The sequence below is a fragment of the Arachis hypogaea genome, chromosome 18, assembly GCF_003086295.3.
Source record: "Arachis hypogaea cultivar Tifrunner chromosome 18, arahy.Tifrunner.gnm2.J5K5, whole genome shotgun sequence".
Classification (NCBI taxonomy): domain Eukaryota; kingdom Viridiplantae; phylum Streptophyta; class Magnoliopsida; order Fabales; family Fabaceae; genus Arachis; species Arachis hypogaea.
In genome coordinates this window covers 124540504-124662399 of record NC_092053.1, presented here as the reverse complement: position 1 = coordinate 124662399, position 121896 = coordinate 124540504, and the positions used below count along the sequence as shown (strand labels likewise).

The 121896-nt window shown below is 35.0% G+C and overlaps 9 protein-coding genes and 2 long non-coding RNA genes across 17 annotated transcripts; 5 read left to right on the top strand and 6 right to left on the bottom strand.

Moving 5' to 3' along the window:
• Positions 1 to 16090: 16090 nt before the first annotated feature.
• On the bottom strand, positions 16091 to 17824 carry LOC112772359 (uncharacterized protein At5g64816). 2 transcript variants are annotated; one of them, XM_072224232.1, is made up of 3 exons: positions 17684 to 17824; positions 16591 to 16895; positions 16091 to 16286 (listed from the first exon to the last, which is right to left on the bottom strand). In XM_072224232.1, the coding sequence occupies exons 2-3, from the start codon at positions 16891 to 16893 to the stop codon at positions 16161 to 16163; spliced, it is 429 nt and encodes a 142-aa protein (XP_072080333.1). In that variant the 5' UTR covers positions 16894 to 16895; positions 17684 to 17824; the 3' UTR covers positions 16091 to 16160. The 2 variants fall into 2 exon arrangements, with proteins under 2 accessions (XP_072080333.1, XP_025673078.1); XM_025817293.2 differs by having other exon boundaries at positions 16091 to 16895.
• A 2668-nt stretch (positions 17825 to 20492) lies between these two features.
• LOC112771200 (nuclear transcription factor Y subunit A-1) lies at positions 20493 to 26375 on the top strand. 2 transcript variants are annotated; one of them, XM_029295139.2, is made up of 8 exons: positions 20723 to 20848; positions 21162 to 21260; positions 21441 to 21725; positions 23159 to 23274; positions 23510 to 23581; positions 24031 to 24195; positions 25104 to 25509; positions 26020 to 26375. In XM_029295139.2, the coding sequence occupies exons 3-7, from the start codon at positions 21458 to 21460 to the stop codon at positions 25458 to 25460; spliced, it is 978 nt and encodes a 325-aa protein (XP_029150972.1). In that variant the 5' UTR covers positions 20723 to 20848; positions 21162 to 21260; positions 21441 to 21457; the 3' UTR covers positions 25461 to 25509; positions 26020 to 26375. The 2 variants fall into 2 exon arrangements, with proteins under 2 accessions (XP_025671634.1, XP_029150972.1); XM_025815849.3 differs by lacking the exon at positions 21162 to 21260 and having other exon boundaries at positions 20493 to 20848.
• A 5134-nt stretch (positions 26376 to 31509) lies between these two features.
• On the bottom strand, positions 31510 to 35098 carry LOC112771684 (TATA-box-binding protein). 2 transcript variants are annotated; one of them, XM_025816485.3, is made up of 10 exons: positions 34801 to 35098; positions 34238 to 34319; positions 33977 to 34064; positions 33665 to 33736; positions 33346 to 33396; positions 33014 to 33058; positions 32830 to 32922; positions 32255 to 32356; positions 32085 to 32158; positions 31510 to 31714 (listed from the first exon to the last, which is right to left on the bottom strand). In XM_025816485.3, coding segments are annotated over exons 2-10 (603 nt in total). In that variant the 5' UTR covers positions 34315 to 34319; positions 34801 to 35098; the 3' UTR covers positions 31510 to 31713. The 2 variants fall into 2 exon arrangements, with proteins under 2 accessions (XP_025672270.1, XP_025672272.1); XM_025816487.3 differs by having other exon boundaries at positions 34543 to 35096.
• A 3255-nt stretch (positions 35099 to 38353) lies between these two features.
• On the top strand, positions 38354 to 40926 carry LOC112770447 (protein FAR1-RELATED SEQUENCE 5-like). Its single transcript, XM_025814802.1, has 3 exons — positions 38354 to 39795; positions 39847 to 40693; positions 40780 to 40926. Exons 1-3 carry the CDS (start codon positions 38354 to 38356, stop codon positions 40924 to 40926), a joined length of 2436 nt encoding a protein of 811 aa, XP_025670587.1.
• Positions 40927 to 55175: 14249 nt separating this feature from the next.
• On the top strand, positions 55176 to 55684 carry LOC112770445 (RAF-like serine/threonine-protein kinase PRAF). Its single transcript, XM_025814800.1, has 2 exons — positions 55176 to 55296; positions 55410 to 55684. The coding sequence occupies exons 1-2, from the start codon at positions 55176 to 55178 to the stop codon at positions 55682 to 55684; spliced, it is 396 nt and encodes a 131-aa protein (XP_025670585.1).
• A 2160-nt stretch (positions 55685 to 57844) lies between these two features.
• On the bottom strand, positions 57845 to 58672 carry LOC112770444 (uncharacterized). Its single transcript, XM_025814799.1, has 2 exons — positions 57983 to 58672; positions 57845 to 57898 (listed from the first exon to the last, which is right to left on the bottom strand). The coding sequence occupies exons 1-2, from the start codon at positions 58670 to 58672 to the stop codon at positions 57845 to 57847; spliced, it is 744 nt and encodes a 247-aa protein (XP_025670584.1).
• Positions 58673 to 63932: 5260 nt separating this feature from the next.
• On the bottom strand, positions 63933 to 67531 carry LOC112772555 (uncharacterized). Its single transcript, XR_003187542.3, has 5 exons — positions 67210 to 67531; positions 66703 to 66747; positions 66434 to 66583; positions 64474 to 66243; positions 63933 to 64373 (listed from the first exon to the last, which is right to left on the bottom strand). It is a non-coding gene; the product is annotated as an uncharacterized lncRNA (long non-coding RNA).
• A 4653-nt stretch (positions 67532 to 72184) lies between these two features.
• LOC112772857 (uncharacterized) lies at positions 72185 to 76608 on the bottom strand. 2 transcript variants are annotated; one of them, XR_003187711.3, is made up of 9 exons: positions 76246 to 76426; positions 76015 to 76081; positions 75795 to 75916; positions 75090 to 75225; positions 74899 to 74978; positions 74616 to 74814; positions 73959 to 74072; positions 72567 to 72761; positions 72185 to 72485 (listed from the first exon to the last, which is right to left on the bottom strand). XR_003187711.3 is itself a non-coding variant. In XM_025817860.3 (7 exons), exons 2-7 carry the CDS (start codon positions 76073 to 76075, stop codon positions 73972 to 73974), a joined length of 699 nt encoding a protein of 232 aa, XP_025673645.1. In that variant the 5' UTR covers positions 76076 to 76081; positions 76246 to 76608; the 3' UTR covers positions 73584 to 73971. The 2 variants fall into 2 exon arrangements, 1 of the variants encoding a protein (XP_025673645.1); XM_025817860.3 differs by lacking the exons at positions 72185 to 72485; positions 72567 to 72761 and having other exon boundaries at positions 73584 to 74072; positions 76246 to 76608.
• Positions 76609 to 76669: 61 nt separating this feature from the next.
• Positions 76670 to 80988, top strand: LOC114925804 (uncharacterized). The gene is made up of 2 exons (XM_029294944.1): positions 76670 to 77319; positions 80853 to 80988. The coding sequence occupies exons 1-2, from the start codon at positions 76670 to 76672 to the stop codon at positions 80986 to 80988; spliced, it is 786 nt and encodes a 261-aa protein (XP_029150777.1).
• A 1850-nt stretch (positions 80989 to 82838) lies between these two features.
• LOC112770866 (carotenoid 9,10(9',10')-cleavage dioxygenase 1) lies at positions 82839 to 91093 on the bottom strand. Of its 3 annotated transcripts, none has more exons than XM_025815336.2 (14): positions 90452 to 90928; positions 89018 to 89088; positions 88825 to 88839; positions 88372 to 88483; positions 87528 to 87627; positions 87118 to 87180; positions 86535 to 86645; positions 86269 to 86453; positions 85671 to 85809; positions 85286 to 85403; positions 85076 to 85177; positions 84613 to 84864; positions 84134 to 84245; positions 82839 to 83202 (listed from the first exon to the last, which is right to left on the bottom strand). In XM_025815336.2, exons 1-14 carry the CDS (start codon positions 90662 to 90664, stop codon positions 83179 to 83181), a joined length of 1617 nt encoding a protein of 538 aa, XP_025671121.1. In that variant the 5' UTR covers positions 90665 to 90928; the 3' UTR covers positions 82839 to 83178. The 3 variants fall into 3 exon arrangements, with proteins under 3 accessions (XP_025671121.1, XP_029150872.1, XP_072080334.1); XM_029295039.2 differs by having other exon boundaries at positions 86308 to 86453; XM_072224233.1 differs by lacking the exon at positions 88825 to 88839 and having other exon boundaries at positions 89010 to 89088; positions 90452 to 91093.
• A 348-nt stretch (positions 91094 to 91441) lies between these two features.
• On the top strand, positions 91442 to 93495 carry LOC112769051 (uncharacterized). Its single transcript, XR_003186349.3, has 2 exons — positions 91442 to 91724; positions 92510 to 93495. It is a non-coding gene; the product is annotated as an uncharacterized lncRNA (long non-coding RNA).
• Positions 93496 to 121896: the final 28401 nt, after the last annotated feature.

The window sequence follows — 121896 nt, the reverse complement described above, 5'->3', positions numbered from 1 at the left end:
TATGAAGTTTGATTATAATTATGGATGATATTATTTTCAATTCTAATATGCATAATTGATTTCTAGTGATCATATAACATGATTGATTTTTTTCATTTTCTTTACCTTTTGTTTCATGCTGCGGTTACTCCATATTTTATACAAATGGTTGATTAATTATAAATTGTTGGAGTCATATACTATGGTATAAAGGAAAAATTAAATTATTCTTATATTGTTGGGTATATTAGTATGAGAAGATGATAAAATCTTATATTTGTATAGTGATTTTAATGCACAATTAGATCGCTTTTTTTAGAAAGATATTTGTTCCCACACTTAGTTGTTATAGGGTTGATGACAATACTCTCCCAGAATACAATGAAACCTAAAAATTTCTTAATTAGCAATAGTAAGAAATTTTCAACTCTCTTGAACAAAGAAAATCTCTTAATAGTTGATTAAAATATACACTTAGTACTTCTAAATAGTGGATAAGGACTTGTTTATACATATTGCACGTAGCAATTATGATTAGTTATGTATACAAATGGTTGTATCTTTTTTATTAGCAATAGATACAATATTTTGAACATACACAATTCTTAAAGAGTTGTCTCCCTTTAGCCAATAGACACAATATTTTGAACATACACAATCCTTAAAAGATTGTGTCCCTTCAACCAAATGGTACTAAACGGTTACTAACCATTTATTAATATTAATAATATTAATAATAATATCAATAATATTAATAATATTAATTAATCAAATTTGTAAATACCCCACTATTTACAAAATTTAAATGTCATACAAGTATATGCATAAAGAATGTGTCACTAAGATTAAACATTCTTTTAGTGTAAATTTTAAAGTTCTAACAAAGTAATAGGTGTCTAATCGATTAAACCTATACTCCATATGCTAGTACCAAAAATCACACACATTACTTATACCCTCCAAGTTCAAGAGTTTACAATTTTAAGCACTTATATGGCTTGTGCTCGTCCTGGTTTCATGAATATTTACGAGAATAAAACCTCTAAAATTCTCGATTAGAGCGACACCACTCTTATATTCTTATAGGTGGAATCTTTTGATAGATAATATTATCATTTCATTAAGAGTTTAAACTCACCCTCCTAATTTATTGTAAATAGCACTAAATCCTATACTTTAGTGCTTCAATTGCTAAATAACTTATTATTACCCATTAAACCTTGAAACTAGTGGTCTACTAGAATAAGGTTGGGTTCCCATCATTTAGCAATAATAGGTTTTAATCTCATTTTAACAGTAGTCTCTTTGATTTTATCCCTTGACAAATCTTTAGTCAAAGGGTCTGCTAAATTCCCTTGAGATCTTACATAAGTGATGGTAATTACACCATCATCTATTAGTTGCTTCACAAACTCATGTCTCAAACTTATATGTCTATACTTTCCATTATAAACCTTATTTAATGCTCGAGACATGGTTGATTCACTATCACAGAAGATTGAAATGGCTGTCGTCTGCTGTGACCACAGCTTTATATCATATAACAAATTTTTTAACCATTCCGCTTCTTTACCTGCGGCTGATAAAGCTACAAATTCAGCCTCCATAGTAGAATGTGTAATACATGTTTGTTTTTTTGAGGTCCAACTTATTGCTCCACCACCTATGATGAAAATCCATCCTGAAGTGGATTTGTTGTCACTAAGATATGTAATCTAACTTGCGTCGGAATGACCTTCTAAAACTGCGGGATAATCACTATAATGTAATCCCAAGTTTATGGTTTTCTTGAGATAACCAAGAACTCTTGTTATAGCTTTCCAATGTTGATTGCTAGACTTTCCTGTAAACCTTGATAATTTGCACACAGCAAATGCTATATCAGGTCTAGTACAATGCATTGCATACATTAATCTTCCTATAGCACTAGCATGTTCTAATTGTGCTATAGGTCTTCCCATGTTTCCTTCTAATTTAAGATTAGGATCATACGGCGTATTGGATTCTTTAATTGTGAGATGATCAAACTTTTCCAATACCTTTTTGATATAATGAGATTGACTTAAAGTAAAGCCAACTTCATTCTTATGCACCTTTATGCCTAATATTGTATCAACTTCATTCAAATCCTTCATCTTGAATTTAGAAGTTAGATACTCCTTCGTTATACGAATTCCTTCTAATTTGTTCCGATTATTAACATATCATCAACATATAAACAAATGATTACTCCATAATCTTTAGTAAATTTTGAGTAAATACATTTATCCGCACTATTATGTGAGAAGCCATTTGATAACACCACTAAATCAAACTTCTCATGCCATTGTTTAGGCGCTTGTTTTAGCCCATACAAAGGCTTAATTAATTTGCAAACTTTCTTTCCATTTTCGGGTAACACATAGCCTTCCGGTTGCTCCATATAAATTTCTTCATTAAGATCTCCATTTAGAAAAGCCATTTTAACATCCATTTGATGTATATGAAACTTATGTATGGATGCTAATGCTATAAGAGACCTAATAGAAGTCATTCTTGCCACAGGTGCGTAGGTATCAAAATAGTCTAGGCCTTCTTGTTGTCTAAACCCCTTGGCCACTAACTTTGCTTAAAGGTTTGTAATGAACCATCAGTGTTATACTTTCTTCTAAATACCCACTTACATCCTATAGGCTTTGATCCTGGAGGCAAATCAACCAAGACCCAAGTATTGTTAGATAATATTGAGTCTATTTCATCATTTATTGCTTCTTTCCAAAAAGCAGAATTCTTTGAAACCATAGCCTCTTTGAATGTTTGAGGATCACCTTCTATGTTCATAATAATAGGAATCTTGTTTGTTACAGAATTTCTAGTTTCTTCTACCAAAAAAGGTGATAGCCTGAGAAGAAATAAAATCTGGACCCAAGTCCTTTTCTTTTCTTACTCTCAAGCTCTTCCTTGGTTCAATCAACTCTTGGTCGCTTAGACGTTTATTATTTTGATTATTTATTTCTTGTGAAATATTAGTATCATTAGAAGTTGAATCATTGATAAATTTATTTTCAATAAATTCTACTTCTCTTGATTCAACAACTACATTAGACACTAAGTCTAATATTCTATATGCTTTAAAATTTTGAGCATATCCTATAAAAGTCCCTTTTATGCCTCTTGGCCCAAATTTGGTTCTCTTTTGATCAGGAACTCGATAAAAGGCTAAACACCCCCCCTTTAAGATAATTTAAATTAGGTTTCCTTTCTTTCCAAATTTCATAAGGAGAAACCTTTCTATGTCTTGATGGTATCCTATTATGGATATGACATGATGTCAATAGTGCTTCATCCCACAAATTGTAAGGCAATTTTGTATTTAGTAACATTGAATTAACCATATCTACTAAGGTACGATTTTTTCTTTCCGCCAAACCATTTATTGCGGAGTATATGGAGCGGAAGATTCATGCACAATACCATGTAATTCACAAAAGTGATCGAATTTATTAAAAAAATATTCTCCACCTCGATCACTACGAAGAACTTTTATTTTCTTATTATGCATATTTTTTACTTCTATTTTATATTTCTTAAATATTTCAAAAACTTCATCTTTATTTCTAAGCAAATACACCTAAGTAAATCTAGAACAATCATCAATAAAAGTTATAAAATATCTTTTTCTTCCTCTAGTAATATTTCCATTTAGTTCACAAATATCACTATAAATCAACTCCAATAAATGTGTATTTCTTTCAGCTTTAGGAAAAGGTTTCTTAGTAATTTTGGGTTGTATGCAAATATCACATTTTTTATTAAAATCCTTGTTACTAAGATCAATATAGGTATTCTTTTGCATATATTCAATTGATTTGTAATTTAAGTGTGCTAATCTACTATGCCATAAATCACAAGAATCAACAACATACAATGAAACATTCACTTTATTGATACTAAGTTTAAACATGCCTTCAGTACAATATCCTTTTTCCTACGAATACTTCATTCTTAAGCAAGATCACTTTATCGGATTCCATTACAACTTTGAATCCTTTCTTACACAAGAGACTAACAGAAACTAAATTTTTTCTCAAATCTAGAACATGAAGTACATTTATTAAACTTAATTTCTTTCCAGATATAAAATTCAATTCCACAGTTCCTTGACCACAAACTTTGGCTGAGTTGTCATTGCCCATTAAGACCTCTCTATTGTTCACTTCTTCATATGTTTTTAATTGGTTGCGATCATTGCAAACGTGAACAGTAGCCCCTGAATCTAACCACCATTCAAGTGATTTTCCTTGTGTTGCTATGTTAACTTCTGTAACCATGCCAATATGCATGTTTTGTACTTTTTCTGCAACCATAGCAATTAGATCCTTCTCTTCCACTAAATTGGTCTTTGGTGCTTTCTTTTTCAGAAGTCTACATTCTTTGATATAGTGTCTTTTCTTGTGACAATGATAACACTCTCTTTGTCTCTTCTTATCTTGCTTTAAATCTTTAGAGAACTTTCTTTTCTTCTTATCGGTGTTGTTTTCACCAATATGATTCACTTTAGAACTTTGAGAAAGATACACAGCATCACGTTTTCGAGTTTCTTCCTCTATATGTATATTCCTTAGTAATTTCTCAATTGTGAAGTCCTCACCGAGATGTAAAAGTTTCTTCCTATAACCATTCCAAGATGAAGGCAATTTTGAAATAATTGCTCCAACTTGTAATGATTCAGGGATCACCACTTGTAGATCACAAAGTCTCCTTACAAGAATTTGTAATTCATGAATTTGATCTATGACAGGCATAGTATCATTCATAATAAATTCAAAATATTTCATCATAATAAACTTATCTGTTCCTTGTCGTTCGGTATTGTACTTTTCTTCCAAAGATTTCTAAATCTCTAATGGTGATTGAATTAACATGTAGAGATCATAGAGTCGGTCGGATAAAGTATTGAGAATATGACCTCGACATGCAAAAGTATCTTCATCATGTTTCTTCTTCAATTGAACAATCTTTTCCTTCTTTTCTGGTGTGGAATTTTGAGCGGCATCGGCAATTGGTGTAGTCTTTGGGTCAATCACATATGCAAGATTGAGAACTGAAAGAAGAAACATCATCTTGTCTTTCCAACGGTTGAAGTTCGTTCCATCAAAGCGATCTAATTTGATGCACTCTTGATTCATGACCTTGAACGTAGTGTTTTGATCTTGTGCCATCTTCAAGAAATATCTCTCTAAAATTGTTGGGTATATTAGTATGAGAAGATGACAAAATCTTATATTTGTGTAATGGTTTCAAGGCACGATTAGGTCGCCTTTTTTAGAGAGATATTTATCCACACACTTAGTTGCTGTTACGGCCTGGCCCAAGGTCCCCGCGGGTCGACCCGACCCGAGCTCCACCCGGTCCGGCCACGCATCCTGTAACCGACCCGGACACGCGTTCTGTACGGCTCGCACACAGCTATGGGACAGCATCCTTTAGAATATGGGCCTGTCCCCATGGGGGGCCCACCACTGACATGTATATAAGGGGAAGACTAGCTCTCCCCCCGAGGTACGTCACACATTACACTACCTCTTCCGCCTGCACATTACTGACAAGAGCGTCGGAGTGTCTTTGCAGGTGACACCCCCCTCACCACGAGGAGCACGGGACTTCGGGACCTCGCATCCTTCGATCGGCAGTCCACGACCTGACGAATCCCTACCAACATCTCGGATCTCAATCCGAATCGTCCGGTAACCAACCTACCGAACAGTTGCTATAGGGTTGATGACAATACTCTCCCAGGATTCAATGAAAACCTAAGAATTTCTTAATTAGCAATAGTAAAAAATTCTCAACTCTCTTAAACAAAGAAAATTTCTTAATAGTTGATTAAAATATACACTTAGTACTTCTCTTACTGAAATAGTGGACAATGACTTATTTATACATATTGCACGTAGCAATTATGATTAGTTACGTATACAAATGGTTGTGTCTTTTCTATTGCCAATAGATATAATGTTTTGAACATATACAATTCTTAAAGAGTTGTGTCCCTTTAGCCAATAAACACAATGTTTTGAATATACATAATCCTTAAAAAGTTGTGTCCTTTCAACCAAATGGTACTAAACAATTACTAACCATTTATTAATATTAATAATATTAATTAATCAAATTTGTAAATACCTTGATAAATTATTAAAAGCATTTGATTTCCTACTTTCGCATTTTACAAAATAAACATTATAGAGGTTCTCAAAACTTTAATTATTCTTTCAAGCTATCCTGTCTAAGCCCCGAATAAAATTGGCTGGGATAAAATTGTATTAAATATATGCAATAAAATTGAAAATGCGTGAACAGAAATATCCTATGTTAACAGAAAAAATAATGGGCAAACAAAATTTTTTATGTAAAAAGTGAAATTTTGATATTAGCAAGTAAATTATGTCATACTTTTATGTTAACGGAGCAGGTTTTTTTATCACTTTTAGGCATTTTTAACACATTTAAAAATTATTTTAGAATATTTTTATTGATAACAAAAATCAAAAATATTTTTGTAAACATTATAATAATTTGAATGCATTTTTAGCTGTTTATTCTCTGATTTAAAAGTAAATGTGTTAAGCCACTTGGAGAATGCAGAGCGGGTAAGCTTACATGGCCATCCAAGTTATAGCAGCAAGAACAATTTCTTATGTTGTTAACTAAAAAATCAATACTATAAAGAAATGAGTTTTATTTTGGCGCCGCAAATGTGAGTGGTGACTTAGAAACCATAAGTATTAAGAAACAAAGCTGAAAGCTACTTTGTCTCTAAACATTTCTATGGCTTCAATCAAACGCAGTCAAGATTATGCAGAGAAAGTCAATGCCTTGTGAATTGATAAAAAATAAAGCATCCCTACTTGTACACTAAAATTAGTCGTAAAAATTAATTATTATTATAAAACATATGTTAAATATAAATAGATATTAAAAATAAAATAAATTATATATATTTATTTTTAGTAATTGATTTCGTAATAGTATTTTTGATATATATATATATATATATATATATATATATATATATATATATATATATATATTGTATATTTTGCGCATATAAATTAAAAATTTGAGACAGGGACACCTAAATTGTATCCGTCACAATTATGTATTGTAACTAACATGATCATTATGAGTCATACCTAAATAAATAATAATACTATAATACTTCTCTTTTGTGCGTTCATACTTCCCGAGATGCCAACTCTTTAACATACCTAACCTAATTATCTTAATTATCTATGACCATACAATAATAACCAGGGGTAGAACTTTTGTGGTATAATTTAACCTTAATCAAACAGTCTTGGGTTAATTAATACACCTGCCAAACTATGAGAGGTCTTCACCGGTTTATGCCTGCGATTTTGTCCCCCGAGCCAATTCAATATTATTTTCTCCTGCTACACTTTCTAGGTTAGGAAATGTATAGTATGATCCTTATAATATGATCTTTGTTCTTGTAAAAATTGACCGGTGTATAACTCGTCCGTCGATAAATATTTGTAAATTTTATATTAGAATAAGGTATAAATCAGCAATGAGAGAATAAGAAGATAGGTATCTACAAAAGGTATTCCGACACTCAAGTCAGTAAGTGAGTAATAAACTTTGCAAAATATAATGTGTCAAATAAACATTTTACCTCTCTTTTATATTTTAGAATAAAGCATCGGCAATTATACTCTCAATAATTTGCATTAATAGAGAGTAATAATATATCAGTGCGTTACAATATTTCTTTTAGTGCCCATTATTGATAACTGATCTATAATGTATACTGACGAGTTATAGCATTAAAAACGAGTTATAACGGTCATATCACATAATTGATTTATAACGTATACTGTCGAGTTATAGCATTAAGGACGAGTTATGGCGGCCATATCACAACCCCAAGCTTAGCCTGACTATATTTTGATAAAGCAGGTTGAGCTTTTTTAGTTATAACTCGGCGGTCTGAGTTATAGGTATATATGGAGTCCCCAGATCAACTTACTTTATTAAAATAAAGAATAAAATAATTTAAATTTCAGACGTGATTTAAAGTTAACGTGTATTGAAAAGTGTAGTAGTCTTGTTATTGATTGTGCCTTTGGTTTTTTCAATGTAATTTTGAACAGTTGATTTAATAGATGCAATGATTAGGGTTTTTATGGAACTAAATAGTTTCTTAAATATGGCATTTAGTTTATGTTTGAAATCCTAAAAGGATTCATAAAGGCAACATTGATTTTCTATTGAAGCGTTTTGGAGTCTTAAAGACATGAGTAAAAGAGGTTAGTTTGTATTACTGCCACGGTTTCTTCTCCTTCTTTTCGTTGTTTTTCTAAAAGAATTGTAGGTAAGGAAAAATATAAAGTTGAGGATCACAACTCTTATAACTGGGTAAGTGGGAATGTGAGAATTTGGGGTTCACTGTTTGTTGATGAGGGTAGTATTGGTGAGATTGATTTGGTTTGGACTTGTTTGAATTTGACTTGGTAGATATCTGAGTAATTGATAGATTGATATTTGATTTAGGCAATAGTTGCCGTTGGTATATTGGTCCCTTATGTTTGTTAGGGATGTGATAGTAGAGTGAAAATATCTCATCTTTGTTTGATAACTGAGTTAGACAATGGTTTGTTTTAGATTGCCATTTATTGGTCCCGTTGCTGAGACAGGTTTGATAGAAGTGAATTGGTTGGACAAGAATATCGCGTTAGTTCATCTTTGTTTGGTGATTTGATTGATAATTAAGTTTGATTGCGCATGTGTAAACGATGCGACTTTGAATTGAACAATTATCGCGAATGGATAAGTGTTTGTCCTCGTTTGATATTTGATTGAATTTGTTGACTGTTGATAGTCATAGTTCGGAAGATAGTTGATATAGATCTGATGATAGTTGATACAGATTTGACAATGATTGATATAAATCTAATAATGATTGACATAGATACGAATAGATCCGGTAATAATTGATATAGATCAGAAAATAGAGATAGTAGATATAGATTGAAAAACAGAGATAATAGATATAGATAAAAAAATAGAGATAACAGATATAGATAAAAAAAATAGAGATACCAGATATAGATCAAAGAACAGAGATAACAGATATAGATCAGAAAATAGAGATAACAAATACAAATAAGAAAATAGAGATAACAGATATAGATCAGAAAACAGAAATAAAAGATATAGAATGAAAAACAGAGTTAATAGAAATAGATTGAAAAACACAAATAAAAGATATAGATAAAAAAACAGAGATAGTAGATATAGATCGAAAAATAGAGATAACAGATATAAAACGAAAAATAGAGATAACAGAAATAGATCAAAAAATAGAGATAACAGAAATAATAGATATAGATCGAAAAATAGACATAATAGATATATAGAAAAATAGAGATAATACATATAGATTGAAAAATAGAGATAATAGATATAGATAAGAAAACAGAGATGATATATATGAATCAGAAAATAGAGATAACAGATGTAGATAAAAAAATAGAGATAATAGATATAGATCAGAAAACAAAGACAATATATATAGATCGAAAAAGCAGAGATAATAGACATAGATTGAAAAATAGAGATAACAGATATAGAACGAAAAACAGAGATAACAGATATTAATCGAAACACAGAGATAATAAATATAGATCAGAAAAATAAATATAGATTTGAAAATAAAGATAACGATATAGATAAGAAAATAGAAAGAATAGATATAGATCGGAAAATAGAGATAATAGACATAGATTGAAAAATAGAGATAATAAATATATATCAGAAAATAGAGATAATAGATATAGATAAAAAAAGAGATAACAGATATAGATAAAAAAATAGATATAATAAATATAGATTAGAAAACAGAAATAACATATATAGATCAGAAAATAGAGATAACAGATATAGATCAGAAAATAGAGATAATAAATATAGATAGAAAAATAGAGATAATAGATATAGATTGAAAAACAGAAATAACAAATATAGATAAGAAAATAGAGATAATAGATATAGATCGGAAAATAGAGATAACCGATATCGATCGAAAAATAGAAATAAAAGATATAGATTGGAAAATAGGGATAACAGATATAAATCAAAAAACAGAGATAACAGATATAGATAAAAAAATAGAGATAATAGATATAGATCGAAAAATAGAGATAATAGCAATAGATTGAAAATCAGGGATAACAGATATAGATCGAAAAATATAGATAACAGATATAGATAAAAAAACAGAGATATACATCGAAAAATAGAGATAACAAATATAAATATGAAAACAGAGATAACAGATATAGTCTAGAAAACAGAGATGACAGATATATATCCAAAAACAGAGATAGTAGATATAGATTGAAATATAGAGATAATAGATATAGATCATAAAATATATAATAGATATAGATCAGAAAACAGAAATAATAGATATAGATCAGAAAACATAGAAAATAGATATAGCTCGAAAAACATAGAAAATAAATATAAATCGGGAAAATAGAGATAATAGATATAGATCGAAAAACAGAGATCATAAATATAGAATAAAAAATAGAGACAATAAATATATATCAGAAAACAAAGATAACAGATATAAATCGAAAAATAAAGATAACAGGTAGTTAAAAAGAACTTTTGAATCGATCCGAATTTTTTAAACCCGTCGATTCACCAGTTTTAACAAAAATTGACTGGTCTAAATCGATTCTTATTAGTTTTATTTCTTATTCGATTCAATGTCTAATTTAGACAGGTCTTATTCAGCAATTTGTCAATCTTACCATCTAAATTAGTTTGATTTTTATATCTATGCTTTTTATGGGGTTTTTTTTTTTTTTTTGGGTTAAATGACATCAAATGAAATTTGAACCCAAAATTTCTAAACAAAAAAAAAGACATATACCATGTGAATTACAGTTCGTTAGCCCTTTTTATTTCATTTAATTCTATAAATAACTAATCTTAAAATAAGGCAATCAATGATAACATATTTTTTGTGAGTTAATAGTGAAAATCGTCACTGAAAGATATTTCGATCTCCATTTTAGTTTTTGAAAGACAAAATTAATCAAAATTGTCCCCGAAAGATACACGACTTGGTCACGTTAAGTGCCATGTGGCATGATGACGTATTAATGTCACGTGTCACAAGATAATTGGTTGACGTGTTAGATCAGTGACACATGGCGTGGTGTCAGATCAGTGACATGCTTGACATGTAAAAAAGTTATTTATAATCAAATTAGTCCTTGAAAGTTCATACGTAAGTCATTTTCATCCCTAAAATTTTAAAAATTAATCAAATTAGTTCTTACATAATTTTTTTATTTTTTCTTGATAATATTAAATTTGAAATATTTTTTGATACTACTAATTTTAATAGAAATGTAATTGACAAACAAAAAATTAGTAATTGTATCTTTTCTTCTTAAAATTTTTTTCAATAAAATTATCTCTCCTTTAATTCTTCTCAAAATCTCTTTTATTCTTTTCTATTCTAAAACCTTTTCCTTTACATTATTACATTATTACATTTTGATACATTATTACATTTTTAAAACCTTCTCAAAATTTAATTTTGAGTATATATATATATATATATATATATATATATATATATATATATATATATATATATATATATATTCCAGCAAAATGTAATAATGTAAGAAAAATGTTTTAGAATAGAAAAGAATAAGAGAGATTTTGAGAAGAATTAAAGGAAAGAGATAATTTTATTGAAAAATTTTTAAGAAGAAAAGATACAATTACTAATTTTTTGTTTGTCAATTACATTTCTATTAAAATTAGTAGTATCAAAAAATATTTCAAATTTAATATTATCAAGAAAAAATAAAAAAAATTATATAAGGACTAATTTGATTAATTTTTTAAATTTTAGGGATGAAAATGACTTACGTCTGAACTTTCAAGGACTATTTTGATTATAAATAACTTTTTTACATGTCAAGTGACACGTGGTGTGCCACGTATCACTGATCTGACACGTCAATCAATCATCTTGTGACACATGGCATTAACCCACCACGTCATCATGTCACGTGACACTTAACGTGACATGTCATCATCCAACTGATAGAAGGACTAACGTGACCAAATCGTGTATTTTTTGGAGACGATTTCGATTAATTTTATCTTTTAATGACCAAAATAAAAAACGAGATATATTTCAGGACGATTTTTACTATTATTTCTATTTTTCGAGGTAGAGTCCATGTATACTCTGCCCAAAATATTTTACTTCGACACAAATGTCAAAATGATATTTGTAAAATAACAATAAAACTGGAAATTTGGGATTCTTCAAAAAATTCAAGGCGTCAAAGTGCACCCGAAAAAGTATACAAATAATAAAAATTAGTCATTCATATTTAACAGATGCACATATCGTTTTTTCCCCTCTTTTTTCAAATATTCATCTACATTCTTCAATGTTCAAATGATACATCCGACAAAAGATCATCCATGATAGCGCAAACAGCACAACACTCTACATAAGCTATAGCAACTTCAACACTCGCCATCTGTCATCTTGTGTGTATATATATATATATATATAAAATTTAAATTCTTTAAAATAAAAAATTGATAAAATAAAAAAAATTTAATTACTATTAAATTTATAATTTTTATAAAATATATATTTTAATATCTTAATTTAAAAATAATTAATTTTTTATTTGATCATTTTATTAATTTTTTTAGAGTAAAATATCATTTTTGTCCCAAACGTTTGGAGTAAATTCTATTTGTGTCCCTAACGTTTAAATCGTCCTATTTGTATCCCTAATATTTGTAAAAGTGATTCAATGTTATCCTGCCGTCAATTACACATCATGAGCGCTTTACTTTGAATTTTAAAAATCTCTTCTTGAAGTTAGAATACAAATGTTTGGAATAGAATCAATGATCTATTCCGAAAAATAGCTCATCAAATGTTGAAACTAATTCCTACAACATTTACACAGTTCACTTTTCTAGGGACATAATTGAATCTAAACACAAATAGTGAGTATAATATTAAAATCGAACACATCCAAGTGAGACCTAATTGAGAATGAATACATCCAAGTGAGAATAATTGAAAAATATAATCTGATTTGTTAGTATAATTGATAATAGGATAACATTGAATCACTCTTATAAACGTTAAGAATACAAATAGGATGATTTAAACGTTAAGGATACAAATAGGACTTACCCCAAACGTTGAGGACAAAAACGATACTTTACTCATTTTTTTATTTTATTAATTTTTTAATTTAAATTTTAATTTATAAAAATTTTATATACACATAAAAATTTAATATTTTTATTATATATTTATATATAAATATATATATATATATATTAATTTATTTTTAATGTATATTTTTATATTTTAATATTATTTTATATGCGACGAATTCATGATCTACACGCGCCTCGTGGCTTCTGCCCGTGTCTCCCTCTGTCTAAGACCTGAGACGACGTTTCACTCCTTTTGCGGGTTAAACGACAAAAGAGCCAACAAAATTCCGCAAAACGACAATACGCCAACGCTAGTGTGGCATGGCCGTACGGACAGTAGGGATGACACGCCACACGTGGCATAAGATTTAAAGTAGGGCGCACTTGCGTCCTTTGTTTATTCTTGCGACACGTTATGGATGGTACTATGGTAGATACTATAATATTGGGAGTAAATACATGGATAGATAGCTCTCTTTAATTAGGCACCACTATTTGTTCTATAGTTTCAAGTAAAAAGATTATCTAGTTCAAATTTGGAAAAATTCTCTTTGATTATATAATGTGTAAATTCGTACCATTATTGATTTATGAAGTATGCCTCGGTAAAGATTCTATAAATGAGGGAACAACCAAAGTTGACCTAGATATATTCATCAAGATAAACTTGCTGACATTAGAAATAATCTCCTAAAAAAAACAAGAATTACAATCCTTCAAAAATGATAAAAAAATAATTGACAATTTTACGAACTATGATTGATTTATAAATTTTAATAATTGTTTTAGAATTAATTAAGAATAACGGGCACAATATCATACTAATACAAAAAAAGGAACACAAAAAATACTAATACCAAAAAGAGATCATGATTACTTGATTAGTAAAGGTTTCTAAGTTTTATAATCTTTAAGGTGTTTATTGATCAAATATTGTGATAGGTATATAGATAGATAAGGAAATCATATATTTTTTTTTTCTTTATTTGCATACGATATCTCTCAATACCACAAACTAAAGATTAATCTATCATGGATTAAAATTTTATTTAAAAATTTATAGTCAATGAATTGCTATATATATAAAATATAATTCAAATTTTTAATACTTAAATAGACTAATGAACGGATCACTAAATTAATTCAAGTTCGCTGAAATCATATAACTTTAATCTAGCAAAGAACGGCACCTTTTTTTTAAAAAAAAAAAAAAAAATCTTTTCTTTCTTTCTTGTTTTTGCCCTCGAAACTATATCTACTTGTGGCCTGGTGGGACTACCTTCGGCGTCAGTGGATTAACATAGCAATAGCATAATTGAATTTAAAGGAGCTACTACTGATCAAATTAAATACATGGAATTGTAACCAAAAATAAATAAATAAATAAATAAATACATGGAAATATCAACCGGGACCAAAAAGAATTATGGAATTGAATGTTCTGGTTTCATGCTCCATGGTATTCTGCTTCTATCATAACAAAGCATGGAATTTATTCTTCACACTTATCATGAATATGTCCCCATACGTAATCTCTAAGCATATGGACATGTCTAATTTATATGTCCAACAATTATAAAGAAAATGATATTGTCACTTTTTTATTGAGTGATTTTTCTTTTTTTTTTTTTTTTTTTTTTTCTATTTTCGTTATTTTATTTTCTATAGTGATAGAAGAAGCTTTTCATTGTGAGGATAATTTCATAAGAATATAGATAAGTGATATTATTAATTAAAGAATAATAATATACACTTTCAAATTATAAAAATCTTTGATATAGATGAACTCTTAGATAGCGTTTATTTTGAGGTATTGAGACGGAAATTGAGAGACTAGAACTCAATATTATATTTGTTGTTAAAATTTCAGTACTTTCAAAAAGTAGAGACATAAAAAACTGAAATTTTTAGAAATGGAGACTGAAATTTTAATAACATTTTACATCTAAAATACTCCTATTTCAATTAATTAATTCCAACTTTATCTTTTGTGCAAATTAAATTAGAGTTTCATTCTTATTTTGGTCTCTATCTCCCACTTTATACCAAATACAATACTAATACTTATTTCAATCTCTGTTTCTCAGTTTCGGTCTCTAAATTTCTATCTCTCTTCCAAACACTACCTTATGGCTTAAGCAAAACTGCTGGATTGTTACTTTCAAAATTTCAATTTTATTATTTTACAAAACATGTTTCTTTTGTAAAGTTGTCTTTATTTTCTAGGTTTTGGGTGTATTTTCCTTGTTATTGATCTTAGCTTCTTACAGTTACTTGGTCTTCAGTTAAAGAAGGTTCCTGCCATCAATTGCTGGATAGTTTTTTAGAGAGGTGAAAGACCAAAAAGAATACAGATTTAGTTGCATTTGAAAATTATTCGAGACAGAAATACAAAAACAATAGATACAGAAACTCATTTAGTTATAGAAACAGAAACAAACACACAAATGTTTTGTCCAAGAGACATAAATAAGAACGGTAAACTTCAGGAACAATAATGGGCAGCAAGAGTATGATCAATATATTAAATAATGTTCTGCTTGGACAGTTAGTATTTTTAGACAGAAGTTAAGTATATTTTTTGTCTCTAAGTTTACAATTTTTAAAAAAACCTCTAACGTTTAATTTCAATCAATATTATTCCTAACATGTTTAATTTGTGTCAAAGCTATCTCTAGATATTTTGATTTGTATCCCTAATATTTTAGATGTAATTAACGTGTAAAGATAATTTTGACACAAATAAAAAATATCAGAGATAATTAAATGAAATTAAACATTATGAATATTTTTTAAGAAAATTATAAAAGTCAGAGACAGAAAGCATATTTTATACTTAAGATAGAAATGAAAATTGAGCAATAGTATGGCAATGTTTCCACACTTCATGCACCGAAGTCTAAAGTTCGCGCAGCACTCACACCCATTCCCATTGTGGCAACATTACATTTTCCGCTGAGCATTTCGCGTTGCCGTCCTCGCTTTGCTTTGTTGCCAATCATAACATAATGCTACAACATTGAACGTGTGTGAATGCCACCAGAAATTACAGATAGAGCAGCAAAAGAAACAAGCATTTGATCATAAATGAACTATGATCTATCTAGTTGACTAATTTCCCATTTGCATTTCCATAGGGTTACCCAAGAAAACTGGGATTATAGAGTTAAAATGATGAAACAAAAACATGCAAATGTATACACAAACTTTTTCATTGCAGTAAATCTGACAATCCATCAGTTAGGAAGATTGAGATGAGAGTTTCAGGCATTCACTCTGGCACCTCCTAAGGCATATGTCATTCCAATTAGGTACCTGATGCTGGTTAACACAAACAGTGCGAGCGCAAGCGTCAGCGCACGCATCAAGGTCAGATACACCACAGACAGTGACACAAGTATCAGGAATGGGGTCCTTTGAGAACGAGCCAACCTTCTTCAACATCCTCTTCGATGTGCATACCCTTTCGCAGACAAAGATTTCATCGGAGCTCCTTTCTCTTCCCCTCGTGCTCTTCAGCCTCTGCTCCTCTGCATTCCTCTTCTTCACCCTAAAAGCTTGTCCTGCAACAACCAAAGGGATTGCAGCACCCAAAAGGGACCACCAAAATTCCCCCATCTCTAAATATACAATGTCAGCTACCTTGCTTCTAATTATAAAATTTCTAGTTCAACTCGTTCATCAGGATTATCCAACAAAATAACTAAACAACAAGTCAACAACAACAACAAAGCATCATCCCACTAGGTGGGATTGGTTACATGGAACAAACGACGTCATTGAGCCCTATTATATATCATGTCTAGAGTGATACTGTTTAAGCGTAGAGCGAATTAAATCAATTGAAAAAAAAAATCCCAAAATCAAAATCTTTAGAGCGAACTAAATTCCTCAAATTTATCAAACAAAGACAAGTACACCAAAGATTTATATAAAGCATATGTCACTGTTCCATCTATCCTAGTAGACTCATAATAATTTCTTTTATTACTAATAAAAAGAATGAATTATTACATTATCCTTGTCTAGAATACGTAAAAACATCGTAATTATAACAGTGAGAATGAAAGTTGAAAAAAATGAAAATGCCAAATCAAGTGAAGCATTTTAACAAACAGATAACGTGCATTCTGGGGAAGAGAACAAAGTAGTGCATATGCATTTGCATTCTCCACATAGATGCTTCAATTGTGCAGGAGTAAGTAATAACAATGCAAATATAATAATAAAAACAAGTTGCAAGAAAGGAATTAAAAGAAGAATAAGCAAACAGAAGTTGGAGAGAATATTATTATGTAAAACAGAACTAAACGCAAGAAATGGGGAATTTAAAAATAAAGAAAGAGAGGAAGTAGAATGAATGAGTGAGTGTGTAAGAGAAGAAAGGAAGAAAGGAAGGAAGGATTACCGGCGGTTGTGGGAGAGAGAGGAATTGAACCGTCGGCGAAGGCCAATCAGTAAAACGGTAAACAACTAAACACAGCTTTCTTTTCTTTTGGACTTCTGATTTTGGGGAAGGATGAAGAGTTTAGAGGTTTGACTTTTGAATAGTAATTTTTATTTAAATTTTTAATCCGAGTAAGACATATAAAACAGGTCTCTATCAAGTTTTGTTCGGATAAATTACTCTAACAAAAATTTGTAATAAATAAGTTTCAAGTTTTATAAAATATAAAATAAAATAAAAATTTTAATTTTGATGCGCCGTGGGTATAAAATAATTTTACACATGGATCTAATTATGTAATATCATATCAATAAAAATAATAACTTTTTATATTAACAGCGTAAATAGTCATAAAAAATGGATGTAATTCTATGACTGCGTAAAACGCTTTACATTATTAGTGCATTAAAATTAAATTCTAAAATTAATGTTTAATGAAATAAAAAATAAGAGAAAGTCTAGAGGCCAACATTTTTATTAAATATGGTCAGCACTTAACTATTAAAACAAAAATGAATAATTCTATACCATTAGATATTATCTCACATCATTAAAAATATTGATAATGGCTAACCGAGGACTACATATCACAAATTTTGCTAGCTCTAACACTCCTAAAAAAATAAATTAGTTTCACATCTAAACATTTATCTCAATTTTTTCAAGTATTGTTTTTTTTTTTCAAAAATAATTCTTTTGGAGATGCTCCTCCATTCAAACCAAACCAAGTCATGTGAGGTATAGACTATAGAGTTTAGTAATATCAATCATGTGTTATTACACAGATAAAATCATAAGTAATATGTTTGATTGGACAAATATACACTAAGATACATATAGAAAACAAAAAGTTAAATTACTTTTTTATTTTTATAATTTTATTAAAAATTAGGTTTTTATGCCAGTTTTAAATTTCTAATTGTATCATGCTATTTAAAAAATTTAACTTGACAGAATCTACTCAAACATATTTATTAGTGGTGTGAGATGAATATAAACATTTTTATAAAGTTTAGGATAAAGTATTGTTTTGGTTTAACGTTTGGAGTGAATTTTATTTTGGTTCCTAATATTTTAATCGTCATATTTTTATTATAAAACGTTTAAAATAATATCAATATTATTTTTTCAACAAATTTTTTATTAATAATTAACTAAATTGATGTACTATTAATAATATTTTTATTAAAATACTCAACCTATTCTCTCACTTTTATTTTTTTAATAAGTCCAAACTTTATTTTCTTACTCCTTTCTTTCTTTTCTTTTTATATTATTAATTCTCCAAAAAATGTTTGAGGAGAAAAAAGAAAAGAGTAGAAAAATAGGATTTGGATTTATTGAGAGAGTAAAAGTGAAAGAAGATGTTGAACAAATATAATTTTAACAAAAATATTATTAACAGCACATCAATTTTGTTAAATGTTGGTGAGCAATTTGATAGTGAGATAACATTATACTATTTTAAACGTTTTGGGATAAAAATAAAAAGATTAAAAACTAAAATAATATTCACTCTAAATTTTGGGACCAAAATAATACTTTATCTTAATGTTTATTATTAAAAAGATCTAAGTTCAAATTTAAAATTAGTATAAGAATTTAAAATCTAATTAAAAATTTAAAAATATAAAGATTAATAGAATAACTTAATTAAAAAAGTATAATAAGATAAAAACATACAAAATAATTATTGTGCCAAGATAAAAATAAACTATTTTGCAAGAATAAAATACATTAGAAAAATATTTTTTTGTTTTATTTAATATTGAAATTGGCAAAACAATTAACTCCAGTGAAAAAAAAAAAAGAAAGTAAAAAAGAAACATAGACAAAACAGATTTGTCCTTTAGTAAATTATCCAAATAAAGACAACAACAACAAAAAAAATATCCTAAAAGAAAAGGATTGTCGACTTATTTTTTTAGTAATGGAAGTTACTGTTTTGTTATCCTTAGTTATGAGAAAGTTGGGTGTTTTAATTCAATATGGTGGTGATTTTTTTTAATTGTAAAAACCAAATTAGAGACTCAGATTTGGGTGAATTAAAATTTTAAATGAAATTTGAGGATTAGATTTTTAGATTGATGAGTTTGAATTTGAGATTGCAGAAGGGTCCAATTTTTAAGTGGTTGATTTTTTTTATCATTAAACAAAATTGTGGGTCAAATTTATAAAATTTAAAAAATAGACTCTCCGATTTCTTCGAATATAACTTTGACAGCGGAATGAAAGTGTAAAACACACTAACTTTTAATAACTACGCAAAACACAACCATTTCTCTAATATAAAATTAAAAATATACTAATCCTACTAGTAAGCAGTTCACATTAATCAAAATAAGAGCAGTAATTTAAATTGGTTTTAATAATATTTGTTTTCAATAAAATTAAAACTAATAAAAAAATTCAGACAAAATAGTTACTAATATTTTAGAATATAAGATAAATTAATCTCTAATAAAATTTTAAAAGTATATTAATCATATAATTTTTTTAATTTTTAAATAATTTAATCTCTCAACCATGTTATTTTTTCAAAATACTAAGAACAAATTGCCAAGAAAAAATATTAAATGATAATTTATTTTCTAATATTCTCAAAAGTCAATGACTCACACATACACACACAACACAATTACACAAATATACCCAAACATGCTTCATTTATAATTTCTTATATTCTACATTGAATAAGGTGACACAAGGATGAAGCTTGATCCACTTTTCAGCAAAGTTTTTATAGAAAAAAAGGGGTTTCAAAGTGAGTGGCCATATCAATTCTTCTTGCATTGCACTCAAGTAAAAGTAATTAGATCATTCTGGTTTCATTCTTTTCTTTCTTCCAAATTGGAGACATCAGAGATCAGACATTGACATAGACCTTTGCGTGAAGTAGAAATAAAATATACTTCTTATTACATTTAGTTATTTAATTAATTAAAATTCATTAGAAAAAAATATTATTCATATAGGTTAATTCTCATTCTCATTCTCATCATTGCATCATGCTCCATTGTGAGTGAGAGAGAGAGAGAGAGAGAGAGAGAGAGAAAGAAAGGGTCTTCTTATCTCAATCTCAATGTAATTCAGTTCTGAAGAGTGAAAAGCATAGCTCCTACCATAGTAAGTTCTTTACCAAAACAACAAGAAGAAATTGTCTTCTATGCTTCAAACTCATGAGAACCTTAGCTTTGAATCGTATTTGACTAGAGAGTTCAAAAGCGCATTCTACTGTTCTGTGTTTTCTTGTTTTCCTTTTTTGTTTTAATCTTTGTCTATTGCTTCTGAGAAAATCGGAATTTTTCTGTTTAGTGGTTAATGTTTGATTGGGAAGAAAACATGTGAATATTAGTTTGATTTTTTGAGGTTTCTAGTGTAGTAACGGAAATTAAAAATGAAAATATAAAAAGGGTAATCTTTACTTTGTTCTATATAGAAATTTCAGGTTAGCAATAAATAAATCCGATTCCAGGTCAAGAACAAAGAGGGTAGGTTGATCACAATCAAGTTTCTTTGGGGTTTATCTGAGTAGAGGGTAGGTCTTCAAATTCGTTTCCTTTTCAACTTCATAGATGCAACATTCAATTCAGTTTAATGGAGTTAACAGACTGAGATTTATTTGTTTCTTTGTGTGTTTTGGGAATTTAAGTTTGTTTTTGTATATATATGATTTTAGAATGTTTAATTTGTTGTTGTATATTTGTTTTGGTTCCAGGGAATACTTGACTTAAGATGCCAGGAAAACCCGAATCAGACGAATGGCGGGCGAAGCGAAGCCAGCAGATTCAGTTTCAAGCTTCCATTTATGCTCAGCCCTGGTGGCGCGGCGGAGCCGGTGAGAATGCTCCAAAATCATCATCAGTAGATCAGCAGTTGAATGGTTCATCAGCCATGAATGGTGGCACAGTCACAACACAATCAGAGACTAATGAAGTTGTTGGTTTCAATAAACAGATGCAGTCTTTGATTTCTCAATCACTACCTGGAATTGATAACTCAGGTGTCTGTATTTTGGCATAATGCATAGATGTTCTGGTTTTGAGTAAGTATAACACTTTCCCAAATCGTATCGGTCCTGGATTTGGCTTCTCTAAAGTGAGTTTATTGGTAAAGTGGGAAATCCAAGAGGATAACTAACATTTCATCATTTGGTGAGTCCTATACATGATGAAAGCTATTGATTTACCATTGGTTATTCATTAACAGTTAACAGTTAACAGTTAACCCTTTACTTTATCACTTTATGAACATCAACATGCTTACTTTAGAGGAGCCATATTCGTCCCTTTTCTGTCCCATTAATCCCTGCTCAGAGTGTGTGTCTGTGTGTGTGTGTTAAGATCAAATGACAACGATGTCAATTTAAGTATATGTTACACTGTTGAATAGCTTTTTGCTTGTGTAATTGTTTTAAAAAGTTCAACTGTTGGATTAGAAACTTATATCTTATAGATCTATATCTAGAAAATTTCATGTCAATTCATAATCATTTGCTATACTTTTTATATCCTTAAAAATCAACATAATATATATGTTCAGAATATAATAAACCAATAGTTCTTCAGTTGCATGCTTATTGATATGCGATTTCTTGAAATTTGGTATAAATGATCTTTATATATTGTGATTTAATGGTTAAATTGTTAAAATATACTTCCGATTAAGTTATTGCCTATCTTCCACGTGGCAAGAGGTGATTAGTGAGAGGGGAGAATTATTTTTTTTTTTTTTTGTTTCCCACGGTATCCCCCAACCCGGCAGGTCAAGGACTAATCCGTCGCGGTACTGAGCTCCATTTAAGGGTTTGCCGCTGGCCAATGGGTTGCTGCATGCACAAGGCGAGATTCGAACCCCCGACACTTGCTTAAGCGGACTAGTGAGCTAACCACTAGACCAACCCAACTTGGTTGGAGAATTATTGTTTTGGTAGACTTGAGTTGAAATAACTTCAGGTCAGTTGCAATTTTGCTACTGCAGTTTCTCCAACCAATTGAAGTTCTCACATTTAATAGGACTCTTTGTCATCAATGAGTTCCATGACCTTCAAATTAGGGTTTAATTGTCATAAATATAAGTAACTTATCTACTATATGTAACCTTTTTGAAAGGGAGGAATTTGTATCTCAAATGATGGTTTTTGGTTAGTTAATTGTCTTTTTGTCTTGGTTTTGGTCAAAAGAAAAAAACGGTTATCATTTGATCTATGTAGCCGGTTCCACCTATTGGGATAAGAATTTTGATTCGTTAACTGTCTTTTATTTTCATTTTTTATAAAAAATAATAATAAATAAAGTGCAATTGAACCTAAATAGAATATAGGTAGGGAATTGCATGAGGTGCATAGTAGAATTACCAGGAACTGAATTGTGCTTTTGCATATACACTGGAATGTATGAATATGATATTTATAGAAATTTTGATTGTTGTTCTCAGGTGGAGATGTTACCAAAGAGCACCAGAACATCAAACATGCTTTTTCCTCAACCCCATTTACCATGGGAAAACACCTTGGTCCGAATTCCGAGACTGAAAGCATTGGTCATTCAATTGTAAGACCTTTGGAACTAATTTTTTCAGTCATATGCAACTATGGCATGATCCTTTGTTTACTGAGTTTATAGTGCATAAATCTATTCCATACTGTTAATCTTCTTTTTCTTTGTTTCTCCATTTTCTTATTTTTCGGTTTACAGAATCTGGAACCATGTGTTTGTATAGTATACACATATATTATGTTGGTTTAAAAGTAAAACAAACATAATAGGAGTTCTGAATATGATGCAGGTTTTAACTTCACAAGCTTATTTTGATGCACATTATGGTGGAGGCTTGACACCCTATGGGCAACAAACTATGGTATACTATCTAGGATTTTCCGTACAGTGTTTACGAAAATGGTTATCACTCGAACACTCCTCTCTCTCTCTCTCTCTCTCAGATATTCTTTGCATAAATAGCAGACCATAATTAGGCATAGTTACCAAAATTGCTACATAACAATAATTATGCAAACAAGAAGACATGTCTTATCACTTGTTCACTTAGAAGTAATGCATTTCAGCAATGCTAAAACTGTAACAATAAGCATTGAATGCCTTTTTGTTCTATTCCATTCTGTAAGCCGGATTCTTCACGTCCTTTAGGCGGTAATCGCTGCAAATGTGTTACCTTTCAGGATGGTTTTCCTTTTCTCTAATGGATTTCTGTTCTAAGTTATATTCAATATTCTTATTCAATCAATTTAGTGAAATGTTACTTTATTGATGATTTATTTCTAGTCCTAACAGCTGTTGCCATGATTCTAGATAAACCCTCAGCTGTATGGGATGAACCATGCTAGAATGCTTTTGCCACTTGAAATGGAAGAGGAGCCGGTTTATGTCAATGCAAAGCAGTATCATGGTATTCTGAGAAGAAGACAGTCACGTGCTAAGGCCGAGCTCGAAAAGAAAGTGATTAAAGTTAGAAAGGTACATTTGATATCCAAATTTTGAAGAAAGTACCATCTTGAAATGAATGATTCTATTGCTACGAGAATGGGGAGCTTGTAGATTTTAGAACACTTTAGGAGTTTTGAATATCAGAAGAACGTAAAAGTTCTGTTACTCTTGATATGAGAGTTGAGTTTATGTATTAGGAAAAGTCACCTGAACATCAGTTTATCTTTAAATATGCTTCTCCGTTCCACGACGATTAGTAAGTGGAATGATTCTGCATAAGCATATCTGGTATCAACTAGTCTATGATGATAACATTTGGATCATACTACTTCTGTTACTTGTTTCGGATAAAATCTGAATCCATACTTTTCTGGGTGGGCAACTTATCCATTTTAAGATTACCTTCACAAAGCATAAGTGTGACCTAAACAGTTTGGACTTTGGACACATAGGATTTGAAATTGCTGATATAGGAGGTCCTTTATGATTAGATGGAAATTTTCAATTTTTTTACTTCAAATTATATACTGAGAGTCTAGAAGAGGAACCTTGGAGCAATAGGTGAGTTGTCTCCGTGTGATCTCAAGGTCATGGGTTCAAGCCGTGGAAACAGCCACTGATATAATTATCGGGTTAGGCCGTGTACATTACACCCTTTGGGTGCGGCCTTTTCCCGGATCCTGCATTAACACCGGATGCTTTTATACTGTGTGAGTCTAGCATTGTGTTTTTCTCTGTACATGATCATGGTCATTTAGTGCGGTAAATATCACAAATGACCATGATGCTTATTGAGGCTTCATCATTCCTCACACTAGTAGGTGTTTGAGTGAATGTTTTGCATAACTTTAGATCTTTCATTTGTGTCCAATAAGTGATATTTATTACTACTGATGGTTGTAACTTGTAACTTGTTTCACTAATTTCTTTTCTTTCAGCCATATCTTCATGAGTCGCGTCACCTTCATGCTATGAGAAGGGCAAGGGGTAATGGTGGTCGCTTTCTTAATACAAAGAAGCTTGAAGGCAACAACAACAGTGTAAACCCCTCAATGGAATCCGGAAGCTCGCTTTCCGCGGCTCCTTTACATTCCAACAATGATCACTATGTTGTGTCGCAGTCCATGGTTCACGACATGGAGAAAATGCAGAATTTCACCATTGGTTTCCATGGTAGCAATGGTCTGTCCTCAATGTACCATTCACAGTTTAATGGAAGAAATGAGGGACATTGCTTTGGTGGAGAAAGGCAAGGCATGCTTATGCATGGAGCCCCAAATGGGGCTATTGAATGACACCTCCCCCCAAGTTGGTGGTTCCCTCTGGCACATGATGACTCTAAAGGTAACCTGAAAACACTTTACAACCTTGTCTATTTGTTCTAAAGATTATTGTGGGTAAAAGTATTCTAACATAGTAGTATTTGATACATATACATGTATAGCAGACATGGTTTTAATCCGAAATCAAAAGCATGTCAACAACCTTATCATCGAGTTTTATTTTGATGCACTGATAGTGTTTTACAATGTCGTTCAATCACATCATTCTTTCAAATGACTATTCATTCAGTCAATGTAAAGGTAGTTATTTCTGCGGATGTGCCGTTACGCGATTGAATGCACATGTAAAACTGTTTTACACTAACAGTGCATAAAAATTAAATTCCTTGTCATTTTGAATATAGAAAGTTTTTAGTAATGGAAACAAATATAAGACATACCCATGATAAGAAGTTTTACAAATCTACATGTAAATAACTTTATACTTTGAAACTTTCCTTTACATGATTAAGAGTGTTGTGTGTTTGTCCATTATTGCTTTGAATCCTATATAAGGCTAATATTGTTGCAGATGAAGTTGGTGAGCTTTGTCTCATCCAACTTTGGAGGAGACCACCGTTACAATAGAGAGTTTCATCTCAGGCAACTCATTCTTGGCTCAGTTAAATGGTGAGATCAATAAGGAAGGTTCATGGTTCAATCCATGCCTTCTTTGGTCTCCCTTTATCTCAATTTCCCTTCACTAAATCCATTTGTAAAATGGATGAAGGAAAGAAGAAAAATAACTTTGATTTCTGAACTGTTTGTGACTTGGATGTGGACATATAATATTTAAATATGGGAGATATTAGAAACTTGATTTGAATGTTCATAGAACCGTACATTGACATCATTTGCGTGAAAATTTCATAATATTGTGTTTCTTGACATGCATCTCCCTTAATTGGTGAGTATTTAGTGGGCTATACTTGCATATTTATATGCTTGTGTATTTTTTAACATTGATAGTAATGATTGATGAATGTTATTAAATATTAAAAGTATACATACTATTTTTTTCAAGTCATTATCTATACAATAATAGAGTTGTGCTAAGTTAATTTATTTCAAATCATATTTATGAAATAGAAAAGGTTTTAAATACTAATGTATTTTTAAAAAAGTTATAATATGTACAGGAAAGCAAACTCAATTTAATTTTAAAATCTTATATTTTTATTAAAAAGTATAAATAATATTAAGTTTGTATGACCGAAAAAAAAACCATAATAATTAATCTCTCATCATTTATTTTATAAGTGGGATAAAAAAATATGAGAGAGAAATTATTTAAGAATGAGAAATTACACTTTACTTTCTAAAGTGAAAATTCAAAAGCTAAAGGATTCAAATTTTATAATTAACCATGTTCTTAACCCAAAACAGGTTTTCTTCTAATGGAATGTTTAACACACACAGTCACAAATGTACAGAATCAACAATCAAGTACAAAATAAAAGAATTTTGATTTTTTTTTTCTTTTGCATAACATACATTACTATGAATTTTATATTTCACTTTCTGAGTTTAATCCAAAATTTGAACTCGATACAACCTTTATGGAGGCCAACAAATCTTCTACCATGTCACTGCCTCGGTGACAAAGAATTTTGACATTTGAAACCAAGTTTAACGGCGTGTTTGGTAAATACATTAAAGAGAATAAAAGTGCGTTTAAAATATTTAAAAAATTGTTAATTTTTATATGTTATTTTTAATTTTATAAATAAATATTAATTTTTATTATAATAAAAAATTATAACATACTAAAATAGAGTATCATAAAAAATATTATATAAAAAAGTATAAAAAAAATTAAATATATTTAAAAAAATAACATTATAATTTAATATTATATTTTTTAATAATTATCTATCTAAAAGTAATTTTAACTAATATTATCTAAACAATATTTATTTTATCAAAATTAATTTTAGTATAAAATTGTCAAATATAAATAATGTTGGCATAAACTCACTTCTACTCAAAATCAATTCTACAAAATCACTTTTATTCAAATTCCAATTCGACAAACCTCAATATAAACATATACTGAATATTTATTCTCATAAATTACGTGGCTACATTCACAATTTTTTTTTTTTCTTAACTTCCTCTCTCTCAATTGCTTCTCTCACAAGTATAATACGTGTAACTCTTATTTATTTATTTTTTTTTCTCTTATCTAGATTTTTTTTTAACCATCTAATTAAATGGATAATTAAGTCATTTATATATTATATATACACTTAATAAATTATTTGTGACATTATCCTTGTGTCATGAATCTCAACTATTGCTCTAAACATCTAATGTCCAAATCTGAAGAATCTCATCACATTATTCAGAAAATCTTTTTTGTTCATAAGCTTTCATGATCTCATCTATCATCTATGCGTACTATATCCATTTCAGATGGCTTCCCTTAATGTATCAAGATTCTAGGACCATAACTCATTTTTTAATTATAATATGACAGAAAATGTGCACTGTCTCCATTTCAGAATTAAAAGTTTCCTTGAATACATACACTGGAAATTAAAGAAACAATTTGATAGATTAGAGCTTAATTCTAAATATTATTTTAGCATTGCTATATATACAAGTTGTATGTGATTCATGTACTAAGTACTAACCAAGAAGTTTTCAATCGCAAGGTAGGTTCATTTATTAATATATTTTTTTTCGTATTGTATTTTTCAATTTAATTTTCATATTCGATTTTCTTTTATTTGTTTGTTTTTCTATTTATACAAACTCAAATATGTTATTTGAGTAATTTATAAATCTGTTGTTACTGAAGGTAAAATTATGTATTGTAATGTTGAGTAAGAAATTAGTTAACTCAAATTTAATTAGAAAAAACTCATTTATACATTTCTTGAATCTACCTGCCACTCATTGGATTCTTTTCCTTGAATTATTAGGTTAACCATAAAAAACCTCCCAAATTATTCAAACGCTAACAGAATGCATCCGAATTTTACTATCGACAAAAATGTCTTCAAATAATTTTAAAACGCGATAAAAATGTCCAACAATAAATATATATTTTAGAAAATGTTTGAGATTGAATTTTGATGCAATTTTTTGCAAGTATGATTATAAAAATGAGATATTATTATCCTTAAAATTTGGTAATTTTTCGTTATATATATATATATATATATATATATATATATAAATTTTTTTAACAACCAATAATACTTTTAAAAAATCACAAAAAATATATACTTAGCAAAAATTACCAAATTTTAAAAATCATAATATATCATTTTTTTAATCATACTTACAAAAAATCGCATTAAAATCCAACATCTAATGTATTTTTTGAAATGTTAAATTTTTTGCAAAATTATCTAATATTAAATATGTATTTTCTCAAAAAATACATTAGAGATTGAATTTTGATACGATTTTTTGCAAGTATAATTAGAAAACTGGGATATTATTATCCTTAAAATTTGGTAATTTTTTTTAGTATATATTTTTTTATTAACAACCAATAATATTTTTAAAAAATCATAAAAAAATATATATACTTAGCAAAAAAGTCACCAAATTTTAAGAATAATAATATTCTATTTTTTATTATATCAAAATTCAATATCTAAGACATTTTTTAAAAATACATATTTACAGTTGGATATTTTTATTACGTTTTTAAATTATTTAAAAGCAATTTTATCGATAACAAAATTTGAATACATTTTTATTGGCATTTAAATAATTTAAAGACATTTTTAGTAGTTAACCCTTAAAAAAATATGCCTCCACATAGAAGCTATAGCTATGGACACATTACAATATTATAATTGTTACAATGATTTAATTAGGCAAGTTTGTTCTCATATAAGTAGTTACATACGGTCTAAATCAAAATCAAAATCAAATGTGTGCAACAATTTGTGGTTGCAATTTTACATACATAAATTTTCCTTTTCTCTTCTAGCTCTTCGATATATTTTTTTTTTTTCACTTCTCTCACACTTCAAAATCATGTTTTGTTTTGAAATGTCAATTAGAATAGAACAACAATGTGCTTCACTTTACTAGAACATTCAAAACAGAGAAACAACTAAAACAAATGGGTCTTAACTAATATCAATCCAAATGTTTTTTTTGCCTTAGATATTTACATTTCCATGGAACATCATTCCTATAGTGGCACTTAAGAATGGCAACCATTATTATTGTCTAAAAAAAATACACGGGCTCGGAATAAGCCATGTTTAACAAGGATTTTTTTTTAATTATAAATTAAAAAATAATTATTTTTCAAAAATAAAATACGACTTATTCCTATGTACTCTTGTACTTTTCTATATTTTATTTTTAATATACAAGAGTACATGAGAGTACACAAGAGTACACAGAAATAAGTTGTATTTTATTTTTTAAAAATAGTTATTTTTTAATTTATAACTAAAAATTTTTTGTTAAATATGGCTTATTACAGTGTAACATGTATTTTTGAAGACGAGTGTACTTTGGTGTTGGACTGATGCGGTCTCAAAGGTTTATGATGCTCATAGTGGTTATTTGTGGCTCAGTAAGAAGATGTTTAGTTGGGAGAATAGGGATAATTGACTTTGGCTTTGGCGTCAACATGTTTCAAGCACAAATTTTTGGCCTGACTATGTCTTCGGGAGGCTCTTTCCTATTGCATTTCGTTTTAGGAGGGGCATTTCGCACACAGATAGTTGTCCACGATGTTTCTTAGGTCAGGAATCGGTTTTACATTGTATTCGGGATTATCCAAAAGCCCAACTTGTTTGGCAAGCTTTAGGGATCTCCGATCAACCAGTGGATTTGATGAGTTGGTTCTTATATAATAGCAAACAGCGCCCCTTTAGATTCCTTTCTGGTCTATGGTGGATTTGGTGTTCGAGAAATAACGAGATATTTCATTCTCACCAGCATTGGACCACAGACAAGGTGATTGGTATGGCTTTGTCCTTAGAAAAGGAGCTTCGAAATATTTTTGAGTTGCAACGACTATCTATCCCCTCAACCATTAATTGTGATGCTAGCTATACTGGCAGTGGTGCTCGAGTTGGTTTTGCTTGTGTTAGCAGAGATTGAAAGGGAAGGTGGCAACGAGGCTGTCGAGTTGGTTTTGCTTGTGTTAGCAGAGATTGAAAGGGAAGGTGGCAACGAGGCTGTCTGGGAACAATTGAGAGTCCTAGCATTTTGCAAGGAGAGTTGTTTGCTATTTGGAGAGGCTTTCTTTTAGCATGGGACTCGGGACAAAGAGACATTATATGTTCTTTTAGCATGAGACTCGAGACAAAGAGACATTATATGTGAGACAGACTGTGTGGAGGCTTTTACTATTATCAATAATTTACAATATTGCTCTGGATTTATTGATCCTTTGGTGTTAAAAATCCGAGATATCATGTCTTAAAAATGGCGTGCTGATCTTCGGTTGATCTTGAGAGATGCAAATACAATAGCAGACATCATGGCAAAGACTGCAATGAGGACTATTTCTCCCTAAGTGAAACTTCCATTGCCTTAAAAAGAGTTTGAGATTCTCCCCAAATAGAGCTTCCATTCCATTACCTTAGAAGGAGTTTGAGAGTAATATTCAACAGCACCGCCTTTCTTAAGCAGTTTCTTATTTTTTTTTTCTTTCTTAATTTTTGTTTATTTTCTTTTAAGTCACCAAAAAAATATACTATTTATAAATCTATATACTCTTTTGAAAACGATGATGATGATATGGATTAAAAACGTATATTTTAAAAATTTTAAAGAGTTCGGAGAAAAGTACTCCATAATTTTTATAGAATTCGGCAGTGGATCCGGCAAACTTGTCCAAATCCCAAAAAAAAAAAAAACGTGCATTTCAATAATAATAAAAAAAAAACGTGCATTTCAATAATCAAAGCTTTTTTTTCGGACAATTTGTGGTTGCAATTTTACATGCATAAAATTTCCTTTTTGCTTCTAGCTCCTCGATATTTTTTTTTTCTTTTCCACTTCTCTCACACCTCTCTGCCTCTTCAAAATCGTGTTTTGTTTTGAAATGTCAATTAGAATAGAACAATGTGCTTCACCTTACTAGAACATTCAAAACAAAAAAACAACTAAAACAAATGAGTCTTAACTAATATCAATCCAGATGTTCTTTTTTTTTTTTTTTCTTTTGTTTTGATATTTACATTTCCATGGAACAACATTCCTTTAGTGGCACTTTGCTCCTTCCCTTGAAAAAAAATCTGTCACAATTGATCAAATACTTCATTAGGACCCTCAAAATAAAAAATAAACAAAAAAAAAGAGATGATATTTGTAAAGTCCAGTACACAAGCTAACATGCACTCCGTCTCTGCCCTTGGATGGGGTGTGGAATCTTCTTAAATGAATAAATACCACCACATCCAAAGGCGAGAGGTTAGAGTGCACACTTAGTGTACAAGGCAAACATGAATAACAAAACCTTTTTTCTGGAAAATTTGCTAGAAAGCAAGAAATGTTAAATTGTAGAGTCCAATATCTCTGCAATTAACCAATATTACAGCTACAATTCAAAGTGTAAACCAATAAATAGCAGTAATTATGTTAAAATGAATAGAACCACATCCATACCATTGTTGGTTTTTCCTGAACTCAGTAAGCACGGGATATATGTTCTCGAATGCTGTGTAAGTTTCATCTCTCACCTAGAATATGGAAAGAAAACAAAATAAATAATCTTGGGAACAAGTACATCAAAACCAAAATGAGAAGAACAGACAAAAAATACGAAGGAATATTACCTTGGCACCTGTTAGCACAATTTTCCCAGAGACAAATATAAGCAAGACTATCTTAGGCTGCTTCATACGGTAAATTAGCCCCGGAAACAGCTCTGGTTCGTACTAACACCACAAACAGCAAAGTTGAAGATTTATTCAACATTTTCTTTAACTTGATGACATGGGAATTTATTGAACATGCAACTTGTTTCATGAATACAATACCATTCATTAAGGTTCACTATTTCCCACCATGTTACTCATTAAAATATCATACACAAGAAAGAAATATAGCCTTCTGCAGCGTTCAATGAAACATTGAGCATAGCCAGACAGCAGCAGCATCACATTAATAACTAAACAAAACCAGCTTAAGGTTGTTCAATATCAGTTTTGCATATGGAGTTCAATACATGTCAGATCAACGCTCTCAATAGTTGGAGAAACTAAAATTTAGACAACATATAGTTCTCTATATATAATATCTCACAGGGTACATAATTCCATCTCGATATAATTATTTTTAATGTAGAAGTCATGAGATACCCAAAACCCATTAAAAAAAAATAATGTTAAATAATAAGTTAATAACTTACACTTGAGAAAGCACCATGGGAATATGCAAGACCCTCAAGTCTTATGGGGAACTTGACATCACAAGAGCCAACAATATTCTGAATCTTAAAATCCTGAAGCATGAAATGAGTCAACTAATATTAGATATAACAGTAGAGATTGAAAATACTTCGTAAACATAACAAGATATAACAGAAGTATTACCTTAAATTTGGCCGGGAAACCAAGCTTCTGGATAATTCGAGCGTACTAACGGAAGAAAATGCAAAATTAGACGATGATACAAATTTTTAGGAATAAAGAGCATCCTAACCCACCCACCCCCTCTCTTTCAATATGAAGAAAGAAGGCAAATGGATACTCATGCACATGCAACGAGGATGAAAACAAATAAGAACCTTATTCTACTCCAAACGACAGAATGAGCAGGGTTATAGCCAAACTATCACAAACAACATATTTGACCCGTCTAATTAAAGCTCCATTTCACGGATATTCAGTAACATACAGGATAAATAGAAAAAAATAATGCATACCTTCCTTGCGGCCAATTTAGACTGTTGCTCACTCTTCGCTCCAGTACACACCTAGCCATACCAATGGAATTTAACATTAGGAATGTAAGCTAAAGCTTAAAAGAGACAAATTCAACTAAAGTGACAAGAATCATCCAATCATGAATAAAATCCCAAAGCAAGAGCATTATTGAAATCATGGCAGAATACAATGAATCATAAGATGATCAATTAGCAAAAGTAGTAGCATATAAAAAAATTCACCACCGTTTTATTTGAGGACAGTGATATCCACTACCAGCATTTATAACAGAATACTAGGTTAGTTTAAGGAACATACCATCTTGCCAGAAGCAAAAATGAGGGCAGTTGTTTTTGGTTCTCTGATCCTCATAATCACAGCAGCGAAACGCTATAAAGGATGATAACACAACTATTAGCAGAGTGTACAAGGTTAATTATTGATTTTGGATCAAATATAAACATATGTTTATATGTTTCGAATATAATGTTTATATGTTTCGAAAAGCAAGATACATGGACAAAATGCATGTAGTTCCTAAGCAAACCATAATTATGATAGAGCAAAGTGTTTGTACAGCTTAGAACAATATGCATAAGTTAAATTCAACATCAACTAAGTGAAACTTGCCTTGGGATTGTACTCTGCATTACGAGCTTGAAGTGCAATCGTTTTAAGATCCAACTTACAGTCCAAATTGACCGTTGATACAATATTTCTGGGGTACAAATAATTTGGTTATCAGATTATAAAAGCAAAGTGATTACATATTCCAAGATAAACAACAAAACTTTAACACATAAAGTCAGCTACATAAACTAAACCTCATTAAAGTGTTCTATTGTAAATTATATACAAAGACAAAATTATGAAGATCAGATAGATACTCACTGAAGGGTAGGCACAATCCCAGAAGGGTGCTTGGTCAGATCCACTGGTTGGCTACCCTCCAATCCTTGGTCAGCCATGTACCCTAATAATTATATAACATTACACTCGGTCAGTACCAAATTTTCATCCTCGTTTTTTTTCTTACATAAAAGGAACTATTCCAACCAAAATAATTATTAATATTTAATATATACCCTCTCCTCCCCCACCCCCAAAAAAAAAAGGCACCCAGATCTTAAAATCTCCCCAAAATAAAAAAACTAGGAAAAAGAATGAAAAATCTAATAGCTGAACAAAATTCTTACCACAATACAATATCTTGACCCTTATTCATAACACGAGGAAACATTTTTACCGAAAGAACCCCCAGAAAAATGAAAAGGAACTCAGATCCCATATTTCCCCAAAAAGAATTGAGGAAAGAAACAGTCAAAATAGAAAACCTAACAACTATAGACAAATTCCCAAAAATTCTTTGTTCTCCTTTTAATTAAATATAAAATAAAAAGAGGGGTTGTATATATATATATATGTCGATTGAGACAGAGCAAGCGAGATCGGACCTTTGAGGGCAAAATTAGGTTCGGATTAAGGTTATGGGTAGACGAGAATCTACAAATTTTGAAAAATTGAAACTTAATTGAGGAGGGGAGTGTAAGAGAGAGTGGAGAAAGCGGGAAGGATTCGAAAGAACGGTTCTTTTATATGAGAAAGAGATGCGATGTTATATAGAGGGAGAGAGAAGATAGATTTGGGAACAAGATAGAGAAAGTGAAAGAAGGTTTTGTTCGTTGGCTGTGTGTTGCGGAAAGATCTGGAGAGCTGAAAGGGTAAGAAGGACAAAGTAGCCGCTCCAACCTCTTATTTATAGAGAGGTGTTACTATAAATAACCCTTTCACACTCATAGAAAAAAAAATAATAACCCTTTCAAATCGGTAAAAAATTTGTTCGAGTGTCATTTAAAAAAAATTTTTAATGATATTTAAAAAAAAAAATTTTAAAAATAAAAGTAATTTTATTTTTAATATTTCATATAAAATTTTTTTTTATTTGTTAATTATGTTTGGATAAAATAAGATAAAAATATTTTTTGTTTATTTATTATGTAAAAAATATTTTTTTTAAGAAAATTTTTTTAAAAGATATAAAATGTTTGTTTGGGTGTCATTAAATTGATAAAAAAAATTTATTTTTTAGTGTGTTTGAAAAATTTCTAATAATAAAAATAAAAGCATTAGAAAAATAAAAAATATCTTTTTTGAAAAGTTATAATTTACATCTTTTTTTTAAAAAAAAATTTCTTTAAGAAAAAGATATTTTTTATATAATAAATAAACTAAAAAATAGTTTTATCTTATTTTACTTTTGTAAAAGATCTTTTAAAATAATATCATTTAAAAAAATTTTCGAGAATGTCGTCCAAATAAGTCCTTGTAGCTTTTCAAAAAAGAATTTTTTTTCATACTTTTACTTTTACTACTAGAAATTTTTTAAGTGCATGTTTGGGCAAATTTCTAATAATAAAAGTAAAAGCACTAGTAAAATTAAAAAAAAAAATATTTTTGAGAAGCTGTAATTTATATTTTTTTTAAAAGATCTTTTTTCCTTAAAAAAAGATGTTTTTTATGTAATAAATAAACAAAAAAGTACTTTTATATTGTTATATCCAAACATAATTAATTGATAAAAAAACATTTTTACATGAGATATCCAAACATAAAATTACTTTTACTTCTCTATAAGATCTTTTAAAAAAAGATAATTCGAAAAAAGATCTTTTCTTAAAAGTTCACCCAAACAAGCCCTAAACACACTAAAAATTAAAAAAAAAATCATTAAAAATTTTTTTTTATCAAAAGAATAACACCTAAACAAACACAAAATTACAAAACATATCCCAAAACTTCAAAAATTCAAAAATTAATACTTTCAAAAACATAACCAACTTTAAACATTCAATTCTAATCTCTTTTAGCCACTGTGCATGATTAAAAAAGAAAACAGAAGCACATATATGAGGCATAATCACAAATAATTGTATGAAATCCAAAGAAAATCAAAGAAAAAAACACAGAAATCACAAAATAATTAATGAAAGAAACAACAAGGTGGAAGCAGTGAGAGGAGACGAGAGTGGTGGACAGTGATGAGAGTGGAGGAGGGTGGGAGGGAGGAGAGAGAGAGAATCCGAGAGGAGGAGAGGCACCCAGCGACAACGGTTCTACCTTCTACGATAACTTTGAGAGTAGGAGATAAAAGAAGTGAGAAGGGACGAGGGTGGCGGGTGCGAGTGGAGGAGGGTGGCAGAGAGAATGAGAGAGAGGACAGGTAGAGAATCTGAGAGAAGGAGAGGGAGTGATGACAGCGAAGAAAAGCATTCATATTATATTTACTACATTATTTTAACAAGTACAAAATTCTAATAAAACCATTAATATATATAAAACAAACAAAATTAATTAATTTTAGGTGAAAATTCAAATGCAATTGACTTCATGTGAAATTGATAGCTGAGAATCGTTAAATGATTTGATAGATTTGACTAAATTGTCATCTAAAGGTTCTCAGCTATTAACTTCATATGAAGTTAACTCACCCGAATTTCCACCTTAATTTTATTATAAAACAATTTGTTACAAGATAAATGAGTCTTCTTCAAAAAAATTTTCTTTACTTCCCACAAATAGGGATCGCAAAAAAATTCACACCCGTGATGGAGAGATTAACAAAAATTCGCAAAATTTTCAGAAACAGAGACTCACTCTCGCGAATAAATATAGACGAAGTGAGATTAAAGTACCCGTCTATGGGGACTTGCGAAATCTCCACGAAAGAAAACTTACTTAAATGTTCTTATGTATATAAGTTATATGAATTTAATTTTGATGCAATATTAGTGTAAAATCGTTTTATACATGCATCCAATCACATAATACCATATTAGCAAAAATAATTATCTTTTACGTTAATCGCGTGAATAGTCATCTAAAAGAACAGTTATAATTGCACAACTGTATAAAATATTTTACAATGTCAGTACATCAAAATTAAACTCAAGCTATATAAGTAACTAACTAATTTATTTTATTTTAATTTATATGTTGAAAATTTTATGAGTATATTATTATGTTAAATTTATTTTGATTTGATATATTTGGTTGAATTATATAAGATTTTATTATGATTGTGTTAATTATTCTTAACAAAAAATTAAAACTTAAATAATCTCTAATTATCCATGAATATCTACAGATATCTGCAAATGAGAACCTGTGAAACTGTGACAAAGATGGAGTGAAAATGAAGGGCACGGATTCGGTACGCGGGCTCAGTTAGCGCACTAAAACGCCATTTTGGTGTTTGGCGCACCGGTCAGCCAGGGAGCGCCAAAATGAAATCTAATGCTTTTTATGGGTTTTTCTGCAATTTCATATAAAATAGGGGTCATTTTTACGATTTTTAAAATGCATACAATTAACTTAATTGTTAGAATTAGCTGGACACTCAGTATTTGGTTATCAACTATTACTGCCGCCCTATTCCTCCCCTTGTCCTCCGTCGCAATCGTACTTCTTCCTCCCCTTCCCCTCCGTCGCAATCGCACCCTCTTCCTCCCTTTTCCCTCCATCGCAATAACGTCCTCTTACTCCCTTTCCCCTCCGTCGCAATTGCGTCCTCTTCCTCCTCTTCCCCTCCGTCGCAATCGCACCGTCCCTTTCTATCTCCACCACCGAGAACGACTGAAGCCTCCCCACTCAGATAACTTCTTCTCCCCCCCCCCCCCACTCAGTGTTAACGAGTCTGTTCAGGCAGATCCAAGCCCACGAACAGCCTCACCTCTGACGACGACGGAGCCTGATCTGCATTGTCGGTTCTCTTCGGCAGTTGATGGCTTCGCCGTCTCCATCAATGGAAAGAAGGTACCCGTTGTATTATCACCCTTCACTTGATTTACAAATATCCCCCTTTTTCTTCGTCATAGGACTGCAATTTTCTTTGGAGGACATCCCCCAATTTTGTGTGTTTCGCTAAATCACCGCATTGTTGCTGTTTGGCACAGGGTTGCCGGGGATGAAGATACCACTGGGGGCGTGCATGTCGCCGATGAACCAGAAATGTCTGACAGAGCAGAGCACGGAGTTGGATCGTTTGAGGGCGAAGGCTCTGCACGGATGGAGTCGGACAAGTACGACTTTCAGGAAGATGAAACAGAACACGACCATCATGCAGAGGCCGATGTCGACAATGGGGATGCGGTTGAATTGGAAGACAGTTTGGACGGCGCCGGAGGAATGTCTGACAATTATGCGGAAGACGAGTTTTACGCTGTTGATTCCGTGGAGTCGATAGGTTGGATTGATTTTTTGAACTTGAGCGAGGAGGATGTTTTCCGGTTTAATTTCACAGACGTTGACATTGCATTTGAGTTCTACCAGCAATATGCAAAGCACCATGGCTTCGGGGCGAGACGTTCCAGAAGCGAAAAACGCGGCGAAGTAAGGATACGGCAGGAGTTCGTGTGCCACCGACAAGGGTACCGATCCCCGAAGTTCTACTCGATGCCTAACGGGCAAAAGAGGCCGAGGGCCGAGACACGTTGTGGATGCCCTGCAAGGATGCTACTCCGCATGGACGATGAATCAGGACGTTGGCTCGTTGCGTACTTTTCAGACGCGCATAACCACCACGTTCTTGAGTTGCGACTTTCTTCCATGCTTCCAGGCCATCGGAGGATGAGTGAAGCGGACATCGAGCAGATGAACGACATGCGCAAAGGGGGCATTGGCGTCTCCCGAATCCACGGTTTTATGGCGAGCCTAGCCGGCGGGTATCATAATGTCCTGTACACAACAAGGGACATGCACAATGTAAATGCGAAGCAACTAAGGGAGGGTGGCCTAGATGCGGAATCGTGCCTAAGGTATCTCCGAGAGTGCAAGACAAATGATCCAGCACTGTACTACAAGGAAGTTGTTGACGGTGAGGGCGTGTTGCAACATTTGTTTTGGTGTGACGGCACCAGCCAAATTGATTACCAGGTGTTTGGAGACGTGGTTACATTTGATGCAACGTACAAGAAAAATGTTTACCTTTCACCTCTTGTAGTATTCTCCGGTGTGAATCACCACAACCAAACGGTTGTCTTTGCCGCCGCACTGGTGGCAGACGAGAAAGAAGAGACCTATGTCTGGCTGCTTCAACAGTTGCAAACTTTAATGAAAGGGAAGGCTCCCGTGTCCATAATAACCGACGGTGACAGGCAAATGAAGTCTGTGATCAAGCAGGTTTTTTCGGAGGCTCACCATCGACTCTGCGCTTGGCATCTACTCCGAAACGCCACGAGCAACATCGGAAAGCCCAAATTCACCAGGATGTTTAGGGATTGCATGCTTGGCGACTACGAGGTCCGAACATTCGAGAGAAAGTGGTTTGAGATGGTTGAGAAATTTGGCGTCGCCGATAAAAGATGGGTACAGGACATGTACGAGAGAAGGCACAGTTGGGCCACAGCACACATACGGAGAAAGTTCTTTGCCGGATTTCGAACAACGTCAAGGTGCGAGGGCTTGCACGCTGTGATATGACGGTATGTTAAGTCTCGATACAGCTACACTGAGTTTTTACGTCATTTCCAGCGATGCTTGATGTTCGTGCGTGCAAAGGAGGTGGAGGCTGATTTCGAGTGTGCAAAGGGTGACCCTGTTATGACCACCAACCTGAAACAGCTGGAGCGGAGTGCAGCCGAGAACTACACTCGTGCAATATTCTATTTGTTTGTTCCCATTCTTGACAGGGCTTGTGCAATGAGGGTGGTTGACTCTGAAGACAACGGTTCCTATTTTATCCACATCGTCTCTCGATACGGCACTCCGGGGAAGGATTGGCGTGTTGTTGCAACGTTTAATACGAGGGAGGTTCGATGCACGTGCATGAGAATGGAATGTTTCGGGGTCCCCTGCGAACATATAGTTGCGGTGCTTGTTCTTAACAATGTTCATGAGATCTCGAGGTCTTTGATATTGCCGAGATGGACCAAGGATGCAAAACTTGTGGCGGTGCAGTCGATAGGCGTGATTTGGGATTCTGTGCAACTGACGCAACACTGGTGCCTGATGGATTGGTACCGGAAAGTGTGCAAGATTGCATGTCACAGCATTGAAAAGTTCCAATTTGCAAGAGACACAGCCATGCTGATGCTGAAGCACTTCGAGAACGAAGATACAGGGGACACCAGTTTTCCACCCGAGGGGCCACCTACTGAGGGTGGCAGGGGCCCGACGCGGAATCCACCCAGGCGCAATACAAAGGGTAACGGTGCTCATGGTGGAAAGAAAATCCAGCGATGTCGTTTGTACCGGGAGGTGGGACACAACAGGACGACGTGTCCGGGCCGCCGCACAATGGAGTCATCCAGCGCAGTTGCAGATGACATGGATTCGATGGACACTGACATGGTGGGTTAGTCGCTTTATAGATGATCTAGTTAAGTTTTTTGCCCTGTTAAATGGTTCTAATCATTTGTTTTTCACATTGGTGTCAGCTATATGATAACCTATCCGGCGATCTGTATGCGACAGCTGAGATTCCTTCGTTCCAATGCTCCGATAGTGACACGCAGGCTGGGTTTGCTAACAGCGACTTCGCTGGGACCAACACGTCCGGGCCTGTCATGTCTCTCGCCGATTGAGCAAAGGGGGCCTACAGTCGTCACGATGGTGTGTTGCGTCATGATGGTGTGTTGCAACGGTAGGTTGGTCGAATCCTTTCACATTCTCCGGTAGGCTGTAGCCGTACACAGAATATTGTCTGCATTTCATCTGGGTACATAACCGTCTATATGTCGTCGACGTTAAAACAAGTTTTTGCTATGTTGGCTTTCGTTGGTATGTGGCTGTGCTCTAGATAGAACATATTTTAATCGGGATTGAAGAAGTGGAGGTGTGAAGTTGTGTCATGCGAATAGCTGCAAATCCACTGTCAAACCTGATGTATTATTAATCGCTCTTTGTCGACCCTTTTGTTGAATCAGACATGTTAGGGGCATCTTTATAGCGATTCTATGTGTAGTTGATATTTTGTATGTATGGTAAGTGGATATTTTGTATGTAACGTTTATGTGGATATTTTGGTTGTAACGTTCAGTGGATATTCAGATGGACGTCTCCTAAAAAAACTCCCTTCGTCCGCCTCTTTGCAGCAGACATTCGGAACTGGTTACGTCTCGTACTACCTTGTGTGCTAGTTGGAAAATGCATGTGGTTCCATCGCGGTTTTGAAATTCTTTGTAAGGGAACATGGCTTCTGGATGTAATTTAAAACACACGCTTAAAACACCGGACGTGTTGAATAAAATGCACTAAATGAAGCACGGCAAAAAATCTGAATCAATACTAAATGAAGCACGACAACAAATCTGAATCAATAAACAACCACTACTAATTCTCATTTTTAGGGTATTAACAAATCAGTGTGAACTTTCAAAATTCAAACATACAAAACGTAGGTGAAGTGAATCGAATTACATTCAATCTTCACATCATAAAATTACATTCAAACTTCACAGGCACTAATTGGCATACATTTCTAATATTGGGAGATCAGTCTATTTGCAATGCTACGCGCACATTAACAACAGAAATGATTATCGTGTTTATCATCTAAAGTATAAGTTAATGAGGGCAAGGTAGAATTGTATGCCTGGAAATATAATGTAGATTAAAGATACAGATGTATGGACATGCAGGTTGCATCATTGTATTTGACAAACTGAGGCAAGAAAACACCATGAATCGATCGAGTTACTTTGATTGGGTTGGGGGGCGGCGGCTGGGGGGTTTAGGATACAGGAGTTCTCAATATATATGCAGCCGGTAGTCCTGCGGCGCCAGCCGCTCGAAGACACACACATGGCCGTGTCTTAGTTGACATGTTGTTGCTAAGGCACACCAGCCCATTCCAAAACATTCGTTCGTCCTCCCGACATAGTGCGTATACTGAACGGTCCACGCGCCCCTCTCGTTGGTAATCGAAATTGGGCTATCCTCGTATACTCCCGGCAGAGGGGGGACATTCGGCTGGAAGCGATGACATATTTTTTAGGGTGAGAGCAACGAAATAATTGAATAGAACAATAGCACCAGAAATAGTTGCCTTTAAAAATAACTGTCGAGAGACTTACGAGAAAACGGGTTGGCAGTCTGTGCACGATTGGACTAACAAAGAAGGGATTGGTCGATCTGAACCCATCGGCTATGTGCCTTGACTTGGGGGCCGTCGGGTAGCTTATACAAGTGGAGTCCGTCCCCGGCTCGGCATGGGCCAAGTAGTTGATTTCCATTGTATGACTGTTGAAGAACATGACATACATGGTCTTTTGAGCTTCGTGATAACGGAACAGCACCAGCCACTGATCCCTTAGGCCGTAGTGTTCCCGGACAGCGTCCCATCCTCCATGAAGCACGATCCTTCCATTAGGTTCCATATTCCAGCCCACGCGATGATGATGTCCTGTAGGCGTGGTTAGGGTCAGCGGTCGCGGTAGGGACCGGCCATAATCCCGCGAGAACCGTAGCGGGAGCATCTGTAGCGGATGGTGGAAAAAAAAAAGGTTCACAATGTGTCACACATGGATGGATTGATGATTGCAGGTAGTAAAGGAATTGAAATTGGCGTCTATACCAGTGTATCAGGGTCGTTCACCGGGATTATCGCGAAGAACTGGACTGTATAGTTGCCATGTGCGGGGATTGCTGGAAGACTTCCGTTACGCAAGTTTTTGGTACAACGTAAAAGGGCATAAAACAAACGCCTTAGCCGAGTGCATACAGAAAACCCGCTAGAATAATCTTGTTACCTTCCATAGTTGATCTCGCAGTATCTTGCGTCATGGATGGCCATGTAGAAAAACTTTGGTTGGTGATACGAAAATAGCATTGTGTTTCTGATTCGAAGACGATAGTGTTCGTAAAAGGCTCGCCACCCTCCGATGAAGACGATTCGATGCGGATGCTCCTCCTCGACAACCCAGGAGATGCTCCACGACTGACCATTTGTGGTGCTTACCTCGACGGGGTTACTCATGTTCTCCCTGACAGCGTTGGAGAAGGGCACCGGCATTCTTTGCACGAGTAAGAAATCGATATTGATGTGGGCTTGCGTGCGGGGCCTGGGGATAGGGTAGTAGAAAAAAACAACTGAAAACTTACAAATTGATTCTCCGTGTTGGGGATTATGAATCTGAAGAAGCGGAAATCAGCGAGCGTCGGCATTGTGATACCTCGCCTGTGATTTCTTTGATGGTTTCCGGTTCTTTACTGCCGGGAGTTTTTGAGTCTCCAACAATGGGTTCCTTTCTTCGAAAAGTTTGCTTTTTTTATTTTTTTTGGTAAATGAGAAACGTACGCGCATTAAATAGGCGAAACAACTCCCACCTTTTTAAGTTTTTTTTAATAAATAACTATTAAACCTGATTAGACTGGGAATTAATGGGGCATTAACGTTGGTGCAATTACCAAGGGCAATAACCGGATTTCAAAAAAAGCGCTACCCACCGAATGAGTTCAAGATTTAAACATAGCCTTAATTAAATGTTATCATTCAATCATTCATTCCATTGCGTGGGTCAGTGAATAGTCACTTCGTATTGGCAGCCTTGCATTGGCGATGGATGGACGGATTGATGTAGGCGATGAAAGCAAGTAAGTTGTTCATAATTACTTTATTTTTTTGGTATCTTAACGGTTTTTAAATTTTTTTCCCTATAACATAACTTTTTTTTTTGTCATGCTGGAAAATAACTTTTTTTTTTACTGGGTGTTGGGCCAGAGAAACTGACTCGACCCAAAACCCAAAAACCGAACTCGCATAGCGACCCAACCCCTAATGCCCGACCCTATTCGAAGCTACTCTCCTCTTCATCCAAGGCAAAACTCCTCGCTCCGCCGATGTCAACTCCACCTCCGACCGAAGCTCGGAAGACTCGGAAAACTTGATGCATGGTGGCGATGACACGGCCGATCATCCTCAACGAAGATGCATGCTGGAAAATAACATGATATAACATAAAGGGGCCCAACATAAAGATACAATAACAGTAATAGGATATATGGCCCATGATATAATCAGCCCACGAAGACTGTCCGTCGAGTGAGGAGACCCAACAATGTCACATAACATAACCGGTATCAATGCATCCAACAACCAAAAAAATTGCAGTGGAAGGAAAAAAAACGTTGTATTCAGCCCCTTCACACGTCTCTTAGACACGGTTCCCCTGTCTTGGCCGCTTCCGCCGCCTTCGCAAGCAATGGACCGCTTTTCTCGTTGCATCTTCCCGTTAGCAGTGCAATTGCCATTTTGATCCTGATCTTCTCTTCGTCCAGCTGCAATGGTCAATGCGGCGTTTATTAGAGACACACAGTGCAATTGCATTCTACTTGTAGGCAAGCATTAACTTACAATTGGCAGCACCGCGTGGGTGAACCTCCGTCCCATTGCCATCCACTGCATGACCCAAATACCAGAGTCTGTACTGCTGCTGTTCTTTGGCACTCCCGGTGCGGCCATGATGTCCAAACTGGCAAACTCGGGAGCACTCTTAGAGTGTGAGTTTTTATACCCGTCAGTTGCAACGATTCCATCCAGCGCAGTCAGCTGACACAGATTCGCCAAGATAATAAAGATTAGCGTATTCGGATAAGACGCTGAATTAACCTATGTGCGTCGCTTACCATGCATTGTATGACACGTCTCCTCCTTGCCTTTGATTCTTTAGTTGCATTCGTGTCAAATTGGAAGACCTGCCTCTCCGACAAGTCAACCACAGCCAAGAACCAGTACTTCTCACAATCTTCTTCCAGTACTGGCATATAGACCTGCGATTGATGGAAAAAGCTGAATACGATAAGAGAGTCATAATTCAGTCCGCCCAGGTTCAGAACTTGCGTATAATAATCTTATCGGTCGGTAACTTACAAGGCGCAGGTCTTCCGTCGGGTGCATGTGGTCATTGCCGTATCGTTGCGCCAAGATTTCAGGGTGGACGCCCTCCATTACATCGGCCTGGTTACTCAGGGAGTATTCAGAAGTTGAAACAAGTCACCGTGCATGTCAACGGTACATGGTTCGTATTAAAACAGAGAACGTTAAATCTTAGGTATGCACTCAAATAAACTATCGAATTAGGATTTGGGCGTACCGCAAAATTCTAATGCAAGCACCACACCGCTCGAGGGTGATCTCCATCGGTTTCTCCCTCCGATGCAACCATGATCGTGATCAACTCCATTATCTGCAAATCATACCCAACACAAAAAAATCAGACTTCGCATGGAAATAATAAATCAGGGTCAGCGGAAAAATTCCATTAATTCGAAGAGAATACGATGGATTGCCACGTGCCTTCGGGGTTGGTTGCCGTCCGTCTAACAGGCATCCCATGTCAGAACGAGTTGCATGCTGCGACCCGAAGCGTACAACGATCTCCTTGCTGTCAACAAATCGAAGATGTTACACACGCCAGCCCAATTTAACTGCGGCCGTCTGGCACTAATGAGGGCACACTGTAACACCCTCACTATCAGAAGTCACGCTTCCGGCTGCGCTACTCTGATAGTAAGAAGTATTAAAACTAGACATGGGTAACAATATGCTAGTTTTTTTAGTACACAGCTTATTGATGCAGGAAGTAAATTTGGTGAGTTTGAAAATGTCGCAGGTTATGGCATTTAATTTTGTACTGGTGTGTTTGAGCACGTGTCAGGTTGCTAAGTTTTCGAACTAAGACCGATTGTAGATTATTTTCTTCCCTCGTCTTTGTTATTAAAATTTTGTAAGAGAGATAGGAATTGTATGTTTTATATGTATAATATATTGAGTTATTATGTAAGGAGTCTTGTATATGAATCTATGCCTGCTTGTATTTTTCTTAAGATAAAGTATTTATTTTTGGTTTTCTAAAAAATCAGCGATACAGTGTCGAGTCACAGGTTCCTATTTTAGTATTTAATATGTAAAGTAGTTTTAATACTTCTTACTATCAGAGTAGCGCAGCCGGAAGCGTGACTTCTGATAGTGAGGGTGTTACACACACGGTAGATTCAGTCGTTGATGTTCAGATCGAATACTTACGTGGGGTCGGCATGATGGTCGTAGACGTACTTACAGATGTCCATCTCGTGCTGAGAGATGGGCCATGCGTTGGTGGTGTTTGTTCCCTTCTTGGTCAGATTTGACGGGGGTCGTCGCGGAATCTGCTTATAAGTGTCGGCTGTCCGTCCGTGACTGCTTTCCGGCTTCGATGAGCTCTCGTCGGATGACATCATCGTGTTAAAGGGAAAACTGTCTTTTCTGTTTTGCGTTGGCTGCAGTCCATTGCGCCCTGTCGAGTTGTCGGCATTGTTGCTTCGTTGGGGCGATATAGTCCCCCGGTTACCCCCGTATACCTTCTCCTTTAATCGAGTGAAGAAGAATGTGGCCTTGCCACCCTTAGCCCCATGTTCGAGGCCGTGCGTGTTTGACCTGCACATCTTTGGGTACATGGCCCGTTTCTGATCCTCGTCGTCATCGTAAACAGACATGTCGACGTCTCCGCCGCTGCTTTTTGTCAACGACTGATGCAGTCTCTTCCTCATCGCTCCTGGAAGCATCAACTGTCTACGGTTGGGAATGGAGGCGCGTGACATCGGGTTGTTCATGTATTCCCTGTTGGCGACCGGTATTCTTTGTTTCTCAATCCGGTTTCCATCGGACGTTGCGTTGACTTTATTCGCAGGTCCCTTTTGCGCCTCGGTGATAGGCTCTCTGAGACCGCCCACCAACAACCGAATCGTCATCATTTCCGCTTCGACCCTGTCCATTCGGCATTGCGTGTTCTTCAATGGAAAATCGTAACAGATCTGTCAGATGGTTGGAGTTACCGAAATAGTTAGAGCGGAAATTGAGACGGGTGTTACCAACCTTTGTGTTCTCGAGCACCTCTCTCATTATTTCCAGCAATGCGTCGTTTGAAGTGTTGTCGTCTGGGTTCGGTGTTCTCTGGTCCTCCTGGCATTGGGCGCTTGTTAGTACGTTGTGGTATACAACTAACTCAGTAGAATCGGGAGCAGCATAAGCATAACTTAAAAAAATAAATAAATAAAAAGTCAAAACCAGCCAATGCACCACAATCGTACCTGGGCCGTGTCGTCGTTCACGTTGTTGGATGCAGCGGGTGTCCCATGTTCGGCCATTGTTAGTTGCAGTATTGGTCGTCGGCGTCCGATGGGTTGGTCCGCGTTCGTTGTGGGTGGGGATGGCAGTGTTTTGGCGATGGCTTGATTTGTGAAGAGGATGGAATCGGCTAGCTGTTGCCCGGTCAAAAAGTTGGGTCTGCAAACACCTTTCTTGGAGTATGAAGACTGTCAGCTCCATCGAGGCAGGATGCATCACATGTGTTTAAAATTGCACCGGTTAGGCAACCTCGGGTGCCGTCTAATGTTCAAGCCTTTGCAAAGTGCTTCCTAACATAGTAAGAGGTGACCTGCCATTGCATGAGATCAGTATCGTCTGCACACGGCGATACGATATTAAAAACTATAAAGTGTGTGGCATGTGAAGGATAAAAACTTAATATGCAAAATGACAAAAATTCTAATGAGAACATTTAACATTGTTATTATTACGGGAAGTGTAAGGCCAAGGGGCTGATTTTTTTTTTATACTTTTTAAGAGACACAAAACGTCACCGCCGTTTGGTATGTAAAAATAATTTTTAACTTTATTAAAGGGAAATGCTCCCATAAATTTTCATTCTGGTTTATAACCGATCTATTTTCTTCTTATTATGTATTCTACATAATAAATTAATAACGAGGTGTTAAAGTTAATAATCCAAAATGATAAGAATTAATAACTTATAATAATGTTAAGACTGAATTTTTTTTTTTGGAATATATTGTTACAAAGATGTTAAATACAATTTCTTGGAACTTTGATGGATTATACCAATACGGACCTAATATTAAAAAAAATAAAGTTCAGATATACGTGATCGTCTCACACAAGCGGCCGCTCCTTCATGAAACTAGCGAGCCCACCCCCACAATTAAAGAACGTTGAAGGGAAATGTTACTCGGCCACTCCCCTTTGAATGCCGTGACTCTGTGTCGGCTAGCAAAATCAATCTGATCCAACGAAATCTCCGTCACAGAGGTACTGTTAGCACCTGTTGCTGCCCGTCTATGAATATCTTCTCGTACTGTGATCATACGATCACCCATGATCGTCACAGGATTCCATGGAACGCCATACTGACCGGCAACTCCTAGTTTGATGTACGGGACGACACACATCGATTCCAAGTCAATCTTGCACCATATGGTCGACAGTCCTACATGCGGGGATCGTTCATAACCGATTAGGTGTGGGATGCCGTGGAGCACACGCATCGCCTGCACGTGCTGAATTGAGCTACGGTTTATCCTTATCTTGCTCAGACGAAAGGTGACTGCATCCAACACGACCACATGCGTTGCAACCGTGGCATCACGTCCACCCCAGTTGACCCACAAAGCCTTACCAAGGTGGAAGACTGAGCTCGCACCGAGATGACTGAGACGCAAATCGTTAATGTACTTGTGTTTCCAGAATCCATCTGCGGAATTGAAAATATTGCAGTGTAAAAACCTGTTTCTGAGATGCCTCTTTGAAATATGTACGACGTAGTAATTTTCAGCCCCCGCCCGATAACCAAATGTGTATCCGATAACGGCCTGTTTCCATAGGGTGTCCGCCGGATCGTCTAGTTGCCGAGCAACTCGCACCAGTGGGTTCCATACCATCAGTCCCGTATCAAAACCAGCCCGGCTATACCGGACACAGATCATGCCGTAGTCGGAGCCGATGACACTCCACCATCCGCGATGACCCAGCTGTTTTGGCATTGGGGCGGGTACTCTTCCACCGTCTAGACAGTCTACAAGACAGAAACATACTCTTGAACAGTACGTCTCCTGGTCACCCATCTGGAGCAACACCTTCTGGTGTTTCCCGATGTTTGCGATCGTGTTGTCCCTCCTAAACTTGTCAGACGACAGTCGGACACGCCAAGTTGTGCTTGCGGCTCTGCATGTCACCGCCGTCTTCGGGTCAGTCCGGGTGAATATCTCCATCAATATATCGTCCGGAAAGACCTGGTCACCTATCTCACCCAATGACTCCGCCAACTGAGTTGCCATAATCTCAACTACTTTCCTTCTCTGCTTTTTTTTTTTAAATGTCGTGACTTAGAACGTCCAGAACAAAATGAAGTAAACAATTAAGGGATGCATGTAATATACACTTCCTCACTCTTGCTAGATTGTAGCGCTCTGGCGCGAGGCTGTGCATCATGATGGGTCTGTCACTCACGTCATATCAAAAAAACGTAAATGCCCCTTAAACACAAAAAAATATGAAACACCTCATTAAGTAACATCGTCTTCCAATGAGATTAGGTGACAATAAATTCATTTTATTCCAGTTACAGTCAACAAACGGCCATTGCATTGGGAAGACTCCCACAATAATGACCATGGAAAGCCTTTTTTATTTTTTTAAGACGTTACTATGGGCTAGTAGAAAGAATCCATCCCGCAGACCAACCCAATCTCCCCATAGACCCGGATGCAACCGGATCGTACAAGATATATACGTATGAATTATTTTTTTTTCATACCATTTTTCGTAGAGAAAGATTATACCATTCGGAGACAACGGGCCACATATTTTATGTTAATGGTTTGAACTTTGAATCGTCAGCTAACAACTCCATGGGGGAAGATGCCTTCGCCCTGTGGCTAGGGGCTTTAATCAATCGTTTCCTGCCAGGTTGGCGTCACAGGTGTCAGTCAACAACAAGACCGTTGGAATGCGAAGACATGGTGCCATTACCAGAGAGGTGAATATGAACCCTCGTTGCGAACTGCTATTTCAAAAGCCACTCTATCACTCTCCCCGTGAACTATTGAAGACACAATGCAGAGATCTTCCTCCATAAGCTCGTCCTCCGTCGATGCACCGACGCCTCGTTGTCACTGTGGCGTGACATCGCCAATCAGAACCGCTTGGAGATCTGACTATCCAGGCAGAAGGTTTTATGGATGTTCTGGGTACGGAACCAGCAGGAAATTCTCGTTCTTTCAGTGGTACGATCCAGAGCCGCCGGCTCGTTATTTCGATGTCATTCGCAGGTTGCTGGAAACGAACGAGTGCATTAGAAGCGGGAATACGGAGTTGAAGAAGACAAGACAGGAACTCCTAAACGAGCTGCGTCGTTTGCAACAGAGTGTGCATGAAACAAGGGCAGAGCTCGAGGCTGCCGTTGCAGCCTCTACGGCCATGGAAGACAACATGCTTGCGAGTGTCGCGACGACGAGGAGGCGTGGGGTTGTGATCATCGTGCTGATATCCGTGATCGTCTTGTTGGTTTTTTTTCCCAATCGAAGTCGCTAGCTGAGCCTATTTTATGTTTTTTTTTCACGTCTGGAGAACATAATTACTTCAAATGATTTGTTTAGCCTGAGTTGTAGTGTGGATTTGATTGCATTGGCACTGTGTTTTCAATCTAATTGGATAATTTTTGTTTCTCCTATGCATTCTACTAAGTATAATAAACCGCGATACACATCAATCCATTCGAAATGCACAATTTAAACATACCCAGAATACAAACAACGATTACACTTAGTCCATACGTACTCGCGACAGATTTACGGAGTGACAACCTACTTGCCGCATATTCGATCGAATCACACAATCGGCCACTCCCTTAAGGAACTAGACAACCCACTCCCACAATTATAACGCGCTGAAGGGACATGTCTCTCGGCCACTCACCTTTGAATGTGGTGACTCTGTGTCGGCTCACAAAATTAATCTGATCTAACGAAATTTTCGTCAGAACAGCACCGTTAGCGCCTCCAGCCCGTTTGCGATTGTTTTCGCGTACTGTGATCATATGATCACCCATGATGGTCACATGATTCCATGGAACGCCATACTGACCGGCAACTCCTAGCTTGATGAACGGGATGACGCACATCGATTCCAAGTCAATCTTGCACCATATGGTCGACAGTCCTCCGTACGGAGATCGTTCATAGCCGACCAGGTGTGGGATGCCGTCGAGCACACGCATCGCCTGCACGTGCTGAATTGACCTACGGTTTATCCTTATCTTGCTCAGAAGAAAGGTTTCTGCATCCAACACGACCACATGCGTTGCAATCATCAGACCACGTCCACCCCAGTTGACCCACACGGCCTTACCAAGGTGGAACGCTGATCCCTCGTCGAGGTGAGTGAGATGCTGATCATTTATGTACGCGTGTTTCCAGCTTCCATCTGCGGAATTGAAAACATTGCAGTGCAAAAACCTGTCTAGGACGTGCCTCTTGGACATATGGACGACGTAGTAATTGTCAGTTCCCGCCTGGTATCCAAATGCGTAACCGATGACGGCTTGTTTAAGTAGTTTGTCAGCCGGATCGTCCAGTTTCCGAGCGACTCGCAGCAGCGGGTTCCATAACAGGAGTCTCAAATCAGGACCAGTCGTGCTATACTACACGCAGATCACACCGCAATCGGAGCCGATAACAGTCCACCATCCGCGGGGACCCAGTTGTTCTGGCATTGGCGCGGCTACTCTTCCTCCGTCTACATAGTCCACAATACAGAAAGATTCCTTTGAACCGTATGTCTCCGGGTCACCAATCTGGAGCAACACCTTACGGTGTTTCCTGATGTTCGCGAGCGTGTTGTCTCTCCTAAATCTGTTGGAAGACAGTCGGACACGCCAGGTTGTGCTTGCGGTTCTGCATCTCGCCGCCGTCTTCGGGTCTGTTCGAGTGAAAATCTCCATCAAAAGATCGTTTCGAAAGACCTAGTCACCCATCTCAGCCAACGAACCCAGAAACTGATTTTCCATATTCGAAATTACTTTTCCTTTCCCTTTTTTTCCCTTCTTATGCAGTGAGTCAGACTATCCACAACAGGGGCAATCGAATAAGCATTTAAGGGAACCGTATAGTATACACTTTCTCACATTTGCTATATTGTATAATCGTCGACCGCGTAGAGTTGGGCATCATGATGGGTCTGACCATCTTGTTCCGCGGGTCGTCTTGAGCGGTCACTCACGTCACATCAAGAAACGTAAATGCCCCTTAAATACAATAAAATATGAAATAATGGTAATAATAATAATAATATTAATAATAACAATAACAAAAAAAACAGCTAGCCAGGACAAAGGTAGGCAGGTGGCCTCAAGAAATGTAGCGTGGTTTCCTCTCTCTCTTATAATAACGTGAAGGCGTAAATGTTAAGAGTAATGCTATGGAGCTGAAGTCTTTTAATTTCAGCAAGTGATGAAATGTGTTGGACACATTTTTTATGGACGCGTGTTAAAGTTGGGAGTACACGCGCAGACAAAATTATATTTTTAATATTATTTAGTTCACGTTAATAAAAAATTATATTTTTATATTTTTTAATGAGTATTTATTTGTGACGTTAATAATAATAATAATAATTAAAGTTTGATTTATTTAATTTTGAATATTGCATTGTTATTGTCCATGTTAATAATGTTATTTTTTATTTTTAGATTTTAATTTTTTATGTTAATAAAGAATTAAATTATATTCAGAAATTAAAATATTATTATTTGGTATGTTTTATTTTTTTGTGTTAAATATGCTATCGTAAGTAAAGTAAAATTATATTCAAAAATTAAAAAGGAAAAATAATTAACATTTGTATTTTGTAATTTAATAATTTTGATATTTTATTTTTTGTAAAAAATTTGAAAAATTCAGTAAATACAAAGTAATTAATGAATTATTAAAAGTTTAAAAAAAGAGTGAATTTATGAGAAAAAATATACATACATATACATACATATATATATATATATATATATATATATATATATATATATATATTAGGGTTTATGGTTTAGGGTTTATGGTTTATGGTTTGGGGTTTAGTGTTTAGGGTTCATGGTTTATGGTTCAGGGTTTAGAGTTTATGGTTTAGGATTTAGGGTCCATCGTTTAGGGTTTATGGTTTAGGGTTTGGGGTTTAGGGGTTATAGTCTAGGGTTTATGGGTTAGGCTTTAGGGTTTAAGGTTTATGGTTTAGTGTTTAGGGTTTATGGTTTATGGTTTAGGGTTTAGGGTTCCATGGATTAGGGTTTAGGGTTTAGGGGTTAGGGTTCAAGGTTTATGGTTTGGGGTTTAGGGTTTAGGGTCCATGGTTTAGGGTTTAGGGTTTAGGGCTTATGGTTTAGGGTTTATGGTTTAGGGTTTAGGGTTTATGGTTTGTGGTTTAGTGTTTAGTGTTCTATGGTTTAGGTTTTAGGATTTAGGGTTTAGGGTTCAAGGTTTATGGTTTGGGGTTTAGGGTTTATGGTTTAGGGTTTAAGTTTAGGTTTAGGGTTTAGGATATATGGTTTATGGTTTATGGTTTATGGTTCAGGGTTCAAGGGTTAGGGTTTATGGTTTATGGTTTATGGTTTATGGTTTAGGGTTTATGTCTTATGGTTTAGGGTTTATGGCTTATGGTTTAAGGTTTAGGGTTTATGGATTATGGTTTAGGGTTTATGATTTATGGTTTAGGGTTTATGGTTTATGGTTTATGGTTCAAGGTTTAGGATTTAGGGTTGAGGGTTTAGTGTTTATGGCTTATGGTTTAGGGTTTAGGGTTTATAGTTTAGGGTTTAGGGTTTATGATTTATGGTTTAGGGTTTAGGGTTTAGGGTTTAGGGTTAAGGGTTACGGTTAGGGTTTAGTATTTAGGGTTTAGGGTTTAAGGTTTAGGGTTTAGGGTTATGGGTTATGGTTAGGGTTTGGTGTTTAGGGTTTAGGGTTTATGGTTTATGGTTTAGGGTTCAAGCTTTATGGTCCATGGGTCAGGGTTTAGGGTTTATGGTTTAGGATTTTGGGTTTAGGGTTTAGGGTTTAGTGTTTATGGATTATGGGTTAGGGTTTATGATTTATGGTTTAGGGTTTATGGTTCTATGGTTTAGGGTTCAAGGTTTAGGGTTTAGGGTTTAGGGTTTATGGTTAAGGGTTACGGTTAGGGTTTAGTGTTTATGGTTTATTGTTTATGGTTTATGGGTTAGGGTTCAAGGTTTATGGTCCATGGGTTAGGGTTTAGGGTTTATGGTTTATGGTTTAGGGTTTAGGATTTAGGGTTTAGGGTTAAGGGTTACGGTTAGGGTTTAGTGTTTATGGTTTAGGGTTTATGGTTTATGGTTTAGGGTTCAAGGTTTATGGTCCATGGGTTAGGGTTTAGGGTTTATGGTTTAGGGTTTAGTGTTTATGGTTTAGAGTTTATGGTTTAGGGTTTAGGGTTTATGGATTATGGGTTAGGTGATTTATGGTTTAGGGTTTATGGTTCTATGGTTTAGGGTTCAAGATTTAGGGTTTAGGGTTTAGGGTTTAGGGTTTAGGGTTTATGGTTTAGGATTTAAGATTTATGGTTTACGGTTTATGGTTTAGGGTTTATGGTTTAGGGGTTAGGGTTTAGGGTTTAGGGTTTTGGGTTTAGTGTTTGGGGTTTAGAGAAGGCCAAAATAATATATTAATTTTAATGGAATCTTTTTTTGCAATTACTTAAAAAATAAAAAATTTATTTATTAATTTCTTGAATGAATATATTTAGTTTAATTTTTTAAATTAGTTGGACCATTATCGTGTTATCATTACCGCCGCTCCCTCCTGCTCTTGGTTATCTTCTTCTCCTTCCTCCGCCTGGTTCTCTTTTTCTCCTTCCTCTGCCGTCGCAAGCTGCCCCTTCTATTATCTCCACCGCCAACAACGACTCAAATTTTCCTTTACCTCTCCTATTCTTCAGTTTTCTGTTTCTAGAATCTTCTAAGCTTCTTCTGTTTTCGAACTAACCGAGTAGATCGCCATGGAAACGAGTCCCGGCCGTACGATTAAGCTCCTCTGCAGCTACGGCGGCAAGAACCTCCCACGCGCTACCGACGGCGGGCTCCGTTTCATCGGTGGCCACACCAGAGTCACCGTGGACCGTTCCATTTGCTTCTCATATCCATTTTTTAGCATTGTTTCTCTCTCAATTTTAAGTGTTGCTCATTTTTTTCTATGATTGTTCGTTAACATGTTTATGTTTTGCGTTGTGCAGACTTGTTGGTAAAGGTAGGAGCGTTGTGCGGTTCATCTGTGACGTTCTGGTGTCAATTGCCGAACGAAGACTTAGAAACCTTGATCTCCCTCACCAATGACGAAGATCTGACGAACATAAGCAAAGAATATGACCGCGCTTCGTCGAAACTACCTCATCCGTTGAATACCAGAGCCGTGCTGTTTCGGCCAGAATCGTCGAAGAAGGTTTCTCCGGCAACATCGTCTCCGTTGAAGAAGTTGAAGATGGCACTTAACATAATCCAAAATATTTAACTCTGATTAATTTAATTTTACGTATTCTTAATTTTCTTATATACGCCCACATATATTTTTTATATACTAATAATAAACATAAAAAAAATAACATTTTAAAAATAATCTACTGACACAAAAGCTAAAAAAATATTAAATAACCAATTACATTAAATTATATTCGGGATAATCTTTACCATTGAACTAAAAATATATAAAGGATCTAATGCCTTCCTATTAAAAAGGCGCACCAATAAATAAGTTTTTGGCGTTTCGGTTTCCAACAGATGCCGGCGTACCAAATCCGTGCCCTTCGTGTTGATGCACATGAGGTGGGCAACTCTGTTACGCGCTGACCTAGGGTCTAGATAGCTGTAGACTAACAGGTGTATATGTCAATTCGGGGTATGGGACAATACACTGTGTATAGATATTTATGCATAAACAAGTATGGCACAATCTTTGGACAAACCGGTTGATCGGTACGATGGGAAGGGAACCGAATAGATAAAGGTATCTAGTGTATTATCCATTTTGGCTTTGTCCCATCTCCCAACGAATGCCTTTTGGCGGTGTACTGATGTAGGAAATAAAGCATTACGCCCATTGCAAAAGTTGCACGCAGTCCCATGCATGTACGATATAATTTTTAAAATAATGGGTGGAGGGGTGGGGAAGGCATGGTCAGATTTAGCGCCGTAATGGAAGCCTGTCGGTAGTTTTGGATAGAGTTAACCGCAATCATCCTAGAATAGTGATTGCAAAAGGAAATTTTACAGTATATATAGTGTCACTCAGAACTTACACTTTTGGATACGGAACAGATCATAAAACGAGGCCGCATACGAACGTACCTTACGGGTGAAAGATTTGTCGCGAGTGTGACGATTACAACGTATACCCATGACTCATCCCACAACACCCGAGTAACGTTATCATATACGCATCCGTAAACGGAGTACACAACCGTCGGATTTTCCAAGGGTCTTTGCAATTAAATAAACCCACCCATCCTTCTAAGCCACCATTATTCGAAAAACACCAAGAAAAAAAAAAAGAAAAAACAATGGGCGACGGAGAAGCACGCTCGAGCTCCGACGGTGACACATGCAACAGGTTAGACAAGTTTCATTTATGACTATTAGAATACAACAAAATGCAGTACGTTGCATATGCATGGTAGACGAATATTCGCATTAACAACCACGTACGGGGTACATGCAAGGACGTATGCGAAGAGGTCCACGACGCAGATACAATTGAGCACTCACAGCCCCCGCAAGCATCTGAAGTAAATCTTCTGCTCAGGTGTACTTCACACAATCTTTCAACAAATAATTGTTCGATTTTGGACATTTTTGTTTTTATAATATGTAGCTCCCCAGTGGACCCAAAGCTGACTCCGAAACCTCAGACGAAGCTCGACAGCCGGATGATGTTAATGCGGTCAAGGGTGGTCAGAGCCAGTCGGAAGAGGACTGGTCGTTTCCGAAGATCGGTCTCATCGTCAAGGACTTGATGAGGGGCCTCGTGGAAAAGGTTCAGGTTAGCATTTACTCTGCCTGTTTCAGGTCTGGGCAGCGAGCTCCCACCGCCGTTTGAGTGCAATCGATTCGTCGTTCAAGGCGAACGGCACGATACGACGGTGAGAAATAGTCCCGCGGTAGAACCAGGTGCATCGGGTAAGCGAAAATTGTGTTTTTGCGACACCCCCACGTGTAGTCACCTGCGTCGGTATCAATACGTTGCTAACAAAGTTACATTACTTGCAGCCAGCCAATCGATTGAGGACATACAACGGGCTGTTGCGTCGATCGAGTACCGTATATCCCAGATGGAGAGAGAGAGACAGGAACTCAGGACTCAACTGGCAAAAATCATACGGCAGCTGGCCAACGTTTTGCTGGACAGGTGAAGTCCCGGGTCTTAGGGGTCAGTGCAACAACGGGATGGAGACACCATAAACCGACCCCTCCCCTCCCCGGCAATGTATGTTTAGGACTAGTATTCTACTGTTTAGGCCCAACGCTAATATTGAACTGTTCTGGTGTGTTTGTTTTTTTTTTTTATATTCCGTTTGTCCTATTAGCTAATGAAGTTATGAAATAGTGCTTCTATCGAAGGTTATGCGTGTGACCGTTTAAATGTTTAAACACGGTGATATGCATCGGTTCGAATATGTCACTTATCTGATCCACGAAAGCGGGGATTTACAAGGCCACCCAACTCAAACACCTGAATCATTAACAATGAAATACATTCAACTTTGGTTACAACGAAACTTCATCTAAAAGTAAACAGACTAAAGAAATGCAACACCTCAAACTCGGCAAGGCAGTGGACGCACGACACACTCGATGAATCATTGGCGGCTCCCATGGTCCCGTGGGTCGGGCAAACGCTTGACCGGCAGACGACAGGCTTCCCTGGATACGACGGGTGCACCCCAATCAGCGGATTTGCGAACAACTGCTCGAAGAAGTCTCTGCACAATTCGATTTTTCCAGCAGCCAGTACGTTGGCATACATTTCAACCGCCCTGCCAGCGTCCGCCTCGTCCCCAACCCCTGGCGTCAGTAGCAGCATCGCACACATGTAGCGGGCTTGGACGTCGCCCGCATCAGTGGCCTCAAGCAGGGTGCCGACCCCAGCGACGTGTCGGCCCATCCAGCAGAATTCTCTAATCCCTACACGGAATATAGCGGCCGGATTTCCTGCACGGGCGCTTCTATAAAGGAACCCATCTTCAGGACGGTCCTCCAAGGCATAACCGAACACGACGGGTAGCTCCGCCATGGAGGCCACCTTGTACACCGCAGATGAGCGGGCTGCGTCCAAAAACACCTTGCAGGTCGCCTGCATGTTAAACAGATCCTGGATTGAGGCCGACGCAACCCTTGCTGCAATTCTCTTCCATATTTCACGAGGCAGAAGAGTCAGCGGACAGATGCGTGGTGGCACCCCTTTCCCTTTCCCTTTCATTCTCCCATATCCGGCCTTCTTTCCCATTCTGCCTTTCTCGGAGGTTGCACCAAATCTCAGCCTATTTGATTTAAGTTTATTGAATAGGTGGTGGAAGGGGAAGGTTACAGGAGGACCGTCGTTAGTATGGATCACCAGACGCGATGAAGGAAAACTGGGTAGTGAACTTATATACTGCAAAACGGCTCACCAGATAAGTCAGGTACCGTGCCACGTACGCCTTCATTTACGCCCACTGTAACCGATGCTTCATTTTTGGGTTTGGCACAGGAATCGAAGACATCGTAAACGTAATTTTAAAACCTGAACGCTGAAAAATAACTTTAAATTTAAATTTAAAACTACATTAAATTTGTTATCTCTTTTGTTTCCTTAAATATAAATCGTTTATTTTCCCAAAAATAAAAAAATGAAGTATTACTCATTTTCTATAAAAAAAAAAGAAGGTATTCGAAGCAGATTCCCAATTTACACTATATATGTATACGTGCCCGTTAATGACAAATCCTATCCCCCCCTAATGCTTCTTTCCCAGTTCTTCTCTGCTGTAACTCCTTCTCTCACCTCTCTCTCTCTATCCTTATCCCCCTCCTTATTTCTGCCACCATCCACTGCTCTCTCCGCTGTGTACCTCTGAGAAAATATCTAAGGAGACCGTCACCGACCACGCCGCTAGTCCCGTCTACCTCACAGAACAGCCCATGTCCAAGCTGATTGACATCGTCCGTACAGATAAGAAGTCCCTGGAATGTGACTTCGTTGAGGCCGAACTTTTCAGGAGGGATGAAATTTGGGAGGCAAGGCTTGAAAAAATCTCAGATCACCTCTACAAGGCCAGGTCCGCGAGGTTGAACTTAATGGTCAAGTTGCAGAAAGGAGGATCAACTGGAAGAAGAGGAGAAGGCACGGCGCCGGGAGGAGAAGTTGTTGCGCAGGGAACAGCAACATTGTGAAGCGACCGTTCGCCGAATGTATGACAAAGAAAACGAAATGATGGCGGAAAGTTCAAAGTGGCGTGACCTGGCACAAAAGGTCGTCGATGTTTTGAAGGCGAAGGAGAAATCTTTGTCCCGCCAGGCAGGCGTTCAACCGGTGCAGATTGAAGACAGTGACTCAGATATTTGACCTGGTGCACATAACATGGGTGATATCTTTATGTTGTTTTGGTTTTTTGTCAAGGCCTGAAGCCCTGAATGATCTATCTGGTTTGTTTGTTTGGTCCTCCTTTTGATCTTATGAAAAGCTAACTAAAACTCTGTAGCAATTATTATATCTACTTTCATCTGTTCGATATTAAAAATCTGTTTATACTCAATTGTTAATCGGTTTATTCTTCCTCGCCAGTGAGTATCACACGAAAAGAACAAAATTTCTGAGTTATTTTCATTTTGAGTGCCGTTGATTCGGAAGCTTAATATTCTATGCTTCGTAGCTAGTATAAATTCGTTTAATCCACATGCGGTTAACAATCAATATCTTCTCATCTCCTTGCTTGTTAGTAATAATTTGAATTGATTTAAATTGAAATAAATATTACCTAAACATACGCAAAACACACTTTTCGGCGACTCCCCCATTGACTTACCAGTTTTGTGGGCGGTTTTTTATGAATTAAATGTGACGGTATCAGATAGTTCACAGTCCCAATCAAAAAACGGGGGATGAAAATCATCCAATATAAAACAATTCATCTGAGGGGTTGATACATAAATAGGGAATTATCTTGCGTTGTTAGGATGGAAGACCAGACGCGATGAGGGAACGCTGGGGAGGGAGATTATATACTGCAAAACGCCTTACTAGATAAGTCGGGTACCGTGCCACATACATATTCATTTACGCCCACTGTAACCGATGCTCCGTCTGTGGTTTTGGCACGTGAATCGAAGAGATCCTAGACGTAATCATTAAAGCTGACCATTGAAATTGAAAAGCAAACTTAAAACTATATTAACGCGAAATGTTAATTTAAGCTATTATGTAACTAAATTATTATCTCTTCCTATTTTTTTTCTTCCATCGAAGTACTTTAAATATAAATCGTTTATTTTCCCAAAAATAAACGAAGTACACTAATTACACATTTTCTACAAAAAAAAAAAGGTATTCGAAGCAGCTTCCCACTTTACACTATATATGCATACGTGCCCTTTAATGACAAACCCTATCCCTCCTATCGCTTCTTTCCCAGTTCTTCTCTGCCGTAACTCCTTCTCTAACCTCTTCGTCTATCCTTATCCCCCTCCTTATTTCTGCCACCATCCACTGCTCTTTCCTCTGTGTACTATCGAGAAAATGTCGAAGGAGACCGTCACCAACCACGCCGTTAGTCCTGTCGACCTCGCAGAACACCTGATCTCCACTCTGATCGACATCGTCCGTACAGATGAGAAGTCCGCGGATTGTGACCTCGTTGAGGCCGAACTTGTCAGAAGTGAGGAAATTTGGGAGGCTAGGCTTCGAAAAATCTCAGATGAACTCTTCGAGGCCGGGTCCGAGAGGGTGAACTTAATGGTCAAGTTGAAGAAAAAGGATGATCAACTGGAGGAAGAGGAGAAGGCACGCCGCCGGGAGGAGAAGTTGTTGCGCAGGGAGCAGCAACATTGTGAAGCGACCGTTCGCCGAATGTATGACAAAGCAAACGAGATGATGGCAGAAAGCTCAAAATGGCGTGACCTGGCTCAAAGGGTCGTCGATGTTTTGGAGGCCAAGGAGAAATCTTTGGCCCCCCAGGCAGGCGTTCAACCGGTGCAGATTGAACACAGTGACGGAGGTATTTGACCTGGTGCACATGGGTGATATCTTTATGTTGTTTTGGTTTTTTGCCGAGGCCTGAAGCCCTGAATGATCTATCTGGTTTGTTTGTTTGGTCGTCCTTTTGATCTTATGAAATGCTAGTTAAAAGTCTGTAGCGATTATTATATCTACTTTCATCGGTTCGTTCTCTACTTATCGTGAATTGTTTGGAGTTACTGATAACTCAGCCCCTCTGCCTATAAATCAGCCAAATAAAACAAGTCGTTTGAGCGGTTTAAACAAAATTAGGGAATCGTATTGCGCCGTTAGCATTTAACGTTTCCAAATCATGATCCCAGAACATTTTCGGCAACTATTTACGGGTGCGTTATGTCCTTGCAAATCAGTTTTACAACACCGGAATAAACATTCGGATTTTTTTTCATTTACCGTATCATACAGACAATTAATATCATACAGAAAATTAATATTGCTGTTAAATGGTTCAACAACTTATTATACATGCGATAACTATCTTGGTGTTCCTCTTCCTTGCGCAGCCGTGTGAGGATTTTTTTTTTCGTGCAGTGAAAATGAACATACTAAACGCCAGGGGATGATTTACGCTTTCATGGGCCAGGCCAACGCAATAACCTGAGCCCACTAACAACTACGTACTCATATCCTCCGTTATGCCCACAATGTATGGTTCCATGAGTTCTTTTGTGCGTAACGATTGGTTATGGCCTTTTAATGGAGACGGATCCAGGACAAAATTGTTTTAAAATCCAAAGTCTCGCTTAACACAAGCACAAAAAAAAAAAAACATTCCCATCTGACCCATGAGGCACGAAACTTTTTGGCTTGTAGAAGAAGACTTCATGGAAGGGTGATGGCACACAATCCTAAGGGGTGGAACTCTGACTAAATTAATTAATTAGATTGGATTCACCCTTTCATACTCGATTCACACGCTGTTTACTCTGTTGGTGTTCTCCTAACTCAGAATATCCCACTCTTCTCTGTTGGTGCCTGGACGAGAAAATGGCCGAAGAACACGCGAAATGTGACGTCGTTAGGGTTATCAAAGGGGCAGGAGAGCCGTCGCAACCGATGGTAGGTTAAAGCTTGCTCTTCTGTTCTTTCCATTATTTCTGACTCTCCTCTCCGCATTTTGTTCTATCTCTTACGCTGTGTCTTGATATGCCCATATCTGCAGCGTCTACCATTACCCAGTGGTCTCCTCCCCAAGGGTAGCAACCATATCTACATCACGGTCGCCGACGGGTCAGACCGTACTTACAAGATTGCATGCAGCCCCAAGGGGTTGAAAGAGATCACTCTCGGGAGAGGATGGCAAAGGTTTTATCATGACTACAAGCTACAACCCTTTAACATTCTGCTGTTCAAGCACAAGGGCAGAGACGACTTCAGCGTTCGCATATTTCAGGCACCGGGTGTGGAGAAGACGTATGCTGCGTCTGGTGATGACTCTGGCGACCTCACACCCCCCCAGGTGCCAACGAACCGTCCACGCACTCCTCAAAAGCCCCACCGTCGAACGGGGTGCATCAATGTTCCCAGGAGCGCAGCTGCAGCTGAGGTGGAGCAGACATTTCAGTCCGAGCACCCTTACTTCATTATGCACATCACAGAAAGGTTGTTGCGCGTCCACTTCCTGGTAATGACTTTCCCTCTCCACTATATATACACCTTTTACGTTGGCAGTATTTGGGGTCCACATTATCTGTTTTGTTCCCCTGTTGTTCCCTCTATTGAAAGTAATGTGGCGGCCTAGGTGGTCCACAGTAAGTGTTGTTGTTTTCATGGTCCTTATTTTGTTGGCCTCTGTGCCGTCGTAAGTGGTCCACGTCTTCTGTGTTGTGCTGTTGCTTAATTGTTAATGGTTGGCTATCTGGTGGAGCCGTGGTTGACTTGAAATTAATTACACAAATTTGTTGGTAATGCCCTCGTATGCTGTTTTTCAATATCCAATGTTTTGTGAAACAAGCACCCAATTGCATGTTAACTGTTCATAATGCCATCATCAATAGTTGCCTTTTCATTTTCTTGGCTTCATGCATGTTGCATTCATGTTACACATGCCTTTAACTTTAAGTACATCTCCTTCTCGTTTTTTGGTTTGCCCGGCCAAATGTGCCACACTTTGGAGACGACGTCAGCGATGATGTCATGGTCACTCTGAGAGCGGGGGAGATTTCCGTCCGGGCGGACTACGCCAGATACAGGGGCAATAGAAGCCGCAATTGTGGCACCATCGGCGGAGGGTGGGCTGATTTCTTGCGCAAGTGCAACGTAACTGTGGAGAATCTGGCCGTCTTTGAGATCTCCAGGACCAACCCGGACGTGGAGCTGTTGGTCCAATTTGTTGATTTTGAATGAATCCAACTGGGTTGATGAACTAGCTGACCATGTTATTTTGGATTGCCTTTTCTGATTTGGCAACAACTATTTTTGTGCTCTGATTGTTGATGTGTTGCAACTGCTAGACTTAAATCTTTTTGTACATGATACAATCTTATGACCGGTGTAACTAAGAACTTTTCAAAATATCAGTGTTCCTTAGATTACTTTACAATTCCAATTCACACAGCACCATGGATGCTCTCTACACTAATTTGCAATTTCAATTCATACAGCACCATGGATGCTCTAGAATAATTTCCAATTTAAATATAGAGCGTTACAAAATAAAGTCATATAGCGGCTGGATATGGTCAAATTGGAAGTATAACAGTCCAAAACAGTTTTCTATAGCTACCCATTGTTTGTCCAAACATAGAACATCACGCATGATCTTCTAAGAAACTAAAACACCTGCTGCATCACCAAACCTTTGCCTAATTTGAAGACCCACGTTCCCACTGGATTGAGCTGTGAGCGCACTAAAAATAATGAATGGTTACCAAATTGTGCCATGTGAATCATAACCCTCGTCCAAGGCAACGTCCGATGCATCGTCCCATGCCAACTACAACGATACATTCAGTTAGCCATGAACTACGAATCGATGAACAGTCAATACATTAATTGAAAAGGACGACTAAACAAATTTGTTGCCAAAGTCTTACCTCATCCTCCTCAGACGAGTCCTCCCTTGTGCCAGTTTCACCTTCGCCCTCACCACCAAAGTATGATGCACCCTCTTGTGTGTTCATTCTGCTGTTGGGATTTAAGTGGCAGGAAACTCGATTATGCCCTGTCTGGCGACAAAGACCGCACCTCTTCACCCCCTTCACCGTTTCCTTTCTTTGCCTCTTTCGACACCGCACCAACTCGTGCAGTGAAAAGGACCATACTAGACCATTTATCTAGTTTTAACAACACTTTTAATAGCCCAACACTTGAGCCCAGCATTGGTTTCAGAAAAAATGTGCATCTCAAGGAAAAAAATTAGTCCAGAGGCCCATCACGATTGACCCAAGTTCAACCAACTGTGTTCTAACCTAACCCGCCCGACCCGTAACACCATCGGCCTCTCCTTCGTCATCCTCTCGCCCACCATCCCCGCGCCGCTTCGATCCTTTCTTGTTGGACGTCTCCGGCAAAGCCATGCATCTATCCGAAACATCACTCATTGTTATTCGACGGTGATCGAATCCAGCTCCGGCGAGGACACTATGCAGATCTTCATCCTCCGAACCAACGAGTCGCGACAGAGGCCGCACTTCAGAGAGCAGGCAGCTCTGCAGTGTGACTCCGCGGGAGAAAGCTTCCTGCAACTCCATTACTCCATTGACGGGTCAGTGACGGATACGTATCCATCGCAGCTTATCTTGTATGCGTCAAACGACGTCCACGGTGCTTTTCCTTCCCTCCCAGCCCTCCTCTATCATGTCTGATTTAGCGTTAAACAGAATCACTAACAACCATTAATTTAGTTCTTAAAACATGATAAACTAATTCTACATAAACCCAAATAATTTTTTATTGTAACAAAAATAACCAGCTACAAAGTGAGATTTGCAAACTAACCCCTCTGACACACCTAAACCACTAACCAATTATAGGAGGAGAGAGAAAGAGTAATCTCTACCATTGGATTGAAAAAGCAGAGAGATCCGACGGCCAACCTCAAATGGCGCACCGATCAGCCAAACATAAACATCATGTGCACTGGTGTGCCAAAGAATTTCGGCACACCGAATCCGTGCCCGAAAATGAAATAGAAGACATTTTACTAAACAGGAACAGGAGAGCTTCTCCCGCGCCATAAAAACCCATTATCATCCCTACTCACAAACGAGTTTTCCTGAACCAGTAAAGTGACTTTTCCTGAACCAGTAAAGTGACCTATCCATGTTACGGAAGCAATAACTGAGAATGTCTATGAGAATAAAATTTGGTTGAAGACCTAAAATGCCCACTAAAATTTCGTTGCAACTACTTTGGGTTTCATTCAAAAAGGAAGTTATGCAATGTATTGCAATTTTTATTGTCCCACGGGCCATCTTTGTGAATTAGAGTTTTAGAAGATATTTTGAACCAAAGAAAAAAATTTTAAAAAAATGATGAAAAAAGAAAAGAAAAGAGAGAGAAAGTTTGCACTTAATATATGAAATACAGACACCAAGGTTTTGAGAATCGGATCGGTCATCGAACCGCTCTAGTCACTGGTTCATTAGTTTACTGGTCCAACCGTAATTCAACCGAAAAAATCGTTTTAGAATAAAATAAATAAATTATAAACTTGGCTACTCTTGCTGCTTCTTCAATCTCAACTTGGTCAGCTTCTGAATGTTGTCACAAACAATGCCGGTTCTTGGCTCAATAGTCCTTTTGCTGCCTCAACCATTTTAGCTTCAAACTCTTAACATCATTCCCATCTAGCAAAACTTGTCCTACACACAATTTCTTCAATTAATTAGTGCCACATAACATACCATACCATATCATATGGCCTTTAACTAATATGCATAACTTCAGTTCCAGATTTTTTAACAAGCAAGTAAAACTACATACTAAACTAAGAATGCATCTTTACCTAGCCATCACTCAAATTAAGTGAGAAATTTTAACTTTTAAGTTTACCTGATGAACGGTCATAGAATCTCTCTATGAGGGACACAACGGTGCTCTTTTCGGGGCCGCTGCTGAACAATCCACAGTGCAGATGAGTAACCTTGCAGTGCTCTATTCTCCCCCAACATATGCCAACACCACTATGATTTGAACAACAATCTGCAAAAAAAAAATAAATAAAAATAAAAAAGGCAGCCTCAATAACAATCACAACACCACCCCAGATGAAAAAAAGTTAAAAGAAGCTCCCAAGATTAATACTTTGGTGTATTATTGACCTGTTCAACAATGTTGCCTGCTTGAGGAGCTTCTTGGCTCTAAACCTGCAACCAGCAGAAATTACAAAATAGCAATGACAAAGTTAAAAACATAACTGAAATTACAAAGAGCTTCTTGGCAGGCAAATTATTACTCAAAGATGCATTGTTATCAGCAACTGCTTCTTGATTAATACTTCCATCCATAATTGAAATCAATACATCATAATCAAAGTTAAAAACATCAAACAGAACCAAAAATAAAAAAGATTACCAAATACCAGAAGCAGAACAAAGATTACCAAATACCAAAAGCAGAACAAAAAATAAAAAAGAATCAACAACAAAAATTAAATACCAACAGCAGCAATGCAGCATAACAAATCACTGATCACAAATTTTAAATTCAAAACGCTGATCACAAATTAATTAATTTCAGATTCAGAAATCACAAATCACTCATCAGAGACATTCAAAATCAAATTCATAACACTGAAACAGCTCAAAATAAAAATGAAATTGACTAACCTTCCACTGACAGCAAGACGACGACGGCGACACAACGGCGCAGCAGCTGGAAGCCTCGAACACCGAAGTCACCGACGAAGACAGGACAACGTGCCGAGTTAGAAAGTCTAGAAGAGAAGGTCTGGCCGTATAGATTTGGGACAAGGGAAGGAGGAGGCCGCGGAGACGCCGACAACCACGGACGGCGGCGGCGGTTCCGTTGACAAAGCTGGGTTTTAGGTTTGGCCGTTTGGGGAACCCTAGGGCTTGAGTGTGTGTTTCGAAGGAGAAGGAGGGGTGTTTGGCGTGAGGGGGTGTATGCGGGTGAGGGACTCGCGTGGAGGGGTGGGGTTTTTTTCATTCTTTTTTTAAAAACAATGAAACGATGTCGTTTCTTAAGAACCGGTCGGTTTCCGGTCCGATCCAACTGGCCGGTTTAGCAGTTTTTCAACGGTTTTGATGATGGCGGTTTTAGGAAGAGGATCCTACCGTTTTTCACGACGGTTTTCAATTGAACCGGTTTGACTGGTCGGTCCGGTCCAGTTTTCAGAACATTGCTCACTAATCTATCTATCTATCTATCTACTTAATATACTAAAATTGGGTTTTCCTCTAGCTAATTGAAGTGAAAGGTCGATTCTTCATGAATTCATTTTCTCTTCTAAGTTTATTTTAAAAAAATATCTTTATTATAATTATACTATAATTATCATTTAAGTAATAATGCATAATTATACTAATTTAAAAAAATATCTTTATTATAGTTATATAAAATTAATATTTAATGCATTATTAAACTACTTATCTATTATCAATCGAAAATAATAATAATAATAATAATAATAATAATAATAATAATAATAATAATAATAATATGATATGATAATTATATGATAATGGCACTAGTTATTAATAACCAATTTATATTTCTCTAAATAAATTTATTTTAGAAAAATATCTTTATTATAATTATATTACAATATTACAATTAGTATTTGATGAATAATGCATAATTATATTGATTTTAGAAAATATCTTTGTTATAATTATATAAAATCAATATTTAATGCATTATTAAACTAATTATCACTCGAAAATATTTTTAATCATTTTAATTATATTGATACAATTCTAATTCTTATTCATTATCCAATGATTTTATTAATGGCAAGTTGTTACCTTAATGGTGATCCATTTATGATAATGATAATGATAATGATAATGATAATGATAATGATAATGATATGGTATGATAATGATACGAAGTTGGCCCGGTTACTCTATTTATGAAAAAAAACAATGATTCTAATAATGATATGATATGATAAAATTATATAATTTTAACAAAATAAATATATGATAACTAACGTAAATAAAAAAAATTACCTTAATAATAACTAATTTACATATTTATTTTTTTTAAATAAAGCATATATATAGAGTTTTTTTTGTGGTACATGAGTTTAGATCTGAGAGTCAACTCAATTTTTTTAAATTTATTATTCTTCTTTTACTACTTCATAGAATGTATTCTTCGTTTTTCATCGAAGTCGATCCTTTTAAGGTACAATTTATAATTTTGTATAGTATTTCTTTTATATACTCATTTTATTATGTTATTCTTTTGATAATTTAATGATTGTTCTTACTCCAACTTATTCTTTTTGTCTAATATTCCAGTGCAATTGTCTTTTGCCGCAATCGTTTACAATGCATCACATCCATGAAATACCTCATCGAGTTGTATTCACTGATTCGGATTCTAACTACATGGATGTAAGCGTCCAAAGAAGAGGCAAGAAACTCTATTTTAACGAAGGATGATTGGATCTACTCACATATTATGACCAACCTAATAGAATATGGGTAAAATTAGTTTTCTTGAGAGGAGATCGATTTTTTATTGAGGAATTGTTTCCACGGAACTTTGTACGCCAAGTTCAAGTTCTATCCCCTCCATGCTTTCTACATTTGTCCGGAGATCTTCGAAGTGGATATGCAATTTCAACGATTGATAATATATTTAAATTTTCTTATTTTAAGTTTTTCGTTATTAAAATAATTTTATAACATATTGTGATTTTTTTTCAGAAATTACCGGCCTTCTTTTGCATCATTGCAATGCCATTGAGGGGGAATAAGGATCAGTTTAGTTTCTCAGTGTGGCAATTCTATACATTGTCTTATTGCATGAATAACCGATAATGAAGCTTATTTAACAAGATGATGGTTTGAATTTTCACGAATTCTAAATGTCCAAACTTATGATGTTTCAGTTAGTTATCGTTACAAGAATGACTCTAATCTATACGTATCTAAGGAATAGAATAAATTAAATATTATTTAAGTAATTTAGTTCTAATATTGGTATTTGATTAAATTCGTTTTACATTAATTTAAATTTAAATTGTTGACTCAATTTATATATTACGACTATTTTTATTGGATATGTTATTTTTAAATGTTTTAATATAAGATTTCTTTTTTTCTAATATTTAAGTTTATTTTTTTTCTTGGATATATGTCATTACAGGTTGAACATTGCTATTTAACTAGAGTTAATACTCAAAATGGCCCCTGAAATTTGGATGCAGACTCAATTTGACCCCCGAAATTTTAATTGACTCAATTTGTACCCCAAATTTGAATAAGTGACTCACGTTAGCCCTTTTGTTAATCTTCGTTAATGGCACGCTTACCTGGAACATTAAGTGACACGTGGGCTTGACAGGTGGGCTTATTAAGTCGTTTTCTCTTTGGTGGGTAATCTCTTTTCAAACGACAGCGTTTTCCATTCTGAGGTTAAAATTCAACAACACCAATGATCAAACCACTCAAAACAGGGAAACTCTTCTTCTTCATTCTCTCTCATGCACCATACTGTGGAAGATCAATGTCGCTGCTAGTGTAGCTTGTCGCACGCGTTCTCGTTTGCTAGCACGAGAAAGAAAAAGCTGCGCATTCTATGTTTGGGTTCAATGTTATGTTTTCTGTCTTCTCTTGATTGGAGTTTACAAGCCATTAATTTGTACTCTATTTGATACTCAAATAGATTGAGTCCACTGTGAAAGAAGATAGTTTTAGTTATTGATCCTTTTCTGTTAGGGTTTTTTTCTTTTAAAAGACTGATTATGATTAACGTTAACTGTGTTAACTGTTACAGAGAAGAAAGGACATCTAAATTAGAGTTGAATCATTTGTTTCTAACATATTTATACTAAACATGCTAGCAATTAGTGGAGAGTTATGAGTACTCGCACTTAGTGTTGGAATTATGTACTATAAAGTACATAAAGAGTACAAATTCAACTTGTTTCAATTTGAGATGTTTAGTTTTATTGTTAGCATTTTACTTCAACTCTTCTAAACGATTCAATAGCTGAGTTTTTTTTTTTTTGAAAATATAAAATGAGAAAATCATGAATGAATAAATGGATTATGCTTGTCAATGTGATAATGCGGAGCTGTTAATTATGGACAACAAAAAATTGTGTAGCTGTTGTTATACGGATAAATTTTATATAGGAATTTTTATATTTTCTGTTCTGAAAAAATATTGATTGGCATGTTAATGTAGAATCATCTGATGCATGATATGAAAGGCCTTGGATGTTGAAGTTAATTTGTTAATTGTTTGAATTATATTTGTAGATGGGTGATTTGATAACTATTGTCTATCATCACGGAGGCAGCTTTGTTACAAAGAATGATGGCAGTGTAGTTTACGAAACGGATAATACGGGTGAATTAACTGGACTAGATGAAGATAGATTGGATGTATTTTCACTAAAGGATTACTACAAGGAGCTCGGTTATGCTGATATTGTTGAATATTAGTGGCTTATTCCTAGGAGACCTTTAAAGAATGGACTGAGAGCACTTTCACATGACAAAGAATTGTTAGAGATGTGCTATCTTGCAAGAATGAACCAAGGAAGAGTCCACTTATATTTTGAGCATGGAATTTCCCAACCTCATGATAATGAAGTAGCTGAGTTAATAGAGTTTATTCCCATTACTCCTGAAGAAGACAAGGATGCACCTATCACCATACAAAATCCAACAGGAAGCTCAAATGATGTCTCAACTACAAAGTCCAATGAAGAACCAGCAGTCCAGACCCAACCTGAAGTACTAGTCCAGGACCAAGAAGATCCACCAGCTCAGGCCCAACCCGAGTCACCAACCCAGACCCAACCCAAATCACCAACTCAGGCCCAACCTAATCCACCAGCCAAGCACAACTTATCTAAACCCAAGCCCACCTCAACCAAATCCACCACCACCAACATCAAACCCAAACCCAAACCCAAACTCACTCCAAATTGGAATAAAATTTAACACTAAACAAGAATTTATGGAAGCTGTGAGGGACTTTACCATTTAAGAGGGGAGGCAAATAAAATTCAAAAGAAATAAAAGCTACAGGATAAGCTGTCGCATAAAAGAAGAGCAACCAATGCAAGGAGCTAATTCTAGGACAGCGTCAAAGTTTACTGAATTTATGAATTTTGTCCCCACTCCGGGCTTCAAAGCACCAAGGAAGAAATAGACTTTAAATTATGTCTTTTGTGGATGAATTGATAAATGCAATCCAAAGTGTGTGTTTTGAGGTTATTTTGTGGCTGTTTTGTAACTAAAATTTACATCAATGGTTGTTTATGCCTTTTATTATGTCTTGTATAGGGCTTTGTTTTGAAACCTTTTAAATAGCCCTTTTGTTTTGTGACTATAATGATGACAATGGTCATTGGCATGACCATGGTTGACCTATGATATCAGATTCAAGGTTTATTATTATAACTTATTTTACAATTTAGATATTTAGTAGATAAATTACAAATTAGTTTATTATTAATATTTGCAGATTTGTAATCAATCTTTTGTTTATTCTTACCATTTTATTTTTACAGGTTTAGTCACAACTTTTAATTTACATAATTATACCTATTTGTAATATCCTTACTGAATTTGTAGGTTTAGTCAAAACTTACAATTTACAAAACAGATTTGTATTGAAAAAAACATAATTGTAGTGACATTAATTCAATTTTATTCATCACTTTCCTACACCCAAGGCATAGCCAATGGCTATAACTACAAACAAAACAATAAAAAAAACTCAAAATACTATTCCATACTTTTAAAATCCTAATTTCAGCTTCTATTGCACTAATCTTCCAACCCACGTTCATCTTCCAATACTCAATGCTATTTTCATTTTCACGTCTGCCAGTCATGTCTTCTTCCACGACATTTGTCGACACAAAAAGTCCACACCATCTATTTCCAGAGGTCTATCACAACAAGAACCACAATAAATTATACATGTATTACAAAAAGATGTACATTCAAGAAGGAAGCAATTCAGAACTCACATTATAATTTGGACATCCAAAAAATGGTCTTTCTGGATTTACTTCTGTTCCAGACCAACGAAGAACGGGACGCATTCCACAACCGCACCAGTGTGGAACCTTTCCAGATCTAGCTCGATTTGGATTCCTATCCAAACTTCCATGTGAATGAGATCTGTTGCAGCTTCCAGAACATTGGCTGGTACTCCTCATCATCTTCTCCAACACCCAAACAACGTTATCAATTTGGGAATTTGACACTTGCTAGGGTTTTATATTCATTAAAAGGGGAGCTAAATTGAGTCTAAAAAATTTTTTCCTATGTCATTAACGTTTAATAAGGCCACCTATCAACTCTGCGTGTCACTTAACGTTCTAGATAAGCGTGCCGTTAACGGAGATTAACAGAAAGGCTAACGTGAGTCACTTATTCAAATTTGGGGGGTTCAAATTGAGTCAATTAAAATTTTAGGGGTCAAATTGAGTCTATCTTTAAATTTCATGGGCCATTTTGAATATTAACTCTATTTAACTAATTTTGAAACTTTTTTTTTGTCATGTTGTAAGTTAAAGGAAAACCTGGAACTGGAACAACAATTAAGTTATCTCCGTGTGACCTTAAAGTCACGAATTCAAACCGTAAAAACAACTACCAATATAATTACCAGGTTAGACTACATACATTATACCTTTTGAATGCAGTCATTTCCCGTATCCTACGTTAACGCAGGATACTTGTACACCGGATTGTCATTTTTTAGTCATGTTGTAAGTCATTGGATGAATGTAGGTTCTAATGTTTGGATCAAGGCAACTAATACAACTTAGAGCAATTCTGACTGTGATGCTTGGAGTAATGATCCAAATATTCTATGCTACAATTGTGAATCTTGTAAGGTTGGATTAATAGAAGATCTTAAGAAAGATTGGAAGATAGTAAACTATAATCAATGTTATATTCTTGTTCATCTTACTCGTTGTCTACTCCATTGGTGGTTGTGCATTAAGAAATAATCGAAGGGACAACTACAATAAGAATGCAAAGAATCAACACCATCGATTTCAACCTTTTTTTTTTCCCTTCACAAAATGATGAAAAAATTTAAAATAATAATGCAAACCAAATGTCAGGAAGCCGACTAATCCTACTTGAGACCAACTATCTCTGCTAACACAAATTTTTTCCATTCCTAATTGAAGCCACCGGGAGAAAAACAAAACCCAAAAAAAGAAACACTAGCGTGTCACTCGATCAACCTGATCTACCTCATGTTGGTATATGAAATCTACTGGATTACATACGATTTTTTATTTACAAGTAAATCAATTACAAATGCTACAAAGAACAAAACTATTGTTGAAGATACAAACAATTATTGTTGAATATATTAGAAAGGTGAAATGTAACATTACCATATGATATCAATCATGTTTGATTTTGGGGTTGTGAAAAGAATTCCTTGGCATTGTGAGCTACTTCTGCCTCCACGATTGCTTCTAGAACTATGTCGGATCCTTTCACATCAGCTGCCAATACAACCAAAAAGTTTGTTTCAGATATCATTCTATAACAAAACTACACATGAAAGTCCACCTTGATAATAATAATTAAAGAAAAATGAACGAAAAAAAATTAATTGGGGTAAAGAGCAATCATTAGCCACTCAAATCATTGACAAATAACAAACAATGAGACAATGAACTAAAAGGCATTCAATGCATCCCCAAATGGTCCACACAAAGTTATTAAACTCTCAAGTTAACTTGTAAACTCTTACAAGTTCATCAGTTTAGGCTCCAACCAAATGTACGACTTTACGGATAAACCGTCAAGATTTTATCAATTAGAAAATCCACTTGACCATGTCAAGCGTGTATTTTCACCACTGATTGTATACTCTTGAAAGTATCCACTCCAGTGCCTGAACACATACGCATATATGTACGTGATCTAACATGGATAGGATGAGATATTCATCAGACAACCCCCAATACATTATGCACAAACTATAAATATTTTAGCTAACCATAGAAACAAACTAACAAAATCTAGCAACAACTAAAAGTTACCGCTACGATTTGGTAAGAGTCCAGCGCTTTCAGCGGAAATTGGCAAGACAGTATGCTGCAGTTCAGGTTTAATCTTCTGGGGTTCAGTACTACTTGCAGCTAAACTGTTCTTGATGATAGCAGACTCTGCCAATCGGGCATATGTCGTTGCTTGACTTTGCATGTTGCATGAATTTGATGAGGCCAACAAAGGTGAATCCTGGAAAATATTAGATACCATGTAAGCACATTTTCCTGAAGCGGCATATAATTTATTTCAAGTTCTATTTGTGTTCAATATAACCTTGATAACAGTGGGTGTTGAGTTAGTGGTAGCAGGGGGTATGGACTTATTCTCTCCAACGTCTTCGGCTTTTTTGGTGCCTAATCATCGACGACAGAAGATAACAAGATTGCGCAGAATTTTAGCAAATCAGTACAATTTTAGAATACTAAACTACAATCCAAAACAGAAAAATTCAAAAAAAACTATACCATTTGGAATAGATGTCTGGTCAGGATTATCCACAAGCCTGCGGGTCATAGGGCCGGGATTTATGAGTGATATACTTCTAATTTCATGACGAATAGCATCGAGCTGTGCCATTGTGTCCTGCAGTTCCTTGTGAACCTAACGACAAAACAGGTGAATACAATAGAATTTAGTTTTTGCTCATTGAATGCCATTACCAAGCTGTGGGATGATTACTCAAATTCTTCAATACAATGTAAATATGTGCCTAACTTTTGCACTACTCTTGTATTATTAAGAAATTCAAAGTAAATATCAAGCATGAAATCACGATCCCCATCTACACTTAAGGGACAGATTTTTCTTTCTTTCTTTCTTTCTTTTTATTTTCCCTCTTTTTTATTATTATTCTGGTTCTGAAATTACCTCCTCCACTGGTTTAACTTTCTCCAGATTATTGTGAGAAACCAAATGTAGCGCATATGTGACCTAACAAATCTAGTAAATGCTAGTTATAGCTCTAGGTTGGAGAAAGGGGAGTCGATGTGACCAAACTCCATACATCTAAACTTGTAGAGTTTAGGTAAACATGAATTATAAAACTCAACTAGCAAATGTGTCAGAGTTTTACTTGTAAAATTGTAAACTTGATATCGGACCTAAACGTATATGCCCATAAGAGTTTACGAGTTTTCACTCAGAGAGTTTGGTAACCTCATGAGGAGTACCTGGCGAGCTTGGGTTTGCTGCATAACGCTGTCAAATTGGCCGCGAGCCAATTGTACATATCCAACAGCGCGACCAGCTAGCCTCCCAGCTGTTCTGGCTATGATTGGCAAATCTTTTGGGCCTATTACACATCAATTTGTCAGAGAAACAATTTTCAAATTCCTACAATCAAAATCATCATACAGTAAAGAGAAAATAAGACCAGCAGCATGAACCAACCAATTACAGCAGCAGTGACTCCAATCAACAGAAGTATTTCTCCATATGAGAGTCCCAGCATTTGTTACTGTCAAATTTTCAAAGTCAAAGATTAATTAAATTAAATCTCTGTAAACTAAAATCATAATTTGCATATCCGAAAAACCAAACATAATAAACAGCATTTATGATTAACATTGAACTATCTCCATTTCATTGGTTACCATTTCATGACAGATTTAATATTATTACCTACGGTTGACGATACATACGAGAGAGGCAGAGGCAAAGGGGGTAGCAGCAGTGATGGGAGAGATGTGTTTTGAAGAAATTTGGAAAAGATAAGTGATGGGCAAATGTTTGGTGATAGGTGGATTAACTTTCACAGAAATCTTGCATAGTATGCCCGGGAATGAAGATTCCAATGTTGTGTAGACCCTGATATTCCCACGAGTATCAAATAATTTTCCAAAAGTGCACCTAATTATTATTAACTCAAAATTAACAATTTTAACACGTTTACCCAAGAAGCTAAGAATTGCTTGGCAGAACCTTATAAGGATGCTATAGTGATTAAGGTGCTAGGTAAACATTATAGCTACACTGCATTGTCTCATTAAGATGTACGATTTGGGATCATTTGCGTTCTATTAATTCAGACCATAATAGACCATGGATGGCCGTTGGTGATTTTAATGAGATTGTGGCACCAGATGAGAGTACAGGTGCTTATTTTTCTTCTCACAGAGCTAGTCTATTAGCTACTACTCTGGATGACTGTGAGCTCTTTGATCTTAAAGTGACTGGTAGGAGATATACTTGGTATAGAGCAGTTCAGGCTGGCAGGGACTTGGCTAAAAGATTGGATAGAGCTATAGTTAATGAGGCGTGGATGACAATGTTTCCTGAGGGTTATTCTGAAATTCTTAGCAGGCTTCATTCTAATCATTGTCCTATTTTAGTTCGTTGTCATGGTAGCCCCAGAGTGAAAGGTTCACGTCCTTTTAGGTTTCAAGCTGCGTGGGCAACACATCCTTCTTATAAACATGTTATTAGTAAGGCTTGGAATCAAGAGTTTGGAGGCGTTACCGAAAGGCTTAAGATGGTTCAACAGGCTTCTTTGGACTTCAACTCAAAGATTTTTGGAAATATTTTTATGCGAAAAAATAAGCTGGAATATCAGATTGATCAGATTCAACGGCGTTTGGAGGTTACCGATGTGTTATCTCTGAGAATTAAAGAAGCTGAACTGAGGGAAGATTACAATAGGCTTTTGTTGCAAGAGGAACTTTTTTGGTACCAGAAATCTAGAGAGCAGTGGGTCAAGTATGGGGATAGAAACACTAAATTCTTTCATCTTCAGACTTTGGTACGTAGAAACCATAATAGAGTACATGGATTATATGTTAGAGATGGGTCTTGGTCTACTGATCCAGATATTCTCCAGGAAGAAGCTCTCTCTTTTTACAAGAATCTCTTTGGTACAACGGAAGAGGTTGAGGTTGATTGTTTAGGGGATGTTCCGATGCCCACACTAAGTACTGAGGCTTGTGCTAGGTTAATTGACCCTGTCTCTTTTGCGGAAGTCAAGTCAGCAGTATTTAGTATGAGCCCTTTTAAGGCTCCTGGTCCAGATGGCTTTCAAGCTTATTTTTTTAAAGAATATTGGGAGATAGTAGGCACTGAGATTTGGAATATTGTTCGGAGCGCTTTTTTGGGAGAGTTCTTAAATCCTAGCATCATGGAAACTCTGATTGTGCTTATTCCTAAAATTGATAACCCTACCTTTATGAAGGATTTCAGGCCTATTAGCTTGTGTAATGTTGTTTATAAAATTATCACAAAAGTATTGACTAACCGACTTCGGCCTTTTCTTCCAGATATTGTTAGTCCTTCACAAGGAGGTTTTATTCCGGGTCGTGGTGCTCCTGATAATATTATTGTGGCCCAAGAAATTCTGAATTTTATGAAGCACACAAAATCCAAGAAAGGTACTCTTGCTTTTAAAATTGATCTTGAAAAAGCTTATGATAGGGTGGATTGGAGGTTTTTGGAGAGTACTCTCATTGCTTTTGGTTTTCCTATCATCACTGTTAATTTGATTATGACTTGTGTCCGTGCATCATCTCTTTCTATTATGTGGAATGGGAATAGATTGGATAGTTTTGCTCCTAGAAGGGGGCTTAGACAGGGCGATTCAATGTCTCCTTACTTATTTGTGCTTTGTATGGAAAGACTTGCTTGCTATATATCTCATAAGGTGGTCGAGGGTGTGTGGAAACCAGTTTCTGTCACTAGGGGTGGCCCAAAATTTTCTCATTTGATGTTTGCAGATGATCTCTTACTCTTCTGTCAGGCTACAAAGAGTCAGGTCCAAATGGTCATGCATTCTCTTAACATTTTTTGCAAGGCATCTGGCATGAAAGTGAATCTTGAAAAGTCTAAAACTTTTTGTTCTAAAAATGTGACTGCTCGTAGAAGAGATATTTTTACTAGTGTTTCTTCAATACGTTTTGCTTTGGACTTAGGAAGATATCTTGGAGTTAACCTTAATCATTCCCGTACCAGTAGGGCTTCTTTTCATTCGGTGATTGAAAAGGTGAGGGGAAGATTAGCTAATTGGAAAGGAAGGCTTCTAAATAAAGCAGGGAGACTTTGCCTGATCAATTCTGTTGCAGCATCCATTCCTGTCTATCATATGCAGGTATCTTTTTTTCCAAATTGGGTTTGTGATAAATTATCTTCTATGATGAGACAGTTCCTTTGGAAGGGTCAAGTTGATGGTAAAGGTCTTTCTCTTGTTAATTGGAGGACCGTGATCACTCCAAAAAAATTTGGTGGCCTGGGTGTTAGAGATCCTGCGTGTGTTAATATATCTTTACTTGGTAAATTGGTGTGGCAACTTTTTCATTGTCAGGACAAGCCTTGGGTTGCTCTATTGAGGGCGAAGTATATGAGGAATGAGGGAGTTTTAGATGGCCCTGTCCCTTTCAATGCTTCTCATGTTTGGAAGAGTATCTCAAAGGCTTTTGGTGCTCTTAAAGATGCCTTCTCTTGGTGCGTTGGGTCACTTGATCAATCTTTTTGGTTTGACAATTGGAGTATTGAGGGTCCAATTGCTCAAGATGTCCCTTTTGTACATATATCTGACTCTGATTTAACTATTAGAGACGTTTGGAAAGATGGTCAATGGAATCTCCATGATATTTTCTCTATCATTCCAGAAGATGTCAAACAGCGTTTGAATGCTTATAATCCGGATTTGAATGCTGGAGAGAGTTCGGGTTGGTCGTGGGGTGTGGCATCTTCTAGACTTTACTCAGCTAGGAGTGGGTACAGTTGGCTAGCCAAAAGAAAGTTTGACTGGAATGAGCATGATAATTGGTTGTGGGTATGGCAACTGCATATTCCTGAGAAGTACAAGTTCTTGATTTGGCTCAGTCTTCATAATGCTATTCCTACGGCAGAGTTTCGTTTGGGTCGTGGTTTAGCTTTATCTAGCACCTGTCATCGATGTCAGAATGGTTCTGAATCAATTCTTCATTGTCTTCGGGAGTGCCCTAGTGCCAAGGAGGTTTGGAACCTTTTAGGCCTGTATTCAGATAACTCGAATTTACATGATTGGCTCTATAGAGGTGCAAGGAGTGAAAATAATTTTCTTTTCTTTTCGACCATATGGTGGATTTGGAGAAGCAGGAATCATGACTTATTTAATATAGATGATTCATGGAGTGCTAGTAAAGTGGTGAGTTTGATTCGTAGTTCAGTAAGGGAGTTTCACACTATTTTTGCTATGCATCAATCTCTGTCTCCTCCTTCACTTTGTTTGCATTGGGTTCCACCTCCAGTTTATTCTGTTAAATTGAATTGTGATGCTAGTTGGTTTCCTCCTTCTGGCTATGCTGGTTTTGGTTGTATCATTCGTAATCCTGATGGATGTTGGTTGAAAGGTTGCACTGGGAAAGTCGAAGTGTGCAGTGTTCTTTTTGCTGAATTGTATGCAATTTGGAGAGGCTTACTTCTTGCTTGGGAGAGTGGATTTCGTGAGGTTATTTGTGAAACAGACTGTTTAGAAGCTCTTTTCTTGGTAAACCAAAGAATGCTTGGTAAGGATATTCCGGAATGGGATTTGGCAAAGCATATACAGGAGGTTATGAATTGGAATTGGAGAGTCTCTATTCTTTTAATTCAGAGGACTGCAAATAGTGTTGCAGATTGTATGGCTAAAGCAGCTGCTTCTGTCGAGGACATTCACTCGAATTGGAGCCAACCATGGAGTGAGCTTCAACATCTAATAGATTTAGATATGACCCTAGCCAATTAATTTGGTTTTGTCTGTTTTTTTTTTCTTTTTTTTTTCTATTTAGTCACCAAAAAAAAAATTAACAATTTTAACCTAAAAAAATTAACACTCTTAGTAGAAAAACAACACTTTGTGGTCTAAAAATTAAAATTTTAAACTCAAATTCATACATTTGAACACACCCAAGGTTCTGAAAACTAGACCGGTCATTGAACCATTTTAATTATTGATTTATTAATTTATTGGTCTAACCGTTTTAATTGTGGTCTAATCAAAAAAACCGTTTAATAATAAAATAATAAATAAATATAGTCTAACAAAATTTAAAATGTCTTCCAAATATAACACAAAAATAGCAACACAACAGAACTAGAGCTCATTAGCAATCAAATAATCATTCAATAAAAAATTAAAGCACGAAACATTTAAATAATCAATAATCAAATAATCATTGAACATGGCATAAATAAAAAACGCAGAAGAAGTTAGCAATGAACTGACCTTCGAAGCCTAGGGTTTTTTTTCTTTGTTAAGCTTCTTCTCTCTGAACTCGAAGGAAGGAAATTGGAATGGAGAAGGGTTTTTCTTCTGAGAAGTCTGAGAAGATGGGCAGAATCGTGACGGAGACAGAGGCCAGGCAACGAACACGACTCAGAAAACGGTGGTGGGTTGGAAGAACCTGTGGCGACTAGACGAAGACGATGGTGCCTGAGCGCGCGATGGACGGCGGCTGGAGCGCGACGGAGCAGATGAATACCAGGGACTAACGCACTGAGCTCGAGGAAGAAGAAGCTGCGATTCTTGAAGGAGGAAGAAGCACGGACGACCAGACGACGATGGTAGTGCCTGGGCGCGACGGACGGCGGCAGTCCTTGCGGCGGTGGAGGAAGCTAGGGTTTCCTGTTTCAACTTCCTCTTTTGATTTGGGGAGAAGCTATTAGGTTAGGTGTTTGGAATGAAGACTGAAGGCAAAGGGAAGGGAGGTCATCCGTGCGGGAACCAAAATGACACAGTTTCATCCAAACCGTCGGTTTCGGTTCCGGTCTGACCGACTGGTTTTCGGCCGGTTCAACAGTTTGTTAGCGGTTTTTTATTAACGGTTTCACATTATTAGCCGGACCGTTAATTATTGCTAGTTCATGGTTTGACCGGTTCGACCGGTCCGATTTGGTCCGGTCACGGTTTGATGCACTAACGTGTAAAATCGTTTTATAAGTGCATCAAATCACATAATGTCATATTAGCAAAAATAATTATCTTTTACATTAATCGTGTGAATGGTCATCTAAGAGAACAGTTGTAATTGCACAACTGTATAAAATATTTTACAATGTCAGTGCATCAAAATTAAACTCAAATTATATAAGTAACTAACTAATTTATTTTATTTTAATTTATATGTTGAAAATTTTATGAGTGTTATTATGTTAAATTTATTTTGATTTGATATATTTGGTCGAATTATATAAAATTTTATTATAGTTGTGTTAATTATTCTTAACAAAAATTTAAAACTTAAATAATCTCTAATTATCCATAAATATCTACGGATATCTGTCACTCTTGCTAAAAAAATAAATGAAAACCTGTAAAATTGTGACAAAGATGGAGTGAAAATGAAACAGAAGATGTTTTACTAAATAGGACCAGGAGAGCTTCTCCCGCACCATAAAAACCCATTATCATCCCTACTCACAAAACGAGTTTTCCTGAACCAGTAAAGTGACCTATCCATGTTACGGAAGCAATAACTAAGAATGTCTGAGAATAAAATTTGGTCGAAGACCTAAAATGTCACCAAAATTTTGTTGCAACTACTTTGGGTCATTCAAAAAGGAAGTTATGCAATGTATTGCAATTTTTATTGTCCCACGGGCCATCTTTGTGAATTAGAGTTTTAGAAGATATTTTGAACAAAATTTTTTTTTTAAAATGATGGAAAAAAAAAGAAAAGAGAGAGATAAAGTTTGGACTTAATATATGAAATACAGATAGACACTTTGCTGAATTACTGTATCCGTGTATCAGACACATTTCGAACACGACATTTGTCCGATAAATGTGTCTGTTATGTCAAACAGTGTCTTAATAAAAAATAAAAAAAATTTTCTGAACACGCTTGGACACACCTAAATATCATCATGTGTTAACGTGTCAAGTCTTATTCTTAACATATATTTTTAAAATAAATTTAGATATAATATATATTATTATTTATTTAAATAAAAATATTTTAAATACTTGATATAATTAAAATAAGATATTAAAAATAATTAAAGATTTAATTTATATTTTGATATCAATAAAATATTAAAATATCATTACGATTTATTTAAAAAATACTTTATATTTTATATGTATATATACTTCTATGTCTTATAAGATTTTAAAATTCACGAACATCGTCCGTGTTCATGCATCATAGGACTTAATAAATCTTTTTAATTTTTGACACGGGGGCTTAATAAATCTTTACTCTGGAAGTTGAGAAATACTCAATGAATTGGTCCCTCCCTCACTCCAGTCTCAACAGCAGAACAACTAATAAAATATATTTCATACATGTTCATTGACATACATAATTTTTCTATACATTTCATGAGGATGAGGTGAATATTCACACACATTTTTTGGTACCTCATATACGCCCGCTTACTTCTTTACCTACTTGAGCTGAAATAAGATATTCACATTTTCACTAATTTCTGCTCAAGAAGATACAAAAGTTGTGTCAAGATGGATAATTTCTTTATTAATTTATTTATGATAGTGTACTGGTATAAAATAAGTTGTTTCAACATAACACTGGATACATAGTATAGCAGATACATGCCTATATATTATGAGATAGCACATAGTGAAGCTGTCAACACTAATCAAAGTTACGCCTGTTCTTGCAGTTGGTCCTGCACATAGATCCATGAAATGAAGAGTTAGCATCATGAACTAATCATGCATACAAAGGTTCGGATCGCTCGGAAGGAAAGGAAGGGAAGGGAAAAGTTCAATAAACTCTATTTTACTCTTCAAACCCTTCCCTTCTTTCACATTCCTATGAACTTTTACATTGAAAAAAAATGTACATTTCCAATAATATGTTTCTAGTATTAAATTCTTAATAATGTAAAAACATCCTGTAAACCACACGCCGTTATATAGGTTTTAGCTGTATTTCATAGTTCCTTAGCTTTCACCTTTATACCATCCTTTTTAGAAGGGAAAAAGACATGGGAATTTTATCATGTCTCCAAATTTCCCTCTACCACCCTATTTCAAAGCTCCCCTAAACTGGGGAGTCTCACAGGATCACAAAGTAAATTACGAGCTTATTAAATTATTTTACAAATAAGAAAACTTAAACTCAATTCTTCTCAGTCCTTATGCTTCCTTTTCCCTTTCTTCCTAACTCTCAGTCTCCCACATACAACATAATGCTTTAGAAAAAGCTAAGCATTAAGCAACAAGGTAACTAACTCCTTTCGGCCTGTTATTGTTGAAGTACCCAGGTAGTTTGGTAAAGCTATATGGAGGTACAAAGGAAATGATTACCAGATTAGATTAATCATATAGGGGCATAAATTATATTAATCAATGTCAAGCATAATTTAGGACTTCTCACTAACTTGGAGCTATGACTTCAGTCACAGGCATTTCTGTGACTGAACCAGTAGGTTTGACTGATCTTCATATTAATTAGTTCATATCAGATAAGCCCATAATTTGAGAGACAATGTAATATCCTATAGAATACCTAAATGAACACTACGTGCAGTGGGGAAGAGAGAGAAACGAAATTCAAAAAAAAAAAAAAAGTAATATGAAGTGAGTAACACTAACCTCTGTCACAAAGAAGGCGTGGAAACCATAAGGAACTCTATGCGGCAGCTCAACAACAGCAACAGGATCTGCTGACATTGTTTTAGCATCGATGACATGCACGAACGATTTTCTGCAGCGTTGTAATTTAATTTAAATTCGGGCAATTAGGTTTTTATTCTTTCGATAGAGGAGACTAAGAGAAAGCCATCTCAGAGTAAGTATATAAGAGATGAGCGATTTGTGACGACTAGTCATAGTAGCCATAATGGCCATTACTGTAGCAGTTTTACAATTCATAGAGATTCAAAGTTTTACATTGACTATCAAAGGCTCAAGAGAACCCTCCTTTTTTATCCGAGCTTGGAACAAGCTTTGTAAAAAGTTTGCAACAAGCTCGACATACACAGGATCACAGATTCTCATATAATTCATTCACATTAAAAGAAAAAAAAAAACTGCATAAGTAATTATTTGAAATGTCAATGGAAAAGTCATACCCAGTATTCTCATCATGTACAAAACAGATCAAGTATCCATCGTCTTCTTCAGAAGTTGTCCCAGGGATACGTGGGACAAAAACAGCCTCGGAACCAAACCTCCCGGGTCCCAAGTCGTAGAGACCCTGAACATTTCCTCCGACTTCAAGCTTTGTTTTCCCAGAGTCCGGTTCGGCATGCAAATCAAATTTAATAATTCCAGTAACTTTTGCAATGCTGTCTAATGTGGTTCCATATACATATCGTTGCTTCCTGATTTTGACAAAGAAAATAATAAACACAGGAGAGGCAAAACAAACATAAACTTAGTTATCTTAGAACATAATTTGAAAACCATATATCGCAGAACTATTATAAACATTGTCCAAGAAGCACAAAGAATGTGTCCACAAAACCGTAAACCCTTAACCGAATAGAATGACGACCAAGAAGAAATAAAATGGTCAAAACTTTGGTATCTTACCTGCCAGTGTAGCTTTCATTCACCCTGGGAAAATCAACAGCAGATGCAGATAGTTTCTTTTGAGAAGCTTCGCCAGATTTCATGTTAAATCGCATTTCATACCTTAAAAAAATTGTCAATATATAGTTAATAAAGTTATATACAATAAATAAAAAGTTTAAGTAAATTTGATTCCAATAATAACAGGGTGAAGAAAAGAAGTCTATTTACAGTTCATTTGAGAAATTTTCAAGCTTTTCCTTGACAGTTCCGCTGACCATGTCCAGATCTGGATTCTTAAGGCGGCATGTGATCAAAACAACCTCATCCTCCTCCTCCCATGCATTAGCTGGTTTTTAAAAGAATAAAAGAAACATAAGGTTGTCAAAAAGGTTGAAATCAACCAGCCAATCAATGAAATGAAAGCACAGATAACAAGTTGGTTTCACATCCTTTACTTGTATATTGTTCATCCCCATAACCCATCATAATGGACTCATCACTTAAATTGTTAGCAGAGAATTTACCTTTATGATCATTGAATTTTTACTGAATCATAATTGCAGAATGTTTATCATTATCATATATTAAGTAGAAGCAGAAAATATAAACATACCATTGTGGAATATGAAGCAGTTTGGAAGCTCGAACCACCTAATATGCTTCTCATCCTTAGCATACCGAGGTAGGACCCCAAATCGAGCTTTCTTGGTCGAATCAAATGTGAATATCAATGTCTTATTCTTTACCATTTCCTGAAAAATGGATTTTGATATGGTATGTTCAGTGTAACAGTAAAATTAAAGAGAGTTTATTCAAAAGCTAAAACTATTGGGTGTAAACATTGAAATAGCTTTTATCTCAAATAGGTTTTCTCTCATAGAAAAATCTTTTTAAATCATGGGATCACTTTTGCAGTGCAAAATTATAATCTAATTAAGTATGGGAGCAGAAGATTGACCACAACAACTTCGGTTGCTCTATGACCATGTCAGGAACAAACAGTGCAAATTTTTTTTAGGCTTGCCATTTTTCCTAGTCTATCACAATGTTGAAATTAGAAAAGCAAAAAGTTTTTTATCCTTATAATTATAATAATCATAAATAAGACTCATTTGAGAATCTAAATACCATGCTTGGCATAGTTGAACTATAATTAACTAATTCTTGTTTTTCCCTTTTTCAGAATATATGAATAGAAACACTCGAAATACCTTTGGCCTAAAATACAGAGGAAGATCCATAAATATTGCATAATTTTCTGTGATGGCAAAGTCATGCATCATGATAGGCTCTGCTATTGTTATGGGTACAGGATCATGCATAAAACCATCCTTTGAAATAACTCTGTACGTAATATATGGTGGTGTATGTGAATAGCCAAATGTGAACATCTCGCCTGCAAACAGGATATTCATTTAGTTGGAAATTGGAATAATTATTCCCCCAAATCATTCAACTTAATTGAAGATGGCTTCACCAGTAAATGGGTCAACTTTTGGATGAGCTGTGAAAGAATGGCCCAATCTCTTGTCATAATCTAACAAACCAAGTGTCTGCAAATCACCATCTTCAAAAACTTTAATAGCATCTGCATAAGTTCAAAAGGACCATGTCAAGGTGTTTATTTTCCTCTGGATGAAACAATTTAAAAAAAAAAAAGAAAGGGGGGGGGGGGGTTGGAGTATTTTACAACTAAAATTTTCAATATAATTGAAAAAAATAAACACTGAATTTTTAAAAACCTCTGATTATCTTTCAAAAAAAATATTTAAGTGTGAAAATTGGTTTTTTTTTTAGAAAAAGGGGGGGGGGGGGGGGAATAGTACCAGTAAATATAACGATAACTATTTGAATCCTCAGGTACAACAAAGTCATTAATCGAAGTTCAGTGTCTTTCTCCATGAAGGAAAAAATAATTGCTTAGATGATCATGGCTGAAGGATGGCTGAAAACTTAAGGGTTTTCTCAAAACCTTTGTTGAATCCATATAGTGACAGTTAAGATAAAATCAAGAGGTGCATAGTCTTCATAAGCCTAAAACATATAATAGCTGTACTTACAGGGTTTATCAGCTTCTGAGAGTGCTAGAAGCTTTCCGTGATGATATATAAGAGCTGTATTGGCTGGTATACATTAGAGTATGATTACAAGTTAGTTTCAGATCTTCCAGTCATGGTTTATAAGAAAAGAAAATGAAGAAATACAAAACAAAAAAAGAAAACTTAACAAAGCACATTTATCAGAAACCATCAAGGCTGACCAAAGGATAATGCACTATCTGGTCATTCTAGAAAAGAATTAAGAGCTATCTTGAAATTTGAAAGATCGGTTAGAAGTTTACAGTATTTCGTAAAGTACCGATATTGAATAGATGTCCATGCATGATGTAGCAAGCACGTAATGTTCACGTCCAAAATACATTAAAATCATGGTCTGAATTGGACAGAACAAGATAGATAGCACAATTTACCTGTTCCATTCCCAAAAGACAAATCAAGTACTTTCAATTTAGCTCTCAACATTTGCATGTTAACCATCAACAGTCCAAACAGACCCTTGAGATCTCCAATCTGAAATATGACATTTAAGAGTATTTAGCACTTTCTTGTAGAATGGATTTTAGAAGTTGAATGGAAGACTTGACCTTTGCACCTTTAATACAAATTTGGATCCTCTAAAGTGAGGATTTCACTTTTGAAGGTAAAATAAGAAGTTTTACCATTGAAGCAATAAAGTAAAATAACTTCTATTCTTAAACAATAGGGTGAAATCCTTCACTTTATCCCCTAAAGAGAGATCCTCACTTTAGAGGGATCCTCCTCATACAGTCAAAAAAGGATCGAGAAAAAGTAGTAAACAATTGGAAGCATATAGTTTGACTGAACTGAACTTTCGTATGCTCATATTTAAATGAGAAAGAAGTTGATAGGTTCTAGGGGAAGCAATATCACAAAAGTGAAAGATATTGACAACTGACAGTATCAGAAGCACAATTGATTCAATCAAAGAGTGAATTAGATAAATATTAAAGCAAAATAACCATCAAGAACAGATTTGAAATAGGAAATGTTTGCAATGAGGCCCCACTGGTCATACTTAATTAAGAACTACAAATAATACAACTAATCCCATGCGGCATGCGGGCATTCATGTCTGCCCACTAAAGCAGTCACTCACTTAATCAAGCATGCAACTCAGGAAGAAGTGCATGCAGAGACAGACTAAAAAAGAAAATATTTAAATAAAATAGTAAAAGTAATAATGAAAAAAAAAAGAAAACAATGACAACAAGGCTAGTGCACATGGTATCATACCTTCATAAATTTGGCGCCTCCAAAGTACTCTTCCTGTTTAAGACGAGAAGTTTTCACAAAACGAGAAACATATGTTGCTTTTCCATCTTTGATACGCAAACCATGAATCATTCTGAAATTCAATGATATGTAGAACAACATTGGAGGGCCATAGTGTAATATAATCAGAGAAAAAAAAGAGTTTACAAGATTTTGACTTGAGCTTGCTAAGGTATAAAACAATTCATCTGCCTCTACCAACAGCTCAAAAGGCACACAAATGGTTTTATACTTATTAAGTTTTTCAGCCACAATATTTCGCATTTATTTCAATAATAATAATAATATCCACCAAACAGAGCATTCATCCTTGCAGATCTAGGATCAAATATCACCACTCTATTTACATGAAATATTATTCTTGAAGACACTTGAAAGAAATGTAAGTTTGTATGAAGGAAGCAAATTACATACCCATCTCCATCAAACCTGCAAAACGAGAGAGGAGGGTATATTGTATAAGCAGTGCTAAGAATAAACACATTTCAATCCAGATAAGCTGAGACACCTCCAGTTTAAAACTAAATCTTCCCATAAAAATAAATATTGCTAATGGAAAATCAATAAGTTGAAGCTAAAACGGATGAAAAACAAAGAACAAAATTACCAGTGATATCCGGCCACAGGAGAAAACTTCGGATTAGGTCCAACCCTGACAAACTCACCATTCAAGCAATCCTACAAAAAGACTTACAAATAGTAAGAAATGAGTAACAGCAGTTGATACAAGAAAAGGTACTGATTATAGACATTTTACTTCAGCAATCAGAAAATAGAAATAGTAACCAGTTTTCAAGGGCAGAAAAGCAGAAAACCCAAAAACATAAAAGAACTATTTTAATCATGGCTAGTAAAGCACAAGAAGGTCTATGAATTTGAACTGAGGCAAAAGATGCTACAATAATTGAAGGACTGTAGTTCAAATGACTAACATTGGAATAGACCTACGTCAACATTAACAATTAATGCATAGTATTTTCCTCCTCCTCAAGGTTATATGGATTTCTCATTTTTGGCTTTCAATTATCTATCAGCGTGAATATATGAAACTTTCTTCAGTTGCACTTAATAGTTGAATAATGTCATAAGATGATGATTTCCAATAATTCAGCCAGTTTACTATGAGAAAGTGGCAGCTTCAATGCTTATTAACTACTAAGCACCAAGTCCTGTATAAATAGTCCTAAGAACATAGCATAACATGCTCAGTAAAATCAATTGACAAAAACTAACTACACAGCGAAAAATACTGAAAGTTTATCATTAAAACAATTCAGTTATTGCACTGATTTCTATAATATGCCATAGAGACACACTCATTAAATACATTGGAGTCCCTCTTAAAATTCCCAGGAAGCTACTTATGTATATATCTTCCCTCATAACATGGCAAGATCCAAATCCTATATTTATTTATTTTAGTTAACTGGATCCAAATCCTTTACAAAAAGTTACAAGCTAGGATAAAATAATAAATAAATAAACAGAAATGTTTTGATGTTTTCAACAACCATTATTGCAGAGGTCAACAACTTCTATTATCTATTTAGCTTTGGAAGACTTACGCAGGAAAGTTTACAAAACAAGAGAAAAAATATTAAATCCAAACCTTTTGTTTATCCAATTCTTCCTACGTCTTTTTTAAAAAAAAAATTAAAATAATTATTCAACCATACTAGGCATACAAAGAAAATCAGCCACCAAATCAACCACTCATAATTAAAATGTAAAATACATATTGAAAATATGTAAAACAACACATGTATTTATACACAAATTATTGGTGGCCGATTTAGTGGCTGGTGTTAACATAGCATTTTTTTAATCATTTTGTTCATCATAGATATAAATCCCTTTCCTTTCTTCATATAGCTTTGGTTTCCACAACCAAACCAAACCAACATATGAAACACAAACACACAAGACTGTTAAGCTACGCTGTACAAATTAAATACAAAAAAAAAAAAAAAGAGTTACTGGCACTAATTATTCAAAAATTGCAAGAAAGAATAATCATATGATAATCTTGATAGTAACTAACCGGGAGGTGGCCGGTGAGTGGAAGATCCTTAGTCGGAGGGGTTTCATCGGGAAGAGGTGCGAAATTACCAGTGAGGTAGTGATGTGGGAGTGAAGTGTCATACATCAACTTCACTAGAAGCTTCTCCAACAAGTCTATCACTTTTGACGTGAAACTATTGCTCGGTTTTGGTTCAACCGAAACTATCCCGTTCCTCTTCTTCTCTTCCTCCATGCTTATCTGATCCTCTCTCTCTCTCTCTCTCTCTCTCTCTTCTTCCCCCTTCTTATTCTGGAACTAACATAAATATATGGTGGAGTTCTTGTTTTGTTGAGTGTCTGTACATACTGACATTCATAGGAGAATTCACCAATCGCCACTCATTTTAGTTGAGGTTAAAAAAAATGAATTTATTAGATAGGAATTCTCGATTTTAGAGGTCACGATAAAACTGATAAATAATAAAATAAAACAATTATTATTAAATTTGTCATTCTTAATATTTATGATATGAATTTCACTATTTTAATTTAAGGTAGAATTTTTAATTCTATTATTTTATTAATTTTTTATTTTAAAAGAGTTCGGTCCAAAATTTTCATATGCTATCAAAAAACGAAAAAATTTGTTTGAAAAAATCATCTTTATTATATTTAGACTTTTAGGACAAAACTAAACTCCTATCTATTTTTATTTTGGACAATTTGCATCTTATCAATTAGAAAATAATAAATCAATCTCAAAAATTCAATTTCGTTAGACATATAAACTCTTTTGTTAATATTTTCAACAAGACTTAACAAATTTTGTTGACATGTCACGTTAGACTTAACTAAACTGGTGCACTGTATTATAAACTGATTTAAAATCAATTTTTTATTTAACAAAGTAGTTTGGTTCAATTTCTAAACAATTTAAAATAATTTAGTGTAATTTTAGTTCAGTTTATGAAAAAACTGAACCGTGAACACTCCTACTTTAAAGTTAGACTATACTTGGCTGAGATAGATAGTAACAATTAGTTTGAGACAACTAAGTCTCAGCCTAATAATCATCAAAACGACATTGCATTGTGAGGAGATGAAGGATGTGACTCAAAAGGCATTTGACCCTTTTCTCCATCAAGTGTTTTCAGAAGTCTAAAACAACTCTTACTTCTCACATAAGATTACTGTGAATCTTTACCAGCGGGTACATTTTTCTCCAAAATGAGGCGATGAAGCTATGAAGTGAAGCGTTGTTGACAGCACTATAAAAGGTCGACAGAGCTACTAACAGAGACCCAAACGCAGAGGTGAGTCAGCGTGGTTCTCTTTTCTCAAAACTTTGTGTATTTTTTTATTTTTAAATTCTGTGTGCTCCCAAATTTGTCATGTTATGGTAGTTTTAATTATGTAAATTAGTCTTGTAATTGTTGACATTAGTGAAAAGATTAAATTTTTAATTTTAGTTTCTTTTTGTGTTTCTATTTTTGCATGTAGATGTCATATGAGATTGTTCTGGTTTTTCACCATGGTGTTTGGTTTGAAAGAAATTCTAATAGAAAAATGTATTACATGAATGAAAAAGTGCATACACTTCCTTCATTAGATATAAAATTATGTGAACTTTAGAGATTTTGAACAGATGTTTAAGGAGTTAGGGTATGTTAGCTATAAAGAGATGTATTAGTATGATACTAGTGTACTTAATCTGGAGTCTGTATTGCATGTTCTTAAAGGCGATAAAAAGATTAATGAAATGTGTGAGAAAAAGCAGCAGAATACAAAAATTAATCTACTTGTGATGTGCATTCTCAATTTTTTTAGTTATTTGATGCATTTTGTAATTGATTCTACTAATTGTTATTACTACTAGGAATGTTTCGGGGATTGGTTATAGCTCTGAAGGAGATTATGCCAAAGGCTCATTGTAGAAATTGTATTTTTCATATATGGAATAATTTTATCAAGCATTATAAAGACAACAAACTAAAAAATTTGTGTGGAAGGCTGCAAGAAGCACAACAACGAGGGACTTTTAAGTATTCAATGGAGTTGATAAAAAATGTGATCAAAGATGCTTATGACTATCTTGCAGGGTTACCTGGGTGCATAGACAAAGGCTTATTTTAGCCACCATCCGAAGGTCGACAACATTACAAATAATATATGCGAAGTATGGAATGACAAGATTATCGAATATATATATAGAGAGGGAGATTTCCAACTCGCTTTAAATTAGCGCTGAGGTGTACACTTAATTGTACGCTGATGTGGACACACAATCAGTTCAACTCAAATTAGTATCCCAAATTTGATTAAAACACCCAAATTGATCTATTCACACTTATAAAACCCTAACTCCCAAATGTTCATCTTTGTTCTTTGTATTCAGCTTTGTTCTTCGTCTCCACTCTTCTCCTCCTCGTTACTGTTGTTCATGTTCTTTGTCTCCACTCCTCTCCTCCTTGTTGTTGTTGTTGTTGTTGTTGTTCGTCTTTGTTCTTCATCTCACTCCTCTCCTCCTCGTTGCTATTGTTCATCTTGTGAAGCTCTGAAAAGTTGTTCTTTGGGCGAGGCATGATGGGCGATGATGATAAAAGTCAAGGAAGCTCAAGTAAGAACAACTCCAGTGGGAAAAATTACAGTAACCGGGGGATTCGAACCAGGGGTAAGAACGTTGTATTATGCAATTGTAGGTTGCGTACTATGATTAAGTACTTAGCAACGCCAGAGAATTTAGGAAGACCTTTTTATGGGTGTCCCAACTATGAGGTAAAATGCTATATTTGATGGAATTCAATATTTCTTTTTGTATTATTATAGTTTGAAATTCAGTGTAATTTCTTTTGTTGGACCGATGGATACGAAAAACAAGGTGTGGTTCAGGTTGCACAAGAAATTTTTAATGAACTCAACTGGAGAATGGAATCTTTAGAGAGTAGTATTAGCACATTGAAGATGCTTATGTTTGGTGTTTGGTTGTTTTGGTTTTTAGTTAAAAAATAGCTAGAGTGTGAGTGTGTCCATGATCATTATGTAATGATTTATGATTATAAATAAATGAAGTTAAGTTTTTCTAAACTTTGTATCTCATTATCCTGGATGAAGGATAATGTAATGACAAAATAAAGCTAATAAATATACACCTTTAACTAGACCAACTGGTAATATATCATTATAATTACAATAACCATGACAATGGTATTGTCTTAACAAAAGTACAAAATAGTGTCAATATGCAACAGCATAATGCAAAATACAAAATATAAACTAGGCCAAAAGTTTATAACTAAGGCTATATCACCATGAACAAACACTAACAAAATGCAAGTTCAGACTTAATCCATCACAATGCAAATCAAAAGCAACAACTAAAGCAATAACACTAAATTATTCTTACTATCATAAAGTAACAACTAAAGTCTTCATGACATCATTAGGATTTCTTTCTTGGTGCCTTAAATCTAGTTGTTGGAATAAACTTCAACAAAGCACCATCTTTTCAAATATTCCTACACTTGCTCCTTCCATTATTTCCCTTGAAACCACATCAACAGCACCAATATTTGACTTTAGAGAACTGACTGCATCAACAGATGGCCTAACAATTAGAAGTTTGTTTTGTCTAATTATCTTTCGCTTGGACAACTGTCGATCATAACAACTAGAATCAACTACAATGCTAATATTTACAACATTAATAGTAATAGTTGATCATAATACTCAATAAAATTATTCAAATTGTGACTTGTAAATAATTTTAGTAACATAGATTACTTTAGCACCACCTTGAGCAACAACACATTGAATAGCAGCACCTTCTACAGCAGTACCTTGTTAGGCACCAGCTTCATCACCAACTTAATCATCAACTTGAGCATTTTATGGAGGCTTCTTCACCAGCTTCATCATCAGCTTGTTCTGCAGCTGCTGCAGCCTCCTCTGCCCTTAGCTTTTTTGCAACTTCGCACAAAATTATGTTCATGCCCTTTGTAGTGAGACCAACATCGCCACAAGTTCCACTAAGTGAACTTGCCATATTACCTCTTTAATTTTGTAGATTTTCTCTCTTGACTGCCTCCAACAGGGGCCTCGTGCATCATTCTTTCTTGCATAGAGCTTTGGTCTCCCACAAGATTTTGGTCTTGTCAGCGGTAAGCAGTGAGAGTATTCTGACTTGTCCCACATCACTTCTCCTCTGACCAGGTTGATATAAAACTCATATGTTTTATTGTAAGATTCCATTGTCAACCATGCATGAACATAATTTTCAGACCGACCATTCATATATGCAATAGCCGCGTGATAAACCCCAATTTTGTGATTTATCTTGTGTTGAATTTAGGAGATTTTATCAACTTATCTCACATTTATTCAATGAAATAGTATGATTTTGTAATTCTCCTTAATTTGTGCTTAAGAGTTAAAAACATGCTTTTTAGCCCTTTAAATTGCTAATTTTAATTCACTTTAATTCCATTCGATACCTTGATATGTTTATTGAATGATTTCAGGGTCATAAGGCAATGATTGGATGGAAGAAGTGAAGAAAAAGCATGCAAAGTGGAGAATTCATGAAAAAATGAGGATTTGGTGGATTCAAGGCCACGCGCACGCGTCATCCACGCGTACGTGTGAGAAGGAATTTTACCAAGCGACACGCACGCATCACCCACGCGTACGCGTGACACTGGTCGCGTGACCTCATTAAAGGCAATACATTGGGGGCGATTTCTAAGCTCATGGAGGCCCAAATCCAACTCCATTTTGATGCTATCGAACCCAAGGATTGAAGGGAAATGAACCAAGTAGTCATAGTTTAGTTTTTCACCATGTTTTAGGTTAGAATTCTAGAGAGAGAAGCTCTCTCTTCTCTCTAGAATTTAGGATAGTTTAGGTCAAATTTTCTTAGATCCAAGTTTTAATTGTTGTTTTGATTTAGTTTCCTTTACTATTTCTTGTTCTATTATCTTAATCCTCTTAGTTTTTCTTGTTAATGCCTCGATGTTGCCAATTTTAGTTTATAAACTCTCTTGTCAATTTCAATTTTCTTTTAATGCAATTTTATATTTCCATGGCTTTTTATGTTTATCTTAGTTGCTATTGTTGATTTCTTGTTTGTGTTAGTTATGATTTTCATTAATTCTTATAATTTATGATGTTTACATTTATTGCACTCTAGGTGTTTGATAAAATATTTTCACTAGTTATGGAGTAGTTTTCTATACTCTTGGCCTAGAATAAAGGAATTGAGTGACCTTGAGTCATTGGGTCTAATTGGATTGGTGATTTAGGTCCATTGTTGATCAATTCGATGTCCATTGACACTAACCTACTATTAAGCTAATTAATGGCTAGGTTGGGACTTATGGTTGATGTTAATCAAGACTATTTGACATACTTCAAGCATAGAAGTAGACTTGATGGGTTGGCCCCTTATAATTGTCAATATATGGTTGTTAGACAAGGATGGTGATCTCAATTTCTATGCTTAGCCAATAGTTCTTCTTGCCATTTAATTTTCATTATTTTCACTTTAATTGCTTTTCATTTAATTTCTTGCATGCTTACTTACTTTCTTGCCTTTTAATTTTCTTGTCAATTGCCATTAAAACCCTTTTGTTTCTTCATAGCCAATAATTGAACACTTCATTGTAATTCCTTGAGAGATGACCCGAGGTTTAAATACTCTCGATTTTTATTGGGGTTTGTACTTGTGACAACCATTTTTAAACTTTGATTGAGAGTTATTAGTTAGTTTGAAACTATACTTACAACGAAGTGATTATTTTTATTGAGAAATTCTAGATCAACATAAATTTTCACATCAAGTTTTTGGCGCCGTTGCCGTTGCCCAATTTTGTGGTTTATCTTGTGTTGAATTTAGGGAATTTTATCAACTTATGTCACATTTATTCAATGAAATAGCATAGTTTTGTAATTCTCCCTAAATTGTGCTTAAGAGTGAAAACATGATTTTTAGACCTTTAAAATTGATAAATTTAATTCACTTTAATTCCATTCGATGTCTTGATATGTTTGTTGAGTGATTTCAAGTTCATAAGGTAATTATTAGATGGAAGAAGTGAAGAGAAAAGCATGCAAAGTGGAGAATTCATGAAAAAATGAGCATTTGGAGGATTCATGGCCACACGCACGCGTCACTCACGCGTACGCGTGAGGAGGGAATTTGCCAGGCGCACGCATGACGTTGGTCACGTGACCTCATTAAAGTGAAAACGGTGGGGGCAATTTCTGAGCCATCCAGACCCAAGTCCAACTCATTTCTAAAGTTATTTGAGGCAAAAATCAAGAAGGAGAAAGGGGGGAGCAATTAGGTAGTGTAGGAAATATGCCTTAGGTTAGCTCTAGAGAGAGAAGCTTCCTCTTCTCTCTAGAAATTAAGGTTCTTAGGTTAATTTCTCTTAGATTTAGGGTTTAATTCTTGTTTTCAATTAGTTTTTCTTGCAATTTCTTGTTCCTACATCTTTGTTCTCTTAGTTTACATTGTCAATTTCGCTTTTATGCCTCTTTTTAGTTTATGAACTCTTGTCAATTTTAATTTCATTTAATGCAATTTGAGGTTTTATGTTCTTTTCTTGCTTGTTTGAGTTGTTATTGTTAATTTCTTGCATTTGGTAGTAGTAGAATTTATTATTCCTTGCAATTTTATTATGCTTACCTTTTGTGCCTTCCAAGTATTTGACAAAATGCTTGGCTTAGGTTTAGAGTAAGATTTTGAGCATTCTTGGCTTGCAAAGAGAAATTAGGCAATCTTGAGTCATTAATACGCAATTTAGATTGGTAATCTAGAGTGATTAGTTAGTCTTGTATTCATTAACATTACTTATGGATTGGGATTAACTAGTCCTATTTGACTTTCTCTCAATGTGAAGATAACATTATACCTTCTTCCGATGTTGGAGATAACGAAATAGGATTAGCTCTTGACAACTATTGTATGATAATTAATGACTATGATAGAAAGCCTTGATTCTTAATCCTTGCCATGAATGCCTCTTTTTAGTATTTGTTATCTTTAGTTGTTTGATTTATTTTCTTATCATTTCTAGTCTTATTATATGCAAATCACCCCTTGAACCTCATAACCGATAATGTGCATACCTCACTGCAATTTCTTTGAGAGACGACCCGAGATATAATACTCTCGGTTATTTTATTGGTTTGCACTTGTGACAAACAAAATTAAACTCTGATTGAGCGTTGTTTGTTGGTTGGAAACTATACTTCGACGAGATTATTTGTGTGAAATTCCTAACCAACGATAATCCTCTTTCACCGCAATGGCATGACGACAAGGCAATCCTAAAAGAAAGATAACTAAGTGAATATATTGCAGTATTTAGAAAAATAAATCCAAAAAGACTATACTGCCTGATTTTCGAAATCAATTACCACATTGTGTGGCTCACCATGAACTTCAAACGTGACTTCCGCAGCATCACCAGACCACATAGGTGTTTGATATCTGCTGAAATATCTCTTCTTTGCAAGTCTGCTTTGTTGTATGGGAAGTAAATGGCCAATATGACTGGCCAGTTTGAATTTGTTTATGGACATGCTTTTCATGGCAATCCTCCTAACTTCCTCTAGCAGTGTAAGTATTGGCTTGGTGGCTGAGTTGAAGACTTCACACATATTGTTGCATACATTGTCGTTCTTTGGGATATCTTTGTACTGCGCTCTGGTCCAGGATTGTCTGGGGATCTTGTACACAATAATGATTCTAGGTGCTTGTCCTTCCATTGCTTTTGGAAGTTATGCCACAAGTGCTATGCACAAAATCTGTGATGCACATTGGGCATAACTTCCTGCAGTGCCGGTATGAGTCTGTGCAATTCACAAATGACAATGGTAACAGTTCAGAATTTACAAGTGTCTAATGCTCAAAATAGACCCTGACTATACATTCATTAAATCTAAATAGTCCCTAACAGAACAATCATTAAATCTAAACAATCCAATATATCTTATATTGTACTTCTATATAGTACATTCATACCTTCTGCATGTCACTCATGAAAACACTAGTAATGTTCTTGATAGTATCTGATGTCTTCATGCAAAAGTTCCAAGAACCACTTTCAAGTTGTTGTACTCTCAACAACAACAATAGCCCATGTTATGGGGTAGATGTGATTGTTTAAATCTTACTCCACAGCACACATCAACCATCCTCCATAGAAAGTCTTCAGAAAAATGTATCCAAACTAATCAAAGGTCTACATCTATGCACAAACCCTTTCTTATAATCATGAAGACACAAAAATTCTGGAAGATAGGGTCTCTCTCAGGCTGCGCATTGACACATAGCTTCACAGTAAATCCTAGATTTGACCTCAATAACTCATTTGCATAATTCCTAAACTTGGCATACTGGATTGCTTCATCACCTCTCACAATATTCCTAACATCTCCTAAACATCTCGTAATATTGGTCCTAGACAATTGAACTTCAGTTTTACTATTAAAATAGTCAAATATCTCACAATGTCTAAAAATAGATTACTTCTTTACCTTTTTTATTAGGATTTCAGTAATCCACTTTCTAGTTACACACCTATTTTTTGTCTTTTTTTCACAAATATGGTCATCATTAAATGCCTTAATCTACCAACATGCATGCCTCTTGTTATAAGAACAATAGACCAACCAAGGATACTCTTCATTTTTACAAATAACTCTAGCTCTAGTAGTGTCATTCTTTGAATACCTTACTCTTCTTCCCTCTTATAGAGTATAGTTTGTAACAACCCTCTTGAAAGCTTTCTTAGTTGTAAATTCCATCCCTAATTCCAATCTGACATGGCCAAACATGGCAACATCAATGAAAATTGGATTCACAACCGAATCTTCCTCGTCATCAGAATTTGGTGGAATTCTCAACTCATCTAACTTTCAAGAGTCACCCAAAAATGAACTTGCTTATCAGATTACACTAAACTAAATAAATAACTCCAAACAAATATGCTTTGGCAAATCATAGATTATACTAAACTAAACTAAATAAAATACAATAAATCAGTCCAAAACAAATATAATTTAGCAAAACGTAGATTAACTACACTAAATAAATTACCAAGACTCTGCTTATCGGATTCATATTCTGTATCTTTCTCAAAGTTCGAGTCATCAGTTAGGGGGGATTAAGACTTCTTCTTGTACAACTTTTTCTTTTTCCTTGCCTAAAGTATTGCCAGTTTGCTTCTTTCTTTTTTTAAATGTCTCTGCGTCAGATTCAGTGCTAGATTCTCAAAATCTAGGTGGAAAATGTTCCTTGTAAAGGCTATCTTTTGCAGATTCATATGAATCAGATGATTCACCATCAGCCCCAATTATTGGCTTTCGAGGTGCCTTCTTACCAGTAGATCTTGTAACAGATTTTTTAGGTGACTTTGTTGAAGTATTAAATTTGAAGCCACCAAATTTTCTAGTTGGTTTGGTGGTGAAATTTCTCTGAATAGTTTGTATAATTTTTGTGTTTGTTTTTTTTTTTTCCAAGTTGGGAGAGTGGGTGTAATTGAGTTTGGTTGAGATAATGGCTTGGTGCTGATGGATTTTTTTTTTTGGGAGCCATAGGAATCAGATGTGATAAGGGCATGTTGATAGTGGGCTATGGTGTGGGTTGTGGTGTGGGCTGTGGTATGGACTTGGGTGTGGACTGTGGTGTCGGCAGTGGTATGGGTTGGGGTGTGAGTCCAGATGAGTTCGTATTTGATTGCACAATTGGCTCACTAGGTGGTGTTGGAGTCTCTTGCTCAGTAGAGACACACAATTGGCTTAGAATTATGTTGGTTTTAATAACACTATTATGTTACTCTATGCCATTCTTGTCACATCCTCCACCAACACATTCATCATCATCATACAGTTCCATATAATCTATAAACTTGGGAGTAGAGGGACCATGTTCAAAATAGATATGGATGACATTATCATTTTGGTGGTAGAGGCTAACCATATCCCTTAGATCCTGGTCAAGCTTCAACCTCCTCAAACCGTATTCTAAAATTTCTTTAGGGTCCAAGTACCAGCAAGCATCAACTTTATCATAGTCCAACTCCTTGTAGTAACCAGTTATGACAAAAACATCTAGGTAATCTGCATCAACTCTAAGCCATTCATTAGTGCGACTTGATGTGTATACAAATTTGCCATCAGAAACTTGGGTCTCGAACCTCCCTCCATGGTGAAAAATGAGCCTTAGCCGATCACTCATATAAAAAAACACAACAAAATATACTAGAGTTCATCATTACAGAAATTTTGAATTTTTGAAAAATGTTAAACAATCATATACTGACAAACCATTAACTAACAAACTATTAACTACGCACTATCACATGCATTTAACTTTGCAAGACAGAATATTACCACAAAAAATTAGCACTATGGCCAAAAAAGAAACCCTAAACCTAGAACACAACCACAAAAAAAATGAATAACGGAAAATATTCAAAAAAGTTAAATACAAGTATTAGAATCACAACATACCATGTTAATCACCCAACTAACATCAACATAGTGCAAAAAATAAAAATAAAAAACCTAAACCCTTACCATTCAACGTAAAAGATGTTTGAGGCTGATGATGTTGACAGAGACGAAGAGCTTCGCTGATCAAATGAGGGAACAACGGATGACCGCCGGCAAGCCACGACGATGCTGACTTGAGAAAAACGAAGAGGTGATGAGAGTGACAAGAACATATTGCAATTTTTTATGGGAAAGAAACTTTAGCTAATGAGGGGCCATTTGGGAGTTTTTTTAATTGGGGAGGATAGATTATGGGGGCAAAACGACGTCGTTTTGCTGTTATTAGAGGTTCACCACTAAACGGCGTCGTTTAGCCAACTTGACACTTAACTGTACACCTCAACACCGTTAAAATATCTCTTAACTTTTGGACCAACGGGGATTCACGATTCTGAGAGTGAGGAATTATTTGGTCATTTTCCATTACAATATCTCTTAACTTTTGGACCAACGGAGATTCACGATTCTGAGAGTGAGGAATTATTTGGTCATTTTCAAAAGTGGAGGACTAATCTGAAGCGAGTTGAGAATTTTAGGGACTAAATTAGGCATTACCCATATATATATATATAGTCTTCATTGGATGAAGATTAATAGATCTCATTTATTAAATTATATATGAAATATGACCATTGAACTAACTCGCTCTGAGAATTAAATAATTTATTAAATCATACCGTAATAGGATATTCTCACGATGAACATAATATTAGCATTTTTCTTTGACCTGCGATTATCATAGTAATTGACAATGTATTTATTATACTTTGATGCCGGACACCTAATACTTTATGGTGCTAGTTGAATGGATATTTGGTATGATTTAAATACTTGTAGAATTAATTATTAGTCAATATGAAATCCATTAACTATGGTAATGAGTTCGAGCTCTATGATTATAATGAATGAATTAAACAATGCCTTGGCCAATGAGTTTAAATGAATAAAGAAATGAGTTTCTTAGGTTATTCATAATTTATTATAATAATGGTAACAAATTAGAGTTTGACAATCAAACCATACTCTAAAAATTAGGCAAGAACTAGAAAGATTGAAGGAATTATATTCTTGTGACATTTTAAAGAAGTTAAACTATTCGACTTTGATTTAGCGAAACGAAATAGTTTTCAAGTCTTTTGGGAATATTTTAAACTTAAGAATGAAATTGAAATCAGTTTTGGAAACTTGATTAACTCGAAAACGAGTTTATTTGAATGACTCAAACTAAAGAGTTATGATTTAAGAATTTTAATAAATTTAAAGTAATGACATTGACTATTCAAGGATAAAGAAAAATTAGTTCTATGATTTTGTTAATTTGAGAAATTGGTTTATGATTTAGCTCATTTAATTTTGAGATAACAGTTGAAGACCTTGGGAATACTTTAAATTGAAATGAAGGATTAAGAAAGTTCAGCTCGTTAGCCTATAAAGTGATTATAATTAATGATAAATGTGATTATAAATAATTATAAATTTGATTTCGATTATGATTATGATTATTGATCATCTGCATGGGTAGATGCAAGGGTTGTGGCTTAGTTCCACTTACTCTAGGTTGAGGTTTGAGACACTTGGGTAGACGCAAGGGTTGTTGTTCGCCCCACTTGCTCTGAGTTGAGATTTTAAACACCTGCCTAAGTAGATGCAAGGTTGAGGCGTTGTCCCACTTGCTCCGAGATGGAGTGAAAGGCACCTGTCTGAGTAGATGCAACGTTAAGGCATCGTCCCACTTGCTCCGGGATGTGGTGAGAGGCACCTGCTTGGGTAGATGTAAGGGTTGTAGTCCGTCCCACTTGTTTCAGATTGTGGTGAAGCACCGACATGGGTAAACGCAAAGACTATGGTTTGTCCCACTTGCTCCGAGATGTGATGAGTAATACCTGTCTGGGTAGACACAAGAATAATGGTTAATTCCACTTGCTCCGTGTTGTGGTGTTCTATATCCGGGTTAGCTATCGAATGTGTCGGGTTCTGGAACTTTAATCGACAAGAGAGCTCACGGCCATTAGGATAGGCATGTATCATATTGCATTTGTTTGCTATTGTTTGGGTGTGCTTAAATGTTTTGGTTTGCCTATCTGATGAATTATGTCTAACTGTTAATTATGTTACTTGCTGTAACTGCTCTCTACTTGTGTTTTTCTTGTATTGTTTGTGCCTGTGATTGATTCTGTTTTGAGACCAAGTGTTGATTTGATTATATGTTGGGTCGGAGGCCGAGATTTGATTATATGTTGGGCCAGAGGCCATGATTGGTTATGCTTGGGCCAGATGCCGGGGTTGGTAAGTTTGGATTGATTGATCTTTTGGTATGTATTGAAATGTTATGTGATTTATCGAGATTGGAACTTTTTATAAATAAAGATATGAAGTTGGATTTTCGGCTTATTTATATGTTGATGTTTGAATATATTCATAAGACGAGCGATGATCACTGCGGCTGAAAATAACTTTCTTTTTATATATCCTCTTATGACAATTCTAAAACTTCTCTGGTGAGACCATGTGGTTAGGTTCTCTTCGCCCCCTTACAGATTTCTCTTTTTCAGGACGAACGAGGAGTTTAAGGAGTTCTTTCTGCACAACTAATTGTATTGTATATATCTTAATTATAGTTTTTTCCTCTCTTGTTATATATTTTTGTAAGAGCGATAGGAGTCATAATTTGTAATGGTATGTATGATTGCCATATTTATAAGTTACTTGTATAAGAAGTCTTATATATATATATAAAGATTGTGATTAAATTTATTTATATATGCATGCTTATAAAAAGGAAAAGAACTTTCAGTTTTGTCAAAAAAAATAGCAATACGGTTTCGAGTTAAAGACTCATATTTTATTATTAAGCATATAGAAATCGTCATAATATTCTCGCTATAAGAGTGGTGCGGCCGAAAATGTGACATTACGATAATAAGAGGGTTACACCTTAAATCGGATTTACGACGTGACTATTATAAATCCCACGTATTTAGGCAACTCTCAAGTAATTTGCATCCAATTTCTAACTATACTCTACAAAAATACATGCCAACTTTGATATCAAAATTTTTTGTAGGTACTCTTTAATCGTCGTCTGTAGAATATACAAAGGAACAGTGATAAATGTTTGCATCATTTGGTTCGTACCCATTTTTCTATGCTTTAGGTAAAATCTCTGAACAATTACTATATATTTATGTATAGTTATAGGTCGGTGTTGTTTCACATTTTTAACATATATTTTATATTTTAATATATATTATATATGAGTGGTTAATTGATAACAAAATTTTTATATACATATAATATAATTATACTACATATGTTATTTGATCTCTTTTTTAACACTCAATTATCAAATTTGCATTATCAACATGGAAAATGGAGAATATAATTGTTAACATGGTCAAAAGATTTGTTAAGTGGGATGATGAAGATTTGGTGAGAGAATTTACTAACACTGAAAGCTTAATAAAGAGAATATTTGCCAACATAATTTTCAATGTCAATACATCGATCTCAACACTTACTAGTTACTACAACTTGAATGTTATTATTAGAATAGAAACTATTATTCGAACAGTTTGACTTGATAATAATTAAATAACGAATTTAAATTATCTAAATTTTAAATTTTATTTTAGATGGTAAAATATGATTTATCATTATTTATTTTATAAGTGGGATTAAGATAAAATATAAAAAAGAAAACATTTAATAGTGAGAAATTTTACTTTATCCTCTAAAATAAAAATTTAAAATTTAAAAGATCCAAATTTATTAAATAACTATATAAATTTTATTTTTTATTTTGTTTCATATTGAGTGTCTTTGTTTAGTTTTATTTTTTATATATTTATATGTTAAATTAACTATTGTTTTTATATTCAATAACTCATTAATTAATTTACACTCTTATTATATTTTTTAAATATTTTTTAAAAATAAAATTAATAGAAATAATAATAGATAACAAGATTATATTGTGATTAATAAAAGGATATTTTATCCTTTTTTAATTTGAAGATGTAATTTAAATAATATGCTTTAGTTGTTCTTTGTTCTTTGGATGCTCTATAACAATCATTGGATGTTCTTTGTTCTTTGTTCTTTTTTAAACGTTTTATCTAAAACTCTTTTAATTTTTATGTTGTTTTTTTTCAAATGATGTTTGGACAACTTATTGTATACAATTTCTAGAGTATAAAAGACAATTTTTTTAATAAAAAAGACAATTTTTTCTTACTTCTTATAATCATTTTTAATAGAAAAATGAAATACGTACAAGAAATGTATATACAAAAGTGGTGCATATTGTTTATTGTTTATTACCATAGTTATTTATGGTTTCAATTAAAAAAAATTTATTATTTTTTGTCCCGCATTAGACTTTGTATCATTTTCTTTAAATAATGTAATTATCTTGACTTTGAAAAAAAAAAAGTTGTGTATATTATAGAGTGAGTATCTAATGAAAAAATTATCTTTATATAAAAAATGAAAATATATAAATTAAGCCATTAGATTTAAATAAACGAATATGATTAGAAAAAGTATAGGGAAACACTCCCCTACAAGTTAATATAAGTCAACTCTATTATAATTTAAATTTTATAAATAAATAAAAATTTAAAATTCAAAAAGGATTATTTCTATATTTATCCTAATTACATTTATAATACACAATAAAAACAATCCATTAAAAATCTAATTCCTTTTCATTCATTTGGAAACTCCACACATTTTCGACGCTGCCGCCCACCGACCACTGTGGCGTCTTTCGTCGCGCAGCGCGGCCTCTTCCACGTGTCCCAACGCCATCGCCCACGGTCCCGATGCATCTGCACCGCCACGGCCCCATCTGTTGCGACGCAGCCACTGCCGGTCCCCCATTCGCGACGCGCGAACTACTCTGATCCATAGCGACTCCTCCACTCGAGATGCGCGGCCTCCGTGGCTTCTTCCTCGTAACGCGCCACCACGAGTCTCCCACTGTACACGCAACACCGTCCAAGATGTCGTTGCCGGTCACCCTACGGCTCTTCTTCTTCTCCTCTCCTATTTAGTTTTGAATGATTCTTTTAACTTATTTTTTATGTTTCTTTTTCCTAAATTTCGGAAGATTTTTTTTCTTAGGATTTGGATGATTCTTTTTGTAACACCCTCACTATCAGAAGTCACGCTTCCGGCTGCGCTACTCTGATAGCAAGAAGTATTACGACTACTTTACATACTAAATACTAAAATAGGAGCCTGTGACTCGACACTGTATCGCTGATTTCTTTGACAACCGGAAAAAAAAATACTTTATCTTAAGAAAAATACAAGCAGACATAGATAGTAAAACATGTAAATGGCCTAGAATTGAAAAAGATATCCAACCAGAGTCATTAGGAACGGCTCCGGTGTCGGCTCCCAGCGGCAAAAGAACAGAAATCAAAGACACGTGCATCCGTCCTAATGGCAGTAACACCACTCCAGTCGGTAAGGTAGCAGGGATACCAACAAAATTAGAACGGCGGAGCAAAATAAAAATGAAATAGATTCAGGAAAGGAAGAAGCAGTTACCGATAAATGTGGCCCAGCTCCGATGACGGCGTACAGTTGAATAACTTGCAACAACCAAAATCCCAAAAGACAGAGGCTTCAGTTGTGGTCGGCGAGCCCAGCAGCTTTGGTGATGGATCTTCGGCGACGGTGGAGGAAAGACGGCGAGGCAACGACAGCGGCAAGTTGGACGATTGGAGCCTTCAGCAGCGGTGATGGAGTCCACGAACGGCACAGCGGCGGCGCTAATCCTCCCCAACTCGTCGGGGTTTCAGGTCCGCGTTTCTTCTTTCTCGTCTGAGCCCAACGCTCACAACAACCCATCCATGGCGGTGACAGGTCGGCGGCGCTCCTCGGACAGCGACGACGGTGCTGGCGCGGACCTTCAACGGCAGCGGCTTGGCAGCGAGCAAACGCGATCTCCTCTCTTCTGCCCTTGCTCGCATCCTCCTCTCCCTTCGTCATCACTCTCTCTCGGCCTCCCTCCTACGTCGACACGACGGCGGCGGCAAGGAGCGCGGCGGCATGAGTACCGTGACACACTCCCGCTCCTCTTCTCGTGTGACCCACGCTTCGATCCTCTCCGCCCTCCCTTTCTTTCTTTCCTTCTTTATTTCTTTCTTTCTTTCTTTTCCTGTTTCCCCTTTCTGTTTTCCTTTCTTTCATTCTTTCTTTCTTCTGTTCTTTGTTTCCTGAAGCAATTAGGTATTAGGTTTGGGGAAGGAAAAGACGGTGGGGGTAGAAGGTTAGGATTAAGGTAGTTTAGGTAATTTTAATAAAATTAGGGGTATAGAGTATTAATTAAAAATTTAATTTAATCTATTAAAATTATGTTAAAAATGTTATTTGATTATTAATTTACTAATTGACTTTTAATCAAATATTTTAATTTAAAATTAAAGATAATATAATTAATTTTCTTTGTTTATAAAATTAAAGTATTAAATTTTAGAATCTTAATTATTTAACTAAATTGTATAAAATTCTTATTCTTTTACAATTATTAAGCTGTATAATTTAAATATAGAAAATTATTCAATAATTATAAAATTAAATAAAATTTTTAATTTAATTGTCAAAACTTGATTTAATTACTGTTAATAAAATAATTTCTAAAAATAAAGTCTTTAATGAATAAATAAATTGAAATCAACTCACAATAATATTTCTTTTTGAAAATTCTGGATCTTACATCCTACCCACCTTATAAAAATTTTCATCCTCGAAAATTGATACAAAATAAAAGAGATTTTCATATTACTCCACTCTTTAACTTATTTAAAGAAAAGGCGAAAAGTTCTCAGTATATATATATACATACAGTTTCGAATCCCAAGATTTTCATGTGGCATAAAAATATAAATGGTATAAGTATGATGTGAAACAGAAGTTATAAGATAGGCTTGATGCACAAGATGATATGTTTCAAACATGTGATGGTAAAATAAGGTAGAAAAAGTTTATAAAACAAGCCGGGGTTAAAACGATGTGCTTAATGTTCGCTTACTGATCTCATACCAACTTCAGAGATTCAACTATTCAAACTTCAACATAACTTATCTCCACCATTTTCAACCGTACTTTATTAGGCAACTCATTTGAAGGTTCTCAACTTTGTTAAACACTTTACAAACCTTACTACTGGTCATAAGTCCCATATCAACAGAACTCTTTTACATAAAATAAGGTGTCACAACTCCCTGTAATGTCGTACACTTACGAGTTTCCCTTTTTGCGTTCACCAAACGTGTCCTAAAGGGACTAATGTGTCGTTCACTAAGTCTAATGTGTCGTTCACTAAGTCTAATGGTCGCACAAGATGCCAAAACTAATCTCGAGTATACTGAGAAGAATAATAGACCATAGAAAAGAAAGAAAAGCAACAAGGACCGCATTCACGAGAATTTGAAAGAATAAATGCAATTGCAAGTAAACAAGGATGCTCAAGCAATGGAGTTTGCTAGAAAGAAATCGATTGATAATTTCAAGGATAACTCTTGGATCAAAGAAATTCAATAGGATCAATAAGAAGGAATTCAGCGTATTAGTTTGAAACATATCCAAGCTGAGTTGAAGAAGTATGAGGTTTCATAGAAAAGGAATGATTAAAGACTATGGTGACGCATTATCGCGGAACAACTTCAAATGATGACGGAGGTTTCATAGTTTGTGGAGGAATATGAAATTAATAGCCATGTTGCAAGAGTTTTAACATAGTCAGAAGTGTAAACAGTTAAGATATGCGTAAGGTACAAATGGTGAAGCAAGGAAATTTAAATTATATTTCAAGAAAAGAGAAGGAGGAACGATACATCAAATTGTATGGCACAATTTAGAACACATAAGCCAATACAATATAATAAAAATGGACACTTTATAATTTCAAAGATTCAAGGGTCGGCATCGTACCCAAAACAATTCCAATATTTTGTCAAAGAGTACAAAATTCATAAAGAGAAGTATAATGACAGGGATAGACGATCTTAAAGATTCAAATAGCAGTTTACAAATAAGAGGCGGACGTACGGAGTGATTAAAGAATTTTAAAGGAGACAATGAGAAGAGAACGGTGCATTCGTTAGAATTGAATTCAAGCTGAATCAAAGTGCAAGATTCACAAGAAAGTGACCAGAGTCAAGAACGTCATTTACAAAATCCAAGGAAATATGTAGGAACGCAATCAAATGAAAGGTCCACAAGGAATAGATAAACTTAAGAGGAAAATCATCTTATCTAGTAAAAAGATAAGATATGAAATAAACAATTGAGGAAACTGAACAAAATATAGATGTTTGCATTACCTCGAAACTCCGCGACTCCCTATAACCTCGTACACTTACCAAATTCACTTTCTGCGCGCACAAATCGCATCCCTAAAAACTAACATATAAGAAATACTAAACTTGAGAAGATTACAAAAGACACAAATGGTATTTGCAAGAAATCGGAAGAATATTCACGTTCGCAATTGAACAAGGATGGTATTTCGCAAGGATTTTGAAAGAATACGTGAAATTATCAACAGATAGGGATGTATATAAGCAATGAAGTGTAGTGTAAAGGGAGTAAATTCGAAAGCTTAAGAAGGGATTCTGAATCAAAGAGTTTCGACATGGGAAATAATAAGAAAGAGAGTACAGCAATTTAGAATAACTTCAAATTGAACCTAAAGGAATTGGTTTATCTTTTCCTAAAGAAAGTATATAAATTCAATATTTTTCAAAAAAAAACTAAACAAAAGTAAATATTCTGTTATGCTAAATCAAATTCAAATTAAAATAATTTATATGAAGTTTATTAAATGAAAATTAATTGAAATAAAAGCAGAAATCTTGCTTTAGGAGGTTTGAAGAGTTCGTAGATACATAAAAATTTGAATAATGTTGTAAAAGGATCAAATTATGTTCAAATGAGAAAATCTAAGGTAAAGTATTCTTGTAAGGATAAATAAAGACTAAGTAGTACTTTCAGATAAAAGCATGTTGTAACTATATAAAGAAACTATTTATTTTTTTGTAGGAAAATACTTATAAAATCAAAGGTTGTCATATTCAAAATTCAAATAATGGTTACAATCAGAATCAAATAGAAAAAAAACCAAAATAGAACTATTTTCAAAAGAGATTCCAAGACAAGAGTTGTAGAAGAAAACTACTAAAATTGATACATTTTATCAAAACAAGGTCAGCTTTTATCATTTTTACGAAGAAATACAAAACCAAAGATTGTAATCCGAGCAGGACACACAATAATTGCAAAACACAAAACAGTAGAACTAAATCCCATATTTAGTTTACTACGAATCGCAACCTTTAAGATTTCAAATGATTTAGGAATCAAGGATCATGTGTTACACCAAAACTAATTCAAGATCAAATCAATAAATACTAAATTTATAAACAGTGTCAAGGTTGAATGTTCCTTAAAAATTCTAGCAACAATTAGGAACATAATCAAGCAAGGATGTATATGAATGAGGAGATATGGTAGAAAAATACCCAAAACACATTTCAAGAAGGGATCAAGAATTAGGAATTCCAATACAATTGATAAAGAAAAAGATAACGTCAAGCACGAATAAAGATTATATATCGAAACAAAAATAATATCTAGAACTTAGTTTCTAACGTTCCCAAAACCCGTGACTCGCGTTATCTATGACTCGCATATCGTTTATGATAACCCATTAGTGCTTATATATACATAATTCACTGGTGTTAAGCCGGCCAAACTTAATACCAGGAATTATGCAATGCAAGACTAATGGCATTAATCAATAGACCGTCATGTGCATAAAGCTCTAATTCTCGTTATTCAAACAAGACCTACTACATGACAGACTCTCAGAGTATGCAATTGAAGCATAATCAGTCCATTTCCAAGGTTCTACAGGAAAGACCGCTCTGATACCATAATATAACACCCTCACTATCAGAAGTCACGCTTCCGGCTGCGCTACTCTGATAGCAAGAAGTATTACGACTACTTTACATACTAAATACTAAAATAGGAGCCTGTGACTTGACACTGTATCGCTGATTTCTTTGACAACCGGAAAAAAAATACTTTATCTTAAGAAAAATACAAGCAGGCATAGATAGTAAAACATGTAAATGGCCTAGAATTGAAAAAGATATCCAACCAGAGTCATTAGGAATGGCTCCGATGTCGGCTCCCAGTGGCAAAAGAACATAAATCAAAGACATGTGCATCCGTCCTAATGGCAGTAATGGTGCGGTATTTGTAACCCACTAACTTACCGGCAAGTGCATCGGGTCGTACCAAGTAATACCTTACGTGAGTAAGGGTCGATCCCACGAAGATTGATGGATTAAGCAACAATAGTGTTTGATAGGATTAGTTAGACAAACAGAAAATAGTGTTTGGAAGTTCAAAAGCATTAAAAAATAAAGAAGAGTTTGAAGACAGGCAGGTGAATAGGTGAGGAATAAAATATGAAGAAACAGTTAAGGTTTCAGAGTTATCTATTTTCCGGATTGACTTTTCTTATTATTTTATTTTAATCATGTAAGATCTAATTTATGGCAACTATATGTGACTAGACCCTAATTCCTTAGACCTTTCTAGTCTCCTCTAAAATTCATCAACAGCCAATTCCTTGGTCAATTAATTCCAATTAGGGGGTGAAGTTTAATTCTAGTTATATGCCACAGAAATCCTAATTACCCAAACATAAAAGGATTATATGTCACGTATCCTATTAAATCCAGATAAATTAGAAATTTAGGAGAATATATTTTCAAGATGTTGTTCAAGTAAAGAGCTTTTCCAAGTTATACAAGAACGCATTTAGAAAGAGGGTCATACTTCCGTTCCACCCAAATTCATAAAATAAAGAACGAAAACGGTTCTTAAATATAATCAAAACATGAATTAAAATAGAAAAATAATAGTATCAATCCATACAATAGACAGAGCTCCTAACCTTAACAGTGGAGGTTTAGTTGCTCATGGTTCAGAGAAAATACGGATTGTAAATTAGGATGGAATGAGATCCTCCCCAGGACCTCTCCAAAGGAAGGAAAGTTTCTCCCTTTTATAATTAATACTAATAAATTTAAAATCTAATTTTTAAAATTAAAATAATATCTTTTCCTAGAATTCAAATTTGAATTTAAATTCGAATTAATTTAAAATAATCAAGTCTTCAATGGATGGATGGAGACCACTTGTTTCGTCCATTCTACAGCTTCTAATCTGTGTTTTCTGGGCAAAAACTGGGTCAAAACAGCCCATAAATTGCTCCCAGAGTTTTTCTGCATTTTCTGCACGTGGCGCATGTCACGCGTACGCGTCAGTCACGCGTACGCGTTAATGGTCCTTTTTCGCGAGTCACGCGGACGCGTCGGTCACGCACACGCGTCGCTGAGCAAATCTTCAAATCACACGTACGCGTCAGTCACGCGTATGCGTCGCTCCTCGCTGCCATCTCCTTTGATTCTTGTACTGCAGAAACTCCATCAGATCCAGCCGAATGCTACCTAAAATAAATAGTATTGCACAAAACTCAAAATAGCATCCATAGTGGCTAAAATATAATTAATTCTTAATTAAACTCAACAAATTAGATGCAAATTCACTAGGAAAAGATAGGAAAGATGCTCACGCATCAAGTAACACTACTCCAATCGGTAAGGCAGCAGGGATACCAACAAAATTAGAACAACGGAGCAAAATAGAAATGAAATAGATTCAGGAAAGGAAGAAGCAGTTACCGATAAATCTGGCCCGGTTCCGATGACGGCGTACAGTTGAATAACTTGCAACAACGAAAACCCCAAAAGACAGAGGCTTCAGTTGCGGTCGGCGAGCCCAGCAGCTTTGGTGATGGATCTTCGACGACGGTGGAGGAAAGACGGCGAGGCAACGACAGCGGCAAGTTGGACGGTTGGAGCCTTCAGCAGCGGTGATGGAGTCCACGAACGGCATAGCGGCGGCGCTGATCCTCCCCAACTTGTCGGGGTTTTAGGTCCGCGTTTCTTCTTTCTCGTCTGGGCCCAACGCTCACAACAACCCAGCCATGGCGGTGACAGGTCGGCGGCGCTCCTCGGACGGTGACGACGATGCTGGCGCGGACCTTCAACGGCAGCGACTTGGCAGCGAGCAAACGCGATCTCCTCTCTTCTGCCCTTGCTCGCGTCCTCCTCTCCCTTCGTCATCACTCTCTCTCGGCCTCCCTCCTACAGTGACATGACGGCGTCGGCAAGAAGCGCGGCGGCATGAGCACTGTGACGCACTCCCTCTCTTCTTCTCGTGTGACCCACGCTTCGATCCTCTCCGCCCTCCCTTTCTTTCTTTCTTTCTTTCTTTCTTTTCTCGTTTTCCCTTTCTATTTTCCTTTCTTTCATTTCTTTCTTTCTTCTGTTCTTTGTTTCCTGAAGCAATTAGGTATTAGGTTTGGGGAAGGAAAAGACGGTGGGGTAGAAGGTTAGGATTAGGGTAGTTTAGGTAATTTTAATAAAATTAGGGGTATAGAGTATTAATTAAAAACTTAATTTAATCTATTAAAAATATGTTAAAAATGTTATTTGATTATTAATTTACTAATTAACTTTTAATCAAATATTTTAATTTAAAATTAAAGATAATATAATTAATTTTCTTTGTTTATAAAATTAAAGTATTAAATTTTAGAATCTCAATTATTTAACTAAATTATATAAAATTCTTATTCTTTTACAGCTGTTAAGCTGTATAATTTAAATATAAAAATTATTCAATAATTATAAAATTAAATAAAATTTTTAATTTAATTGTCAAAATTTTATTTAATTACTGTTAATAAAATAATTTCTAAAAATAAAGTCTTTAATGAATAAATAAATTGAAATTAACTAACAATAATATTTCTTTTTGAGAATTCTGGGTCTATACACTTTTTTCTATATTTTGTATGTTTTTTTTCTTAGGAGTTGGATGATTCTTTTATCTTATGTTTTGGTATTTTATTTGGAGTTTGGACTTTTTTTTAAAGAGAAATTAGGATTTGCGTAATAAATAGTAAAAAATGAATTAGAGTAAAAAGAAGTAATTAATAATTATTATTTTTGTATTTTTAAAAAAATAAAATCTAAATAATTAATAATTAATGACAACTAATTAATATAGAGTATAATTTAAATATGTTTGTTAACTTGTTAATAGCTATACCTTCTTAGTTCCCTAGCAAGATTGATAAGATTAAATTTTGAAATAAAACCAATTCATTTGCATCTTCTTCATTTATTTCTTTTCGAAACCAAAAACGTTGAAACCAATAAATGTTTAGATTAAAGCAAGGCCTATCATTTTTGTGATTAAAATTTCTTGCATTAAATGCTAAATTACTGATTAATAATGTTTCAAAAAAAGATAAACAAAAAACCATTGTATAAAAAATCAGCAAAGTCCCAACATTAATGAGAACCCTGTATTTACTATTAAAAAACTGTTTATTATGATAGATATATTTGATCATGAAAATATAAATAAATTTTGTGAGAGAATTTTTATCATTTATAAAAAAAAAAAGTATGAAGTTGCAAATGGAAAAAAAATTGTTGATAATTATGCTAGAAAAATTAGTGTCTTTTTGTAAAAAATTACTACCAATAAAAAATTTATTTGTATTCAAATTATCAATGCTACGTTTTAATTTTATTATAAACAAAAAATTTATTCGTAATTTAAAATATCAGGTCAGAAATATTAAAATAAGGGTTTGGTATTACCTAATTTCACAAACACTTCTCATTTCACAAACACTTCTCACCTCCAAATGTAAGGGTTTATGTCTTCACACCTTATTCCCTCCGAATATTCTATCTATCAGGCCTCCAGGTCTCGTAATTAGACCATTTCTAATAGGAAATTCATTTCAATTTTTATTTATGACTCACTTGTCATAAAAAGTAATTTTACATCAACTTTTACGTCATAAACAGTAAAAATATGAACTCAAGATATCTCTCTCTTTTTCATTAGGAGAAACTAACTTTAATCCCTATTATAGTCCCACTTAATTAATAAATTAAAGTAATTAAAATTAATATAATTACTATTTTTTTACAATAATATTATTTAAATTTATAAATTCAAAAATAATTTATCATTAAAAAATATTAATATTAATTTATTAATAATAACAATAACATAATAACGACTAGTTTTTAACGATTAATTTTGCAACGGCTAATTTTGTAATATGATTAGTATTTTTAAATTTTATAAATGAAAATAAATAATTCAAACAAAAATTATTTTATAATGTGAAAACGTTTGAATTTATTTTTTTATGTAAACAAATTTAATTAATTATAATTTAATATAAAAAAAATACATAATATTTAATAATAATTTAATATAGTTATTTATGTTAATTATAATTTAAATAATTAATATAAATTATTAATTAAATAAAAATATAATTATTTAGATAATATTAATTATGATTTAATATAATTATTTAAATAATTAATTAATTACTAATTATAATAAATTATTATAATTAATAATTAATTAATTATTATTTAATATAATTATTTAATTAATTATAATTTAATATAATTATTTATTTTAAAAAAAAACTTACCACATGACAAGTTATCATTTACAATCATAAGTTCCTCTCAGGAAGAATTCTTCTTCCTCCATCCATAAGCAGGAATGCTGCTGTCTTTCTCTCCAACAATTAGAATTCCATTATGTCAGCAAAAGAGGAAATGAAACCTTGAAAAATTGATGCCTTGGAAATACTCTTATGCAGCACTGAAACTCTTTCACGTCGAAGATCCGCCACAACGAAGCTCTGTCGCATGGAAGATTTGACACACTCAAGTTTTGTCATACCGCATTGTGTAGCTTTTAGTGATCTTTTTTATATTTTTATGTTTTGAATTGATTTGTTTATTTTTATAATGGTAAAACATGATGTATTAATACATTTGTGTTTATATTTTGAATTAATTTGTTTGTTTTTAGTATTTTTTTTTTGTATGAATCTTTTAATACAAGTTTGATTTTAACTGAAAATTGAATAAAAATTTATTATAATTAAATTCATATTTATTTTGTATAAAATAAGTTTATTTTGGGATGAAAAAACATAGTTAATATTTTGTTCTATCTTACCGATAGATTTAGTGATGAATAATCCGTCAATAAATATAATTACAGAAAAGCTCTGCATACAAGTCCTAATGACTTGTATGGTTTATAAGTTCATTAACAAATAAAACCCCAAAACGTGCTCCAAAGATTACGTTGTATACACGCTCTATATAGAGATCCCGCGTATATCTAACTACCAAATTTAAAAGATTTGTTTCCTTTTTCGTTTTTGTTATTTGCAGATTTGCTCGTTCTTCTTCTCGTGAAGCTTCTCCTGGTTTCTTCGATCGTTCTTTTCCCCTCCTTTCTCACTCGTTTCTTCTTCGTCATTTACGTTAGTTCCTCTCTTTGTAACTCCAGCTTCGTTTTCTATTTGATTTTTTGTTTTCTGAAATCAAAGTTTGAACTCGTTTTGAAAATAATGGATGATTCAACCTCAGATTGTCAGCTGAATCCAAGCGAAGTGGATTATGAATTTGAATCTAACGAAGTTCCTGAGGTTTAATTTACATAGGATTACTATGAATTTTGTTGCAGTAATTTGTATAGCATTGTGTAGGTGAATAATTCGTGAACATTGACTGTCAAAATAATGCATGAAGATAAATATGTGGATTGAATGTAATGTATTAGTTTTGATTAATTATCTGGAACTTATAGCAGACGATCAGGTGTAGATCAGAACTTTTTTGGGTGTATTTTTGCGGGAAGTGTGGGTGTATTTACAATTTACTGCTTTTTCTGTTATTTTAACTGAGTTGTTGTTGTTCGGGTGTATTATATCAGACATGATTGGGTGTGTTTTTAGTTTTTGACATGGTGTATTCTGCAGCCTGTGTATTTATAGTTTATGGCTTTTATTGTCATTTTAGTTGAGTTGTTGCGGTTCGGTGGGTGTATTATATCAGACATGATTGGGTGTATTTTTAGTTTTTGACATGGTATATTCTGCAGCCTCTCTCTGTTGTTGATGACCAGTTTGTTCCGAAGGTTGGAATGACCTTTACCACTCTTGAAGATGCTAAAAAATTTTACAGGAACTACGCCAAGGCTGCAGGTTTTTCTACAAGAGTTTGGAGCAAAAATAGGAAGGGAAACGAGATTAAGAATCAATTGATTACATGTAGCAGAGAGGAAAAATGGAAATCTAAAATATCTCCGACCGAGAAGACTAATCCGACAGCGGGTTTAAACTGTCCTGCAAGAATTTATATACACACATTGAAGGATGTCGGTGCTTGGATCATTTCAAAGGTTGTGCTGGATCATTCACACCCCTGCTGTCTAAGTAAAGTAGAGATGCTCAAACAGCACAGGGAACTAAGCATGTCCATTTGTCGTACAATAGAGAATAACGAGGAGGCCAGTATCAGACCAAGCAAAACCTACCAATCATTTGTTGCGGCTGTCGGGGGTCACCGCGAGTTAAATTTTATCGAAAAGGATGTGAGGAATTACATTACCAGGGAAGTGCGGAATGTTTCCGAATAAGAAGATGCAAAGGAATTCGGGAAATATTTGTTAAGAATGAAAGAGAAGAATCAGAATTTCTTTTTTGAGCTTGAACTCGAGGAGGATCAATCGATTAAGCTGGCTTTTTGGGCCGATGCAAGAAGTAGAGCTGCCTTTGAGTATTTCGGAGACGTTATTTCATTTGACACCACCTACAATACAAACAGGTAACAAACTGCCCCTGTTTATGATGCTAAATTAATGTATTTTTATGAATCCGCAGCAGAGGTGTATATTGGCTGTTTTTTTGGGTGTATACGAAGCATTTTTTGGGTGTACCTAATGATTTTGCATTCTGCACTATGGTAATTTGTTTCAGGTATAATTTGGTTTGTGGTTCTTTTGTCGGGGTGAATCACCACGGTCAGTCAACACTTCTCGGATGCTCTTTGATGAAAAACGAAGAAATTGAATCATTCAAATGGTTATTTCAATGTTGGCTTCGTTGCATGGGAGGAAACGCTCCGAAAGAGTTTCTCACCGATCAATGCGCATCAATGAAAAGGGCTTTAGAGGCCTGTATGCCAACAACAATTCACCGTTGGTGTATTTGGCACATCATGAAGAAGATACCAAGCAAATTAAACGGGTACAAGGGACATGCAGATATTGAACAAGAAATGAGCCAAGTTGTTAGGAACTCTCATAGCAAAGACTCATTCGATAGGAATTGGAATAATTTTCTGCTAAATTTTGGTCTTATGGACAACAAGTGGCTTTCAGGTAATGTTTGTTAAAAATCTGCAGTAGAGGTGTAAATTGCATGTTTTTTCGGGTGTATTTATAGTCTGTGTTTGGGTGTATTCTGCAGATCTGTATGAAGACCGTCATATATGGGTTCCTATCTATCTGGATCACCACTTCTGGGCAGGGATGAGAAGCACACAAAGGAGCGAGAGCATACATTCATTTTTTAACAAGTTTATCACCCGGAACAGCTCGCTTATTCAGTTCATCAAACAATACGATAATTGCCTCGGAAGCAAGGAGCAAGCAGAGAGAGAATCAGATGCTGCAGATTTTCATACAGTCATACCGTGTGCAACCAAATCCTCCATTGAAGCTCAGTTTCAAGATGTGTACACTCATCAAAAGTTTAGGGAAGTCCAAGCGCAATTCAGAGGAAAGGCGAATTGCATCACCAGATTAATGAATTTCGCTCTAGGCTATTCAGTATACGAAGTCGGAGAACAAGTTTCCAGCTCAATATTCAACAAGTTTGTGGTTACTTACGACTCAGTAGCAGCTGAGGTAAAATGCCAATGCTTATTATTCGAGTCAAGAGGGATACTATGCCGTCACGCACTAAGCGTGTTAAGCTTTGAACGAGTAAGCCAAGTGTCACCTAGATATATACTGGAACGATGGAGCAAGAAGGTAAAGAGGCGACACACATCAAGAGCAGCCACGACGAGCCACTGTTGGAGCCAAGAAGCAAGATGTTTGACCAATTGGTTTTTCGTTCGCAAAATATTTGCGAATTTGCATCCGAATCGGAGGAGCTGACTGCAATTCTGCACCGTGCGTACGATAACGTCATGGCTGAGATGGAATCATTAAAAGCCAAAAGGAAGGGGACATGTTCTTTATCCCACGAAGATGCCAACTTGGAATCCGTTAACGAGCTTCAAAACCCGCCAAGGATTCGAACAAGAGGACGTCCAAAAAATAGGCTAGGTTCAAAGTTGGACAAACAGATTGCAAATGCCACAAAGAAGAAGAAACCGAAAGTTTTAAGCAAGGTAAAAGTAATGTTCTTTAAATTTGTGGTGATTGAATTTATTTTTCTCGTTAATAGTTTAGCTAATATGTGAGTTTGTTATATTCAGATAAACTTGTTTGATGCTGCATTAGTGGTGCATTCAAATTCCAGCCAATATCAAGGACATGTTATGAATTATCAGTTCAGGGTACCAGCAGCAGGGGATAACTCTTTGGGTGTATAGTTACAGAATATGGGTGTAAAAGCACTGTTCTTTTGGGTGTATTTTTGTGAATTTTCTTGTGATTCACATTTTACATATAGATACATATATTTAGGGTTTAGGTTTTTAGGGTTTACAGGTTAGGGGTAAGGGTTTAGGTTTTAAGTGTTTAGGGTTCAGGGTTTTAGGCTCAAAGCATTAGGGGGGTAGATCTCAGGGTGTATATTCAACTTTCTTTGGGTGTAAAAAATCGCAGGTTATGGGTGTATATTTGATTTTATATTTTTCTTCATATTATAGTACCTGTAATTCATACATTTTGAATACAGCACAGACAGTTTAACAGCACAGACAGTTTGGGTGTATATTTAAGCAATCTTGGGTGTATATTAAACTTTCGTTCGGTGTAAAAGTTTATAATTTGTGTTTAGATCTGCCTTGATGTTTTTCTTCATATTTTACCACTTGTAATATAGAGCTTTTGAATACAGCACAGACAGTTTAACAGCACGGACAGTTTAACTATGGAAAAAAATTTCATTGAATAGAAGTTGTTTATAAATGGCAAATTTTTACAACATTTGTTCAATTTACAAACTAGCTAGCAGTTAGATTACTCAGTTTCTATATCAGTAGAATTTATCTGACAAAATGGACTCAATAATACTGAGGATGGTTTGGACAGTCTTATTGCATTACTCGCTCTAATTGCTTGATCTCTCTCTTTATTCATTTCACTGAATAGTATCCGCGAAGCATATTCTACTCTATAGTGGTCCACCTCGTCCTACAATTAAAAAGTATATTCTGTTTAAACAACAATATTAATTCAGTAAAGTAATACAGAGTTATATAGTTTTAAAGACAGTTACCTGTGGCCAATTATCCCATTCATACTTCGCCCTTTTAATGTTTTCGGGCTCAATTAACTCAAGCCACTTCATAACGTAAATAGCACAGTCATAGCTGAAAACGAAGAAAATAAATTACAAATCTCATTTAGGAAAGTTTTATGTTCAGAGTCACAAATTTATACCTTGATTTTTGGCCTGAGATATTAACGTATGTTGCTTTAATTTCCAACTCATTCTCCTTTTTCTTCATAGGTGTCCCGCCGGCATATGCTCTAATTCTTGAAATTACATATCCATTAAAAAACAAAACAAATCAGTAATACACCCGAATGAAATACACCCAAAGGAGAACATACTTACACCCAAAGCAAAACATACATATACCTTATATTGAATTGAAATACACCTATCTATTAAAATAAAGAACACAGAGCCAACTTACAGTGAATTTATTAAGCTGCTTTCTCTCATTGCTTGGAGCTTTCTTGTGTAGCGGGTCAAGTATATAAAATCTCCGCTTTGTTGTATCAATCACCCATAACCATCAATGGTCTGAGTAGCAAACAGGCGCAAAAATCTGAAGGATTGCCACATTTCAACAGTGTGTTATTTTATTTGGCATATAAGTAAAGAACGGTACTAACAAATTTTACAAATGAAAACTTACATATCGATGCGAAGTTAATTTTTTTGCATCTATGAAGGGAATAAACATTGGGTAGTCTTCCACTCTGAATTCTTTATTGGTTTTAGGTGATATGAATTCCCCGTTTGGGTGCTTCGAAACGGCCATGTTCTGCAACAATTGTAAAGCAACAAATGAAATACTGAAAATACATCCAAGTGAATACTTTAAATAAACCCAAATGACTACACAACTTACACCCAATTGAACGTAAAAAATACACCCAAATGAATACAAAAACAGACCCAGTTGATCAGAGAATATACACCCTAAGGAATACAGAAAATACACACAAAAATCGTAGAAGTAACACTTACCACAATATCAGGGGGGAGACAGTATACTTGTTGTCGAAACCTTTTATCATTTTTCTGGTTGAGGATGAGGCACATGGCAGATACAATCTAAAAATATATGCCGAAATCAATTTACATTAATAAACAATGCAGTTAACTTTGGGGTAAAAACATTAATGTTATTCTAATATTACATCAGCTTCTATATAACTTCCTGCCTCGAGCGATGCAAGGTGCATTCTAGACAATATGTATTTATCTTGGGCAATCAGAGTGCACACGTTGTCAAACTCGTTAGTTTTGCCATCTGCGTATGTCTTCACTCGCGTTGCCCAGATGTAGCACTTCTCTTTCATATCACCCGTATTTTGATTTATTCCCGCAGGAGTTTCAAACTTCCCAGAACTTTCTCCGCCAGTCTCCTTTTGAATTTGTGGACTTTTACTTTCTTCTTTCGCCGCACTGCTTGCTATTTTTTGTACCAAATCCTCTAATTGTTCTAGCAAATT

What these genes read in the sequence shown, in the direction of transcription:
- LOC112772359 (XM_072224232.1), bottom strand. Translation starts at nt 16,893, where the DNA reads ATGGGGGAATTTTGGTGGTCCCTTTTGGGTGCTGCAATCCCTTTGGTT. An exon ending in TTTGTGTTAACCAGCATCAG is followed by an intron (nt 16,287 to 16,590) that starts GTACCTAATTGG and finishes TCAATGTTGTAG; the next exon opens with CATTATGTTATGATTGGCAA.
- LOC112771200 (XM_025815849.3), top strand. Translation starts at nt 21,458, where the DNA reads ATGCCAGGAAAACCCGAATCAGACGAATGGCGGGCGAAGCGAAGCCAG. An exon ending in ACCTGGAATTGATAACTCAG is followed by an intron (nt 21,726 to 23,158) that starts GTGTCTGTATTT and finishes TGTTGTTCTCAG; the next exon opens with GTGGAGATGTTACCAAAGAG. An exon ending in CCTATGGGCAACAAACTATG is followed by an intron (nt 23,582 to 24,030) that starts GTATACTATCTA and finishes CCATGATTCTAG; the next exon opens with ATAAACCCTCAGCTGTATGG.
- LOC112771684 (XM_025816485.3), bottom strand. Translation starts at nt 34,314, where the DNA reads ATGGCTGACCAAGGATTGGAGGGTAGCCAACCAGTGGATCTGACCAAG. An exon ending in GGGATTGTGCCTACCCTTCA is followed by an intron (nt 34,065 to 34,237) that starts GTGAGTATCTAT and finishes TTTGTACCCCAG; the next exon opens with AAATATTGTATCAACGGTCA. An exon ending in TTTTTGCTTCTGGCAAGATG is followed by an intron (nt 33,397 to 33,664) that starts GTATGTTCCTTA and finishes TGGTATGGCTAG; the next exon opens with GTGTGTACTGGAGCGAAGAG.
- LOC112770447 (XM_025814802.1), top strand. Translation starts at nt 38,354, where the DNA reads ATGTCTGACAGAGCAGAGCACGGAGTTGGATCGTTTGAGGGCGAAGGC. An exon ending in GGATTTCGAACAACGTCAAG is followed by an intron (nt 39,796 to 39,846) that starts GTGCGAGGGCTT and finishes GTCTCGATACAG; the next exon opens with CTACACTGAGTTTTTACGTC. An exon ending in ATTCGATGGACACTGACATG is followed by an intron (nt 40,694 to 40,779) that starts GTGGGTTAGTCG and finishes CATTGGTGTCAG; the next exon opens with CTATATGATAACCTATCCGG.
- LOC112770445 (XM_025814800.1), top strand. Translation starts at nt 55,176, where the DNA reads ATGGAAACGAGTCCCGGCCGTACGATTAAGCTCCTCTGCAGCTACGGC. An exon ending in CACCAGAGTCACCGTGGACC is followed by an intron (nt 55,297 to 55,409) that starts GTTCCATTTGCT and finishes TGCGTTGTGCAG; the next exon opens with ACTTGTTGGTAAAGGTAGGA.
- LOC112770444 (XM_025814799.1), bottom strand. Translation starts at nt 58,672, where the DNA reads ATGGGAAAGAAGGCCGGATATGGGAGAATGAAAGGGAAAGGGAAAGGG. An exon ending in ACTGCCTTGCCGAGTTTGAG is followed by an intron (nt 57,899 to 57,982) that starts GTGTTGCATTTC and finishes TTAATGATTCAG; the next exon opens with GTGTTTGAGTTGGGTGGCCT.
- LOC112772857 (XM_025817860.3), bottom strand. Translation starts at nt 76,075, where the DNA reads ATGCTGGGACTCTCATATGGAGAAATACTTCTGTTGATTGGAGTCACT. An exon ending in CAACACCCACTGTTATCAAG is followed by an intron (nt 74,815 to 74,898) that starts GTTATATTGAAC and finishes AATATTTTCCAG; the next exon opens with GATTCACCTTTGTTGGCCTC. An exon ending in ACTCTTACCAAATCGTAGCG is followed by an intron (nt 74,073 to 74,615) that starts GTAACTTTTAGT and finishes TTGTATTGGCAG; the next exon opens with CTGATGTGAAAGGATCCGAC.
- LOC114925804 (XM_029294944.1), top strand. Translation starts at nt 76,670, where the DNA reads ATGGCCGTTGGTGATTTTAATGAGATTGTGGCACCAGATGAGAGTACA. An exon ending in TCTAGAGAGCAGTGGGTCAA is followed by an intron (nt 77,320 to 80,852) that starts GTATGGGGATAG and finishes CTGAACTCGAAG; the next exon opens with GAAGGAAATTGGAATGGAGA.
- LOC112770866 (XM_025815336.2), bottom strand. Translation starts at nt 90,664, where the DNA reads ATGGAGGAAGAGAAGAAGAGGAACGGGATAGTTTCGGTTGAACCAAAA. An exon ending in GAGGCGCCAAATTTATGAAG is followed by an intron (nt 87,628 to 88,371) that starts GTATGATACCAT and finishes GTCATATTTCAG; the next exon opens with ATTGGAGATCTCAAGGGTCT. An exon ending in GAAAATTTCTCAAATGAACT is followed by an intron (nt 85,178 to 85,285) that starts GTAAATAGACTT and finishes AATTTTTTTAAG; the next exon opens with GTATGAAATGCGATTTAACA.